The sequence below is a fragment of the Chiloscyllium plagiosum genome, unplaced genomic scaffold, assembly GCF_037043375.1.
Source record: "Chiloscyllium plagiosum isolate Xiang-an unplaced genomic scaffold, Cpla_swu_hap1 HiC_scaffold_29, whole genome shotgun sequence".
Classification (NCBI taxonomy): Eukaryota; Metazoa; Chordata; class Chondrichthyes; order Orectolobiformes; family Hemiscylliidae; genus Chiloscyllium; species Chiloscyllium plagiosum.
The window spans coordinates 40,436,303-40,545,832 of NW_028270167.1; the positions used below are offsets into that span (position 1 = coordinate 40,436,303).

Here is a 109,530-nt window from a genome sequence, read left to right on the forward strand (position 1 = left end):
GCTGCTATTCTTTTGGAGATGTTTTGCCTCAAGCCATTGAAGTCAGGTGAGGACCATATTGGACACAAGTCCAGGAGATCAGAAAAGTTTCAATTGTTCAATGTCTTGTCTACCTTATAGATTCCCCTCATAATTCAATACATTGTAACCTTTTGAAGTTAAAGTTGCAGCAGTTTATCAAAGTTTAGTGTTGGACTCAGAATTAAATATTTGTTCAGTTCAGGGGGAATTCATCATTCAGGCTCATTGTGAGCATGAGAGCAATCACTAATCAGTAACAAGAGATTACCGGATAAAACAAAATACAGTGGTGCTGGCTAACTGAAATAGAAATGGAAAATACTGGAAGTACTCAGCAGGTTTTGACAGAATCTTTGAAGAGAGAAACAAAATTAATATCTTAAGTCGATAACTTTTCATCAGAATTGGGAAAAGTAGTAATGAGCAAGTTTTTAGCAACTCCATAGAAGGGGTGGAGTGGAGCTATTGTCTATGATGGAATCAAAGGCAGAAGAGGTGAAACGGCAGCAAGATGATGGTGCAAGGCAAAAGCAGTTGGAAATGGACCAAGTAAAGAAAAAGATAAAAACATTGAAACTTGGAACACCATTCGTATCTTCAAGCCTCCTCTGTTGTTCATTATGGCTGATTCTCTATCTCAAATCGATATTCTCCCTTTCACACCATATCCCCAAAACCTTTAAAATCTGAAAAAAAAGCTTTAAAGAAACAAAAAATGGATCTAGAAGAAGTATAAAAGACGCCATCACTTGTCACCATTATTTGTCAATAGTTGAAGCAGTGGTTATGATTTGGAATTATTACTTTCCATGTTAAGTTCTGAAGGCAGCAACATTCCCAGCTGACAGCTCAATTCCTGCTTCTCAAGTGTCAGCTGAGACTCATCGGTAAGGGTTTTTGCCCGAATCGTTGATTTTCCTGATCCTTTGCTGCAACCTGACCTGCTGTGCTTTTCCAGCACCATTCTAACCTTGACTCTAATCTCCAGAAGTCCACTTCCACCTCATCGGAACAGTGGTCTAACAGCAGTGTCAGAGCAGCAGCAGCATGGTGGACAATATTGTTCATTGAATAGAGCCATCCACAAAGTGCTCCCAATCTGCTTTTACTTTGCCCATTAAAAGGACACTTGGCCAGTGATGACAGTATGAAGTGCTTAAAGTGTGTTTCTGTATATCTTATTTAGCTCAGAGTCATACAAAGATAGTTCTAAATTCAAACAGTTTATGCACATGATTTAAAACATCTTGGGACTTCAAAGCAAATTGTATACTTTCCCTCTCTATCATTTGCACTGATCCTCAGAAGTCAGTCACTTGACTCATGAGCTCCACCCATTGGCCAAATCAGTCAGGTACTGTAGAAGAGACAAGCTTAATAATACAATACACAGTACATTAAATTGAAAAATGTTCAAGTTCATTGCTGTTTCAGCTGGAGTGTAAACTCTGGGCAGAATGAACTTCTGTTCAATTCACATACATTGAATTTCTGGCTTTTCTGTCATTTTAATCCCTCACTCTATTCCCACTTTGACCTCTCCAATGCAGCTCACTGCAAACCTAAGAAATTACATCTTTTTCAATTACACGTCTAACTTTCCAGTCTCAGCAGCAAGTTGAACAATTCCAAATCACAACTTTTGTTAGACGTGCACTAGTAATGACTCTACCGTTGCCGTCCAGACCTATCTTTTGTTATTAAAACAGAGATTGCTGGAGAAACTCATCAGCTCTGGCAGCATCTGTGAAGAGAAAGCACAGTTAATGTTTCAAGTTTTTCTTTAATAGAAGTTTTGTTCCTTTACCTCCCTCATTACCATCTCTTTTTCTCTCGGGCCATCAACTCTTTCGTCATTTGATTGCCCTTCTGCCCACCTAAATACAGACCTTCCCATTTGTTCTTTCATAGAAATTATAGACTGGACCACAGTAAAAAAAACATAGAAACTAGGAGCACAAGTAGGCCATTCACCCCTTCAAACCTGCTTTGCCATTCAATATGATCATAGCTGATTCTCTATTTCAATGTCATATTCCTGCTTTCTCCTCTTGATACCATCAATAAAAATGTATTGATCTCTTTCTTGAATATGTTCAGTGAATTGGCCTCCACAGCCTTCTGTGGTAGAAAATTCCAGAGTTTCAGTACCCTCTGGGTGAGGAATTGTTTCCTCATATCAATCCGAAGTGGTCTACCTTGTATATTGAGAATGTGTCCCCCGGTTCTAGATTCTTTAACCAGGAGAAACATCTGCCCTGCATCTCGTCTGTCCAGCTGGGCTAGAATTTTATGTTTAAAGCAGATCCCCTCTGATCTTTCTAAGCTCTATTGAATACAGGCCCAGTCAAGTCAATCTCTCCTCATAGGAGGTCATTGTCATCCCCAGTATCATGATTTGGAGATGCCGGTGTTGGACTGGGGTGTACAAAGTTAAAAATCACAACACCAGGTTATGGTCCAACAGGTTAAATTGGAAGCACACTAGCTTTCGGAGCGACGCTCCTTCATCAGGTGATTGTGGAGGGCTCGATTGTAACACAGAATTTATAGCAAAAATTTGCAGTGTGATGTAACTGAAATTATACATTGAAAAATTGATTGTCTGTTAAGCCTTTCATCTGTTAGAATACAGTGATAGTTTCACTTCTTTCATGTGTAAATCACAAAACCCTTTTTTTTAAAGTTGCATTCTCGGGTTAGCTGTTAACAATGGTGATAGTAATTGATATGTGGAGCTTGTTCAAGGAGCAACTATTGAGTGTCCTTGATAAGTATGTACCTGTCAGGCAGGGAGGAAAGGGTCGTGTGAGGGAGCCGTGGTTTAATAAGGAATTGGAATCCCTTGTTAAATGGAAGAGGGCGGCCTATGTAAAGATGAGGCGCGAAGATTCAATTGGGGCAATTGAGAGTTATAAGATAGCCAGGAAGGACCTGAAGAGAGAGCTAAGAGCAACAAGGAGGGGACATGAAAAGTCCATAGTTGGTGGGATTAGGGAAAACCCTAAGGCTTTCTATAGGTATGTCAGGAATAAAAGAATGACTAGGGTAGGAATAGGTCCAGTCAAGGATAGTAGTGGGAAGTTGCGTGTGGAGGCTGAAGAGATTGGGGAGACACTGAATGAATACTTTTCGTCAGTATTCACTCAGGAACAGGACATTGTTGCCGATGTGAATACTGAGTCACAATGAAGTAGAATGAATGGCTTTGAGGTATGTAGGGAAGAGGTGTTGGAAATTCTGGAAAGGGTGAAAATAGATAAGTTCCCTGGGCCTGATGGCATTTATCCTAGGATTCTCTGGGAAGCAAGGGAGGAGATTGCAGAGCCATTGGCCTTGATTTTTATGTCCTCGTTGTCTACAGGAGTAGTGCCAGAAGACTGGAGGCTAGCAAATGTGGTTTCCTTGTTCAAGAAGGGGAGTAGGGATAACCCTAGGCCGGTGAGTCTCACTTCTGTTGTGGGCAAAGTCTTAGAGAGAATTGTAAGGGATAGGATTTATGAACATCTGGATAGGAATAATGTGATCAAGGATAGTCAGCATGGTTTTGTGAAGGGCAGGTCGTGCCTCACAAACCTTATTGAATTCTTTGAGAAGGTGACTAAGGAGGTGGACAAGGGGAAAGCGGTAGATGTGGAAGGCTACTTCAAAAAATAAGGAGGTATGGCATTGAGGGTGAGTTGGAGGTTTGGATTAGGAATTGGCTGGCTGGAAGAAGACAGAGGGTAGTAGTTGATGGTAAAGGTTCATCTTGGAGTGCAGTTACTAGCGGTGTTCCGCAAGGATCTGTTTTGGGACCATTGCTGTTTGCCATTTTTATAAATGACCTGGAGGAGGGGCTAGAAGGTTGGGTGAGCAAGTTTGCGGATGATACGAAAGTCGGAGGAGTTGTTGACAGTGAGGAAGGATGTGTAAGGTTACAGCGGGATATAGATAAGCTGCAGAACTGGGCAGAAAGGTGGCAAATGGAGTTCAATGTAGCTAAGTGTGAGGTGATTCACTTTGGTAAGAGTAACAAAAAGATGGGGTACTGGGCTAATGGTCGGATACTTGGTAGTGTGGATGAGCAGAGGGATCTTGGTGTCCATGTACACAGCTCTTTGAAAGTTGCCACCCAGGTAAATAGTGCGGTGAAGAAGGCATATGGCGTACTGGCTTTTATTGGTAGAGGAATTGAGTTCCGGAGTCCTGAGATCATGTTGCAGTTGTATAAGACTATGGTGCGGCCGCATCTGGAGTATTGTGTGCAGTTTTGGTCGCCATACTATAGGAAGGATGTGGAGGCACTGGAACGGGTGCAGAGGAGGTTTACCAGGATGTTGCCTGGTATGGTAGGAAGATCGTATGAGGAAAGGCTGAGGCACTTGGGGTTGTTTTCATTGGAGAAAAGAAGGTTTAGGGGTGACTTGATAGAGGTGTACAAGATGATTATGGGTTTAGATAGGGTTGACCACGAGAACCTTTTTCCGCGTATGGAGTCAGCTATTACGAGGGGGCATAGCTTTAAATTAAAGGGTGGCAGGTATAGGACAGATGTTAGGGGTAGATTCTTTACTCAGTAAATCGTGAGCTCATGGAATGCCCTGCCAGTAGCAGTGGTGGACTCTCCCTTTTTATGGGCATTTAAGCGGGCATTGGATAGGCATATGGAGGATAGTGGGCTAGTGTAGGTTAGGTGGGCTTGGATCGGCGCAACATCGAGGGCCAAAGGGCCTGTACTGCGCTGTATTCTTCTATGTTCTATGTTCTATAAACCCATCCTGTGTTTGTCCAATCCTGTTGAAGCTTTTCCAATGTCCTATTGTCAGTCAAGCATTTTCCCTGCTGCTGATGTCAGGCTAACTGCTCTGTAATGCTCTGCTTTTCTCTTTCTGTTCTTTTTAAATTTGACACCTTCCCAACTGTAGGAGCCACTCCAGAGACTAAAGAATTTTGGAAGATGGCAACCAATAGATTCAATATTTTAGAGGGCCACTTTCTTTCGTATTGAAATGTAGATTATCAAGCTCTGATGATTTGTTCAGCCTTTAACCCGGGGTAGGCAATTAATTCTTCCAAGGGGCCAGATGAGAAACCTGAGTTGTGTTGTAGGGCAACAATAAGTTGAACATAATTCTGCTCAGTATTAATTTTCTCCCATTGTAAAAAGTACTAAATTATATAGTTTGGCACTGAAACATACAATCAAAAGAATAAGGATATTCAGTTACAATATGAAGTTATGAAATTGTGGAGTAGGTCAAATATAGAAGAAATAAACAGTAAAAACAATAATTTCAGAATTTCATTTTATTTTTAACATGTTAATCTCACAAACCAATAATGAAAAGTTGTTTCATTATTGTTCAGTATTACAAACAACAAACAACTCTATACAAAAAGCAATAAGTGCTTTTGATGTTTTTCAGTTCATTTTACTTGTTTAGTGAGAAACTTCCAGTCTGTTTTGGGCTTAAACAAATGCACTGAAATCTGGTTGAATGTCTGAGGTGGATATGCAAAGGACAGCTGAGAAGTGATCATTAGTAATAGAGGATCGGGATTTGGATTTGTTGAACCTCATCACTGAGAATGTCTGTTCACATATATAGGTAGATCCAAAGAGGACTAGAATCTTCTAAGCATGCCTCCTCATGTTCTCCTCTTTGAGGGAAGAGTAAAAATCAAGCAGTGAGACTGACTTAAAGTACTCTGCCAGAAGTGTGTCAGACTGCAGGTCAATGAGTTCAAGCTGAACATCATTAGGTGCATTCTCCACATTGCATGTCAATGGGGAAAAAAATTATGTGCATTTCATTCTCAACCATTTTAAAGTCTTGAAATCGCCTTGAAAATTCACCATGCAGTGCTTCTAACAAAGATAAGTACCTGTGGAGGTGATCAGCTGAAGGTGTGGCTTCCTTCAGTGTTGGCAAGTGGGTGAGAATGTTGTCCTCCATTTGGCTTGAGGGAAGCTGCAACTTTCTCATAAAAGCCTTGTGCGTCCATACGTAAATAAAAAAAGCATCCATTTCAAAACAAAAGCAACACAGTTGTATTGCATGCATGGTATAAATACTTTTTCATTTATGTTCTAATTTAAGATTGACCTCATGACAGGAATGACTAGAGGGCCGGATATGGCCCGCGGGACATAAAATGACCAGGTCTGATTTAACCTAATTACTTTCCCCAACATTATTTTCTTACTAATACTGATTTCCTTGAAAATGATTCTTTCACTAAACCTGGATTCCCTAACATTATTTTTGACACTGTTATTTTTACCTCCTTCACTGAAGAGAGAAACAAAATATGTATTCAACCTTCTGCCATTTCTTTGTTGCCCATTTAACTTACTCAGATTCTGTCAGTTAGGAACCTACATTTGTCTTTACTAATCTTTTATCTTTGCATATTTTTAGAAGCTTTTATAGTCGGTTTTTAAATTCATTGCAATTTTACTCTTGTACCTACTTTCTTACTTTCAATCAAATGTTTTGTTCTCTTTTGTCGAATTCTAAAAGGCTTCCAATTCTCAGACTTTCCCCAATTCCCTACTTTCCCTGTCTCAGGACCTGCCTCAAACCTGTTTCATCTCAATCATATTCAGTTATGATGAAACATCATAACCTTAAACCTTAACTCTCATCACTACAGGTCCTGCCTACCCTATTAGTATACAAAGGATATTTGTGTACCGATGACAAACAGAAAAATGAGTTCATGGGTGCAATGAACTTAGTAAGATTGTAATAGTAAACATTATTGAGATAAAGAAAGGTTGTGGTACAGAGCCTGGAGGCTAGCAGTGAAGAGTGTTATTTGTTTGCTAGGAGGAGTTTATAGATGGAGCGAAATATATCCTGTTCAGGTTTTGTACAGACTTTAAAGAGTTAAGAATCATTGAATAAATTTATGTTTGCCACTGAATTCTTGAAAACAGTTTTAGCAATCAAGGAACAACACTGAAGAAGCACTGCACGGCAACTCAGTGGTTCGCACCGCTACCTCACAGCATCAGGGGCCTCCGCTCAGTTCCAGGTGTAGACTGTTTGTTTTGAGTTTGCACATTCTCCCTGTGTCTGCACAAATTTCCACTGGATGCTCCCACAGTCTAAGATGTGCAGGATAGGTGGATTAGCTATGTTAAATGCAGGGACAGGGTGGAGGCTGGGTCTGGGTGGGAGTCTTCAGAGGGTTATAGAACAGTACAGGTCCTTCGGCCCTCAATGTTGGGCTGGCCTTTTAGTATGCAGACTAACCTGCATACTAAACTATCATGTGCCTATCAAAGAGTTGCTTAAACATCCTTGGTGTATCTGAGCTGAAAATGTGTTGCTGGAAAAGTGCAGCAGGTCAGGCAGCATCCAGGGAACAGGAGAATCGACGTTTCGGGCATAAGCCCTTCTTCAGGAATGAGGAAACTTTGTCCAGCAGGCTAAGATAAAAGATAGGGAGGAGGGACTTGGGGGAGGGGCGTCGGAAATGTGATAGGTGGAAAGAGGTCAAGGTGAGGGTGATAGGTCAGACTGGGGTGGGGGCAGAGAGGTCAGGAAGAAGATTGCAGGTTAGGAAGGCGGTGCTGAATTCGATGGATTAGACTGAGACAAGGTGGGGGGAGGGGAAATGAGGAAACTGGTGAAATCCGAGTTCATCCCTTGTGGTTGGAGGGTTCCTAGGCGGAAGATGAGGCGCTCTTCCTCCAACCGTCGTGTTGTTGTGGTCTGGCGATGGAGGAGTCAAAAGACCTGCATATCCTTGGTGGAGTGGGAGGGGGAGTTGAAATGTTGAGCCACAGGGTGGTTGGGTTGGTTGGTCCGGGTGTCCCAGAGGTGTTCTCTGAAACGCTCCGCAAGTAGCCGGCCTGTCTCCCCAATATAGAGGAGGCCACATCGGGTGCAGAGGATGCAATAGATAATGTGTGTGGAGGTGCAGGTGAATCTGTGGCGGATATGGAAGTTTCCTTTGGGGCCTTGGAGGGAGGTGAGGGGGGAGGTGTGGACGCAAGTCTTGCACCTCCTGCGGTTGCAGGGGAAGGTGCCGGGAGTGGAGGTTGGGTTGGTGGGGGGTGTGGACCTGACGAGGGAGTCACGGAGGGAGTGGTCTTTACGGAATGCTGATAGGGGAGGGGAGGGAAATATATCCTTGGTGGTGGGGTCCGTTTGGAGATGGCGGAAATGATGGCGGATGATGCGCTGTACATGGAGATTGGTGGGGTGGTAGGTGAGGACCAGTGGGGTTCAGTCCTGGTGGTGGTTGGAGGGGCGGGGCTCAAGGGCGGAGGAGCGGGAAGTGGAAGAGATGTGGTGGAGGGCATCGTCGACCACGTCGGGGGGGAAATTGCGGTCCTTGAAGAAGGAGGCCATCTGGGTTTGCCCTCCACCGCATCTCTTCCACTTCCCGCTCCTCCGCCCTTGAGCCCCGCCCCTCCAACCGCCACCAGGACAGAACCCAACTGGTCCTCACCTACCACCCCACCAATCTCCATGTATGCCCTCCACCGCATCTCTTCCACTTCCCGCTCCTCCGCCCTTGAGCCCCGCCCCTCCAACCGCCACCAGGACAGAACCCCACTGGTCCTCACCTACCACCCCACCAATCTCCATGTACAGCGCATCATCCGCCGTCATTTCCGCCATCTCCAAACGGACCCCACCACCAAGGATATATTTCCCTCCCCTCCCCTATCAGCATTCCGTAAAGACCACTCCCTCCGTGACTCCCTCGTCAGGTCCACACCCCCCACCAACCCAACCTCCACTCCCGGCACCTTCCCCTGCAACCGCAGGAGGTGCAAGACTTGCGTCCACACCTCCCCCCTCACCTCCCTCCAAGGCCCCAAAGGAAACTTCCATATCCGCCACAGATTCACCTGCACCTCCACACACATTATCTATTGCATCCTCTGCACCCGATGTGGCCTCCTCTATATTGGGGAGGCAGGCCGGCTACTTGCGGAACGTTTCAGAGAACACCTCTGGGACACCCGTACCAACCAACCCAACCACCCTGTGGCTCAACATTTCAACTCCCCTCCCACTCCACCAAGGATATGCAGGTCTTTTGACTCCTCCATCGCCAGACCACAACAAAACGACGGTTGGAGGAAGAGCGCCTCATCTTCCGCCTAGGAACCCTCCAACCACAAGGGATGAACTCGGATTTCACCAGTTTCCTCATTTCCCCTCCCCCCACCTTGTCTCAGTCAAATCTATCGAATTCAGCACCGCCTTCCTAACCTGCAATCTTCTTCCTGACCTCTCCGCCCCCACCCCAGTCTGACCTATCACCCTCACCTTGACCTCTTTCCACCTATCACATTTCCGACGCCCCTCCCCCAAGTCCCTCCTCCCTATCTTTTATCTTAGCCTGCTGGACAAAGTTTCCTCATTCCTGAAGAAGGGCTTATGCCCGAAACATCGATTCTCCTGTTCCCTGGATACTGCCTGACCTGCTGCGCTTTTCCAGCAACACATTTTCAGCTCTGATCTCCAGCATCTGCAGACCTCACTTTCTCCTTGGTGTATCTGACTCTACTACCACTGTTGGCAATGCATACCACACACCCACCACTCTCTGTGTAAAGAACCTATCTCTGAGCTCTCCTCTAAATCTTCCTCCAACTACCTTAAAATTATGCCCCCTTGTGAAAGACACTTCCGGCCATGAGAAAAAGTCTCTGGCTATCCATTTCAACTATGCCTCTCATCATCTTGTACACCTCTATCAAGTCACCTCTCATCCTTCTTCACTCCAATGAGAAAAGCCCCAGGTCTCTCAACCTTTCTTCCTAAGACATGCCACCCAGTCCAGGCAGAATCCTGGTGAATCTCCTCTGCACCTTCTCGAAAGCATCTTCATTCTTCCCAAAATGAGGTGACCTGAACTGAACACAATATTCCATGTGTGGTCTAACCAGGGCTCTACAGAGCTGCAGCATAACCTCACAGCTCTTAAACTCAATCCCCCTGCTAATGATAGCCAACATACCATACGCCTTCTTAACAACCCTTTCAACCTTGGTGGCTTGGTGCACAATTGATGGGCTGAATGACCTCTTTCTGTGCTGTAGGGATTATATGATACTAAATTGAAATAATCAATTGGGATAGGATGTTTAGAGGAAATTTAGGGAAGGGGTGTTTATTTACCCCAAGGGTGTTTGAAAGGAGGAGGCAGAGTTTGCCATAACATTTACAAAGGATGCACACTTGAAGTGCTGTCACCTACAAAGCTATGGACTAAGAGCTGGAAGTTGGGATGATGCTGAGTGACCCCTTTGTTGGGCAGTAAGAATGCAATGGTATCTTTCCAGGCTATGAATTTCTACAAAGTCTTTATAGAATTGCTTCAATCACAGTCAGGGATGAGAAGCTGCAGAGAAACATGTTTCAACAGCCATTTCCTCAAAGAGAACAGTTCTTGAAATGAGAAATAAATTTCTGAAATTATGGTTATTTGCAAATTAACTGACAATTTTCTTCTTTAAATTACACACTTTAACTAGCTTTCAGTGCACCCAGCCTTTCGTAAGCCTTAAAGCACAGCCTGACATCACATTTTGAAAATGTTCTAAGTCTGTACCGGGGAGATATTGATGATGCATACATTGTTACCAATTTTTCTTTGTTCTAACCAGTTTCCAGGGTCTGAATTTCCCTGCAGCCACTACTGCTGTTTTCAAACAAAATCTTACTGACAATGAACCCACACCCAGCCCCAGAACTTGCAAGTCCGCACTTGATGCATTACGGGTACAGAACGGGTAGCCCATCACAATACACGTAGACCAAGAAGGTGCAGACATTGCTCACACCGCCCCCACAGTCATCTGTCTTCTGTGAGTGTCATTACAGGAACGCGTTCCACCATGTAAGATGGTGTAATTCACGCATCAATGTTGTTGCTATATCCGCTTTCAAACTTATAATCGTGACAATGTTGCATCTGATTAGGAGATTATACTAATCTCAGTTGCTTCTTCAAGATGTTTGGGACAGTCTTTACCTTACACTCAATGAGTGTTTCAAAAAGAGGGACACTCAATAATACCCACAGTTTAGATTAGGCTACAGTGTGGAAACAGGCCCATCGGCCCAACCAGTCCACACCGACCCTCCGAAGAGTAACCCACCCAGACCCATTTCCCTCTGACTAATGCAACTAATGCTCTGGGCAATTTAGCATGGCCAATTCACCTGACCTGCACATCTTTGGACTGTGAAAGGAAATCGGAGCACCCGGAGGAAACCCATGCAGACACGGGGAGAATGTATAAACTCTGCACAGACAGTTCAAACAAACCAGTCACAAAGCCGTGTACATTAACTGCCAGCTCTGTGGTGATGTTGCAGCTTTATGCCTTGTTGTGCAAATAAAGTGAACAGACAGTTTTTATAGAATGAAAGTTCCAGCAGGTTTATTGTGACGTCCATCAACTCTGTGGAACTGAGGCATTTTCATCCTTTCTAGAAGAACAGAGCAAGAATTCATTCGGTTTGATTTGTTTAAAATGCATAAGTTGTGTGAATTATTGACAAGCTCATGCTAAAATAGAATTATAGTGTGAGACATCTCACAGACCTATCGCAGGAGGTTTGTTTCCATATGATTAATTGTTATAGAACAATATTGCTAGGCATATCTTGGGAAGAGGAATAGGGAAATAGTTCAAGAATTTCAATGGACCCAAAGGCAGAATGCCAGAATATAATTTTACAGAAGCACTGTCGGTCTACCTGAACCCACGGCCTGCAATTCATTAAGAATTACCACCTGAGGCTGCACTTCATGCCTGATTTTATTACTGAATGTATGGAGACAGACTTCCAGTCAAAAAACGAACATCCATCCTGCATCACTGCACAAGTGAACGCAGTGAGGTTTGGAGCTGTGATAGGTTCCTTCTCACCAGTCAATCAGTTTACAACCCAGTGCTCTGTGAATAAGGTCATGTATTGCCCAGATTAATTGAAGTGAGTTTACAATAACTCCAGCTTTAAGAACATGAGTAACAATAGACATGTTGCATCTTCAGATTACTGGGTGCTGTGGATTATATTCTGAATAATCATCATCATATCCAGGAGAAATGCTGCCATTTATCCTTGACCTTTTGCAACACCACTGCTAACATCCTGTGGACATCTATACCTCTCCACCCAATCAGTGACAAATACTCAACACACGCAGCATGTACATTTGAAGAGGAAATAATTTGTTCTCTCCACAGATTTGCAAAAGTAACTCTTTGGAGACATTTATCTAATGAAGTTACAGCTGATAACACCTAGGAATAACTTTCCATAGACCCAACTATAGAACAATGCTCATCCCTGGACACTATGGGAAATTTAGCATAGCCAATCCACCTAAGCTGCATATCTTTGAACTGTGGGAGGAAACCGGAGCACCTGGAATAAACGTGCTCAAGCACGAGGACCATATGTAAACTTGCCCAATGGTGGAATCAAAATTGGGTCCCTGGAACTGTGAGGCAGCAGTTTCTAGATATTTTCTAATGGACTGATTCAGAGATATTATGACACACCTCTGGAGCAAGTGGGGCACAAAACTAGGCCTTAGGACCCAGAGATACTGAATGGCATATCTCTACACTGCTGCATGACTGTATTTCAATATGGACATGATCTTTTTTGAGATTAGATTAGATTCCCTACAGTGTGGAAACAGACCCTTCGGCCTAACCAGGCCACACCGACCCTCCCAAGAGTAACCCACCCAGACTCATTTCCCTCTGACTAATGCACCTAACACTACGGGCAATTTCACATGGCCAATTCACCTAACCTGCACATCTTTGGACTGTGGGAGGAAACTGGAGCACCTGGAGGAAACCTATGCAGACACAGGGAGAATGTGCAAACTTCACACAGTTTCTCAATGCTGGAATTGAACTTGGGACCCTGTTGCTGTGAGGCAGCAGTGCTAACCACTGAGCCACCATGCTGCTTTTTTTTAAAGCGTACTGCATCTGGTATTCCCAGGCAGTCTCCCATCCAAGTACTGACCAGGCCTGAGTCTGCTTAGCTTGCGAGATCAGATGAGATTGGGTGTTTTTCAGACTAGTACGGCCATAGGCCGTAGGGAAGATTGATGTACAGAGAGATTTGGGTGTTCAGGTCCATTGCTCCCTAAATATAGCAACGCAGGTCGACAGAGCAGTCATGAAGGCACACGGCATGCTTTCCTTCATCAGACGGGGTATTGAGTACAAGAATTGGCAGGTCATGTTACAGTTGTAGAGGACTTTGGTTTGGCCACATACTGCGCACAGTTCTGGTCACCACATTACCAAAAGGATGTGGATGCTTTGGAGACGGTGCAGAGTAGGTTTACCAGGATGTTGTCTGATATGGAGGATGCTCGTTGTGAAGAGAGGTTGAATAGATTAGGATTATTCTCTTTAGAAAGACGGAGGTGGAGTGGTGACCTGATTGAGGTCTTCAAAATCGTGAGTGGTATAGACAGGGTGGATAGCAAGAAGCGGCACGGTGGCACAGTGGTTAGCACTGCTGCCTCACAGCGCCAGAGACCCGGGTTCAATTCCCGCCTCAGGCGACTGACTGTGTGGAGTTTGCACGTTCTCCCCGTGTCTGCGTGGGTTTCCTCCGGGTGCTCCGGTTTCCTCCCACAGTCCAAAAGATGTGCAGGGTCAGGTGAATTGGCCATACTGAATTGCCCATAGTGTTAGGTAAGGGGTAAATGTAGGGGTATGGGTGGGTTTCGCTTCGGCGGGTCGGTGTGGACTTGTTGGGCCAAAGGGCCTGTTTCCACACTGTAATCTAATCTAATCAGGTATATAAGCTTTTTCCCAGAGTGGGGGACTCAATTACTAGGGGTCATGAGTTCAAAGTGAAAGGGGAAAAATTTAACGGAGATATGCCTGGAAAGTTCTTTACACAGAGGGTGGTGGTTGCCTGGAACAGAGGTGGTAGAGGCGGCCATGATAGTGTCATTTAAGATGTATCCGGACAGATACATGAATGGGCAGGGAACAGAGTGATACAGACCCTGAGAAAATAGGCAACTGGTTAGATAGAGGATGTGGATCAGCGCAGTCTTGGAGGGCCGAAGGGTCTGTTCCAGTGCTGTAGTTTTCTTTGTTCTTTGAAAGTCCTCCAGAACATCCTGATGGCATATTGTAATACCATTATCATGGTCTTCTCCCTGCTGAATGAAGACTATGAGCTACCTGCAGCTCAGCTCCCTGTCACTGAGTCCACTCACTGCTTTCCAATGTTATCATTCAGATTAGCTGCTCAGCTGCACATTCACAGCAACACAAACAACCCGAATAGAAAGACTCTGAATCACTTGCTCTAAAAATCCAGAAAGGTGGATCTTCAGGTCATGTTTCACAATGTCCCATTCCACCCTCTGCAAACTTTACACTGCCTTCCTAATTAAAGTGTCATGCTCGTTTGAGCGAGATCTGAGCTGCTGTCTGAGCCCCAGTTGCATGCACCAAAAATCTGCAATGCAGCGAGTCTTCCCTACAAACAGGGAACTGGATTCACATCCTGCACTGGGCACTGGCTACAAGTCTGAAATGCACAGACAAAGCGGTTGTTATTGATATGGGAAAGGATCCAAGGTTCACAGATGTGATGGAGCTGACACGGGAAGAGGGATTGGTTCCCCACAGGACTTGGAGTCCCTCAAGTTCAATTCGAAGCCTGGAAAGTCAACATTTATGGCCAGCGACCGGGTAAGTGCTAGAAGAAACTTGATGAATTTATGTGGGTGGTTCATGTCAGTAAAAGCATCTTCACATGACCCCTGATATCTACTGTATCTCACAGTTCTCAATGTGCCATGTCCCCATCATATATCCGACAGCAGAGAGTCATTGAGTCAAACAGCACAGAGACCCAACTCATCCATGCCAACCAAGTTTCACAAACTAAACTAGTTGAGACATGTCTCAGAGCTTTTGTTAGATTCTCCATCTCTCCATTACCAACCTCCAACTCACTGTCACTCAGCTCCAAATCTCCCGCAGTTACCTCCATCTTAGCCTCACGTACATCCCTCTCTCCCTTGCCTACCTCCAAAGGACAACAGCTCTGACATTGCAGCATTCCTGCAGTAGGTTGTCTTCCATGATTTTTGTTCTCAAGTTCTGGAGTGGAACATGATCCTAAAACAGTGTGATTCAGAGGAAAGTGAGCTACAAATTGTGCACAACAATGGACAGTTGGGATGGCATGGTGGCTCGGTGGTTAGCACTGCTGCCTCACAGTGCCAGGGACCCAGGTTTGATTCCACCTTCAGGCGAGTTTGCACATTCTCCTCATGTTTGCGTGATTTTCCTCCAGGGGCTCCAGTTTCCTCCCACAGTCCAATGATATGCAGGTTAGGTGGATTGGCCATGCTGAGTCTCCCATAGTGTCCAGGGATGTGCAGACTGGGTGGATTAGCCACAGTAAATGCTGGGTTACAGGGATTGGGATGGGAGGGTCTAGGTGGGATGGTTTTCGCAGGGTCAGTATGGACTTGATGGGCCGAATGGCCTGATTCCACGCTCTGGGGATTCTATGACTCTATGACAAATGACACATCCACTAACATTTTAGCCTCTAGCACCAGGACAAGGTCATGAACAATGGAAAAAGGAAGAGCAGAACTGATCCAGACAGCAGGCATGCCTCCAACCTGTGAGCCTGAAGAACATGACAGTACTGCACAACATTGAGTGACATTGCCAGGATGTTTAGGACCTGCTACATTACTGCTTTATGTATGCACTATGTTTAAAGCAGAGATTGGATGTTTAAAATAAAGATTGATAGGTTTCTGAATGGTAATGGTATAAAAGGATTCTGCAGATCTTATGGCTTGAAGGCATTGAAATGTTGAATCAGCCATAAGCATATTAAATGGCAGAAGGGGCTCGCTGAGCCGAATAGCCAGCTCCCATTCTTATGTTCCTACTTCCTAAGTCCCGATGCCATACACTGCAGGAGGATCTCAGAATGAAGTCATGAGATCCATACTTTGGCCATGCTTTTATTAACTGAAAAGTCACCACAGCTCAGGAGAACACCAGCAGTTCTCCAGGCCCTGAAGGCAGCTGAACATGATCACATCTTTAATATGCAGAACAAATGGTGAGCAGGAAGGGCAGGGCAGCTCCAACAATGCAGCTTGCATGTGGTTTACAGATATGTTCAACTGTCTGTCATTCTCAAGGAGAAAGCAGACATTCTGGTTATTACATCAACAGACTGTTTTTGGATGCTCCAGAAACGTAACTTCTGCATTTAACATTTGGTTTGAGACATGTCACAGGGACGGAGTAAACAAACATTGTGGATGACGGACTATTTATATTTAGATTATTGCTTAGAGTCGTTCATAAACCTGCTGTCCTAAGAATGTTAAAGCATTGAACAACTCCAACTCTAAAATCTTGGAAAATAGATGTATGACGTGATAAATAAAGTTGTTTACATAGATAATTATTTTCAAACTCGGCTTTGACAAGTGCTAAGCAGTTATTAAAACAATTAGAAAAGCAAACAAAATAAAAGTTACACTTGTTTGAAGTTTAATTTAGCTCCTTTACTGGATGCATGGTTGAACAGAATGATATAAATTACCACATTAACAGCTGAATTTAATGGAATAGAAATTTATTGTCATGTACACTTCTACAAGAAAAATATAATGCAAGGTTTTATAAGTCACCCCGCCACAGTGCCTACATCAATGACAGAAGTCATACATAATAATAAAAAGAAGCAAAATTAAGTTAATCATAGTTCCGTTTACTCCGCCTGGTCTCAGGGAAAGCTGATTAAGGAATGATGCAGTCGGGGCGAGACCACAACTCCGGGACAAGACCACAATTCCAGGATGAGACTGTAATTTGGGGATGAGACTGTCATCGCGAGACAAGATCGCCATTCCGGGACGAGACCGTAAATCCAGGATGAGACCGCAATTCCAGGATGAGACCGCAAATCCGGGATGAGACCTTCATCCGGAGACAAGACTGCCATTCTGGGACAAGACCGGCATGCTGGGACACTGGGCTGGAAGCCTCCATTGAAGAAGACTACCATACCAGGTCAAGACCCCCACTCCTGGATGAGACTGCCTCTGGAATACCTGGAAGCCAAAGACAAAGAAGACCTTCACACAGGAAGAGAACTGTACACCAGAACAAGACTGTCATACCAGGAGACCACTACATTGTGCCGAGACCACCATTTCTTCTTCTGGCACCTGGGGCCCAGCTGTGGACCTGGACCCTCGGCCCAGCTTGCTAGTCCAGATTGGGAGTGTCAGCCTGGGACCTGCTGTTTGCTCAGTGGGAGACCCCAGCCTGGGATGGAAGCTGTTTCCAGCTCATCCTACTGTTGCTGCCACAGGAGGCCTCCTCCTTCACTGACCGCTCTCCAGGTGTGAAAGAAAAGAAAACAAAGAAAAAAGAAAGAGAAAAGAAAAAGCACTAAACTAAAAAGAAGAAAAAAAAAGAGAGCTGACGGGAGAGGATGAGTCTGGGGATCAACACCCCTACTCTATCACCAGTGAAGCTCATGCCTGAATTCCTTGAGGAGATTGGAAAGATTGGATAAACTGTGAAAGAAGACCCGACATCTTTAACAAGCAGAATACAACTTCATGTGTATGTAAATTCATGTTTATCTTTCAGTCTTCAGTTCTGATGAAGGATACTGTTATAAAAATTTAGTCATATATTTCATGGTACAGAAAAGATATGCCAGAGTTACAATGTGGACTAAGCCATACCACAGAAGATCCAAAATACCCACTAATTGGAATGAGGGAACTGATGATTGATTTGATCCACATTAGTTGAAAGTTAGAGTCCAATCAGCAATCTAATAACAGCAAGGGAAAGAGTTGTTCATGAACCTGTTGGTGCATCTGTTGAAGCTTCTGTATCTTCTGCCTGACTGAACAGGTTGTGAGAGATCATTACCGGGGTGGGAGGGGTCTTTGACAATGTTGGCAGCCTTTCCATGGCAATGAGAAGTGGAAATGGAGTCTGTGGATGGGAGGTTAGCTTCTGTCATGGTCTGGGCTGTGCACACAACCTCCTGTAGCTTCTTATGGTCCTGGGTGGAGCAATCGCTGTACTAGGATATCGTGTACCTGAACCACGTGCTTTCTATAGTGCAGCTGTAAAAGTTGGAGAGGGTCTGTGGGGGCATGCCAAATTTCCTAAGCCACCTGAGGATTAGGAGGTGTTGTGTGCCTTCTTGACCGTTGCATCTATGTGGGAGGTCCAGGACAGGTTGTCAACTATTGTCACTCCATGGAACTTGACCTTCTTCCCCCCTTTCAACCTCAGTTCCGTTGATGTAGATGGAGGTGTGTCCTCCTCCTTTATTCCTGAAGTCAATGATCATTCTTTTGTTTTGCCAACGCTGAGAGAGAGGTTGTTCTTATTGCACCAGGTCACCAAGCTCTCCATCTCCTTTCTGTATTCTAACTTGTCATTGTTAGATACCCAACCTGCCACGGTCATGTCATCAGCAAACTTGTAGATGGTGTTCATTTGGAATTTGACAACACAGTCATGGGTGTACCAGGTTACAGAAGGAGGCTGAGGAAGCATCCTTGGCGAGCTCGAGTGTTGAGGAGGTACAGTTACCTATCTTCACTGATTGCGGTCTGTGGGTCAGGAAGCTGAGGATCCAGTTGCAGAGGACAGAGCTGACACCAAGATCATGGAGTTTTGAGATCAGTATGGAAGGAAATATGGTGTTGAAGGCAGAGTTGTAGTCAATGAATAGGAGAATGGCATAGGTGCTCTTGATATCCGGATGTTACAGAGGTAGTGTAGGGCTAGGGAAATGGTGAGTGCTGTGGACTTGTTACAACAGTAGGCAAACTGTAGGGGATCGAGGCAGGCTGGAAGACTGGGGTTGATGTGGGTTATGACCAGCCTGTAAAAGCACTTCATAATTATGGAGGTCAGGCCACTTGTCAGTAGTCATTAAGGCATGTTGCATGTGCTTTCTTTGGTACTGGAATGATGGTGGTCTTCGTGAAGCAGGTAGGGACTCCGGCTTGTAGGAGGGACAGGCTGAAGATGTCGGTGAATACCTCTGCCAGCTGCTCTGCACAGGATCAGAGTGCGTGACCAGGGATTCAGTCTGGGCCTGTCACTATCCTTGGGTTGACTCTCAGGAAGACAAATCTGAAGTCCGCAGCAGTGGCCGAGGGAACAGGTGTGTCTGGGGTGGTGTCGGGTCAGGTGACACAGTGACACTAGCATTTTGCTCAAACTGAGTAAACAAAGCATTGAGTGCATCAGGGGGGTAAGTGCTTTTGTCTGCTATCTTGTTATACTTCAATTTGTATCCTGTTTTGTCGTGTAGGCCTTACCACAGGCCGCAGGTGTCCATATGGTTGGTTTGGGCCTCTAACTTAGTCCATTTTTGTGTCTTGGCACCCCTGATGGCTTTGAGCATATCATGTCTGGATTTCCTGTATAGGTCTGGGTCATCGCACTTCAATGCTGCATGCTTGGTCTCCAGTAGGCAATGGATTTTTCAATTCATTCAAGGTTTCCAGTTGGGGAACACCTGGATTGACTTATTTGATACGCAGTCTTCTATGCATTTGCTCATGAAGTACATGACTGTGGTGGCATACTTGAATATGTTCCAAGTATTCAAGTAGTCCCAGAGAAACTCTTCTGCTGCTTTAGACCAGCATTGTGCTATTTTCTGTGAAGGATCCTTCACAGCCCTTCCCACGATCCAGCCCAAGCTTTGTACCGCTATATGGATGACAAACTAGAAGAAACCCACAAACACATAAACAACATCTTGACCCGGTATAAAGTTCACCAAAGGGGAAGAGAACAATAACCTTCTTGGACTTCCCTCCTTGGACTTCATGGAAAGCCAATGGAGTGCTGCAGACCAGTGTCTACAGGAAAGTCACACACACAGAACAGATACAGAGTGCAACCATCCCAACACCCACAAACAGAACTGCAACAAGACATTATTCAAATGAGCTACAACACATCGCAAAACCTTGGAACTATGTGAAGCTGAGGAGAGACACCCATAGAATTTATTCAGGAACAACGGGTACCCGATAAGCACAGTCAACCAATTCCTGCACAACAGACCCAAACAGGAAGACACAACACACCCAGAGACTCTAGCCACCCTTCCGTACATCAAAAACACTTCAGAGATGATCACCAGACTAATCCGGCTTGAGATTTCGTCATATCTCAAACACCCATTGCCACACTAAAACAACTACTGATGAAGTTAAAGGACCCTGTACTCGTAGCCAGTAATGAACATGATATAGAAAATACTGTGTTAAGACTGCAACAAACATTACATTGGACAGATGGGCAGGAAGCTAGCCACCAGGATACCTGAGCACCAATAGCCACCAAAAGACATGACCAACTTTCACTGGTATCCATACTCACAGACAAAGAGGAACATCAGTTCGACTGGGACAATACATCCAGCCTGGGACAGGCCAAACAGAGACACGGGTGGGAATTCCTAAAAGTCTGGCATTCAAACTGGAACTCCATGAACAAATGTACAGATTCGGACCCCATTTACCAACCTCTCAGAAACAGAACCAGAAATGATAACACCCACCACCACAAACCAAGACCGATAAATAGCAAATGGGACAAGGCACCAACACCTCACCGGAGATTCACTGATGATGTTACCTAGCATGGTGACAAAACATCTCAGCGAGCAAACCACCAACCCAATCTACAACCTGAGCTACAAACCTTCTCCAAAATCTCAAAGGATCCTCCTGTTTCAGCTTCAGCTTCTGTCTGTAAGTGGGGAGGAGGAACACAGTGTTGTGATCTGAATTTCCAAAGGGTAGACAGAGTATGGAGCGGTAGTGTCTTTGATGGTTATGCAGCAATGGGTCTAGGCTGTTTGATCCCTTGGTGGGATGTGTTGGTGGTATTTTGGTAGCACCCTCTTGAGATCAGCTTGGTTGAAGTCACCAGCCATGATGAGTAAGGCCTCAGGGAATTTTGTCTCCAGAGCATTTGTGGTGGTGTAAATTTTATCCAGGGCATTCTTCACATCTGCCTGGGCTTGTATGTATACTGCACAGTGAACCTGTGCAGCAGGGTGGAGGGAGAACATTTCACTGTAAGCTATTCTCGGACCAGGGAGCAGTGGCTCACCAGGGTCACCGTGTCTGAGCACCAACAGATATGGTGTTGATCTGCCCTTTGCCTTACTCGAGGACCCTGTGCAGTCCATGTGATGTATGGAGCACTCGTCAGCTTACAAGGCACAGTCAGGTATTGCAGGAGTGAGCCATGTCTCCGTAAAACAGAGCACACAGCAGTCTCTCAGTTCCCTCTGGAAGGTAAGTCTAATTCTGACTGCGTCCATTTTGTGTTCGATAGCTTGCACATTTGTGTGCAGAATGCAGGGGAGGTGGGACTTGAAACTGCATTGTTTCAATCTCACCTGCAGGTCAGCGCATCTTCCCTGTTTTCTTTTAGGATACCTGCATCTGGATGGTCCTGGGAGTTGATGTGCGAACCTGCTGCTCTGGAAGGTAGGTGAGTCGGTTCAGGACAGACTGGGCCTCACCTTGGGCAGAATGCTATGAAGATGGAGTTTGGGCCTGGGCTGGTCTGGTCTCCTTGGGAATGGGTCTCAGCGGTAGGTTTCCTGCTCCTGTCTGTGCTGGGTGTCAATGGTGCAAGTCTGCTCCTCTCGAAGGTAAGTGAGTCAGTTTGGGACGGGCTGGGCCTCCTCGGTGTTGAGTAGCCATGGAATTGGGGACCGGACCTGGAACAGGTCAGGTCTCCTCAGGGCTGCTTCATTGCAGGTCCAGGGTTAGGTCCTGGACTGTTTGGGCCGCTGCAGGGCCAGGGTTAGGTCCTGGGCTGGTAGAGCCTTCATGGGCTTGCGCTGTTGTCAATTCTGATTTTGTTTCACATTGACATCAGGTCAAGGGTCAGATCTTGGTTCTGGGGATCCTCATGGGACCACAGGTTTGCCTTGGGCCTGCGAATCCAGCATCGGTAATACTCAGGTCTGGACATTTGTAGGATTCTCAAACCTGTAATTAGATTTAAAAGAATATTATCAGTAATTTTTGCAGAAGTAGAATGTAGGTTTAAAAGTGTGGAATGGTTATAAGAAATGTTAGAATGCAATCTGCTGAATGGAACTCACAAAGAGTTGCCCAGTGGCAGTGCTATCTTGACCACCAGGCCTGTGGTGCAGATTTCAAACCTATAGCCATCTGGCAGAAAGAACAGTCCAAATTCTGAAGGCAGGCTGAAAGGAATAGCCTACAGCTTCACTAGATACCAAACGGTTCGGTTCCTATTTGACAATAGGAACACGCCTGATGCAACCACAGGGATAGCTCCCGCAGAGTTGCTAATGGGAAGAAACCTTCACACTGGGTTAAATCTCATATTCCCAGACCTGGGGGAAGAGTGAAACGGCATCAGGAGCACCAATGCTGGACAGAAAATTCCTTTAAACGAGAGAAAGGCAGTTTACTTCCGGGAAAGAGGTTCGGTGTTGGAACAATGGAAATGGGTAAGAGGCATGGTCAACACGAGGTCAGGTCCTGAGACATACAAAGCTCAGGTGGTCCTGAACAAGCATGTGAATCACATGAAAGCTGCAACCTCATGAACATGGCAGGATCAAAACATATCCAGTCCCTCAGAAAATCGAGCAAGGCTGTCAGACACAGTGGGTTCACACCCTCCACCCAGTGTTGAATAAACCCCTGAGGACAAGATGGACACGGCAGATGTTGTAGCCTCGATGCCGTTGCTGCCTGAAGAAGATGAGTTTTAGCTGAGATGCTCTGGGCACAAGAGGAGGATCCCATGTGTTCAAACAGCCCTGCCTGAGGTTCTGAGGGGCTGGGTATGTTTTGCTCCCACCCCGTTTGGGAAGTTGCAGCTTTCATGTGATCACATGTTTGTTCAGGACTACCTCACCAACCTGAACTTTGTACATCACCGATCCTGACCTCACGTCAACCTCGCCTCTTGCCCATGCAAGGCCATTCCCATGGTCTCGACACCAAACTTCATGCTCTGAAGTAAACTGTCTCTCTCACTCAGAGGATTTTTGTGTCTGGTATTTGCATTCCTGATGCCATTTTATGTCAAATACCACTTTTATTATAATCCTCATAAGGATCAACAATACTTTTTAAAAGGAGGTATGTATTTTTCAGTGACCAACTCAAATTATCACAAAAGGTTTTACATTTTAAGACTTTTACAAAAGCTTCCAATTCTTTTGAGACCCCAAAGGTTTCTGCTCAAAATTAAACCTAAACAGTAAAAAAAAATTGAAAGGCGAGTCTGTGAGAGCTGGCCCCACCTCCCAGACAGCTTCTAATGATTCCAACTTTTAAAAAAAACCCAAGGCCTCACAACTTCTTTACTTTCTTAGAGACAGCTCAGCACCTCTGCCTTATAACCTATCTTCAAAAAATACCAAGACAAAATAACCTCTAAAAGTGACAGCATTGTCACACTCTTAACTTGAAACTCTAACTCCTCCACTATTAATAGGAATCCCTTTCTCCTTGTTTTACTGAGGTGAACTTTCAAACAAAGCCATAATCTCTCACCCCATTGAGTCTTAGCCAGAGAGATGTACAGCATGGAAACAGACCATTCGGTCCAACCCGTCCATGCCAACCCAATCTAGCCCCACCTGCCAGCGCTCAGCCCAAATCCCTCCAAACCCTTCCTATTCATATACCCATCTAAATGCCTCTTAAATGTTGCAATTGTACCAGCCTTCACCACTTCCTCTGGCAGCTCATTCCATACACATACCACCCTCTGCATGAAAAAGTTGCCCCTTAGGTCTCTTTTATACCTTTCCCCTCTCACCCTAACCTATGCCCTCTAGTTCTGGACTCCCCCACCCCAGGGAGAAGACTTTGGTTATTTACCCTATCCATGCCCCTCATAATTTGGTAAACCTCTATAAAGTCACCTCTCAGCCTCCGACACTCCAGGGAAAACAGCCCCAGCCTGTTCAGCCTCTCCCTATAGCTCAAATCCTCCAACCCTGGCAACATCCTTGTAAATCTTTTCTGTACCCTTTCAAGTTTCACAACATCTGGAGACCAGAATTGCACGCAATATTCCAACAGTGGCCTGACCAATGTCCTGTACAGTCGCAACATGACCTCCCAACTCCTGTACTCAATATTCTGACCAATAAAGGAAAGCATACCAATCGCCTTCTTCACTATCCTATCTAACTGCAACTCTACTTTCAAGGAGCTATGAACCTGCACTCCAAGGTCTCGTTGTTCAGCAACACTCCCTAGGACCTTACCATTAAGTGTATAAGTCCTGCTAAGTTTTGCTTTCCCAAAATGCAGCACCTCGCATTTATCTGAATTAAACTCCATCTGCAACTTCTCAACCCATTGGTCCATCTGGTCCAGATCCTGTTGTAATCTGAGGTAACCCTCTTCGCTGTCCCCTGCACCTCCAATTTTGGTGTCATCTGCAAACTTACTAACTTACCTCTTATGCTCGCATCAAAATCATTTATGTAAATGACAAAAGGTAGAGGACCCAGCACTGATCCTTGTGGCACACCACTGGTTCAACGGATTCTGCATTGTAAATTTCTATCTTGTGATTCTATGAATTTGAACTTTACATAATTCATATTTTCCCCCACCATAGCTGTTCCCCTTACCTTGGAGACTTCAATTCATTTACTCCTTCTACATATACGTTCTGAGAAATGCAATTCTTGTTTGTGTAATTTCTAGGAATTTAACCCACTGATGGCCTATTATCATTCCAGTAATCTGAGACTACATTCCCTCCAGGGTTACCATCCCCTTCACTAAAGTCTCATGCCCAGATTTATTCACAATACACCAGGTGAAATCTAACCACATTTACTTAAATTAAATTTGCCAAAGCATTTCCCAGTCACTTAAGCTATCAATATATTTCTTTATAATTAAGCTTCTAACAAGACTCTTAGTAATTATTTTTTTCATTCATGGAACATGGGTCAGTATTTGTTGCCTGTCCTTTATTGCCACGGAGAAGGTGGTGATGAGCTGCCTTCTTGAACCAATGCAATCCGTGATATGTAAGGATTGCTGTTCAGAAGGGTATTCCAGGAGTTTGATCCCATGACAGTGAAGGTTTGGTGATACATTGCAAAGGCGAAGAGTGTGATGCTAGAAAAGCACAGCTGGTCAGGCAGCATCCAAGGAGCAGGAGAATCAATGTTTTGATTATAAGCTTTTCAGGAATTCGTGATGACCGGCTGTGCTTTTCCAGCACCATACTCTTTGACTCTGATCTCCAGCATCTGCAGACCTCAATTCCTCCTGATACATTCCCAAATCAGGAAAGTTTGTGGTTTGCAGGGAAACTCCAGCTGGTGATGTTTCTGTGTATGTACTGTACTCCTTTTGTTCTTCCATATGCTGGTGATTGTGTGTTTCGAAGTAGCAGCAGAAAGAGCTTTGGTGAGCTGTTGCCTCCAACCTGTCGACAGTACACGCTGCTGTCACTGTGGGCTAGTGGCAGAGACGGAATGTTTAATGTAAAGGATGGAGAATCAATCAGGAAGCTGCTTTCTCATAAATGGTAAAAGAAAGAAAAATGACTGGCATTTGTGTAGTGCTTTTCATGACCAACAGATGTCTCAAAATGCTCTATAACATTTAAGGTACATTTGAAGTGCAATCAATGTTGCATCATTGAGACAGAGGCAGCCAAAATGTGCAAGCTGCCACAAGCAACGATGCAATAATGACCAATTAAACTCTTCTGCTGTGATGCTGCTCAAGGAGTGAATAATGTCCCAGACATTATTGCATCTGAAGAAAGGTCACTGGACCCAAAACATTAACTCCGATTTCGCTCTGCAGGCGCTGCCAGACCTGCTGAGCTTTTCCAGCTATTTCTGTTTTTGTGATAACCTATTTTCTATTCCTTGAACTGGTCCTTTTGAATGTTATGCATCAACCTGAGCAAGTTGTTGGGCTCCGAAAGATGATACCTCTGACAGTGTAACACTCCCTCAAAAGTGCACTGGGTGTCAGCGTTGGATTTTTTGCATTCAAGGAGAACTTGAATTTGGAATTTTGTTATTCGGAAACAGACTTGTTACTAATGCAGCAATAGCTGGCAGTTAGCAAACTGCTTTTTGCAACTGCAATCATCCAGGCAACTGAAGAGTATTTTATCACAGTCTTGACTTGTACCTTGTAGTGCACAACCTCTGACCTATTCTTGCAACCATAGTATTTAAATGGTGGATCCAGTTCAGCTTCAGGTCAATGGTAACCCCCAGCATGCAGATAGTAGGAGATTCAGCAACTGTGAGGCCATTAAATGCCAAGTGAAGATAGTCCAATTCTTTTTCATTGAAGATGGCTTTTGCTTGGCCATCTAATCATTGAGTCTTTGGTAAATTGGGATATGTGAATTTCTAATACATCATCAAAGAGAAATACAGTAAGAAGTTGAGGGTCCAACACAGTTCCTTGAAGCATTTCAGCACTCACATGCTGCCAGTTAGAGTGCATGGCCCATTATCCCATTGACTGATGCTTAACTAATTCCTTAACCAGGGCAATGATTTATTTTCATTTTCATGGGCTTCAATTCTAGCTAGATTTATTTTTATGAAGAACCTTCCTTAACCTTCCTTAACCATAGCGTGTAGCAATTTTCCAACAACATATGTTCGACTAACTGGTCTCTAACTCTTTGGTTTACCTTACTTACATTTCTTAAACAGTGGTGGCATATGTAAATATAATGAATGGCTTCTGAACAGCAAGAAATTTACAAGACTTTAAAAAAGTTTTCTGCAATGTTCTCACCCACTTCCTTTAAAATCCTCAGTAGGAACCATCTGGTCTTGGAACTGTCACTCTTGAATTCCATTATTTCCTCATTAAGCCCTTACAAACATGAAGTCGGATTTGATTATATTATAATTCCTATTAGAAAAATGTTCACCCCTCATTACACTGTTAATGAAATGTATCTCATCGCTCATCAGTAAATCTCACGTGATCTCAAGCAGCACAAGGACTGACGATGGAATGGAAAATAGGTGCCTTCGGTTTTGGAGTAGATACAGAGTTGGGATTATTTTCAGGGTCAAACATGACGCCAAGAAGCGGAACAATCTGGTTAGATTTCAGGCAATGGCCAGGTGGAAGGATTGTCGGTGGTGAGGGAACAGAATTTATGACAAGTCTTAAAATATTTCCAATTATTAGGAGGGAAATTTTGCTCATCCAGTCCAATAAGTAGTCTGATCTCCAAAACAATAGATGGGTGAGGAGAAGTGATGCTGGGGTGAAAAGCAAAACTGAGACTGTTCACAGATGATATCACAAAGGCAGAGAGTGCAGATGAGAAATAGAGATGGACAAGGATGGGTGCTTTGGGATCTCGACTTAGTAATGTGGGAGAAATGTCATTGCAATGGAATGGCAGGCTAGAGAAAACAACGTAAGAGATTATTTGTGCAGGAGGTGTATTATTCTTGTGTTTGTTGCCTCTGTGCTAGAATGCGCTGGTTTCAAGTCCCACTCCAGGAATTGATGGCCACAGAGGAATTGTTTACAATGTGGTTTAATGGGTTGTAATTGAGACTGTAAATTCTTCCAATGTGCCACTTCATTCTTCAAGAAAGAAAAGAATGTGGAGATATATGGACCAAAGTTACTTGATCATTTCAGGAGCAAATTGCTGCAGGGTGCTGGAATCTGTACCGAAACAAAAAATGGTGGAAATCACCGCACATCAGGCAGCATCCTGAAGAGGCATCCGGACTCAAAGCTTGCTCTCTCTCCACAGATGCTGCCTGACCTGCTGTGATTTCCAGTACGTTTTGCTTTCAGTACTGGATCATTTTGTTTGGGATTTAGTGTTGGCTTGTATATTTATAACATGTGAAGGTGAAGTGGAGAGAAGGAAAACAAGTTGGTGGTGGTCCTTGTCAGACAACCCAGAAGGAATATAGTGGTTGAGTGACTGGAGTTCTGACTTCATTGAAGCATTCCTCAATGAGCTGCTTTCTGAGAGCTCGGGTGGATTATGAGTCGGATAAATGTTAATTCTCAACCACTCCACTATCCTGCAGCTGTGGTGTCTTGCTGCTTGCTCCAATCCTTCTCTTTCCTCAAAGGCATATTAACTGAACCATTCTTAAAGGAATGCAGGAACAGAGAGGTCTAGGGGTTCATGTGCACAATTCTCTGAAGGCAGCAGGACAGTGTTGTTCAACAATCATATGGAATTCTTGGCTTTCTGAACGAAATATAAAAATGGGGAGTTGTGTGAAAATGTTATTAAATCAGGCCTGAGCTGGAATATTATGTTCAATTTTAAACACCACACTTTACAAAGGATGTTAAACCCTTGAAAGGTTTGCACTAAGAGGTTTACTGGCCTGATAACCAGAGAATAGGGACTCCAGTTAAAGTGAGAGCCTAGAGAAACTGGAATTGTTATTGGAGCAGCAGAGGTTCAAGGGAGATTTGAGACAGGTGTTTAAAGTCATGAAGGGCACATATACAGTCAATAAGGAGAAATTATTATACGTGGCTGAAGTTGAAGGGAGGCTGAACAGGCTGGGGCTGTTTTCTCATGGAGCAACAGAGGCTGAGGGGTGACCTTATAGAGGTTTACAAAATCATGAGGGGCATGGATAGGATAAATAGACAAAGTCTTTTCCCTGGGGTGGGGGAGTTCAGAACTAGAGGGCATAGGTTTAGGGTGAGAGGGGAAAGATATAAAAGAAACCTAAGGGGCAACTTTTTCACGCAGAGGGTGGTACATGAATGGAATGAGCCGCCAGAGGATGTGGTGGAGGTTAGTACAATTGCAATATTTAAAAAGCATTTGGATGGGTATATGAATGGGTTTGGAGGGATATGGGCCGGGTGCTGGTAGATGGGACTAGATTGGGTTGGGATATCTAGTCGGCATGGACGGGTTGGACAGGTCTGTTTCCATGCTGTACATCTCTATGATTCTATGACACAAATTTAAGTTGATTGACAAAAGAATCAGAGGTGAGGAAAAATATCTACAGAGCAAGCTGTCATAATTTGGGGTCCACCATCACTTCCACCCCCACCATAATTTGGGGGTGGAAGTGGACTCAAGATTTGATTTGATTTAATTATTGTCATGTTTATCTTATTACAAAATAGAGTGGAAAGTGTTGTATAGTGTTGTGGCTTTCCAGCTCCATCTTTAAAACACAATAATAAATCAAAACATAGAATATGAAGGCAAAAAGATGAATAAATAAATCGTGTTTATTTACAGTCCATGTTAAGTGCTCCAAAATGAGCCATGGGGCTGAGTTCCCTTCACCATGCCACAGCGCTGGAATGAAAGTGGCCACTCTTCGGTGCTATCTCACCTCCACTGACACCCTCGCTGCTGAGTCTTCACTGGACCCCTCGCCAATGCAGACCTTATCATGGCGTCAGGTACCTCACTGACCCAAACACGACTATGCCACTGTGCATCCACTTCAGACCCACCTCACCGATGTAGCCGCGGCTGATGTCGTTGGGTCTCATTTGGGCCAGAACTTGCCTCCACCTAATTATTCCATGAATTTGCTCTGGACGCAGACACTATCGGGAACCCAAACTCACCTCTGACGCCGCTGCCTCAAGTTCATGCTGCTGGATCTACTCGAGTCTGTGCTTCTGGGTGTACTTGAGTCTGTGCTTCTGGATCTACTTGAATCCACGCTGCTGGGCCTACGCAAGTCTGTGCTGCTGGGTCTGTTAAAGTACCTATTCGAGACAGCTGAGGGAATCCCTGGTGGACTCAACCTGTAAGCCTCTCTTGATTCGTCCTGGAGATCATACTCTGTGGTAGTCTGGAATATAAAACTTATACAGTTCAGTTTAAATTATTATCTTTGTTTACCAATGGCATCAATGTTACACTATAACATAGATACCTACAAGCCAGGCTTGAGCTAAGGTTTTAAAACCATTAGCAGTGTAGCAACGCCAGCTCTTACCCCTAAGAGCTCTCCCAGGCTACTCCCCTTATTGCTGCAAACAAGCTGTCTTTACACAGAAATTGATATTAAAATTACAAAAGTGCCACATACCCTTAATCAGATAAGCATCAATAAAATGGCAAATGTTTGTGGAGGAAGAGAAACTCATAGACAGGTCTGAGTACACTTGACTAATTAGCCACATGCACATCAAAGTGGGAAACCCTGATCAAGCCAGGCCAAATGACTGATTGCTTTGGCTAGGGAAAACTTCCCTTTTAACAGTACATCATGACGAGGGTCTACTCTAAACTATGTGGGAAAGTGCATGAGGTAACCTTGCTCAGCTAACATCTCCAGTATCATTGTCCAACAAAATGGATTTTTCTTTTAAAATCATCGTAGATTCCCAGAATGCAAATTATATTCATAACATTCCCGGATCTCAAGCTCCAGGGAACAACACACAAACATTCGATCCATGACAAGCCAGCGTTCCCTCAAATCGGACCACAAAGAGTTAATCTTTCCACCACCTTCTGTCCTATCTTTCTCTTTCTCTCTGTCTCTTGAACCCTTCAATTAGTGAACGTAATTTACAGAAGAATGTTTTCTTTCTCTCATTCTCACATGAACATCTTCCAACTTCCTTACTATATCAGTTTCAGCCTTCGGCTTGTAAGGGTAATGAGACATTCACATTCCAGAACAGTCAAGATTAGGGAGCTGAGCTTCAGAAATTTAAATCTGCTCAGTGTGGCATACATGAAAATGTATCAGGATTATTCTAATCCATGCATATTACACTCAGCTTATTAAATCACAAGTTATTTTCCTGTTTAGTACGAGCTTTGTTAAAAATATTTGGTATAAACAGAAATGTAGTTATCCGACACCCGACTGTGAAATATGTGCACCTCCAGCCTTTGACATGAGGAGGAAGTACTGCCACACATTTCACAAGTGAATAAATGTTATCACCTTATTTACACCGATCCATTCACACTAAGAACAGATATCCCCAATTCTTCTGAACAAATGGGCCACTCCATGGTTCACCCTTTTCCGCAACTCCTATAGCAAATGTGTCACATGTAAGGCTACTCAAGGCTACTCGAGTCTATGCTGCTAGGCCTACCTGAGTCTGTGCTGGTAGGCCTACTCGAATCCATGCTGCTGGGCCTACTCGAGTCTGTGCTGCAGGGTCAACATGAGTCCATGTTGCTGGGCCCATTCAAGTTTGTGCTGCTGAGCCTACTCAAGTCCATGCTACTGGGTCTACTCGAGTTTGTGTTGTTGGGCCTACTTGAGTCCGTGCTGCTGGGCCTAATTGACTCCATACTGCTGGATCTACTTGAGTCCATGCTGCTGAGTGTACTCAAATCCACGCTGCTGGGCCTACTCAAGTCCATGCTCTGGGTCAACATGAGTCTATGCTGCTGGATCTACTTGGTTCTGTGCTGGTGGGTCTATTCAAAACTGTGCTGCTGGACCTATTCGGGTCCATGCTGCTGGGCCTACTCGAGTCCATGCTGCTGAGCCTACTCGAGTCCATGCTGCTGAGCCTACTTGAGTCCATGCTGTTGGGCCTACTCAAGTCCATGTTATTGGGCCTACTAGAGTCCGTGCTGTTGGGCATACTAGAGTCTGTGCTGCTGGGCCTACTCGAGTCCATGATGCTGGGCCTACTCGAGTCCATGCTGCTGGGCCTACTCGAGTCCATGCTGCTGGGTCTATTCAAGTCCGTGCTGCTGGGTCTATTCAAGACCGTGCTGCTGGGTCTATTCGAGTCCATGCTGCTGGGCCTATGAGAGTCCATGCTCACTGCTGCCAATGCCATTGCTGCAAATGAGCACTTCACCAAAAGGGAAGCAACACAAATAGAAGAGAAAAAAAAGAGAGAAAAGAGAGAAAAAAGAAACGAAAAGAAAAGCAGAAGATGCGGACAGGCCCTGTGCTCAGAAGCCCTACTCCAGTGCCATCTTACTGGAAATATTCTGTGATAAGAATAACTGAGGACAAATAGTTGAAGGTTTACATGGCTATGTGGAAAGAGAAGGGGAATGGAATTGATTAGAAACTTTACTTTAAAACTGCCACAGACACGATGGGAAGACTGACCAATTTCTGAGCCTCGTCATCCTGACATTCTATAAAATCTGACGCTACTGGATTGGATCAATAGATTTCTTCCCATTTGCTCACAGCTATACTTCTTCTTCATTTTCAAAGATCAATGAATGTAATGATTTTTGAAACAAGGTTTTGGACAGACAAGCAAAGAAAACCATTCTGTGTTTTTGAAAATGTTTATAAATGAAGAGCAGCTGCATGCACTTAATTTCAGAATGAATGCTCCCATTCCGGGAGCCAATTTATTTATTCAGATAAAATCTCAGTGGTTAAATGGAATGTTAAATATTTTAAAAAAAAAACAGATCTAATGTTCAGTTTGTTCGGTTATATTTTATTGTCAGAATTAAATCTATTTCTCAGAGTACCCACTGCAAAAATTGCTGACTAATGACTAAGATTAATTTATAAAAGCACAGGAAGCATACTGCCATTTGGGTTTTATATTAAAATATTGTTCAAAATGAAATGTAATTAATTTTTGTGTTGTTCATTATCTTTCAGGAACATAACACTGGTTTATTGTCTCAGTGAATAAAAGGAAAATACTGCATGAAATCTGAAATAAGAACAAAAAGTGCTGTAAATTCTCAGAAATGGACTGGTGTAGGATCATTGAGCTGAAACAATGGCCTGGATGTAATGTGGGAGCAATGGGAGTCATGTTTACCATTTTGAAGAGCCAATGGAAAACCAGTATCACTTCCATGGGGCTGTTCCAATGAAATGACTGCCTATTGTTACAACAGGTCGGAACATTGAAATACTACTGGTTTTTAGTCCTTAATTCAAAAGTGTGTTTTTAGAAGCAAGGTATGACAAAAACAAAATAGCTGCAATAATTAGTTCAGAGGCTGATGGGCAAATCATTTGAGTGGGAGTGATAGGAGATAATATTGAAAATCGTGCAAGGAAACTTCAAATAAACTGGAGCATGATCTTTTGTGACAGCAAGGATACTGACTGATGAAACCTTGCTCAATAGCAAACAACTTCACCTGATGAAGTAGCAGCACTCCAAAGGTTTGTGATTTCAAATAAACCTGTTGGGATTATAACCTGGTGTCATGTGACTTCTGTTCACCCCAATCCAACACTGGCACCTGCACATTATGACTAAACCAGGACAGGAGTGAAAAAGCTAATTTCAAATCTACTGGAATGAGCTCAAGGAATTGAGCTTTCTGTGAGCACCAGCCTGGATCCAAGCATCAGTAAGCTCTGAAGGTCACAATCAAAGAATTATCTTCTAGTCACTCCTCAGTGACTTTCCTTCGGAATTGCAGAATCTGAAGTTGTCATGTATGTGATGTATTGTTCCATCCAGACCCAGAGAGGTTCCAGCGAGGAGGATGAACTGGCTCTTCTTCTTCATTCACCTCTTGATCACACCCAAGATTATTGCAAAAAGATTCCTTTCATCATGGATCCCTTTCACCCAGGTTCAAGTGAACTAATGTCTTAAAAGGAGTTGATTTAACCAGGCCTTTAACAAAGAGCAAGTTTCTTAATTACTAAATGTGGGAAGAATTAGAATTGCAACATACATTCATTGCAAATAAGATTGCAAATTAGAGGTGACTCCAAAAAGATAAAATGATACAAACAGATATATAGATGAGTGTTTGAATTATTCACAAAGCATGGATAATTGAACATGGTCACTGTGGAAGTTGCAGGCTATGGGTAGCGCTGACATTAGCAGTTGAAAAGCCTATTTCAAAATTCTTAATTTAGCAGATAAGTTGAGATTCCTATTGTTCTGTTTTCTTTCAGTGACTGAATTCCAGCATTCACAGTGAGAGTGCTTTTGTTGTCATTTTTCTTTTGTCTGGCTTGCTGGTTAGCTGTTCTCCAAAATTCAGACTGAGACATTTCCTTTACCTTCAACACAGATGACAGTTCTCCAACTATGACCTTAACAGTATGCTAACATCTGAACTCAGACCAGTACATCTGGGTACCTTAACCCACTGGCACTCACAGAATATCAGCCTAAGTTAAATGGACAATAGGGCATGCTAGAAACAGCATCTGGCATCAACCTGGTGAAGCTACCAAACAGGACTACTTGCATGACAAACATCTTAAGCAGCAAGTGATACAGAGATAAACAATCTCATTACCAATGGATCAGATCTAAGCTCTGCAGTCCTACCAAATCCAGTTACAAATGGTAATGGAACAAATAAACAACTCACAGGGGTAGGAGGTTCCACAAATATCCCCATCCTCAATGATGGAAAAAGCCAAGCGTATCAGTGCAAAAGGTAAGTCTGAAGCATTCACTACAATCTTTAGCCAGAAGGACCCTTTGGAGAATCTATCTCACCTCCTCCAGTTGCCCCAGTATTAATACAGTCTTCAGCCAATTCTATTCACTCATGTAAATCAAGAAACTGTTGGAGACACTGGATACTGCAAAGGTTATGGGTCCTGACAATATTCCGGCAACAGTGCTGAAGATTTGGGCTCCAGAATTTACCACTTTCCTGGCCAAGTTAGAGTTTCTAAAGTGTGGCGCTGGAAAAAGCACAGCAGGTCAGGCAGAACTGGACTATACCCAGGCTTGGGCTGACAAGCAGCAAGTAGCATTTTTTTTTTTTTAGATTTTTAGATTACATTACAGTGTGGAAACAGGCCCTTCAGCCCAACAAGTCCACACCGACCCGCCGAAGCGAAACCCACCCATACCCCTACATTTACCCCTTACCTAACACTACAGGCAATTTAGCATGGCCAATTCACCTGGCCCTGCACATCTTTGTGACTGTGGGAGGAAACCGGAGCACCCGGAGGAAACCCACGCAGACACGGGGAGAACGTGCAAACTCCACACAGTAAGTCGCCTGAGGCGGGAATTGAACCTGGGTCTCTGGCGCTGTGAGGCAGCAGTGCTAACCACTGTGCCACCGTGCCGCCCATATTTGCACCATACAAATGCCAGGCAATCACCATCTTAGATAAGAGACAATTTAACTACCGCCCCTTATCATTTGATGGTGTTACCATCACTAAATCATCCACTAAATCCTTCCTGATGAAGGGCTTATGCCTGAAACGTCGATTCTCTTGCTCCTTGGATGTGATTTTCCAGCACCACACTGTCGACTCTGATCTCCAGCATCTGCAGTCCTCACTTTATCCTAAATCCTCCACTATCAACATCCTGGGGGTTACCTTTGATCAAAAACTGAACTGGACTCACCATATAAACAGATGGCTACAAGAGCAGTTCAGAGGCTGTGAATACTATGGTGAGTAACTCACCTCCTGACTCCCTAAAGACTATCCATCATTTCCAAGGCACATGATGGAATATTCCCCACTGGCCGGATGAAGACAGCACTAAAACATTCAAGAAGCTTTACACCATCCAGGACAAAGCAGCCCGCTTGATTGGCACTACATCCACATGCAACCACTCCCTCCACCACTGACACACAGTAGCAGCGGTGTGTGTACTAGCTACAAGATGCACTGCAGAAATTCACTAAAGATCCTCAGACAGCACCTTGCAAACCCACGACCACTCCCATCTGGAAGGACAAGGGAAGTGGATACACAGGAACACCACCGTCTTCTAGTTCCCCTGCAAGCTACTCACCATCCTGACTTGGAAATATATTACCATTCTTTCACTGTCTCCACTGTGTCAAAATCCTGGAATTCCCTGCAGAACGGCACTGTGGGTTTGTCTACTGCTGTGGTTCAAGAGGCAGCTTACCATCACCAACTAGAACAGGCCCAGCCAGCAGTGCCCACATCCCACAAGTGAATATCAAAAAAACTAGGAAATTCCAGGAGAATTGTAATTTTTTTTTAACCCCAGTACATGTATTTTTAAAGGGAAAAACACAAAATGTATCAGCTATTTGGGACCTTTTCTTCAGGAGATGGCGAGCTGTTATGCTGTGGTGTCAGTCTCCACCATTATCTTGGTAGATCACAAGAGATCACAGTCCAGTCTGGATGGACTTGCCTCTTCCCCCTTTGAAGGACTGTTGTTTGAAGCTCCCCTTGCATTCTGAGGCATGACATTTCAAGTGTGATTCTCTCCAGCCAGTCACTTATTTTACATCTGCAGTCAGTTTGGGTGCATCAGCCAGGTATTAAAAAAAATTGCCTTTTGGAAGTACAAGTGCTACAGGGTTGTCACTCCTAAGCAAGACAGCATAGGAAACTGTCTCACATTACAGGGCTGAGATAAATGCAAAGGTATGTGGCTGGATGGGTTGGTGGGGATGTGGGTGAATAGGTCAGGAGTTATTTGTACGTAGGTTTGTACATAGTTATGTAGGTGGAAAGTGAGGTGTGTCATGAGGAGGTAGGTGGGAGGGTGTGAGTGGTAGGAGCTGGGTGTATGGGAGGGAGCTGGGTGTGTGGAATTTGTGAGCTGGAAGGAGACAGGTGTGTGGGAGACTGGGTGTATGGGAGGCTGGATGTATGGGAGGGATATGGGTGTGTGGGGAGGGAGCTGCGTGCTTTGGGGGGAGTGTAGGGATGGTGTGTATGGGAATTGTGTATGTGGGAGGGAGGTGAGTGAATGGAAGACTGGGTGTGTGGGGAGGGAGCTGGATGTGAGGGGTGTGTGAGTTGGAAGGGGATGGGCATATTGGAGACTGGCTATATGGGAGGCTGGGTGTGTGGTAGGGAGCTGTGTGTCAGGGGGTGCAGGTGGGTAAGTTAGTGGGTTAGGTGCTGGGTTCATGGGAGACTGGGTGTGTGGGAAGCTGGGTGTGTGGTAGGGAGCTGTGTGTCAGGGGGTGCAGGTGGGTAAGTTAGTGGGTTAGGTGCTGGGTTCATGGGAGACTGGGTGTGTGGGAAGCTGGGTGTGTGGGGAGAGAGCTGTGTGTGTTAGTGGATTAGGTGCTGGGTTTGTGGGAGGTAGATGGTTTGTGTTGGGGGGTGAGTGTGAGCTGTGTGTATTAATGGGTTAGGTGCTGGGTATGTGGGAAGCTGGGTGTGTGGGAGGGAGATGGGTGTGAGGGGAGGGAGCTTTGTATAGGGGTAGGGTGGGAGCTGGGTGTGTATTGGGATAGGTGCTTTGTGTGTGGGAGGGAGATGGGTGTGTGGGGGTTAGGTGCTGGGTGTGTGGGGGTGTGTGCTGGGTGTGTGGGGGTGAGGGACTGGGTATGTATGGGGCTGAGGTGCTAGTTGTGTGGGTGTGTGAGAGTGTGGGGGTGAGGTGGTGAGAGTGTGGGGGTGAGGTGGTGAGAGTGTGGGGGTGAGGTGGTGAGATGTGGGGGTGAGGTGGTGAGATGTGGGGGTGAGGGGCTGGGTGTGTGGGGGTGAGGTGCTTGGGGGTGTTGTGGGGGTGAGGTGCTGGTTGTGGGGGTGAGGGGCTGGGGGTGAGGTGCTGGGGTGAGTAGGGGTGTGGGGGGTGAGATGCTGGGTGTAGGGGGGTGAGGTGCTGGGTTTGTGGGGGTGAGGTGCTGGGGGTGTGTGGGGGTGAGGTGCTGGGGGTGTGGGGGGGTGAGGTGCTGGGGGGGGGTGGGGGTGAGGTGCTGGGTATAGGGGGTGAGGTGCTGGGTTTGTGGGGGAGAGATACTGGGTGTGTGGGAGTGAGGTGCTGGGGGTGAGTGGGAGTGAGGTGCTGGGGGTGAGTGGGGGTGAGATGCTAGGTATGTGGGGGTGAGGCGCTCGATGTGGGGGAGTGAAATGCTGGGTTTGTGGGGGTGAGATGCTGGGTATGTGGGGGTGAGATGCTGGGTATGTGGGGGTGAGATGCTGGGTATGTGGGGGTGAGGGGCTGGGTGTGCACGGGTGTGGGGGTGAATGGGAAGGGTGTGGGGGTGAGTGGGAGGGGTGTGGGGGTGAGGTGCTGGGTGTGTGCAGGTGTGGGAGTGAGTGGGGTGGGTGGGGGTGAGGTGCTGGGTGTGTGGGGGGTGTGGGAATGAGTGGGGGGGGTGGGGGTGAGTGGGGGGGTGTGAGGTGCTGGGTGTGTGGGGGAGTGGGGGGGGAGGGGGGAGTGGGGGGGGTGGGGGTGAGTGAGGGGGGGTGGGGGTGAGGTGCTGGGTGAGTGGGGGGGGGCGTGGGGGTGAGGTACTGGGTGTGTGGGGGGTGAGGTGCTGGGTGAGTGGGGGGGGGCGTGGGGGTGAGGTACTGGGTGTGTGGGGGGTGAGGTGCTGGGTGTGTGGGGGGTGAGGTGCGGGGTGTGGGGGGTGAGGTGCTGGGTGAGTGGGGGGGTGTGGGGGTGAGTGGGGAGTTGTGGGGTGAGTGGGGGTGTGTAGATGTGTGTGTGGAGGGGGCAGGGCGGCAGGCAGCGGATGATTGTGTGAGCGGGAGTGAAGGAGCATTCTCTGAGAATACCTTGTCCATCTGCTGGCTGTGTGCTGGGGGAGTGTGACGGCGGCTGATGCTGTGATCACATGGGCCATGTCCCTCTCTCACACACGGATCTCTAACTCATTCAGTGGGAGCAGCACCTGGAGCTGCTGCGGTACACCGAGCCAGAGGGAGGGCAGCGCCCGCGATGGAGCGAGCAGCCGGGAGGCTGTAAACCGGGGCTCGGGCGGCTGTAAGTTCACGGGCATCGGGCGGGGTGGGTTTGGTTGGTTGGGGGGGGGGGGTGGGGGTAAGTGTTCAGCAATGTGATGCCCCGGGTTGCTGGGGTGAGTGTGGAACAGGGGGCTGCTCCTTGTGTGTCCGGTCGGGGCTACACTGTGCCTCTTGCTCCAGGAGTCCGAGCTTGGATCGGCCACTGCACCAACAGCCCCGAACCCACGGCGGTACCAGCTGCACACTAACAACACGGAGATTTTATTCTGTTTTGTGTGATTTTAAAATAACATCGAGTTTGCAAAAAAGAGGAGAAGCGATTTCTTCACCGTGATAGTGAAACTGTAGTACAGGAGTGAGGGGAATCTTTCCCTAATGATTACAGGCTGCAGTTGTAATGCTCCTGCATTGGGTTTTGAGGGTCTCTCTCGATCTGGAATTAGTTCGGATTAGCGAGTGACACTTACACTTTCCTCTGAAGCCAACAATGGCTGGATCCGGAGCAGACCTGGTGCAAGTCCGGATTGATGAGCTGGGAGAGAGGATTTCACATTCTGCTGCTTTCCCATTCCCTAGGATCTCTTGCTGGATGGTTCAGTGTCCACAGGTGAGGACTGGATCATTCCTTGTTACAGACAGATCTTCAGAGAAAGTGGTGCTGCCTCAGGGTGAGACCCAGGGGTTCGCTCTGTCCTGATCTGGTGCAGTGTTCTCAGGACATTTCAAATACTTAAAATACAGAGGAAAAGAAATCATTATTATTTGTTTCTGCTTTTCACCGTTCTCTATTTATTTTATTCTCTGTAAATTTAAATCCTTTTATACTGTGATTAAGAATAAATGGAGGGAAATCCCTTTCAGGGACAGGGAGGATGTTTAAAGAGGACGCCAATTGGAAAACATTTTTAGAAATGTTCTTGTAGTGTTCTCACTGGGAAGGATAGATGCAAATTAAGCCACAACTTTGACTAGGAAAGTGAATGGGTATTTAAAAAGACATTTACAGACCACGGGGAAGTACACAAAAGTGGGATTAATAGGCAAGTTATTTCAGAAAGGTCATCAGCAGCAATATGGGCTGCAAGATCACCTTCAACGCGAAATGCTCCTCAGATAAAACTCTGAACTCATCAACTGGAATAATATTGTACAATTGTGTACAATCTTCTTAATAACATTGTGTTAGACTTCAGAAAGCTACAGCACAAAGGGACTTGGGAGTGTTTGTGCACAAATCACAAAAAGTTAATAGAGAAGTCAAATTTAATGTTGGCGTATATTACAAAGGGAATGGAGAATAAAATAGGGACATCTTCCTAAGATTACAAGGCACTAGTCAGACCACAGCTGGAATACTGTGAACAATTTTGGGCCCTTTTTCTAACAGAAGATATATTGGCATGAGAGAAGCCCAGAGAGGGTTCACTTGGTTGATTCTGGATTTGGAGGAGAAAGTGAGGACTGCAGATGCTGGAGATCAGAACTGAAAATGTGTTGCTGGGAAAGCACAACAGGTCAGGCAGCATCTGAGGAACAGGAGAATCAACACTTTGGGCATAAGCTCTTCATCAGGAATGAGGCTTGGGGTCGGGGCTGAGAGATAAATGGGGAGGGGTGAGAGGGTTGAGTTGAGTTGGGTTGAGGGGTGAGGTAGCTGAGAAAGCAATAGGTGGATGAAGGTGAGGGTGAAGGTCAGAGGGGGCAGTGATGAACAGGTCCAACGGGTGATGCAGAGTTGGAGGCTTTGGACTGGGGTAATGTGGGGGGAGGGGAAATGAGGAAGCTGTTGAAATCCATGTTTATCCCGTGTGGTTACAGGGTCCCAAGGCGGAGTATGAGGCGTTCTTCCTCCAAGCGTTGGATAGTAATGGTTTGGTGGTGGTGGAGGCCCAGGACCTGCGTGTCCTTGACGGAGCGGGAGGGAGAGTTGAAGTGTTCAGTCATGGGGCGGTGGGGTTGGTGGGTTCCGGTGTCCCAGAGATATTCTCTGAAATGGTCTGCAAGAAGGCACCCTGTCTCCCTGATGTAGAGGAGACCACACCGGGTGCAACAAATGCAGTAGATGACACTGATAGAGGTACATGTAAATTTCTGATGGATGTGGAAGGATCCTTTGGGGCCTTGGATAGAAGTGAGGGGAGTGGTGTGGGCACAGGTTTTGCATTTCCTGCGGTGGCAGGGAAAGGTGCCAGGAGTGGGGTGTGGGCTGGTGGGGAACGTGCACCTGACAGGGGAGTTGAGGATGGAATGGTCTCTCCATAATGCTGATAGGGGAGGGGAGGGACATATATCTGTGGTGGTGGGGTCTGCTTGGAGGTGACAGAAGTGGCAGCAGATGACCTCTGCATACATCACATCATCCTCCGCCACTTTCGCCACCTCCAAACGGACCCTGCCACCAGAGATATATTTCTGTCCCCACCCCTATCAGCGTTCCGGAGAGACCATTTCTTCTGCGACTCCCTCGTCAGGTCCACGCCCCCCACCAGCCCACACCCCACTCCTGGCACCTTTCCCTGCCACCGCAGGAAATGCAAAACCTGCGCCCACACCACTCCCCTCACCTCCGTCCAAGGCCCCAAGGGATCCTTCCACATCCATCAGAAATTTACCTGTACCTCTTCCCAATGTCATCTACTGCATCCATTGCACCCGGTATGGTCTCCCCTACATCAGGGAGACAGGGTGCCTTCTTGCAGATTGTTTCAGAGAATATCTCTGGGACACTGGAACTCACCAACCCCACCGCCCTGTGGAACACTTCAACTCCCCCTCCCACTCCGTTCAAGGACATGCAGGTCCTGGGCCTCCTCCACCACCAAGCTGTTACCACATGATGCCTGAAGGAAGAATGCCTCATATTCCGCCTTGGGATCCTGCAACCAGTCTGGATAAATGTGGATTTTAATAGTTTACTCATTCCCCCTCACCCTGCATTTTCCCAGTCCCAAGCCTCCAGCTCAGCACCGCACTCCAGACCTGTCGATCACTTCCCCCCCCTGACCTATCACCTTCTCCCTCACTTTCATCCATCTATCGCTTTCCCAGCTACCTCCACCACCCCCCCTCCCCACCACCCCCACCAACCCTATCCGCTCCCATTTATCTCTCAGCCCAAGACCACAAGCATCATTCCTGATGAAGGGCTTATGCCCGAAACCTTGATTCTCCTGCTCCTTGGATGCTGCCTGACCTGCTGTGCTTTTCCAGCACCACACTCTCGACTCTGGATATGGAGGGACAGTCTTATGAGGAGTAGATGAGTAGGTTGGACCTGGACTGACTGGAGTTTAAAAGATGGAAAGGTGACCTTATTGCAACACAAGATTCTTAGAAGACTTGACAGAGTAGATGCAGAGAAGACAGAGGTAAGGAGGAACTTCTTCTCTCAGAAGGTAGTGAATCTGTGGAATACTTTACCCTGGAGCGCTGTCAATGCTTGGGAGTTAAGTATATTCAAGGATGACATAGACAGATTTGTAATCAGTATGGGAATCAAGTTATGACAAAAAGGCAGGCAAATGGAGTTGAGGATTATTAGATCAGCCCTAATTTCATTGGTGGAGCAGACACAATGGGCTGAATGGTCTGTTTCGGCTTCTACATCATATAGTCTAATAATATAGTTCAGATGGTATTTGCAAATTGATTGCTTTTTCCTCAATTCTCTTCCAAGGAAATCGACACCCGCGGATGTACGGCCCCACACGCACTGACTTTCACAAGAGCACAGCTCCCACACACACTGGCTCTCACTGGGATACTGCTCACCAGGGTACGGGTCCCACACATACACTGAATTCTCACTAGGGTATGGCTCACACACACACACACAAACACACACACACACAGATTCTTCTCAATGGCGTACAGCTCCCACACACACACACTGACTGTCACTGGGGTAAAAGTCCTGCACACACTGTCTTTCATTGGGAATACTGTCTTTCATTAGGATTTATGCACATCTGGATAGGAATAATGTGATCAAGGATAGTCAGCATGGTTTTGTGAAGGGCAGGTCGTGAAGGTTCAATTGGGGCGATTGAGAGTTATAGGGTAGCCAGGAAGGACCTGAAGAGAGAGTTAAGAGCAGCAAGGAGGGGACATGAAAGGTCCTTAGTCGGTAGGATTAGGGAAAACCCTAAGGCTTTCTATAGGTATGTTAGGAATAAAAGAATGACTAGGGTAGGAATAGGTCCAGTCAAGGATAGTAGTGGGAAGTTGCGTGTGGAGGCGGAAGAGATTGGGGAGACACTGAATGAATACTTTTCTTCAGTATTTACTCAGGAACAGGGCATTGTCGTCGATGTGAATACTGAGTCACAAATAAGTAGAATGGATGGCTTTGAGGTATGTAGAGAAGAGGTGTTGGAAATCCTGGAAAAGGTGAAAATAGATAAGTCCCCTGGGCCTGATGGCATTTATCCTAGGATTCTCTGGGAAGCAAGGGAGGAGATTGCAGAGCCATTGGCCTTGATTTTTATGTCCTCTTTGTCTACAGGAGTAGTGCCAGAAGACTGGAGGATAGCAAATGTGGTTCCCTTGTTCAAAAAGGGGAGTAGGGATAACCCTAGTAACTATAGGCCGGTGAGTCTCACTTCTGTTGTGGGCAAAGTCTTAGAGAGAATTGTAAGGGATAGGATTTATGCACATCTGGATAGGAATAATGTGATCAAGGATAGTCAGCATGGTTTTGTGAAGGGCAGGTCGTGCCTCACAAACCTTATTGAATTCTTTGAAAAGGTGACGAAGGAGGTTGATGAGGGGAAAGCGGTAGATGTGGTATATATGGATTTTAGTAAGGCGTTTGATAAGGTTCCCCATGGTAGGCTACTGCAGAAAATACGGAGATATGGCATTGAGGGTGAGTTGGAGGTTTGGATTAGGAATTGGCTGGATGGAAGAAGACAGAGGGTAGTAGTTGATGGCAAAGTTTCTTCATGGAGTGCCGTCACTAGCGGTGTTCCGCAAGGATCTGTTTTGGGACCATTGCTGTTTGTCATTTTTATAAATGACCTGGAAGAGGGGTTAGAAGGTTGGGTGAGCAAGTTTGCGGATGATACGAAAGTCGGAGGAGTTGTTGACAGTGAGGAAGGATGTGGCAGGTTACAGCAGGATATAGAGAAGCTGCAGAGCTGGGCAGAAAGGTGGCAAATGGAATTCAATGTAGCTAAATGTGAGGTGATTCACTTTGGGAAGAATAACAAAAAGATGGGGTACTGGGCTAATGGTCGGATACTTGGTAGTGTGGATGAGCAGAGGGATCTTGGTGTCCATGTACACAGATCTCTGAAAGTTGCCACCCAGGTAAATAGTGCGGTGAGGAAGGCATATGGCGTACTGGCTTTTATTGGTAGAGGAATTGAGTTCCGGAGTCCTGAGGTCATGATGCAGTTGTATAAAACTCTGGTGCGGCCGCATCTGGAATATTGTGTGCAGTTTTGGTCGCCATACTATAGGAAGGATGTGGAGGCACTGGAACGGGTGCAGAGGAGGTTTACCAGGATGTTGCCTGGTATGGAAGGAAGATCGTATGAGGATAGACTGAGACACTTGGGGCTGTTTTCATTAGAGAAAAGAAGGTTTAGGGGTGACTTGATTGAGGTGTACAAGATGATTAGGGGGTTAGATAGGGTTGACAGTGTGAACCTTTTCCCGCGTATGGAGTCGGGTATTACAAGGGGGCATAGCTTTAAATTAAGGGGGGGTAGATATAGGACTGAAGTTAGGGGTAGGTTCTTCACTCAGCGAGTCGTAAGTTCATGGAATGCCCTGCCAGCAGCAGTGGTGGACTCTCCCTCTTTATGGGCATTTAAGCGGGCATTGGATAGGTATATGGAGGATAGTGGGTTAGTATAGGTTAGGTGGGCTTGGATCGGCGCAACATCGAGGGCCAAAGGGCCTGTACTGCGCTGTATTCTTCTATGTTCTATGTTCTACTTGTTCTTTACACACTGCCTCTCATTGGGGTACGTGTCCTACACTCTCACTGGGGTACATCTGCGCAAACTGACTCACTGGGGTACGGGTTCTGTGCACACACACATACACTCTCTCTCTCTCGCAAACACTGCACAGCTTCCACACAAACTGACTCTCACTGGGTACATATCCTGCATACACACTGAGCTGTCAGCACTCTGATTGGACCAGATGTTTGTGAAAGTTGTTCACCTCCCCCAGTTGTTGGTGACTTAGTGCCAACTGATTAATGGCCATTCCTGATAAATTCTGTCCCATTATCTCAGCATCTGCCAAAATCCCAGCGTCTGATTTCAGCACCATCAACAGAACTTTAGCCTCCACTTAAACATTAGTCCTGTTTGTTCAAGTACTGGTTCCTTAAAAATAAGTTTTGACTGTGACACTATGATATTTGTTTATTTCATTCCTTTCGGTGAGGCCAAAACTAGCTGAAGAAATCCTGAACCTGGGAGTGTGAAGATCCAGTGGTATTTAATGGTTTGAGTTCCTTCCCATTACTCTCCGTGTTACCCCTCGACCAGTCAAGGCTAATAGTCAGGAGGGAAGATCAGAGCTGACTGTGCGATCAGCAGGAAATGAAGAGAGACTGCACCTGGGGTTTGAGAGCAGTGATCACCAGAGGAATGGCACCAACCCTTCTCTGGCATGTGATGCTCCTCAATGGATTTTAGGGGTGAAAGCAAAATACTGCAGATCCTGGAAATCTGCAATATAAACAGGAAATCGTGAAAATCGTCAGCAGGGAACGCAGCATCTGTGCAAAGAGACAGGTCGAGTTAACATGGCAGGTCAGTGATCAGAAATATTATCGTCATCAATCCCTATCAATTTAGTATACACCAGCCAGACATTAGGCTTGGTAAATCCCAGTGCTTTAGGAAGTATCCTTGCACCAACACACTACATTTTCCACAGATCATATTCTATCAGACCTCAATCTGATCCAGTCTGGGCATAAAGCTCAGGCCTGAAACTAGCTGACCATTTTGAACAGCATCCCCTCCACCTTCCATCCCAAGTTATATTACAGCCTGTAGCCAGGATTGCTACTAATTCCCATGATCATGTGTTATTTATTTATTTATTTTCTTTATTCAATTTCCACCACCAGGAAGATAGGAAAACATCATGTGTTATTTATGCTGCTTAGATAAAACAGGGCTGGTTTAAAAGGATTAGTGTTGTTAAATTGAATTGTTGAGTGATCTTTCCATGGAAGCAGCTGTCAATTATGAGGCATGCTGTTGAACATAGAACATAGAACATTACAGCACAGTACAGGCCTTCAGCCCTCAATCTTGCGCCAATCTGTGAATTAATCTGATGCCCATCTAACCTATACTGTTCCATTATTATCCATGTGTACATCCAATGCCCATTTAAATGCCCTTAACGTAGGCGAGTTTTCTACTGTTGCAGGCAGGCCGTCCCATACCCCTACGACTCTCTGAATAAAGAAACTACCCCTGGTATCTGTCCTAAATCTATCACCCCTCAATTTAAAGCTATGTCCCCTTGTGTTAGCCTTCACCTTCCGAGAAAAATGTCTCTCACTGTCCACACTATCTAACCCTCTGATTATCTTATACGTCTCGATTAAGTCACTTCTCAACCTTCTTCTCTCCAACAAAAACAGCCTCAGTTCCCTCAGCCTTTCCTCGTAAGACCTTCCTTCCATACCAGGCAAACTCTGAGTCAATCTCCTCTGAACCCTTTCCAAAGCTTCTACATCCTTCCTATAATGTGCTGACCAGAACTGTATGCAATACTCCAGGTGCGGCCGCACCAGTGTCTTGTACAGCTGAAGCATGATCTCGTGGCTCCGAAACTCCATCCCCCTACCAATAAATGCCAACAAACCATATGCTTCTTAACAACCCTATCAACCTAAATGGCAACTTTCATGGATTTATGACCCTGGACACCAAGATCTCTCTGTTCATCTACACTGCCAAGAATTTTACCAATAGCCCAGTATTCTGCATTCCTGTTATTTCTTTCAAAAAGTGTGAATTACCGCACACTTTTCCACATTAAACTCCATTTACCACTTTTCCACCCAGCTATGCATCTTATCTATGTCCCTTTATAACCCACAACATCCTTCAGCATTGTCTGCCTTAGTGTCATCGTAAATTTACTAAACCATCCTTCTACGTCCACATCCAGATCGTTTATAAAAATGGCAAACAGTAGTGGCCCCAAAACATATCCATGTGGCACATCACTGGTAAGTGAGCTCCAGAATAAACATTTCCCATCAACCACCACCCTCTGTCTTCTTTCAGTTAGCCAATGTCTGATCCAATTTGCTAAATCATCTTCAATCCCAAAACTCTGTATTTTGTGCAATAGCCTACCATGTGGAACCTTATCAAGTGCCTTACTGAAATCCATATACACCACATTAACCACTTTCATCCACATGTACGTCAACTTCTCGAAGAACCCAATAAGGTTAGTGTGGCACAACCAACCCTTCACAAAACCGTGTTGATGATCCTGAATCAAATTATTCCTTTCCAGATGATGATAAATCCTATCTCTTATAATCTTTTCCAACACCTTACCCACAACCGAAGTAAGGCTGACTGGCCTATAATTACAGGGTTGTCCCTACTCTCCTTCTTAAACAAAGGAACAACATTTGGTATCCTCCAGTCTTCTGGTACTATTCCTGTTGGCAATGATGACATAAAGATCAAAGCTAAAGGCTCTGCAATCTCCTCGCTGGCTTCCCAGACAATCCGAGGATAAATCCCATCTGGCCCAGGGGTCTTACCTATTTTCAGATCTTCCAAAATCGCTAAAACCTCCTCATTATCAACCGCAATCCCATCTAATCTTGGAGCCTGTATCTCTGCATTCTCACTAACATTGCCCTTTCCAATGTGAATACTGACAAAAAGTATTCATTTAAGCGCTTCCCTATGTCCTCAGATTCCACACACAACATTTCACTACTATCTTTGATTGGCCCTAATCTTACTCTAGTTATTCTTTCATTCCTGATGTACCTATAGAAGGCCTTAGGGTTTTCCTTGATCCTCTCTGCCAACAACTTCTCATGTGCCCTCCTGGTTCTTCTTAGCCCTCTCTTCAGATCTTTTCTGGCTAACGTATAACTCCCAAGCCCCCTAACTGAGCCTTCATGCCTCATCCTCACATAAGCCTTCTTCTCCCTCTTGACAAGAGCTTCAACTTCTTAAGTAAACCATGGCTCCCTCTCTTGACAACTCCCTCCCTGCCTGTAAGGTATATACTTATCAAGGACATGCAGTAGCTGTTTGAAAGGGTATTGGTACCCCTCTGGTTCAGGTGAAGACCATCCTGTTTGTAGAGGTCCCACCTCCCCAGAAAGAGTTCCAATTATCCAAGAATCCAAAACCCTCCCTCTCTCCTTTACCATCCCTGCAGCCATGTGTTCAGCTCTGCTCTCTCCCTGTTCCTCGCTTCACTAGCACGTGGCACGGGCAACAAACCAGAGAGAACAACTCTGCTTGTTCTAGCTCTAAGCTTCCACCCTAGCTCCCTGAATTTCTGTCTTAAATCCCTACCTTTCTTCATACCTGTGTCATTGGTGCCGATGTGGACCACGACTTGGGGGCTACTCCCCCTCCACTCAACGATTCCAAGAACACGATCAGAGACATTGATTTTTAGCAATGGGTATAGAAGGTGCTGGAGAAACTCCGCAGGTCTGGCACCAGCATGTGTGGGGAAAGAAACAGAGTTAATGTTTCAATTTGATGACCTATCATCAAAACATAGTTTTTTTTTGCAAGGTTATTAACCTGAAACACTAACACTCCACAGGTTCTGCCAGACCTGTTGAGTAATTCCAGCTATTTCGGGTTTGATTTGTGTCAATTTATTGCCGGTTGCAAGTGTCAGAGAAATATTTCTGAGTGATCTCAGGCTGCTCCATGGGCTGGACTGCAACATCTCTTACTCAAAGCCATGTAAAGTCCTGTAAAGTCTAAAATTAGATCTGTTTGCTTCATCAGAAATGAAACTTGTAATCTTCATTATTAATGAGCATTTTCTGCAGGACAGTGATGTGGAAATATTGCATTGCTTAGGGAATTGTCACTTTGCTGCACACTCTCGTGATATACGATGGGACCAATGATTGCATAATCAGCTTTTGACTCTCGCTGTGTACCTCATTGACCTGCAGAGCCATTCTGGAATAAATATTATGCAGAGAAGGTTGTCTTGGAGGTGAACTTTGCATCAGTGAAGGAGAAGGCAGTCCTGAATATTCAATACTTAAAGGCCAATGAGACTTCCTGATGTAGTGTGTCTTGGTTTTATCACAATGTACCCACATTCTCACCTGAACAGTGATAAATGTGAAAACTACAAGGAGGTGCTACAGTGAGTGTTGGAGGCCTAGCATTTAACTTCTAATAGGGTCATATAGTATGGGAACAACAATAGAAGCAATTAGGAGGCCATTTATCACTTTGAGCCTTACTGTTCAATTAGATAATGGGTAAGTTGTACCTTAAACTCATTTATCTAGTTCTATATTCCTTTATATCTTCACTTTACAGAAGCCTAGTGACCTCAGTATTAGAAAATGCAACTGTCAGACAACACCTATCATATTTTTGGAGAGTGCATTCCAAGTTGCTCACATCTGTTGTGTGAGAAATTGTTCCTTGTTTTCATTCCTGAACAACTCAGTTTAGTTTTTAAGATTATGACCCCCTTGTTCATCATCCCTTAGCAGCGAAAATAATCTGTCAGCCCTAGCTTATCAAATTACTTTAACATTTTAAACAACTCAGTCAAATCCTTTGCATCTTCTTTAATCTGTAAAATACAAACCATCTTTTTGCAAGCTTTCTCCATAAATTAGTCTTCAAAAGTCTGCTTAATTTTGGTTTATCTGTATTGGGCATTCCCTTACAAAGTTATCTATCCCTCTGGAGGTACCGTGCCCAGAACTGAATGTGATATTTTAAATGGTGTTTAGCCAGAGGTCTGTAATATACCCTCCATCACTTTGATTTCCAACTTCCTTATGATAAAGGGCAGCATTCCTTGAGCTCTTGATTATTCTTTGTCCAAACACACTCTAAGTACGTTCAGAATTTGGACTTCTAAATGCCTCTATTCCTTCTCAGTTCCAAGTTTTCATCTTTTATAAAATATTCTCATTTATCTTTCTCAGGTGTAAATTGGATAGGTCTGTCTTTACTCACATTGAATTTCAATGGCTGCAGTTGATGCATTAAATCTCTTATTCCCTTTGCTCACATCTACAGTCGAGACATTCTCTTTTCATCTCCTGTCATCCACAGGTTTACTTATACAACTCTCAATTTCTTGAAGTCATTCACAAATAAGGGAGCTTAAGGTCCCAAAACAGAGGTCTCTGCCTCCCATTCCATTTGACCTTAATTTTGCAATAATTATTCATATGGAACTTTATTGATAGCCTTTTGGAAGTTAATATAAATAATATACAAACACTTAAAATAATATGAACACATTAAAACTTGCGAACAAGGAACAAGAGTAGAACACTTAGCCCTTCAAACATGTTGTTCAATAAGATCATGAGTGATCTGACTTTAACCTCAAATCTGCATTCCTGCTTGCCCCGATAATCTTTCATACTTTTGCTAATCAGGAATTTACCTGCCTTAAGATTACTTAAAAATTCTGCATTTACTGTTTCTTGAGAAAGATTCTCCCACAAGAGGAAGCATCCTTTCCACATCCACCTGGTCCCATCCCCTCAGGATCATGTACGTTTCAATTAAGTCACCTCTGATTCTTTAAAACTCCTGAGAATATAGGCCTAGCCTGTCTTGCCTTTCCTCGTAAGGCAATCCATTCATTTGGTCCAGTAATGACCATTATTGGTCCAGTAATTGTTTTCTGATCTGTTTCAAACACACCAATAGCCTTTCTTAAGTATGGTGGCCAATACTATACACAGTACTCAAGATGTAGCCCTGTATGACCAAAACAAAACCCCGTTACTCTTGCATTCAATTCACCTCCCAGTAAAATATTGCATTATATTAGCTTTCCTGATTACTTCCTGTGCCTGCAAACTAATCTTCTGCAATTCATGAGCTAGGATACCCAGATTTCTCTGTATATCAGATCTCTGCAACCTTTCACCATTTGATTTCTTCTTTTGTTCTTTCTGCCAAGTGAACTTTCCCACATTGCACTTCATTGTCAGATCTTTGCCCACTTATGCTCCTTATGTCCTCTCCGCAACTCGCTTTCCTATCTAGTTTTGTATCATCAGCAAATTTAGTTACAATATTCTCACTCCCTTCATCGAAATCATTTATATGAATTGTAAAGAGTTGAGGCCCATCAGCAGACCCCTGTGGCACATCACTCTTGGCATCCTGCCAGCCTGAAAATGACCCAATTTTTCATACTCTGCTTTCTGTTATCCAGCAATGGCTATCCATGCAAATATGTTTACCCTAAACCATGAGCTTTTATTTTGCCTAATAAAACTTTTTATCAAAAGCCTTTTGGAATCTATGTCCAATATTATTCCACTTGCTCCCCTTTATTTACAGCGCACGTTATTTCTTTAAAGACTCCAGTGAATTAATTAAACTTGATTTCCCTTTGGCCAAAATGTGTTGGTCTGCCTGATTATCTTGAACTTAACAAAGTGTCTGTTATAACGTCTTTAATCATAGTTTCTAACATTTATCTATGACAGAGGTTAAACTAACTTGCCTGTAATTTTCTGCTTTCTGCCTTCTCCCCTCTTCAAATAAAGGAATTTCATTAGCTATTTTCCAATATAAGAGAAACTTTCTCGACTTTGGTTTTAATTTTGCAAAATTAATTAAACATCACTCGCTACTTCTTTTAAGGATCTGAGGACATGTCAACTCACCGTTCCAACAATTTATTCAGTACTACCTACTAATTGTGTGTTTCTTGAGCAATTCCACAATTTACAGCTATTTCCAGAATGTCTCTTGTATCTTGTAAGAGTCACTTGTGAGAGTATTTGTCATGAGAGATTTAACCTTAACCTAAATTGCTAGTTGACTTGGTACAAGGTACATAACTCTCACAAGTAACGTTTTGCATTTATCATACCTAATCTCTACCTAGACTGCTTCTTTAACAGTCAGGGCAGGCAGAGACAAGGTAGGACGAATAAATTAAACTGCATTTATTTCAATGCAAGAGGCCTAACCGGGAAGGCAGATGAACTCAGGGCATGGTTAGGAACATGGGACTGGGATATCATGGCAATTATGGAAACATGGCTCAGGGACTGGCAGCTTAATGTTCCAGGATACAAATGCTACAGGAAGAATAGAAAGGGAGGCAAAAGAGGAGGGGGAGTGGCATTTTTGATACGGGATAGCATTACAGCTGTGCTGAGGGAGGATATTCCCAGAAATACATCCAGGGAAGTTATTTGGGTGGAACTGAGAAATAAGAAAGGGATGATCACCTTATTGGGATTGTAATATAGACCCCCCCCAATAGTCAGAGGGAAATTGAGAAACAAACTTGTAAGGAGATCTCAGCTATCTGTAAGAATAATAGGGTAGTTATGGTAGGGGAATTTAACTTTCCAAACATCGACTGGGACTGCCATAGTGTTAAAGGTTTAGATGGAGAGGAATTTCTTAAGTGTGTACAAGCCAATTTTCTGATTCAGTATGTGGATGTACCTACCAGAGAAGGTGCAAAACTTGACCTACTCTTGGGAAATAAGGCAGGGCAAGTGACTGAGGTGTCAGTGGGGGAGCACTTTGGGGCCAGCGACCATAATTCTATTTGTTTTAAAATAGTCATGGAAAAGGATAGAGCAGATCTAAAAGTTAAAGTTCTAACTTGGAGAAAGGCCAATTTGGATGGTATTAGGCAAGAACTTTCAAAAGCTGATTGGAGGCAGATGTTCGCAGGTAAAGGGACGGCTGGAAAATGGGAAGCCTTCAGAAATGAGATAACAAGAATCCAGAGAAAGTATATTCCTGTCAGGGTGAAAGGGAAGGCTGGTAGGTATAGGGAATGCTGGATGTCTAAAGAAATTGAGGGTTTGGTTAAGAAAAAGAAGGAAGCATATGTCGGGTATAGACAGGATAGATCGAGTGAATCCTTAGAAGAGTATAAAGAAAGTAGGAGTATACTTAAGAGGGAAATCAGGAGGGCAAAACAGGGACATGAGATAGCTTTGGCAAATAAAATTAAGGAGAATCCAAAGGGGTTTTACAAATATATTAACGACAAAAGGGTAACTAGGGAGAGAATAGGGCCCCTCAAAGATCAGCAAGGTGGCCTTTGTGTGGAGCCACAGAAAATGGGGGAGATACTAAATGAATATTTTGCATCAGTATTTACTGTGGAAAAGGATACAGAAGATATAGAATGTAGGGAAATAGATGGTGACATCTTGCAAAATGTCCAGATTACAGAGGAGGAAGTGCTGGATGTCTTGAAATGGGTAAAGGTGGATAAATCCCCAGGACCCGATCAGGTGTACCCTCGAACTCTGTGGGAAGCTAGAGAAGTGATTGCTGGGCCTCTTGCTGAGATATTTGTATCATCGATAGTCACAGGTGAGGTGCCGGAAGACTGGAGGTTGGCAAACGTGGTGCCACTGTTTAAGAAGGATGGTAAGGACAAGCCGGGGAACTATAGACCAGTGAGCCTGACCTCAGTGGTGGGCAAGTTGATGGAGGGAATCCTGAAGGACAGGATGTACATGTATTTGGAAAGGCAAGGACTGATTCGGGATAGTCAACATGGCTTTGTGCGTGGGAAATCATGTCTCACAAAGTTTTTTGATTTAGTTTTTTGAAGAAGTAACAAAGAATATTGATGAGGGCAGAGCAGTAGATATGATCTATGTGGACTTCAGTAAGGCTTTCGACAAGGTTCCCCGTGGGAGACTGATTAGCAAGGTTAGATCTCATGGAATACAGGGAGAACGAGCCATTTGGATGCAGAACTGGCTCAAAGGTAGAAGACAGAGGGTGGTGGTGGAGGGTTGTTTTTCAGACTGGAGGCCTGTGACCAGTGGAGTGCCACAAGGATCGGTGCTGGGCCCTCTATGTTTTGTCATTTACATAAATGATTTGGATGCGAGCATAAGAGGTACAGTTAGTAAGTTTGCAGATGACACCAAAATTGGAGGTGTAGTGGACAGTGAAGAGGGTTACCTCAGATTACAACAGGATCTGGACCAGATGGGCCAATGGGCTGAGAAGTGGCAGATGGAGTTTAATTCAGATAAATGCGAGGTGCTGCATTTTGGGAAAGCAAAACTTAGCAGGACTTATACACTTAATAGTAAGGTCCTAGGGAGTGTTGCTGAACAAAGAGACCTTGGAGTGCAGGTTCATAGCTCCTTGAAAGTGGAGTCGCAGGTAGATAGGATAGTGAAGAAGGCGTTTGGTATGCTTTCCTTTGTTGGTCAGAGTATTGAGTACAGGAGTTGGGAGGGCATGTTGCGGCTGTACATGTCATTGGTTAGGCCACTGTTGTAATATTGCATGCAATTCTGGTCTCCTTCCTATCGGAAAGATGTTGTGAAACTTGAAAGGGTTCAGAAAATACTTACAAGGATGTTTCCAGGGTCTGAGCTACAGGGAGAGGCTGAACAGGCTGGGGCTGTTTTTCCTGGAGTGTCGGAGGCTGAGGGGTGACCTTATAGAGGTTTACAAAATTGAGGGGCATGGATAGGATAAATAGACAAAGTCTTTTCCCTGGGGTCGGGGAGTCCAGAACTAGAGGACATAGGTTTAGGGTGAGAGGGGAAAGGTATAAAAGAGACCTAAGGAGCAACTTTTCCATGCAGAGGGTGGTACATGAATGTAATGAGCTGCCAGAGGATGTGGTGGAGGCTGGTACAATTGGAACATTTAAGAGGCATTTGGGTGGGTATATAAATAGGAAGGGTTTGGAGGGCTATGGGCCGGGCGCTGGCAGGTGGGACTAGATTGGGTTGGGATATCTGATCGGCATGGACGGGTTGGACCGAAGGGTCTGTTTCCATGCTGTACATCTCTATGAATATGACACTATTATCTCGGTTTCCTGAGTTTAGGCCAACCCACTCCGTTGTGTTAAAATCATCTTTTAATTAACACAGCCACATCTCCACCCTTTCCTTACCCCACTCCTTCCTTAATGTCATCTACCCTTCAATATTCAAATGCCCCAATCTTGGTTATCCTCCAGCCTTATTTCAACAATAACTAGAAATGCTTTGCTAGCCATCACATTTGTAACCCCCTAGGGAAAATAAAATCCACTCTATTAGCCTATTTAGATCTGACTTATCCACTATACAAATCTGAGCGTCTCTCAAGGGTATCATTGACAAGTTCTGGTTATTTTTCATGTATTTACTGTAATTTGCAAAAAAAAGATAAACATAAAATGTGGTTTTGTTGCAGTTGTTGTGTCTGAATGTTTCTCACTCTGTCAGTGGATTTTCATTTGATTTGTTCTTTTGATATGAACCTTGCTGGCAAGGCTAGCAAATATTAACCCTCCCTGATTGCCTTGGAGAAGCTGGTGGTGAGTTGCTTGCTTGAGCCCTTGCAGCTCATGAAATGTTAAGGCACCCACAATACTGTTAGGGAGGGAGTTCCAGGATTTTAACCCAGTGACACCAAAGGAACAGTGATAACGGTTGGACAAACAGGCAGGAAACTAGCCACCAGGACACATGAACACCAACTAACCACAAAAAGACATGACTCTCTCTTACTAGTATCCTCACATACGGATGAGGAAGGACATGACTTCGATTGGGACAATAATCCATCCTAGGACAAGCCAAACAAAGACACACACGAGAATTCCTAGAAGCATGGCATTCCAACCGGAACTCGATCAACAAACACATTGAGTTAGACCCCAACTACCACCCCATGAGAAAAGGAATAGGAAGTGACTTCACCACAGGAAATGACATTACCAACCCAAAGAAACCCGAACATATAAATATAAAGCAGGAATTCTCAGCATTGCTTCGCCTGAGGCCCGCTGAAGATGTTACCCAGTCGGGTAACGAAATGTCTGGAAATGAACCTTGCAGCTCAGCAAGCAAACCGACGTCCAAAACCTCAACCTGTGCTACAAATCTTCTCAAAACTCACTAAGAACGGTGATAGATTTCCAAGTCAGGATTGTGAGTGGCTTGGAAAGAAAGGTGTGGATTGTGATCTTCCAAAGTGTCTGCTGCCATTGACGGTAGTGTCATTGATTTGGAAGGTGCTACCAAAGATGCAGTTGGTGAGTTTCTACAAAGCATCTTGTGCATGTTTCATGTTGCTGCGACTGGTCATTGGTGCATACCAGGCCTTGAGGTTATAGATTGTGTTGGAATGCAGTTTTATTGCTGTTGATAACTAACAATGCCACATTAAGTTTTTATTTACATGATATATTTTGTTCATATCATTTATTAAAATACATTTCATACCAATTCAAATTTGACACATTAAATGGACTATAGTTCAGTTCTGTTCAATGCATCATAGTTGTGGTTCTGTTCGCCGAGCTGGACACGCTCTTAGTAGCCACGCACGCAGACGACAAGCAACATGAATTCGACTGGGACAACACTACCATTATAGGGCAAGCCAAACAAAGAACAGCCAGGGAATTCCTAGAAGCATGGCACTCATCCACAAACTCCATCAACAAACACATCGACCTGGACCCAATATAGCGGCCACTACAGCGGACAGCTGAAACTGACAACCGGAAGCGGCAGGGACAGGCCACTATAAATGCTGGAAGAAACACCACAAAAGCACTTCACAGGAGGTTCCCAAGCACTGAGGATGTCACCTAGACAGGGGACGAAACATTTGCAACAAAAATTTCCAGCTTGACGAACAGAACCACAACAACGAGCACCCAAGCTACAAATCTTCTCCCAAACTTTGAATGCATCATAGTGCCTCATAGTTGTCCAGTTTTGAGTTGGTAGATTTGTTCTGAATCAAGTTATATTGCACAATATTGCACAATGTGATGGAGGGTGTCCTCAGTGTAAGCATGGATCTTCATCCCTCTCAAGAATGATAAAGTCTTCACTCCCACTAATGTTGTCATAGATACACACAGTAGTAGTTTGCAGTTGTTTGCAGTAGTTCAGTGAGGTTAAAGTTGGGTGGTTTTTTTGCTTCTTGTTAGCTTGCTGACCACCTCATGCTGACCTACTCTAGCAACTACCTCTTTATAAAGAACAAAGAACAAACAAAATTTACAGCCCAGGAACAGGCCCTTCGGCCCTCCAAGCCTGAGCCGATCCAAATCTACTGTCTAAACCTATCGCCTAATTCCTAAGTATCTGTATCCCTCTGCTCCCCACCTACTCATGCATCTGTCCAGGTGCATCTTAAATGAATTTACGGTGTCTGCATCTACTATCTCTGCTGGCAATGTGTTTCCCCCTTAAACTTTCCACCTCTCACCTTGAAAGCGTGGCCTCTCGTTATTGAATCCTTCACCCTGGGAAAAAGCTTGTCTCTATCTATCCTGTCTATACTCTTCATGATTTTATAAACCTCAATCAGGATCCCCCTCAATCTCCTTCTTTCTAATGAAAACAATCCTAACCTAGTCAAACTCTCTTCATAACTAGCACCTTCTATCCTCGTAAACATTCGCTGCACCCTCTCCAAAGCATCCACATCCTTTTGGTCCAACACCGCCCCACACCGGGCCCCCACCCCCGCCTGCCCCCAACCCCCATCCAACACCGCCCCCTGTCCGGCCCCCACCCCGTCCAACACCGCCCCCCGCCCATCCCCCACCTCGTCCAATACCACCCCCCACCTGTTCCCCACCTTGTCCAACATCGCCCCCACGCCCGTCCCCCACCCCATCCAACATTGCCCCCGCCCATATCCCACCCCATCCAACACTGCCCCCGTCCAACACCGCCCTCATCCCCCACCCCATCCAAAACCACTCTCCCATCACCCACCCTGTCCAACACCGCCCCCCCGTCACCCACCCTGTCCAACACCACCTCCGTCCAACACCACCCCCCATCCCCCACCTCATCCAACACCACCCCATCCCCCACCCCGTCCAACACCGCCCCCACCCGTCCCCTACCCTGTCCAACACCACTCCCCACCCCAACCAACACCGCTCCCCGCCCATACCCCACCCCGTCCAACACCACCCCATCCAATACCATCCCCCACCTTGTCCAACACCACCCCATCCAATACCATACCCCACCCCGTCCAACACCGCCCCCACCCGTCCCCCACCCTGTCCGACACCACCCCCCACTCGTCCACCACCTTGTCCAACACTGCCCCCTGCCCATCCCCCACCTTGTCCAACACCGCCCCCGGTACCCCACCCCGTCCAACACTGCCCCCGTCCCTCACCCCGTCCAACACCACCCCCCCATCCCCCACCCTGTCCAACACTGCCCCCCGTACCACACCCCGTCCAACACTGCCCCCGTCCGCCACCCCGTCCAACACCACCCCCCCATCCCCCACCCTGTCCAACACTGCCCCCCGTACCACACCCCGTCCAACACTGCCCCCGTCCGCCACCCCGTCCAACACCACCCCCCCATCCCCCACCCTGTCCAACACTGCCCCCCGTACCACACCCGGTCCAACACTGCCCCCGTCCGCCACCCTGTCCAACACCGACCCCCACCCCGTTCAACACCACCTCCCCGACCAACACCCCCCCCGTCCAACACCACCACCCCATCCCCCACCCTGTCCAACACCGCCCGCGCATCCCCCACCCCGTCCAACACCGCTCCCCGTCCCCCAACCCGTCCAACACCGCCCCCCCGTACCCCACCCCGTCCAACACCGCCTCCCGCCCGTCCCCCACCCTGTCCAACACCGCTCCCCTGCTCACCCCCCAACCCCTGTCCAGCTCCGTCACTGCCTGCCCACCCCAAACCTGTCCAACACCGCCAACCCCCCACCCGCCCTACACCCCCATCTAACCCTGCCCCCACCCCTGGGTAAAAGACTGAGTACATTCATGCCTCTTATGATCTTGTACACTTCTATAAGATCCCCCTCTCCATTTCCTGTGCTCTACAGAAAAAAGTCTTAGCTTTTCCAACCTTGCCCTCTCACTCTTGACTATTGTGTCCTGGCAACATCTTATGAATTTCTTCTGCGCTCTTTCCAGTTTAATAACACCCTTCCAATAGCAAGGTGACCAAAATTAACACCATACTCCAAGTGAGGTCTTACCAACATCATGTATAACTGTAAATGTAACTTCCCAACTTCTGTCCTGAATTCCCTTGACTGCCTCAGTGCTTCTTCCAAGGGTTGCTTGGTCAAAGGATTTATCAGCTCATGGGGAGGGGGCAGTGGATGATAAGCAGCTGGAGATTTTTTAACTTGTCTTTGATCTGAGGCTCTATGGGTCTAGAAACAATACTGAGGACTCTCAGGGTGACTCTGTCCTGATGGTATACCAATTTATTTTACATTTCAAAAATATGCTTTATTTATAAAATATCTTCATATACATGCATAGTAACTAAAGCATTCAGTTCTGTTTGGTAGCATATGAAGAAAAGGACACTTGCTGCACAGCAGCGAGGCCAGACCTATCCTTCATAACAGCAGAGACAAGTAGAACCTCACTACGTAGTGTTTGCGTACCAAGGGTCAATGCACAGCTTGATGCAGCCACACAAAAGATGCCCATCAGGGTGAGAGCAACATTGGGTGGATTCCTCCCTCATCCAGAGCTTTGTACATGGTGTCCCTACAGACATGGTCTGTCTTTGATCTCCCAATGAAGTGGGTGACTGCAGCAGCACAGCTTCAGGGAATGTGCCAGACCTGCGCCACATAAAGCAACCAAGAGAATACCTCACACCCAGGTTTTGACCTGCAATGGAGAGGGAGCGGTGCTCCCAAAAACCCAGTTTCTGCCTCGCCTTGGTAATGCATTCCTCCCCAGACTTTGCACGCACTGCAGCCCCTGTGAACCATATTCCCAGCATCTTCAGGTAATCTGCCCTGACAGTGAAGGGGTGAAGGATCAGTCAATCAAGTTCCCAAAGAACATAGCCTAGCTGTTGCCTCAATTTACTTTGGCTCCCAAGGCAGCTCAAACTGGTCACAGATGCTCAGCGGTCTGTGCACTGACAGCGGATCCAAGCGGAAAACAGTGACGTTATCCATGTACAGGGAGGCTGTGACCAGCAGGTCTCTGCAGCCTGGAATAGTCACCCCTTTCAGGCTCGCATCCTTCCTGATGGACTCAGCAAAAGGTTTCTAAATATCATACAAACAAGATACCAGCGAGTGAGCCTGCCTGGCTCCAGATCTGATTGGGAAGCGTTCGGATTCCCATTCATTGTTTGAGACTGTTAATGTTGAGATAAGTGGATCTGATGTTTGTATAGAGTAGTCGAATCTAATTATGGATGCCCTCCCCAAAGCCCATTTTAGAGATCTCATCCCACATGTAGATGTGCGAAATCCCGTAATTGGCCTTCTAGTCCAAGTTGATGAGGCAGGTGTCCACCCCTCTGTCCTGTGCATAGGCGATGGTATCCCTGAGGAGCTCGAGACTCTTAGATTGTCCTGCCCGGTACAGCACAGATTTGGTGAGGGTGAATCACTGATCCCAGACCAGACCTGAGCCGGTTAGATTAGATTAGATTAGATTACAGTGTGGAAACAGGCCCTTCGGCCCAACAAGTCCACACCGACCCGCCGAAGCGCAACCCACCCATACCCCTACATTTACCACTTACCTAACACTACGGACAATTTAACATGGCCAATTCACCTGGCCCTGCACATCTTTGGAAACCGGAGCACCCGGAGGAAACCCACGCAGACACGGGGAGAACATGCAAACTCCACACAGTCAGTCGCCTGAGGCGGGAATTGAACCCGGGTCTTAGGCGCTGCGAGGCAGCAGTGCTAACCACTGTGCCACCGTGCCGCCCACAATGATCTTAGACAGATTAGCAATGATCTTAGACAGAATTTTGTAGTCTGCATTCAGCAGTGGAAATGGTTGCCAATTTCGAACATAGAACAATACAGCGCAGAAAAGGCCCTTCGGTCCTTGATGTCGCGCTGACCTGTGAACTATTCTCAGCTCGTCCCCCTACACTATCCCAAAATCATCCATGTGCTTATCTAAGGATTGTTTAAATCTCCCTAATGTGGCTGAGTTGACTACATTAGCAGGTAAGGCATTCCACGTCCTTACCACTCTCTGCATAAAGAACCTGCCTCTGACATCTGCCTTAAATCTATCACCCCTCAATTTGTAGTTATGCCCTCTCATACAAGCTGACGTCATCATCCTCGGAAAAAGACTTTCACTGTCTACCCTATCTAATCCTCTGATCATCTTGTATGTCTCTATCATATCCCCTCTTAGCCTTCTTCTTTCCAATGAGAACAGACCCAAGTCACTCAGCCTTTCCTCATAAGACCTTCCCTCCAGCCCAAGCAACATCCTGGTAAATCTCCTCTGCACCTTTTCCAATGCTTCCACATCCTTCCCGAAAACCTTTATTTATCTCTGGCCAGTGACTTGAAACAGATCCTGAATTTGCATCTTCATCAATCAAAACTTGCATCTCCTTTCTAACTGAGTTCTCCAACAGCCATTTTAGGTTATTCACTGTGTTTCTCTCTCTTTCACGACTCTCACCCTTGGCCACCACTGCACCACGTTAATTCATCACTGATTGGTTGTGTAACATCTTGCATCAAGTAAATCAATCGCATCCTCCACTCCAGGCAGCTGTACCAGAGAAAGGAATGCCAGTGATCTCAAGACAAAGGACCAGTTCCACCTGCCAAATGTGTGGCTGTAGGAGTGGGCTCATCAATCACAATAGGATCCACAGGAGCAGTGACAGGGATTTTCTGGGGTGGTCAGTCATACTCTTGAGCGATTGATTGCTAGTGACGACGATGAGTTAGGGAATGGAATGGAATGCACTGCCTGGAAGTGCGATGGAGGCAGGCTCAACAGGGGCATTGGTTGATAATTTGAATAGAAATAGTGTTCAAGAGTATGGAAAGAAAGCAACAGACTGCTGTGAGGTAATGATGCTCGTGTGAAGTCCAGGTGTGATAGGCTGAATGCTCTCCTACTGTGCATTAATAATTCTATGATTCTGAAGATGGAATCATAGTATCAGAGGTAAAGAATGGTTTGAATGATAAGTATAGGCAAAGCTCCAAACTTGGGTGAACTAACAGCAGAATGTTTGAAAGCTCTTGGAGAAACAGCATTAGAACTGCTAACAGAAATTTGTGGTCTGAAGGACACGTTCAAATGAAACATTCATTATTGGGTAAGTTACCGACAAAAGATGGATGTAGTGAAATGTCGCCGTTTTGAAATGATAAGCTCCATGCAGAATCTCATTCACGTTCTCTTGGCAATCATAAAAATTGTAGGCAACAGCATAAACCTACGTACTGATGGCAGAGTGCTACATATGGAGTGAATAGATTGGGTGGTTAAGAAGGCATTCAGCACGTTTGCCTTCGTTGCTCAGACCTTTGAAGATAGGAGTTGGGATGTCATGTTGAGGCTGTACGGGACATTGGTGAGGCCTCTTCTGGAATACTGTGTCCGGTTCTCATCACCCTGTTGTCGGAAGCATATTATTAAACTGGAGATGTTTTGGAAAATATTTCCCAGGATATTGTCAGGAATGGAAAGTTTGAGTTCTAGGGAAAGGGTGGATAGGCCGGAACCTTTTTCATTGGGACATAGAAAGTTGAAGTATGATCTTTTATAGAGGTTTTTAAAATCATGACAAATATAGATAAGATGAACAGCAAAGGTCTTTTCCCTAAGATGGAAGAGTTCAAAGCTGGAGGGCATATTTTTAGACTGAGAGGAGAAAAATATAAAAAAAGACATGAGGAACATTTCCTTTACACACTGAATGGTTCATGTGTGTGAATGAACATCCAGAGGGAGTGGTGGATGTGGACACAATTACGTTGGTTAAAAGGTATTTCGATAAGTATATGAATAAAAACTGTTTGGAGGGATATGGGCCAAGCACAGGCAGGTGGGACTATTTAGTTTGAGGTTATGTTCGACATTAACAGATTGGATCAAAGGATCTGTTTCCATGATGTATGACTCTGATTCTATCACACGCCATTCACGTTTCTACTGCATCAAAAATCTGGACAATCAGTGAAGATCTGTACAAGAAAGTAGAGGCCTTTGAAATGTGGATGCTTAGACATTTGTTAACATTTCTATATCCAGGCCGTCGGACAAATGGAGGCCAGCTTGAAATTGCAGGAGAAGAAAGAACTCTTAAAAAGTGATGCTCAGAAAAAGAGATTTCAGCTGTTTGATCAGAGCTGAAAAGCAACGGAAATCTCTTCTCGAGAGCAAAGCAGAAGGCAGCAGGAAAAGGGATCAGCTCAGGGGAGGTTGGATGACAGCTGTCACAGAGCAGTTGCTGATCAGCTCCAGTGGGTGTGTGAGGATGGCACAAGGTAGACCAGTGTGGCACCCCATGGCAGCAGTCTCCTGGCAGGAGTTACCACAAGCAGCAGGAAAATACACATGTCTGAAAGAAACCATTTTCCTTAACATTTCTGCCTGTAGCAAAAATATCATTCTTTGACAAGAAACGTTGAAAAATAATTCTTTCTTCTTCCTAGCTACTTTCAATTAAACTGTTTGGTTTCTTTCTCATTCTGTCTGTGCATCTGTTTGCATTCCCATTCTTTGGTTTCTGCTCCATCTACAGTTCACACTGTGTCAAAGCCAGAACAGTGATTTTGGATACCAACTCTAGACTGTGTCATTGTAGGTTTTATGTTAATCAATAAAAAAACCATTACTTTGTTCTCCTGGTGGATTCAGTGGTACAATTTTTAAAATTAACATAGAGAGAAGGTTCTAAGTGGTCTGGCAGTCTTAAAAATTGATAAATCTCCAGGAAGGATGTTGTGAAACTTGAAAGGGGTCAGAAAAAATTTATAAGGATGTTGCCAGGAGTCGAGGTTTTGAGCTATAGGGAGAGGCTGAATAGGCTGGGCTGGTTTTCCCTGGAGCGTCGGAGGATGAGGACTGACTTTATAGAGGTTTATAAAATCATGAGGGTCATGAATAGGATAAACAGACAAGATTTTTTCCCTAAGGTAGGAGAGTCCAAAACTAGAGAGCATGGGTTTGGGGTGAGAGAGGAAAGACGGCACGGTGGCACAGTGGTTAGCACTGCTGCCTCGCAGCGCCAGAGACCTGGGTTCAATTCCCGACTCAGGCGACTGACTGTGTGGAGTTTGCACGTTCTCCCCGTGTCTGCGTGGGTTTCCTCCGGGTGCTCCGGTTTCCTCCCACAGTCCAAAGATGTGCAGGTTAGGTGAATTGGCCATACTAAATTGCCCGTAGTGTTAGGTAAGGGGTAAATGTAGGGTATGGGTGGGTTTCGCTTCGGCGGGTCGGTGTGGACTTGTTGGGCCGAAGGGCCTGTTTCCACACTGTAATCTAATCTAAAAAAAAAATATAAAAGGGATCAAAGGTGCAAATTTTTCACAGAGTGGTGCGTGTATGGAATGAGCTACCAGAGGAAGTGGTGGAGGCTGGGACAATTGCAGCATTTAAAAAGCATCTGAATAGATATATGATTAGGGAAGGTTTAGAAGGATGTAGCCAAGTGCTGGAATGAGACGAGATTAGGTCAGGATATCTGGTCAGCATGGACGAGTTGGATCAAAGGGTCTGATTCCATGCTGTACATCCCTATGACTTTGACTGTGTGAAATGTATCCCAGGTTGTTGAGTGAGGCAAGGAAAGGAACGAAATTCAGGGCACTTGCAAAAATCTTCAGTCCCTCTCTGACCAGAGGAGAGGCACTTGCAGCAAAGCCAACGTCGTACAATTATTCAAGCAGGGAGAAAGGGATAAACCAGGGAATCTAGAGGTCAGATAGTTGTATCTCAGTGGTGAGAAAACTATTTGAAGTAATTCTGAGCGGCAGAACTAATCTGCGTTTGGGGAGGCACGGATTAATCAAGAACAGTCAGCATGGTTTTGTTAAGGGGAGGTCATGTCTGACAAACTTGATTGAATTTTTCGAAGAATTGACCAGGTGTGTAGGTGTAGTCTAGTTGGACTTCAGCGAGGCCTTTGATAAGGTCCCACCTGGGAGACTGATACCGAAGGCACATGGGATCCCAGGAAATTTGCAAATTGGATCCAGAATTGGCAAAGTGACAGGAAGCAGAGGGTGATGGTTGAAGGGTGTTTTTCCAACTGGAGGCCTGTGTCCAATGGGGTTCCAAGGGGTCAAAGTTGGGGCACTTGCTGTTTAGCCTTGAATGTTAGTCAACTAATCAATATGTTCACAGACAATTCCAAAATTGGTGGGGTGGTAAATAGTGAGGAGGATAGTCTTAGGCTACTAGAGGATAAAGGTGGGCTGGTCAGATGGGCTGAGCAGTGGCAAATAGAATTCAATCCATATAAATGTGTGATAATGCACTTGGGCTGGACAAGTATGGTAAGGGAACACATGATGAATGTTTGGGTCCTGGTGTCATGATTTAATGAGGTCAGCAAGCTAGACCTCATAGAATGAGTTCCCTGATTGGGCTAGCCCCAGTCAGAGAGTCCTGGCTGATAGAAAAGCATGAGTGTCAGGGATACTGGGCCTGCTGCATGCCTGATTCAGTGAGAGGCAATGCGACCCTCAAAGGTTATGCATTTGTAAATATAAGGTGATTGGTGACAGGTTGTCAGCCTCTGAAGAGTCTTAACACCTGGGAAGCACCAAGGATCAGAAGATCCTTATTGTGCGTGCATGTTGGTCCATTTAGATAGCAGGAAAGGTGGATAAAATGGTTAATATGTCATGGTTAATATGGTATACCAGTCTTTAATAGCCAAGGCACAGACTTCAAGAGCAGGGAGGTTATGCTGAAACTGTATAAAATGTTAGTAAGTCCATAGGTAGAGTATAGTCTGCAGTTCTGGAATCCATATTAGAGGAGCGATGTGATAGCACTGGAGAGGGTTCAGAAGAGATTTACCAGGATGTTGCTGGGAAGTTTAATTAATGAGGAGAGATTCAATACACTGGGATTGTTTTCCTTAGAGCAAAGGATATTGAGAGTGGACATGATTGACATGTATCAAATTATGAGGGGCATAGGCAGGAAAAGACTTTTCCACTTGAAGGAGAGATCACTGACCAGAGGATATAGATGTAAGGTAAGGTGTAGGAGATTTAGAGGGGATGCGAGGAGAAACCTTTTTAGTCAGACAGTGGTGTGAACCTGGAATTTGCTACCTGTAAGGGTTGTAGAAGTAGAAATGCTCATAATAGTGAAGAAATATCTCTGTGTAGTTACATTGCTGAAGGATACAAAGCCTCTGAAGAAAAGGCTGTGAGCCAAATGCTGGGAAACAGGATTTGAATAGTCATGTGATGGCTATTGACTGGTGTGGGTGCAATGGGCTGAAGGGCCTTTTTCTGTGCTGTAGATCTCCCAAGATTCTATGACTTAGGGCATACCTGGGCATTTTCTACTCCTTGGAGTAGATGCCAGTGTTGTAACCAAATTTTGCAGTTTGGCCAGGTGTGCAGCAAGTGTTTGAGCACCAGTGTTGAACCCTAGTAGTGAAATATTGATGTGATTTGCACTCATTATTGTATCTAGGGTCCAGGAATGTGGGCCTGGAAGTCAGTCATAGACCAGTACAGGCCGATTGGAATCTGTGGTTAAAAGGCATTAAAGTGTTCAATCAGCCATGATTGTATTAAATAGTGGGACAGCCTCAAAGGGGCTGAATGGCCAACCTCTGTTCCTACAGATAGAACAGGAGCAAAGGTTAAAATGACCAACTGTTGCTCTTTTTTTGGGGTGAGAGCCTCATCTTCTTGACTCTCCGGAGCCTCTCTACCAAGTACAAGGCAACATTATCATTCACCTGACGCATTAATTCTATTTTTTGCTCCAGACTAGCCGAGTTTCTCCAGCATTTTCTGGCTTTGTTGTTGTCAGTAGATTTTTCTTTCCACAATGTGTAAAGGTGCTGTGCACCATCTTTTCTTTTATCATTTAATTACGTTCAATGGAACTTCCATGAAGTCAGTCATCAGCATTATCCCCGATTCTGTTAGTCATGCACACTGACATATTCCCGTTTGCACATCATTCAGTATGGAGGTGTTCCCAGTCCCATACACAGGATGAACCTCAGTGCATGCAGGGTAGAGATTGGAGACCATGAGGACTGTGCTGTAGTAACCAAACCAAGAGGTAGCAGAGGCTGCCTGAGGGTTTCAGCATCAGATGGGCTGAAGTCGGGCTGGATTATATTACCCAGGTGTCTGAATCTGACCAATGAATAATTCTATCAAATGGATACATTCTGCATGATCTCAGAATCTGCCTCTTTGATATTCTGATTTGTCAAATTTGTAATCTAAATTCACAATGGCTCATCGTTATTGTAAAGTTATTTTCAGCCTAATGTAATGTAAAACTTTGTAAAAGGTGATAGGTGACTGTGTCACCTGGCATCTTTTGAACCATCATCAACAAACTGCTTAGAATATTTATTATTTTACTTATTTTATCGATTTTATATTTTATTTCACATATACTTCCACACATCACCAGTAAATTACCATTGAATTAGGTGCTGCTTTGCCTAACAAGTCGAGTCACATTGCATCTCTCTTCACTGGGGAAACTCGACAGAAATGTTTCTCTGTCTTACCTGCTGCAGCAGTTCTGAGTTTCTGGTGATTTCTCCAGTGAAAGCAAAAATTGCTACAGGTGGCACGTCAGATTCTGTAATATCTGAGGGTAGGGAAACCTCCAGTGGTAACAGAGCAAACCATTCGCCACTGACGTTTCACTGCTGAGGTGAGTTTTTCCTGGACTAGCCCATTCTAAGCTGGGATGTTCTGACACATTGTTTCTCCACAAGATTCCATTAGTCTGTGCATGTGACACAGATCCTAATGAGTGAGCCAATTTCTCCAATATAATCCATAAATCAATGCAGAGCCTAGAGAAGAGCAGAGAAGGTTAGGGGAGTTCAAAATCATGAAGGGTTTTGATAACGTAGGAGAATAGGTTGAAACCGTTTCTCTATCAGGGGTGATCAAGGGTCATAGATTTAACGGTCATCATGCAGCCAGATATGAGATGAGAACTTTTCATTTAGGGAGGTTGTCTCGAATGGACTGCATCTAAAGGTGATTCAAGTAGATTCAATCATAATTTTTAAAAGTGAATTAGACAAACACTTGAATGGTAACGGGACCGAACCATCACCAATATGATGAGCTGAACTATCTCCTTCTGTGCTTTAAGCTTCTATGATTTTATTCTCAAATTTGACCATAGTTTTTGCTTTAAACTCTTATCACTGAATCCTCCACTGAGGATCACCATTGACCAGAATCCAAGCTTGGTCAAGCCATATAAACGCAATGGCCACAAGAGGCTAGGAACCCTGCAGTGAGTAACTCAGCTCCTGACTCTCCAAAGCCTGTCCACCATCTACAAGGCACAAGTCAGAGTGTGTTGGAATACTCCCCAGTTGCCTAGATGGAAGCAACTCGAACAACACGAAAGAAATTTGACACCATCCACTTGATTGGCACCACATTCAAAAACATCCACTCCCTTCACCACCAATGCTCAGTAGCAGCAGTATGTACTATATAAAATGCACTATAGATATTTACCAAAGATCCTTAGATAGCAGCTTGCAAACCCACAACCACTTCCAACTAGAAAGACAAGGATTCAAAAGAACATCACCACCTGCAAGTTCACCTCCAAGCCACTCACCATTGGAAATACAGGTAGTTCTCCTATAACACGTGCAATTTGGCTATAACACGATTGGTAAATTGGGGACTTTCTTTCATAAAGCAAAATCCCATTCAAAGTTACGCAGTTCCATCACCAGCACTTACCTGAACAGCAAAACCCAGCCTCCAGATCCTCTGTCTGCAAAATGCAAGTTCAATGTGTTCAGCTAAAACAAGAATGCAATCAGCTCTGCAAGTCTTGAATCTTAGCTTGAAACTGGGAATTTTAGTCTACATTTAGAAGGAACTTTATTTCAAACCGGAGTGGGGGGGGCGGTGAGGGTAGCATCTTGAGGAGGATTGGACTTCCGCATCACCATCACGTAGTCAGTCAGCTCGAGAACTTTCTCATGAAGAGCTTCATGAAAGGTACAGTGCTGTAGTCAGTGATTTTACTGTTAAATTTACTGTATTATTTCATTAAAATGTATGATTTAAAGGTTTACTTAGACTGTGCTATAGTTTGTGTTAGGCTAACTATTATTTTTGATTTGGAGATGCCGGTGTTGGACTGGGGTTTTACAAAGTTAAAAATCACACAACACCAGGTTACAGTCCAACAGGTTTAATTGGAAGCACTAGCTTTTCACTTGATGAAGGAGCGTCGCTCCGAAAGCTCGTGTGCGTCCAATTAAACCTGTTGGACTATAACCTGGTGTTGTGTATTGTTTTTGATTCAATCTTTACTGATATTTTAGCTGGTTTGCCCCAACCCTGTTTGTCCCATCAGCCCCATTATTTATATTGTGCAATTTTCTTTAACACTGTGTCACAGAGGAATGCATATGCAGGAGTGCATAGGAGAACTGCCTGTCTTCCTTAAATGTGGCTGGGTGAAAATCTGGGAATTCCCTCCATACTGCCATTGTGGGTCTACCTACAGCATTCAAACTTATGCAGTGCAAGGCAGCAGTGGCACCCACAATCCATGAATGAATTATTTTTTAAAAACTGGAATTTAAAGTTCCACAATACTTTCCATGAAACTGTTCTACCTGCTAATGGTTTGATTTAATTCGCTATCTACATCCAGTCACTCCTCAGTAAGAGGAATCTATTTCGTTCTAGCCTGGCCCATCATTTCAGAATTTTGACGATTGATTACATCCCCCATACTTGCATTGAGTGATTTACAAAGACACCACCTCTGCCTGCCCCCACCAATAACAGATAACCCTGTAGCTTCTCTATCCTGTGCCTCTGATCTCCCTTATCTTATTCCTGTTTAACTGCATCTCTAACTCTAGCACTAAGTGCAGCTACTGACAGCATGAATGTGTTTGTTGCTGTATTTAGCCCACTCTACTGCACTACTAGACAACTCTGTGTGCTGTTGTCAAATCCACTTTATGCTTGGCAGAGACAAAGACAGTGTATTACTCAACTGGGGAATTTGTGTAATGTGTTAATTGATGTTGAACAAGGGAGGAACATGTTACAAAACACTCTCGCCCACTTTACTCTGCTACCAAAGGCAGCAGCCATATCAGGGATCGACTTTCGGTGATGTGAAGTGAAATGTTTTCCATCTGTCCATCTGCTTTCAAAACATGACCATCTGAGGAACTTTCTAGGCCGTGATAATCAGCTTAATTAACCAACGCTCCAGTAAACTGACTGACGTGGCTATGGCACATAATGAGTAATTTAGGCAGAGTCAAAGATGATCAGCAATGTAGAAGCTGACAATAGTTTATTATGAATATCTAATTCCATGATTCATATGTTCCAGGGATATAACTTTTCATTTGTGGAAAACTAAATTAAAATACCTGGCTCGAGAAGCTGGTAAGCAAATGTGCTGTAATTATAACTCAAAGAATAGCCAAGGTTTATTTCAATGGGGTCAAAAATGAGATTTGAAACTGAACAGAGGTTTACCCCTCCAAGCTTCTGAATTGATCTTGGATTCCTACATCTGTCTCACTAAGAGGCCTCAGTCCTTCCCAGGTTTTCTGAAAAGGAAAGTTTGGGAATTAGGGAAAATTAGCTTATATTTCTCTATCTCTGACATTAAAGTGATGTCACATTACCATGGAGATGGATTGGAGAGAGTTTGTATTATGTTTGAGCTTTCATGAGTTACAGCGTCATGGTCATAAAGATGTACAGCACGGAAACAGACCCTTCAGTCCAACCCGTCCATGCCGACCAGATATCCCAATCCAATGTAGTCCCACCTGCCAGAATCCGGCCCATATCCCTCCAAACCCTTCCTATTCATATACCCATCCAAATGCCTTTTAAATTTTGCAATCGTACTAGCCTCCACCACTTCCTCTTGCAGCTCATTCCATGCATGTGTCACCCTCTGTGTGAAAAAGTTGCCCTCTTTTATATCTTTCCCCTCTCACCCTAAACCTATGCCCTCTAATTCTGGACTCCCCCACTCCAGGGAAGAGACTTTGTCTATTTATCCTATCCATGCCCCTCATAATTTTATAAATCTCTATAAGGTCACCTCTCAGCCTCCGCCACTCCAGGGAAAACAGCCCTAACCTATTCAAACTCTCCCTTTGGCTCAAAACCTCCAACCCTGGCAACATCCTTGTAAGTATTTTCTGAACCCTTTCAAGTTTCACAACATCCTTCCAATAGGAAGGAGACCAGAATTGCACACAATATTCCAACAGTGGGCTAACCAATGTCCTGTACAGCTGCAACATGAGCTTCCAACTCTTGTACTCAATACTCTGACCAATAAAGGAAAGCATACTAAATGCCTTCTTAACTACCTTCACTACCTGTGACTCCACTTTCAAGGAGCTACGAACCTGCACTCCAAGGTCTCGTTGTTCAGCAACACTCCCTAGGACCTTCCCATTAAGTGTAAAAGTCCTGCTCTGATTTGATTTTGTATGATTTTTCACAGAAGCAGGCACTTGCTCTGGGAGCAGCTTTGAGACAGGCAGAGAGAATTTGCCAGATGCTCAAAGTAGCTGGGACCAGTCATAAAGGGGTTTCAAAAGCAGAAGTGGTTTCTGATTCTCAGTCACTGAGCAAGTTCGGTCCATTCTTGAATTGGGATGCCCACAATCACAAAGTATTTAAGGACCGTTGAAAGTCTTGCTGAGCTGGATGCTAATGGAAGGACTCCAACAGATCTCGGCTCGGAGAATAGCAGGAACACTGCAGAGAATCAAAGCATGTTCCTGAGAGCTGAGGTGTACATTGATTTAGTCCCAGAAAAAAAGTGAAGAAATCCCCCAGTTTCTGTAAAATATAACAGAACTCAAGATGGAAATAACAGTAAGACCCAGTAGGTTGTGATAGAGAATGTTCTATTAATGCATGGTTAATCTAACATTTGTACAAAAAAAAACATATTTAAAATGTGAGAACTTGTGGCATAATTCTTTCAGTTGATAATTGATCATTCAGATTTATTTTTTTAAATTACTGATCGCTATTCAGATCATAATAAGATTTGGACACAAGTCAGAAGTGTATTAGACTGTCAATGACACCTTCCAGACCAGTAAACTCTTCCATACAGGACAAGGCCAGCAGATACACCATCACCTGTCCAAGTCCCTCACCATCCTGACTTGGAAATATATTGCTGTTCCTTCACTGTTGCTAGGTCAAAATCCTTGAACTCTTCCCCCTGAGGGCATTGTAGATATGCCTGCACCCTAAGGATTGTAACAGTTCACAAGAATGCCCCAGTGGTGGTTAGTGGCTATGTGGGATGGCAATAAACGTATGCCTAGCCAGCAATGCCCATTTCCCATCAACAAAATAAAGTGTGTGGGCAATTATCATCTTTCTGTTCTGTACCAAGCAGTACTGAAAACAACCTGTTTCAGTCATTGTTTTTTACAGCAAGCAGACTTTGTATAGTCTCTATATTCGCCTCTTTTCAAATTAATATCCACTGATGTAACAGTGATTCTATCAACCATCCAGATAGGATGTGGATTCCTGTCCTGCTAAATGGAATATTGTGTTATGCCCAAAAGAGAATGTCTGTCTTCTCTCATCCTCATTTCTGAGGATTGGGCCTTGACTTCCATTGCATTGGCCCATGCTTATGAGCAAGGAAATGCAGTGGTTTACCATTGCCTACCTCAGGCCGGCTAGCCAGAAAGCTTGCCCTCTCTGACTGCCTCCATCAGGATTGGTGATCAATGTGTTTAGCATGACCCCTCTATATTTAGTCAGGTTGTTAACCTGACCCCCTGCTCCTTATGAGGAGAATCGGCCTGATGTCATGGGAGCCACATCAGGCACCAATACCCAGCTAGCTGCCTCGTCCACTCTCAAAGACCAGAACCTGGTCTCCTGTCATCAGCACAGAAACCCAAATGTGACCACTGACCCAGGGCTATCACAGCATTCCATTGATCAAGTGATGTTGAAAGGTCAGCCAAATGTTAAAGTGATTTGTTAGAATAAGTAAGTGAGAATTCTTACCTTCCTAGTCTTTTCCAAAGCTGTACCACAAACTGTTGATGAACTTTGATTTAGCTTGGAATAGAAGTGTTCGCACAAAATGAAGTGATAAAGAAGGAGTCAATGTCCGAGATGATGAGCCTTCAGTTGGTGCAGTGACAGAAATTCCCCTCATAATGCCACAATCACTGGGACACGTTACAGCACCCAGGGCTGGAGGCTGCTAAAGGCTACAGAGTGCTGATAATAATCCTGTGTTGCCTGGTAACAACGATTTCCATCTGAAGGTGGGTCCAGTATCCAATCAAGCAGGTGGGAAATGGGGAGAAAAGGAATTGATTATACACCACATTGTGAGAAGAAAACTGTGTTCATGTTGCACATTCCCAACTCTCTCAGGACTACCCCAAGAATTACTCACAATGAATTGTGGTCACTGTTAGGTGATAAATCTTTGTGACAAGGCAGTTAATACATTTGATTCTTATGCTCTGCAACACAGCACTTTTTTGATGATTTTATTTCCATGTCAACAAGCAAGTGATGGAGTACATATTGTAAGAGGAAGAACGTATTTTGGAGCATGTATTTGTTCATATTTGCCTCAACTTTTCAAATATTCTGATTAAGGAGCTGTTCTGTAAAGCCATATTAATGTGTCTTTGATTTAGAGTAATCTGGATGGTCTTAGAAAGACAAGCTCCCGATCAGCATCTTGCTGCAGTGACTTGCCATGACTGGGTATTGTTATAACAGAAAGGACATGTATACTATGTTCTTGGAATCCTTTGCTGTGATAATTACTGTGTTTAAAACAATGCAATTAGACCTGTCAGTGGCAGGTCTTTTTATTTTTAATTTTTATTTCCCCCATGTGTGTGTGCAGGTGTGAGACACAGTGAAAGACACAAGGTGCAAGAATCTTTATTCAGTTTCCACCACCAGGAAGAAAAGAGACACCCGAGTGGCCAGTGACAAGCAGTGTGACCAAACAGTGAAGGGGAGGGCAGGGATTCACTCAAAATAGAGTTGGAGGGGAGTGGCAGGTCTTATGTTTCAAAAGATCAATTCCCCCAATTAGACTCATTGCCAAGAAGCCAACCAGATATGTACTGTTCGGAGAAGCCAAAAACAAATGGATAAAAACCTAAACCAATTCTACACACACTGTCTGGAGAAACCCAAACCCAAGTGGATATGCACTGTCCAGAATAACTAAAACCAAATAAGACACACTGTCCAGAGAAACCAAAACCAACCAGACACACTCACTCTCCAGAGAAACCAAAACTAACCAGGCATGCGCACTGTCCAGAGAAACCAAAACCAACCAAACATGCGCACTGTCCAAAGAAACCAAAACCAACCAGACACGTGCACTGTCCAGAGAAACCAAAACCAACCATTCACGTGCACTGTCCAGAGAAACCAAAACTAACCAGACACACGCACTGTCCAGAGAAACCAAAACTAACCAGACTTGCATTGTCCAGGATGGAAGCATGTTTGTATCACCATGATGTATGGTGGCTCTGCCCACCACAGTTGAATAGCTCACTAGTATTCATCAACTTGGTTTAAAAATGAACACTAAACAATTGGGCCATGTGCTATGTCAGATCCTTAAGACAGTTAACAGACTGAAAAAATATTTCCCCTTGCTTGGGAATCTAGAACATGGATCAGTAGCGGAATAAGTCATCAGCTATTTAGGACTTTAACTCAAAGGTTCATGAATGTTTGTATTTTCAACCTGAGGTTGCTAGGAGTGCTTAGTCATTGACTATCTTCAAGGTAGAGGTGGTTGCATTTTTGGAACCATGAGTAGTGTAGAAGGAAGGGTTAAGTGGCTAACCAGCCATGAAAGGTGGTCTACCCCAGTTTCTATTTCTCATGATATTATGAATAAGTCTATGATGTGACACTAGAATAAGAGGCAAGCACTGTCTTCCTTTTACCACCTGGATTATAGAATCATAGAATCCTTGAAATGTGGAAGCAGGCCATTTGGTCCATTTAGTCCACACTAGACCCTCCCACTCCTCCTACCCTATAACCCTGAATATCTCATGACCCACTCATCTAACTTGCATAGCTTTGGTCTAAGGGAGGAAACCAGAGCACCCAGAAGAAACCTACACAGACACTAGGAGAACATGCAAACACCACACAGACAGTCACCTGAGGGTGGAATCGAGCCTGGCTACCTGGCACTATGAGGCAGCAGTGCTAACCACTGAGACATCCTGCCACCCTGATCAACCAATGTTGGACATGAATCATTCAAACTTGGTCATTTAGAGATTCTATATTAATGGCTACAAAATTAAGAGACTTCACATGAGTTTCCAAGGAAGGAGTGATGACCTGATGCGGTAGAGAAAATAAAAGCACATTGACGCTTGCTATAGACATGACATGACAACAAGCTAATGTTCTCCTGTAATCTTAATCATGACATGGTGATATTGCCAGTAAGTGCTGCTGCACACTCCATGCAGCAAAATGTGCAAGTGTACAATTTCACAGCAGAAATAATCTCTCTTTCAGGTGGTAACATTTGAGTGAGATCCATCTTTGATCTGAGGGCCGTGTACAATGGCAGGAGATTCCAGAGTGCTCCCAAACGCGGACATGGATATTGCAGCAACTACAAGAGAGTCGAAGAAATTACCCAAACAAGCACGGGACAACATCTTAACAACAGACAGGACACGCCTCCTCACTGAACCCAAGAAAATCAAGCAAAGGTATGTTGACAAGGACGGGAAGTGCAATGTCCACCATGGAAATGTCCAGGAGACCTACAGATACTTCAGTGACCTATTTACCACGTTGGTGGACCTCAAGTGGCGGTTTAACCTCTTAATCTTCACATTGGTCTTCACTATTACCTGGCTGTTCTTCGGATTCATCTGGTGGCTTATAGCTTACATCCGGGGAGATCTGGACCATTTGGGAGATCCAACATGGACCCCTTGTGTGGATAATTTGAACGGATTTGTGTCTGCGTTTCTGTTCTCTATTGAAACAGAAACAACTATTGGCTATGGTCACAGAGTTATAACTGAGAAGTGCCCAGAAGGGATTATCCTGCTCTTGGTCCAGGCTATCCTGGGATCAATAGTTAATGCTTTGATGGTTGGCTGTATGTTTGTGAAGATTTCCCAGCCAAAGAACCGAGCAGAGACCCTCATGTTTTCCAATCGTGCAGTCATATCTCTCCGAGACGAGAAGATGTGTCTCATGTTCCGTGTTGGCGATCTTCGTAACTCGCACATTGTGGAGGCATCCATCCGAGCCAAGCTCATCAAATCCAGACAGACCAAAGAAGGAGAATTCATACCCCTCAACCAGACTGACATCAATGTGGGCTTTGACACTGGGGATGATCGCCTGTTTCTGGTGTCGCCGCTGATCATTTCACATGAAATTAACGAGAAAAGCCCCTTTTGGGAGATGACCCGAAGTCAACTGGAAAAGGAGGACTTTGAAATCGTTGTGATCCTTGAAGGAATGGTGGAGGCGACAGGTAGAGTCTGAATGACACAAACATTTTGTCTGTGGTTAAACGTGTATGCCAATGAACTGGGATGAGGGCTTCCCATTTTAAAGGGTTAGGGTGGCTATGGTGTTGCACCCGTGAAATGAACCTTAGGGGGTCGAAGGAAGGAGGGGCTCAGAAAATGTTGACAACTTGGAACACACATTGGACCCCATTTGCTCCAACCCAGCCAATTTCTAGATTCTGAGGAGTGTGTGAGCATAAGTTGGAGATTGTAGCTAAAAACTCCCCCAGAGTCAGTCCCAAGCTTCCATGTAAAAGGAATGGGATTAGGGAGAGCAAGGACCCATTGCTTGCCTGTGAATCCCAAAGGAGCAGTCAGTCAACCTCTTGTAAAAACAGAAACCTCCTGGGCCTCTGCAGACCCTGAATCCGCTCCTCCCAGATATAGTCGTACAGTGGCACTGTCACCGATTTCTCTGCCCAGGCCTCCGGGTACAATATTGGGTCAGGGCATGGGCAAGTTGCTCCATCTCACTTAGTTTCCCACAAAAAATGTTCAAAGTTCTATCCTCCTGTGCAGTGATGTCAGAGATCACAATGTATTTAGTAAGGCATTCGACAAGGTTCCTCACAGAGACTGGTGAATAAGATTAGATCTCATGGAATACAGTGAACTAGCCATTTGGATACAGAACTGGCTCGAAGGTAGAATACAGAGGGTGGTGGTGGAGGGTTGCTTTTCCAGTAGTATGCTACAAGGATCAGTGCTGAGTCCACTATGTTTCATCATGTATATCGATGATTTGGATGTGAAATAGGAGGTATAGTTAGTAACCTTTGCAGATGACACCAAAATTGGAGGTGTAGTGGACAGCAAAGAAGGTTACCTTTGATTACAACAAGATCTTGATCAGATGGGCCAATGGGCTGAGGAGTGGCATATGGAGTTTAATTTAAATAAATCTAAGGTGCTGCATTTTGAAAAGGCAAATCAGGGCAGGACTTATACACTTAATGGGAAGATCCTAGGGAGTGTTGCTGAACAGAGAGACCTTAGAGTGCAGATTCATAGTTCCTTGAAAGTAGAGTCACCGGTAGATAAAATAGTGAAGAAGGTGTTTGGTATGCCTTCCTTCATTGTCAGAGTATTAAGTACAGGAATTGGGAGGTCATGTGCAGCTGTACAGGATGTTGGTTAGGCCACTTTTGGAATATTGTGTACAATTCTAGTCTCCTTCCTATTGGAAGGATGTTGTGAAACTTGAAAGGGTTCAGAAAAGATTTATAAGGATGTTGCCAGGGTTGAAGGATTTGAGCTATAGGGAGAGGTTGAATAGGCTGGGGCTGTTTTCCCTGGAACATCAGAGACTGAGGGGTGACCTTCTAGAGGTTTGTAAAATCATGAGGGGCATGGATAGGATAAATAGACAAGTTCTTTTCTCTGGGATGGTGGAGTCTAGAACCAGAGGGCATAAGTTTAGGGTGAGATGGGAAAGATATAAAAGACACCTATGGGGCAACTTTTTCACAGAGGGGGTGCGTGTATGGAATGAGCTGCCAGAGGAAGTGGTGAAGGCTGATACAATTAAGCACTTAAAAGGCATCTTGATGGGTATATGAATAGGAAGGATTTAAAGGGATATGGGGCAACTGCTGGCAAATGAGACTAGATTAGGTTAGGATATAGAGTCGGCATGGACGAATTGGACCAGAAGCTCTGTTTCCAGACTGTACATCTCTATGACTCTATAAGTGGCCTCTCCAATGTCCTGTACAACCACAACATAGCCTCCCAAATTCGATACTCAATGCGCTGACCAAAGAAAGCAAGCGTACCAAACGCCGCCTTCATTGCCTTTTTTTAGATTACTTACAGTGTGGAAACAGGCCCTTCAGCCCAACAAGTCCACACCGACCCGCCAAAGCGCAACCCACCCAGACTTACATTTACCCCTGCCCCTAACACTACGGGCAATTTTAACATGGCCAATTCACCTAACCTGCACATTTTTGGACTGTGGGAGGAAACCGGAGCACCCGGAGGAAACCCACACAGACACTGGGAGAACGTGCAAACTCCACACAGTCAGTTGCCTGAGGCGGGAATTGAACCCAGGTCTCTGGTGCTGTGAGGCAGCAGTGCTAACCACTGTGCCACCGTGCGTTGTGACTCCACTTTCAAGGAATTAAGAACCTAAATCCCAAGGTCTCTTTGTTCCCAGGGGTCTACCTTAGCTGTATAACTCCAACCCTGATTTTCCTTACCAAAATGCAGCACCTCACATTTATCTAAATTAAACCCATCTGCCATTCCTCAGCCAATTGGCCCATCTGATCAAGATCTCATTGTACTCTAAGGCAGCCTTCTTTACTGTCCACTACATCTCCAATTTTGGTGAGATCTGCAAACTTGCTAACCATACCTCCTATATTCACATACAAATCGTTTATATAAGTGACAAAAAGCAGTAGACTCAACACTGATCCTTGCGCACACTGCTGGCCACAGACCTCCAGTCTGAAAAGCAACCTTCCACCACCACCCTCTGTCAACTACCTTCAAGCCAAATGACTAGCTCCCATTGGATCTCCTGTGATCTAACCTTGTTAACCAGTCTACCACGTGGAACCTTGTCAAACACCTTCCTAAAGTCAATAAAGGTAATGTCATCAATCTTCTTTGTCACCTATAAGGCATAAAAAGCAACAGGTCAAGTGCTGGACAAATAGATGAGAATAGTTAAGTGGTTGTTTAAGACCTCTAAGACTCTGAGTCAAGGTGACTACATGTACTGTCTGACTGGTGTCTATAAGATATAACATTGCAGATATTTCATGGGCTTTGTTGAGAAGCTTGGATGCCAGGAATGGAACTTTGGAAATGTCCATGACATTGTCCCTTGGTTAATTCTTCATTGCTTGCTACAGTGAAGCACTAAGTTACACTTTGCACTTCTTTGGGTGATTGAGCCAAATCTGAAACAAATCCCATTTCTTCTGGTAAAACATCTGTCACAAAATGCTGGACCTGTCTTAGTGGATGAGGCTATCCCTTCACACACAAGATTGAGATGTTTTGCTGAACCCATTAACAGCTGTAGCCTATAGACCAGGCTGTACCTTAGGCAGCTCACTCACTCTCTTGGGTGCCTCTCACTCAATGTCTTACCTGGATTCTCACAAAATCCTTGAATTGAGTTGTCTTTTACTCCTCTCAGCCAAAGTTCCAAGACACTCCGAACTGCTGCAATGCTCAGGCTGTTGCTCTGGACACACAGCCAGGCAATGCATCATGCATGTCAGTAGTCAAGGGGTCCAATATATTGCTGCCACCTCCTTGCTAGACCAATCTCACACCAGTGCCACATGCCAGCAACATACATGGCAAACCCACTGCATATGCAACAAACAAACAGTGACATCTCCAAGTCCAAAAGGAGGTGTCCACAGTGAAGTCTGGAGGGTCCCAGTACTGTCTGTGCAGTTCATCCTGTGATATCAGTCCAGGCTTGGCACAGTCCAGGCATCCACCTGTCTGTAGCCTGGTGAATTGGTCACAGTCAGCCCTGTGTTTCCAGTGCGGCCAGACCGGGGAGGAACACAGTACTGGAGCTGTGTGGATATCAGTCAGGGGATGATCACTCATCATTAGGGGCCAAGTAAATCACTGAACGGAGTGGTTCACTCCAGGGCGGTCCGTCTACTAAAGGTCAAGGGTGCGTCAGCTGGTCAATGCTGTGACAATGAGGCTGAATGGTGAGGATTCATGGCATCATAGAGATCTGCCAAACAGAAAAAGGCCCTTTGACCCCCAAGTCTGTGCTGGTCAGAATCAAGCACTTCACTATTTGGGTCACATTTTCCAGAACTTGGCCCATAGTCTTCAGAATGCTAGGAGGAGATGACAGTGCTGAAGGGGCAACTTAATATGTAAAGGGAGGATATGGTAGAGCAAGGAGGGGAAGTGGGAGTGGGGGGAGGGGTTGGAATCTTCAATTGCAAACAACTGGATCAGCGGTACTGGGGAATTGGGGTGGGTGAGAACATACAGAGACTGAGTGGGTGTGAGATAGCAACTAGCAAATGATAGACCTTAATTCACCTTCTTCCTGCATTGGATTGTGGACACCGCACTGACACTTTGGACTAGATGGTAGAACCTCATGTCATGGCCTCCTCTTGCAGTCCCGGGAGGGAAGAGGGCCTCCTTCCTTTGCACCACCCCACTTATCAGGACTTTTAGGATCCTGTGCACAGAGTGGGATGCCACTTTCTCCTGATCGGCTGTCGTGTGTGCAGTTATGTAGGACAACTCCAGAATGTTAATGTTTGACCATGGGCACAATTGCAATTGCAAGATGGCGTCAGGGATGCCTCTAATCTGGGATGTCTGGCCAGTGGTGAGCACTTGTGACTACTGTGAGTGGTAGATTCAGCTTGTTTGGACCAGAGAGACACCATAGGGGTGTGGCATGAGCTGGGTTTGGGATAATCACACATTGAGTTTCATTGAGGGTTTCTCTTTGTGAGATTTAATGAAAATGATATATTGCCAAAGTACGGGAAGTTTCAGGCCTCGGTTCTTATTGAGAAAGCTATCTTGAAGTTAATTAACAGCGCTCTTTACACTGTTATGATATCCCAAACATACCCAGGATCTGAGCTTGTTGCACGCTATTACTGTTATATTACATATACTGAACACATGGCACTGACTCCATTTCACTGTGAAAGGAAGCATTAGAAACAAGAGCCTTGTACAGAGATTTGTCATGATGTCATATCTTCAGGTACACTGCCTGTCTGGTTCTGGAACCTCCAAAATAACATAGCAGTGGAAGTGGTGGGTTTGTGCATTTTTGAAAGAGCCTTGCTAAGTTACTGGAGAACATCTTGTATATGTTACACACAGCCTGTTGGCGTTTTAATAAGTCTTACACTCTTGTTGGAACAATATTCCAGTGTTTGTGGTTGGTTGGAATTTGGCTTGTGTAGAACCATGCATAAAGGCTGTTTGCAGTGAGCTGAAAATTGGATAGTTTCTCTGAAGACCAGGCTCGTCCAGCTTTCGAAGTGTTGTTTTATGTCAGAAACGACAGGAGGGAAACATGGGAACGAAATAGCACGGGCAAAGAGCTCTGCTCTGGAACTTCTCAAATGCCCCCACCCCCCCTCGTGGTCTACAGTTTGATCCAAAATAGGAATGTCAGCTGTATAACATCACAGGGCTGTGGCCTTACCAAAGCTAGAAACTACTAGAAGCTTCACTGTAATGATTCACATGGTGTTGTACCAGCAACCACTCGTGTATGTGGCACCGGCTGTCATTAAACCTTTAAACAACAAATAGTTTTAAAAGCATGTGTTATTGTTGATTGGGTTTGATTAATACAGATGGAAGTTAAAGATTGATTTCACAGCAAACTCTTACATTGACTTTATAACAGTCATTAGAATATTTGAAATAAATATACTCTCCTGTATTATTGATATTTAGGATATGAAAATGGCCATTCTTATTTTCTGGTATGTATTAATGATTTACTTCAATTCCATTTTTAAAATCACATACACATTTATCACATTAAGCAGCAAAAAGCCAGTGAAATATTTCTAGTTTCGCTAACTTCCTGTGACTGCTGGTGAGTTATTTTGTGGTGGTGAATGTGAAAGCAAATGGGATGGGACTGGTGGCTAGTCCATGGGAGCTTTGGTATTGCCCAAGTGATCCTCAGACATCCAGGACTCAGAGTCGCTGTTTGAATGCCCTTTTTCAAGTCCTGCACTGTAGCAAGCATCCATTGAGAGTATAGTGGCCAGGGGTCCTGCTCCACAGTGATGTGCAGTTGCCTTTTGGGTGCTCCCAGGAATGTACTCCAAACCTTTACCAAAACCCTCCAATCAGAGGGGTCACCTGTTGTTGTCGTTGTCTCTGATCAGACCAGCTCTGAATTGGGATGAAATGGGTGGTCTTTCCCCACATACTATGGTAGAACCATTGAGCACTGAGGAATAATATTCAGCTCATTATGCCTGGATTAGCTCTAGGATTGTGATGGAAATTGTTATGCCTGCCTTCCCTTTCCCAGAGTTCCTTTCCACTTTAAGTTTTCCATTTTGTTTTGAAGATTTTCACTGAAGCCACCTTTCCGTAACGAGTTCCAGGTTAGATAGTTCCCCGTGTGGAAAAAAAACTTCCTCTCCCTCTTTTTTTTCCTATTTGTATGTTCTCTTGCACATAACTGAACATGTTTCTTTTCCCCCTTTGGTGATTGGGTGATTTCATCTACTAACCACCACCAGTAAATCACCCAAGTACCCAATTGTCTCTGGCTTTCTTATCAATTATTTTAAATCTGTGTCACCTAATTAGGAACAGAGGAGACCATTCAGCTCCTTAAGCCTATTACCATTACTTAACCATGCAATGATCTCCATCTTAAATTCATGCCTGGGGTGTCTTTGGAGAGGGGGCATGTGATGTCCATCACTGCTCTTGATTCTTTTAGAGAGAGGTGGGCACTACAGAGCTTACAGTGCTTTTTCCCTCCAACATCCATTTTGATATCGTCTCTTTCCTCTCTCCCCAAACCCCACCTCACTTTTCATGGAATATTAATTGGCTGCACAAGTGATTACTGGTGTGATTATTAGATGGGGTCACAAAACAAAAACCAAAGCCACAATGATGATGGTGGTGGAAGGCCACTCAGTTGGCCTTAACAGATATCTTTGCATCTTCTTTGGCCTCAGGTGCGGTTCCAGATAACTGAAGAATGGCCAATGTTGTTCCTTTGTTTAAGAAGAGAGACAGCACTAATCCAGGTAGTTACAGGCTGGTGAGCATGGTGTCAGCAATGAGGAGGCTGTTGCAGTAGATAATGAGAGAAAGGATTTATTTACATTTGATAATGAATGGACTTGTTAGTCATAGTTGCATGGGTTTGTGCAGGAAAGGTCATGTCTTACCAGTTTGATTGAGTTTTTGAGGAGGTGGCAAGAATGTTTGAGTGACGGGCAGTCGATGTGTTTACATGGACTTTAGTAAGGCATTTGGTAAGGTGCCCCCCTCATGGCAGGCTACTACAGAAGATAGAGAGTCTCATGGGATCCAAGGTGACGTGATGCTGGAAATTTGAAACAAACACAGAAAGCCCTGGAAAAATCTCAGCAGGTCTAGCAGCATCTATTGGATGAGAAGCAGAGTTAATGTTCCAAGACCAGGCTGAGTTCTGATGAAGAATTTTACCTGCTTTAGTGCTTACACGACGTTTTACACTGACTCAAGATTTAGTTTACTCTGTCAGGGCTTGCCAACATAAGTGCTTTTAAGTAAAAGTTGCAGGATTGCACTAATTTCATTGGTTTGAGAAGGTTTTTAATTTGTACTCTTTTAATTTTCCTCAGTGGTACAAGCACTGATCAGCTGGTTTGGGATGTACTGAGAAAGTGACAAATGTAACAAAATGAACCAGTTTAGGGTTCATCACAGCAAGTTATTTCCAGTGAAGTTAAAATATGGTGCTCACATTAAGGATTGGATATATTATTAAAAGTTCTTAGTTTTTATGATGAATCCATCCTCAGTGGCACTAATAAAACTTAACAGATTACTGCTCTTAAATACATTGTTTCTATTGGTACATATTAGAAAGTATCAACTGCTTCAGTTTGTGTTGCTGATTCATGGAAGATTTTCAGTTTGTGATCATACAAATTGAATTTATTTTCTTGTATTCATTTTGATGGGAAGTGGCGTTGCTGGTTGGGCTAACAGAGCAAAAGTGCAGATGCTGGAAATCAGAGTTCAGATTAGAGTGGTGCTGGAAAAGCAGGTCAGGGAGCATCCAAGGAGCAGGAAATTCAACGTTTCAGGCAAAAGCAGGGAGCCTCCAGGTGGAGTGATAAGTGGGGAGGGGGGGCTAACAGTCATTGCCCATCTCTAATTGCTCTTGAGAAGGTAATGGTGAGCTGTCTTCTTAAACTGCTGTAGACCACATGTTGTAGGTTTACCCGCAATGCTGTTAGACATCATAGAAATTGGTCCGACTGAATACCTTGCTCAGCTACTTCAGAGAACAGTTGATAGCCAACCACATTGATGTGGGTCTGGAGTCACATATGGGTCAGACCAGATGAAGATGAAAGATTTCCTCACTGAAGGACATTCGTGAGCTAGATGGGTTTTTCCGACAATCTGCAATGGTTTCATCATCATCATCAGAATTTTAGTTCCAGATTTTTAAAACATGAATTTAAATTCCACTATTTGCATAAATTCATTTGGAGTAAAGCAGAGATGCCATGAATTTGCATTGATGTTTCTGACTGTGCATAGTTATTGGTTAGACCCATATCAGGAGCAGCAACTTTAGATCACACACTCTGATCCTGCCATTGCCAATTGGAGCCCGTCTCCTGGTAACATGCATGAGAAAAGAAACCATTCACTCCTTGACTTCCCGTGTGAGGATTGAGACCTGCCCAGTACATATTGATGTCAGTGTTATCATGGATTATCAGGGGTGAAGGGGAAAGTCAACCTCACTCAAAATGGCTGCTCCAAGGCTGTCATAAGTCTGCAGTTACAGAGCATTAAACTGAGCAGTTTAAGACAATAAGAAATAAGAAAGGAGCAGGCTGATTGGCCCACAAGTCTGCTTTGCCATATTCCTGTATTCTCCTCCCTGTGGAAGGCAGATGAACTTAGGGCTTGGATTGTGCCTGGGAGTATGACATTATTGCCATCACAGAGACTTGGTTGAAGGAAGGGCATGATGTTCCAGGTTATAGATGGTTCAGACCGGACAGGGAGGGAAGTAAAAGAGGAGGTGGAGTTGCATTGCTGGCCAGGGGTGATATCACAGCTGGACTAAAGGAGGACACTATGGCGGTCTTGGGTAGTGAGGCATTATGAGTGGAGCTGAGAAATAAGAAGAGTGCAGTTACATTGTTGAGGCTGTGTTACAGACCTCCCAACAGTGAGCGTGAGGTAGAAGAACAAATAGGTTATGAATAGATGTAGAGGCAGTAGGGTAGTGGTGATGGGAGATTTTAATTTTCTCAACATTGACTGGGATACACTTAGCGTCAGAGGTCTGGATGGAGTAGAATTTATATGAAACGTCCAGGAGAGATTTCTAGAGCAGTATGTCAATAGTCCGACGAGGGAAGGGGCCTATTGGACCTAGTACTGGGGAACGAACCAGGACAGGTGATAGAAGTTGCGGTGGAGGATTTCTTTGGGAACAGTGACCACAATTCTGTAAGCTTTAGAATACTCGTAGATAAAGAAGAGAGTGGTCCTCAGGGAAGAGTACTAAACTGGGCCAAAGCCAATTATATTAAAATTAGGTGGGAGCTGGGAAATGTGAATTGGACACAGCTATTTGAAGGTGTGGGAGACTTTCAAAGATAGGTTAAAGATAGTGCAGGTAGCATCGAGGAGCTCCTCGATGCTGCCTGAACTGCTGTGCTCTTCAAGCACCATTGATCCAGAATCTGGTTTCCAGCATCTGCAGTCATTGTTTTTACCTTAAAGATAATTCAGGATAGGGATGTCCCGTTGAAGGCAAAGATAGGAAGGGCAAGATTTGTGAACCATAGATGACAGAAGAAATTGTGCGACTAGCCAAGAGGAAAAGGAAAGCGTACATAAGGTTGAGACAGCTAAGAACAGAACGGACCCTGGAGGAATATCGGAAGAGTAGGACAAGTCTTAAACAAGGAATCAAGCAGGCTAAGAGAGGTTATGAAATAGCTTTAGCCAACAGAATTAAAGAAAATCCCAAAGCATTTTATTCTTATATAAGAAGCAAGTGGGTAACTAGAGAAAGGATTGGTCCACTAAAAGATAATGAAAGAAGACTGTGTGCCGAACCTGAGAGAATGGGTGAGATTGCATCAGTGTTCACTGAGGAGAGGAACATGATGAATTTTGAGATTAGAGATAGAAGTTTGATTAGTCTGGATCATGTTGGCATAAGTAGGGAAGATGTGTTGGATAGGCTAGAGGTTATTGAGGTGGACAAATCCCCAGGACTGGATGGGATCTATCCCAGGTTGCTGAGGGAGGAAATAGCTAGGGCCCTGACAGATATCTTTGCGGCATTTTTAAACACAGGTGAGGTGCTGGAGGACTGGAGGGTAGCTAATGTTGTCCCCCTGTACAAAAAGAGTAGTAGGGATATTCCAGGTAACTACAGACCAGTGAGTCTGACATTGGTGGTGGGGAAGTTGCTGGAGAAGGTCCTGAGGGATAGGGTCTATTTATATTTAGAAAAGAATGAGCTTCTCAGTGGAAAGCAACATGGTTTTGTGCAGGGGAGATCATGCCTTACCAACTTAATAGAGTTCTTCGAGAAAGTGACCAAGTTGTTAGATGAAGGAAGGGCTGTTGATGTCATATACATGGACTTTAGTAAGGCGTTTGATAAGGTTCCCCATGGTAGACTAATGGAGAAAGTGAAGTCACATGGTGTGCAGGGTGTTCTTGTTCTAGCTAGGTAGATAAAGAACTGGTTGAGCAACAGGAGACAGATTTAGTAGTTAAAGGCAGTTTCTCGAAATGGAGAAAGGTGACCAGTGGTGTTCCACGGGGATCAGTGTTGGGGCCACTGTTGTTTGTAATATACATAAATGATCTGGAAGAGGGCACTGCTGGTATGATCAGCAAGTTTGCAGATGACACCGTGGGCGGCACGGTGGCACAGTGGTTAGCACTGCTGCCTCACAGAGCCAGAGACCCGGGTTCAATTCCTGCCTCAGGCGACTGACTGTGTGGAGTTTGCACGTTCTCCCCGTGTCTGCGTGGGTTTCCTCCAGGTGCTCCGGTTTCCTCCCACAGTCCAAAGATGTGCAGGTCAGGTGAATTGGCCATGCTAAATTGCCCGTAGTGTTAGGTAAGGGGTAAATGTATGGGTGGGTTGCGCTTCGGCGGGGCGGTGTGGACTTGTTGGGCCGAAGGGCCTGTTTCCACACTGTAAGTAATCTAATCTAATCTAATCTAATCAAAGATTGGTGGAGTATCAGAAAGCATAAGGGACTGTCAGAGAATACAGGAGGATATAGATAGACTGGAGAGTTGGGTGGAAAAGTGGCAGATGGTTTTCAATCCAGACAAATGTGAGGTGATGCATTTAGGCAACTCTAATTCTAGAGCGAAGTATACAATGAATGGAAGAGCCTCGGGAAAAGTTGATGGGCAGAGAGATCTGGGAGTGCAGGTCCATTGTAGCCTGAAGGTTGCTGCACAGGTGGATAGAGTGGTCAAGAAAGCATATAGTATTGAGTATAAGAGCTGGCAAGTCATGTTAAAATTGTACAAGACATTGGTTCGGCCGCATTTAGAATATTGTGTACAGTTCTGGGTGCCACATTACCAAAAGGATGTGGACGCTTTGGAGAGGATGCAGAGAAGGTTTACCAGGATGTTGCCTGGTATGGAAGGTGCGAGCTATGAAGAGAGGTTGAGTAGGTTAGGTTTATTTTCACTAGAAAAAAGGATATTGAGGGGGGACCTGATTGAGGTTTATAAAATCATGAAGGGTCTAGACAGGGTGGATAGATACAAGCGTTTTCCCAGGGTGAAGGATTCAATAACCAGAGGTCACACTTTCAAGGTGAGAGGTGGAAAGTTTAAGGGGGATCCACGTGGCAAGTGCTTCACACAGAGGGTGGTGGGCATTTGGAACACGTTATCAGCAGAGGTGGTAAAGGCAGGCATGGTAGATTCATTTAAGATGCATCTGGACAGATGCATGAGTTGGTGGGGAGCAGAGGGATACAGATTCTTAGGAATTGACCGACAGGTTTAGACAGTACATTTGGATCGGCTCAGACTTGGAGGGCCGAAGGGCCTGTTCCTGGGCTGTAAATTTTCTTTGTTCTTTGTTCTCTTTAACCCTTGATTCTACTAGTGATCAAGAAGCTATCAATCTCAGCATTAAATATACACAAAGACTCTGCCCCCACAGCTCTCTGTGGCAGAGATCCAAAGACTCACAATCCTCTGAGAGAAGAAATTCCTCCTCATCCCGGTCTCAAATTGGCACCTCTTTATCCTGAGACCATTCCCTCTGGTTCGAAACTCTCCCATGAGGGGAAGCATCCTCTCAGCATTTACCCTGTAAAACTTCTTGAGAATTCTGTATGTTTTAATGAGATCACCTCTCATTCTTTGAAACTCCAGTGAGTAGAGTCCCAACCTGTTTAGCTTTTGCTCAAAAGACAATCCCTCCGTCCCGGGGGTCATTCTAGTGAACCATCTCTGAACTAGTTCCAATGAAATGGTACCTTTTCTTTAATAAGGGGACCAAAACTGCTCACTGTCCTCCAGATGTGGTCTCTCCAGCACCTTGTACTGTTGTATTTCCCTACTTTTATATGCCAACCCCTTTGAAATAAGGGCCAGCCTTCCATTAGCCTTCCTGACTCTCTGCTGCACCTGGGTGCTAGCTTTCTGTTTCATACACAGGTACCCCCAAGTCACGTTGTGAATTAGAATTAGGTTTTATTATCAAGTGTATTCAAGTACAGAGACACAAGAGGACAGTGAATAGTTTACAGTGCTGCCATTCACAGGTAAAAGGTACTTAGGCAAAGTGTAGAAAAATAAGAAATAAGTGACCAGTTCCAAATTACAGTTCTTCTTTAGCCTGTAGTTGGTCCACACTGGGTTGTCCCCACGAGGGCTCTGGGTTCGATCTCTCCTCAGCACTGTGCTCAATCTCTTGATCCCCACACCTCCACATTGCCGACCGCCATCCTTTCTCTCCTGTACTGGGTTTGATGTCTCGATCCCTGCCAGTAGAGTCCAGCTCTTGTGCCACTCCGGGCCCCCAGCCACTTGCACGATCCCATCGATCTGCTCTGGCACGACCAGCAAAGAGCCCTCTCTGGGCACCCAGCTGCTGCTGCCACCACCTCTGCCTCTAGGAACAAGCTCCTTCAGAAGGTAAGTACAGAGGGGAAAAAAAAGTGAGAAAAGAAGAAAGAAGATCAGTTGGAGCTTTCTGTAGTTTTTTCTTCAAAAAAATAATTTTTTTGTTCTCCCTTTCAAAATGAACAACTTCAATATACTCCTTTTGCCAACTTTTTGCCCACTTAATATAACCCATCAATATCTCTCTTTAAGCTGCTTGCATTCCTCTCACAACTTGACATTCCACCATTGTTTATGTTATTTGACAAACTCCGGCCTCTAAATATCCCAATACCTGGCACTGCTGAAAGACCACGGTGTTTGAGGACAGCTTTACAGTCAGGTAAGCACATTTGAAGTGTCAGCGCTGCCGAAATGTGCACAGCAAGCACCCACAACCAGCAATGTGATAATGACCAGATAACCTGTTTCAGTGCAGTTGGTCGAGAAATAAATATTGTTCACTTCTCGACCAACTGGAGGAAAGCTCTCCAGCTCTTGCTCAGGTTGTGCTGTGCAACGTTTTACATGCAACCAAGAGGTCAGGCTGGGTCACATGTTAACAACTCATTTAAAGGACAGCCCTTCTGACAGTGCAGTGCTGCTTCAGTGTCAGCTGTGATTTTTCTGCTGAAGTCCTGGAGTGAGTCTTGAACCCAAAGCATTTTGACTCTGTATTCAGATTGCAACCGTGCGCTATGTTGCTATCTCCATATTGGGTGTCTAAGGGGTTATGTAGGGTGTCAGATGGGTGGATAGCCATCAATTCTTGTGTATTTCACATAGGTACCCCATGTTGTTGGAACATTTCTCATTTCTGTGTTCAATATATTTTCCAACAGGAATGACGTGTCAGGCCAGAAGCTCATACTCTGACTCGGAGGTTCTGTGGGGACATCGATTCAACCCAGTGTTGACTTTGGAGAAGGATTTTTATGAAGTGGATTACAACAGTTTCCATGAAACCTATGAAACAAACACCCCAGACTGCAGCGCTAAGCAAATGGCAGAGATGCGGAAGGCAGGCCTGCTCCTATCAGAACTGTCATTCCCACGCCATCCAAGTCAGGTGCAGGAGGAGGAAAACCCTGACAGAGAAGACTACATCAGTACAAGCAATCCTGCTGCCAAGACAGAAGAATTGCTGCCTTTCTCTGCAACCGAAGACTCTGAATATTGTCCAGGGTTTTCCGCAAGGTTTGTACAGGGACTCGAAGAAGCACAGAAACTCTAGTGAGTTGGGGATACCCCTGAATGCCACTGTTCCATGACTTATTGACCAAACTAGTGATTAACAACACAGCTGAGCAGAATGCAAGGTGGATGTGTGCATATGTGTTAACTTATGGAAGCTCAACATTCTACTCATCATGTGCAGAGTGAATCAATCAGAATTAGGGACTGGACTAGCATAATTTGTACATAATGAATAAATGTCACCATTTCATTCTGTACCTGCTGATTTCTTACTGGGCACCCACTGTATATTTGACTTCTGGGGTTGGGGCTATTCCAAGATGGTGAGTACAAGATGGAAACTGAAGAGCTGACAAAGGCTGGGACTGGACACATAGATAGTGCAAGTTCCTCTAGAGAGTCTAGTTCACTCCGTGTCATTAGCAACATCCCTGCCATTGATACAACAATCTGCTCTTTACACTGATTCTCATTAGACTCTGGTCATGGTGCACTTTCTATTGATAGAATATAAAACAGGGAAGTGTCCCTCTCTTTCTCATGGAGAGGTTGGGTGAGTGAGCTGTGATCAAATCAATTGGCCCAACCTCTCCCTTCCCCTCCCAACCCTGTCACCTTAGCACACCAGTCCTATGAGCTGTCGATGTTCTGAATGATTCAGGTTGCTGCTGACCTCGATTCGTGAGATTAGACACACAACCAGGCCAGCCCTGTGCACCTCTTATTTAGCTCACCTTCATGGACACTGCATGGAGTATACATCAGTTTGAAGGACCTGATGGTTAACTCAGTGCAGCATTTGATTTATCCAGCTGGTTAGTCTGGGAGCACCAAGTCCTCTTCATGTCTTGCCAAGCCTGTTCACTTGTTTTAGCAGCTCAGGACTCACCCTCTGTGCAGGATAAGGTGGTTGGGTTTGAGTGATTTCCCAGAATGATAGCAATATCTCTTGAAATCTGAGCTTGAACCAGCTCTACCACAGTCTGCGAGATTTGAATTTGAGTGGTTGCTCACACAACCCAGCCCTGGGTGTTCAGACACTGAAAGCTGCCATCTTCTTCTGATTGCTCCCTGATGGAAAATTCCTGGTGAAAAGCAGGTGGCATTTATAATCTAATTTGCATTTCCTCCCCTATCCTGTAGCCTTGTCCTTATAGACGTGATCGAAGATGGCAATAGAACAAATCTTTCTGTCTGTCCCTCTCCGTTCCCTTCCTTTATCTCTTTGGTCAGTGTTTCTCAATGTCCCTAGATGATGGTGAGAGGAAATTACAGAAGCGCTATCGCACAGGATCCATTCAGCCCATCTTATCTGCACCTGCTTTCTGAATGAGCAATTCACCTAGCGCCACTTGCCCACCTACTCCCCATGGCTATTTTCACATAATAAGCCAATTTCCTCTTGAATGTCTCAAATGAGTCTGTCTGCACATTCTAGATCCTAACTACTCACTGCATATCAACCTAGTTTCCTCATGTCGCCATTACTTTTGTAAATCCTCTTGATCTCGGTCATTCAGTCAGCAGGAAGAGTGTGTCTGCTGTGTCCAGACTGCTCTATTTTAAACACCTCTATCAAATTTCCTCTCAACCTTCATTTTTCCCAAGGTGAACTTCTCTCGATTGAAGTTCCTCTTCCAGGGAACTATCTGATGAATCTTTTCTGCAGGCTTTCTGATGCTGTCATATCTGTCCTGAAGTGTCCAGAGTTTTATGCAATCCTCCATTTGAGGCCTGTTTTTAATTAAGACACCAGGTTTTCCATCCTGAAGTTTCTCCCATCAATCCATTCCAAGCTGTCCTATTGGAATACAATACAAGGAAACTCCTCTTATTTATCATTCCATTCAGAAGGGGGGGAGGCTGAAGGGATTTTACACACAATACAAAAAACTCAGGTTTACTTTTCAGGACCTCAGAGTATCCCATGGTCAATGAAGTCAGTAAAAAGAAAACTTAGCTCCCCATTTCAGAACAGCAGGAGATAAACCAAGGTGTCAAAACAAAACAATTATAGGGGATGCTGAAGATCTGAAATAAAACAGAGAGTGCTTGAGAAACTCAGCAGGTCAGAAGCTAAGTCATATTGGACTCAATCTGAACTCGATTTCTCTCTGCCAGATGTTGCCAGACCTCCTGAGTTTCTCCAGCACTTCCTGCTTTCATTTATCATAAACCAAGGGGTTTTTTTCTCAGCGTACCTCCATTTCTCTCTCTTTCTCTAGAAAGAGAGAGAGAGAGAGAGAGAGAGCTGCAGTTACAAGGTGAGCCGTCAAATATGGGATTACTATTAGAGAGACACTGGGTGAGAGATGAACCTGTTTCAGTGGAGTCAATATTGGGCAGAGTGCCTGAGTGCTTCCTAACATTGACATTGAGTTATCAAGATATCAAAAAACCCATTGATAATGTAAATTTTGCATTTTGTTGTGGTCAGTTTGTGAGGATACAGACTGTTTTGTGTAAAATATTTCCTACTATTTTTTCCAACTACTTTGAATATCTTCCTAGTTATTCACTATTGTTAATTGTGATGAAGTGGACATATTAGCTGACTAGCGGACATTGATGGAGCCCATCTCACTCTGAGTACTAGCAGCTACAGCACTCAGTCGAGATGCAAGATTTGATGCATTGTTCAACTTTTGAAAAATTAGACCCACTACCTACCTGCCTGGAACAAGCATGGGTAAGGTGTGTAAAGTGTAAATAGTTCAGCTTGGCATTTTGCTAAGTGATCTCACCCTCATAGTTTCCAATATTTTCATGTGTAAAGTTAATTTAGAAAATACTGCTGAACATCTAAGGAAATTTAACCACGTAGATTGAGACCAAAATTTATTGTTCTGGCAAAGTGCCAAGTGGTGATTGATCCTGTGAAATTTTGCAGCATAATATGGTAACTAGGATGCTCATGCAAGTTCCAGGATCACATTACACAACTCAGACTCTTGACTTCTGTGAAAAATTGAATGCACTGACTGTGGCAAGCTTACGTTGAGAGTGCAGTGGGATAGAGCTGTAACCAGCTGGACACTGATTATACTTCACAATGTTGTACAGAGAAAAACTGAACAATACAAAAATGCATGTTTCACAGAGTTGAACCTGATATTTTCTAAAAGGCCTTGAGGCACTTTTTCCATGTATTTTTGTCTGTATATTCAATCTCTGAACAAAAGAAAAATAAATTCTGGAAAGATTTCACATATTTTATTTAATAAAGTAGTTCTTGCAAGTTAAAATTGACTAAAAGTTTTTGTTCTGTCAGAAGGTAAAACATCGACAATATTCCATCACTTTTGGGTTGAATGGAACGTCTATGGTTTCGAACCTTATCCCAAATTGGAGCAATGAGGTCAGTTGGCAGAAGCAGGGGTAATGGTGAAGCTTGCATTGGTGAAGCATATTGGCACAGTCAGTTCCACTTTACAGAGGGCACCCAAGGTTCAATGGATTGAGATTAAAAAGAGTTTTAAAAACTTCAGCTTCAAAGTGAGTCTGGAGGAAAGGCATTGAAAGGAACGCATTGTCTCCATTTGATTATCAATAAGCATACATTCTGCAACCTCAAGAACACCTGTTGGAAATCTGACAACTCAATAATTGGAATACAAGTTTCTATACCACATCGTCGAAATCCAACCAATCCATCTATTGTCTTCAATGCAGCTTTGTGACCCGATTCAACCAGCCCCTGTATTAGATTAGATTACTTACAGTGTGGAAACAGGCCCTTCAGCCCAACAAGTCCACACCGACCCGCCGAAGCGTAACCCACCCAGACCCATTCCCCTACATTTACCCCTTCACCTAACACTACAGGCAATTTAGCGTGGCCAATTCACCTAACCTGCACATTTTTGGATTGTGGGAGGAAACCAGAGGAAACCCATGCAGCCACGGAGAGAATGTGCAAACTCCACACAAACAGTTGCCTGAGGCGGGAGTTGAACCTGGGTCTCTGGTGCTGTGAGGCAGCAGTGCTAACCACTGTGCTGTCGTGCCGCCCATTGCTGAGGTCCATGCTCTTACCACTCCCTAGGTGAAGATGTACATCCTGAATTTACTAGAGACTAACGTTATTCACTTTAGTTTTGACACTGCCATGTGGGAACAGCTTCCCTGCTGACCTTAATGATCTTAAAAATATCTCTCATATCTTCCTTCCTCAGTCTTTTCCAGGGAGAAGAATTCTAGACTGAAGTAAAGTCATAGAGAGTAGAGGCTGCTCTGTGACTCGAGAGAGAGAGATGCATTGAATTTAACTCGACAATCACTACACCACACTTCATGGTGATCAGCAGTGGTACAAGAACTGAACCCATTCTGTTGGCATTAGTCTCCATCACAAACCAACCATACAACCTGGTGAGGGAACCATCTCACAAATTCTAGTCTGTTCAGGTTGTGAAGGCAGCCCAGGAGTACCTATCAAGCCTGTTAGGTTTAAAGCAGGCAGTAATACTGGGCAAGTCACATTCCAAAGTGAAACCTGGCTTGACAGACTGTAGGTTTGATTTTTGCAATGTGGTTACTGTGGGTCAGTAACCGAACATATTCATGATAGGCTGCCAATGTACTTCTAACAAAAAAAATTTATTACACGTAGAAGAAAAAATAATACAAACTATTTTACACTATATGAAGAAGATTTGAAATGGTCTTATTACAAATTTCCTTTCCAAAGAATTCAACCTTTTTACCGTCACAAAAACTGCACAGATCCTCGAACACCAGTGAAGGGTATTCCTGTTTCCATCTTAAAGTTCCTTGTTGCCATTTGTACTTTGTTTCTTTCTGGAAAATGCCTGCATTTATATGATGCTATATTCTTTAGTTAACATTTCTATGTGAAATCCTGAAGCTGCTCACATGCCTTGTTTATTCCTAAAAATGTGTTTCTCACACCCATACATTCAACAGCCTTGTATGTCTTCCTATATGACATGTTAAAGCTAATTCTGTGGCTGTTCTCTTACTAAATTCTAAACAACTCAGGACTTTCTCTGCCGTAATTATTTTGGAGACTGATGAACTACAGAGTGGCACAGTGGCACAGTGGTTAGCACTGCTGCCTCACAGCACCAGAGACCTGGGTTCAATTCCCACCTCAGGCAACTGTCTGTGTGGAGTTTGCACATTCTCCCCGTGTCTGTGTGGGTTTCCTCTGGGTGCTCCGGTTTCCTCCCACAGTCCAAAAATGTGCAGGTTAGGTGAATTGGCCATGCTAAATTGCCTGGAGTATGAGATGCAGGGGAATGGGTCTGGATGGGTTCCTCTTCAGAGGATCAGTTGTTGGGCCAAAGGGCCTGTTTTCATACTGTAAGTAATCTAATCTAATAGAGTATGGAATCAGCTGCCAGAGGAAGTGGTGGAGGCTGGTACAATTACAATATTTAAAAGGCATCTGGATAGGTACATAAATAAGGAGGCTTTAGAGGGATATGGAACTAGATTAACTTAGGATATCTGGTTGGCATGGACAAGTTGGACCGAAGAGTCTATTTCCATACTGTACATCTCTATGGCTGTGACTATTCATCATGTGCTAGAGTGGAATTTTCACACATTTATCAAACCTTTTCTCTGAATGATCTGCTGCTCTCTGAAAGAAACCTGCACACTCACTAACCTTCTGACTGGTTCTGCTTTTCCAAGAGATGCCATTGCTGTCCCTGTGTCATGGACACCTTCTTACTAGACAACTGCCCTTTTTTTAACCTTCTTGCTTTCTAGATCACTGAATATTGAACATTGAACTGTTAAAGGCCCCATTTAATTTGATGTAACCAAACTCTAAACAACCCAGTCACACTCACTGACCTCAAAAGTGAATCTAACATTATGACCTTCTCGTCTTATTGCAAAATCTAGAAATATACATTAAATGTACGGCTATCCATTTCAGAATTCATTTTTCTGAATAACAACATAGATTTAGGGTGAGAGGAGAAAGATTTAAAAGGGACATAAAGGACAACTTTTTCATGCAGGAGATAGTGCGTGTATGGAATAAGCTATGAGAGGAAGTGGTGGAGACTGGTGTTATTACATTTAAAAGGCATTTCGATGGGGACATGACTAGGAAGGGTTTAGAGAGATATGGATCAAGTGCTGGTAAATGGGACTAGATTAATTTAGGATATCTGCTTGGCATGGATGAGTTGGACTGAAGGGTCTGTTTCCATGCTGTCTATCCCTATGACTATGACTATGTGCAAGAGTGAAATTTTCACACATTTAGCGCTGCACTGGAAACTCACCCTTCAATATGGTGCAGCTAAAGGGAGAATCGGTCAGAGTGAGAAGATCAAAGCAGCTGGGCGGCACGGTGGCACAGTGGTTAGCACTGCTGCCTCACAGCGCCTGAGACCTGGGTTCAATTCCCGCCTCAGGCGACTGAGTGTGTGGAGTTTGCACGTTCTCCCCGTGTCTGCGTGGGTTTCCTCCGGGTGCTCCGGTTTCCTCCCACAGTCCAAAGATGTGCAGGTCAGGTGAATTGGCCATGCTAAATTGCCCATAGTGTTAGGTAAGGGGTAAATGCAGGGGTATGGGTGGGTTGTGCTTCGGCGGGTCGGTGTGGACTTGTTGGGCCAAAGGGCCTGTTTCCACACTGTAATGTAATCTAATCTAATCAGCTGGTGCAATGAATATTTCACTTTTATTTAAAACCCCTTTTCAGTCATAGCAGGCTTATGATTATTAAAAATTCTTTCACAATAATCCCTGGTTAAGTCCAGCTTTTATTGGTAATTTCTGATTTCCCTTGATCTGAGTGGTTTGCTAAACCATTTCTTAGCAGTTAAGAGTCAACTGGACTGCTGTGAGCCTGGAGTGACATGTAGGTCAGACTAGGTAAGGATGATAGATTTCCTTCCATCGAGGTCATTAGTGAACCCGATGTTTTGTTTTACAACAATCACAGTCGTGATGGTATCACCAGAATTTACTGAGTGAAATTAAATTCCAGATGGTGGGATTTTAACCCACACTCCACGATGCTTTAAAATACTCAACCATGTATCTTATCACTATTCCTCCATCTACCACCAACCACCTCCCTTCATCCCCTCACCCCCACCATCCTGCCTCCCCCTCCCACACCACCTGACAAAATATAGTTCAGAAACAGGACAGGATCATCTGTGGTGGATTGTGAGGCAGTTGAGAACAGATCTGGAGCACCATCAGTAAAACTAGTGAGTTACATGAGACTGTGAAATAAACAGCAATAACAGAGACCTGGCTCAAACAAGAGGAAGGCTCACCTCTTAATATTCCTGCCTGCAAACTATTTAACAAAGATATGGGATGGTTACAAAAAAGGCACAGGATGACAGTTTAGAATATCACAACAATAGAAAGGAAGTAGTTAAGAATGGATAAAGTGAATATATTTTGTTAAAATAAAGATATTGGACTAACTAATACACTGATGGGTTTATACCTTTTGAGTCCTGAGTACAAGGCAGGTGCAACCCAGGCAGAAAAAGGAGGCAAATCGTGTATCAGGTCAGGATTCCTGGAGATGCCTGACTGAGAGACCAGAAATCCATTTGCTGTTGAAACTCCTAAACCCCAAAGAGAATATTATTGATTGATAACTCTAACTGACCTATGCTATGAATTTTATAATGTTTGTTCACACAAGGTAAAGAGTAAACTTGGGAAAATGTGGTTGTCCCTGGAATGGATATGTAACTATAAAAATTTTACTTTGGCTCACTCAAAATCCAGACCATGAGCTGAATGGAATGTGATTTTTTTTTTGGCAAAGTGAATGTTTCATCAAGTTTCTCAAGGATTTCTGTCCATGCGATCGAGTGAGGTCTCTTGCTGCATTGTACCAAATTCACCTCTTTCATTCCCTACTGGCTCCTATGATGTCCATCTCACCCAGTCCGAGCCCCATTCTATAGCCCACTGTTCCCTGAATAACTTGCCATTAAATGGATACCTGCCAAAAGACCAGCATCCCTGGTATCTACACGATCTTTAGAAATCCAACCTTGTCCATTACTAGCAACCACATGACACAGCAGCCAAAAACCCACACTGCCCATGGCACACAACCGGTATGGCTGACACTTCCTCACATATACCACCCCATTCTCTCCCCTTATCAAACGTTAATCATCAGGCCACACAGTTTTCCTGTCCTTAGCTTCATCCTGCCTAATCACAGTGTCTCAATCGCTGCTATTCTGCCCGCAATGCCCACTGGAGACCCCAGTTTGTCATCGTCCACTGGGGCACATCATATCAGGAAAAGCAGTCAGACAATTCCAGACATGAGCTTTTATTTACACACAGCAAAGGTGAACACAAGCAAACAAGCAATGATTGCAGTTCACCCCCACAATGCAAACCGTACGCTGGTACTATGCCCAGTGGCGATTATACATTCCATGATGGTCTGCTGTACCCAGCTCACAGTGACCGGAACCGGGGCTCAATCAGCTCCTGTCAGGTTTGTAGCATCCGGTACAGTTGGGCTCTGACATGGACAGGGAGAGCTCCCTCCTCCTCAATGTCCTCATCCTCCACCTCCTCGGAAAACAGCACCCATCCCCTCAGTGTCCATCACATCAGCTCATTGCCTGCACCGATTGTGTAGGGCAAAGCACACCAGGATGATGCAGCACACTCTTCCCAGACTGTATGGAGGACACCCCCCCCCCCCCCACAAGACCGGTCCAAGCAGTGGGACTACATCTTCAGCAGCTCCATTGGCCGTTCCCCCAAGGCCCTGCTCGAAGGATGGGCAGCATCATATCCATGCTCCTTATCTGTCAGGGGATTGTGTGATAGGTCATGAAACGTAGTCACTGTGGGTTAATCTTCTCCCCCAGTACCCAGCCCATTAAGGCCCTGGGACCCTCAAACATACCAGGTACATGAGAGTGCTGCAGGATGTAGGGGCTTTGGTATCTCCCAGGGTGGTGGGCACACACCTCCAGGAAGTGGTAACGGTGATCACAGATCACCAGAACATTAATGGAATGGAACTCCTGCCTGCTGATGAAATCTGCACATTGTGATATGGCCCTCTCAGTGCCATGTGTATACAATGAGGAAAGTCAGTTATGTTCCTGAAGCCGACTGCACAGGCTGCAGCACTGGCCTCATCATCGGGAAACAAAATGAGTCAGGGTGGTCTTCCAATGCTGACATTACTCACCACCCTGATGCATTGTGGGTACATGACTGAGAGATCCTACTCAGGTCAGCCATCACTCCCTGGAAGGAGGCAGCCACAGAGACACTCAAAGCTACTGTCCCCTTCACAGCGTCAGGGAGAAGATGGCCTCCCGTTCCTGTGGCCCTCAGGTCTACCTCCAGCATCTGTCACAGTGCTATCACAGTGTTTCAGGACAAATAAAGCCTGTATCAACACCATGCCTCACTCATCCTGAGGAAATGGAATCAGGAGCAAAGACTCTCTGCCTTTTGTAGTCCTCAATATTGAGGGGCCCTGCAACAGTGATGCATTCCTGGGCTGGGTTTACTCTCCATGGTAGCTTGTTGCTGCTCCTGGGCTTCGTATTGGTCCCAACCCTCCACCTTCACCTTATCAAGAAGGTAGCCACCAGTGATCAACATCCCCCTAACGGCATGGCACAGGACTCTCAGTAGAAGTGTGGTCTACATTGGGAACACGAGGAGTGAAAGAAGATCTTGGGTCTCAGAGGAGATATTGGTGGCATTGCCTGCAGATGAGGACTGCATACATCCCTTCACACAGTGAGACATACAGTGAGCCAATAACACCATTCATTCAGCCTCAGCCTCAGAATGGGCACCAACTTGGCGAAGGTGCTGCACTGACTGAGTGGCCAAGACATTCTATTAAAAGACAATGCCAGCTGCACTCCAATCCACTTCCCATCCTAGAGCCACATCAATCCTGAAACTTTCCATTACATTCAGCCCAGACCATCGTTACACTCTCACGACAGATGATGAAGTGATGGTCTCTATGTCTCATAGCCCTTCTGGAAGTTTTACAATCAATGGGATGTTACTGGCCAGCACTTGCCTCTTTTTAATTCACTGGTGCTCATGCCAGTATCATTGAGATGGCAATGCTTCATTTGCAAGGACAAATGACATGAAGCAAATTGCCTTTGACCTTTGTTTAAACCCTAAGCACACTCACTCTGCACTGCAAATGGCCACAAAAATGAGTGCGAATGAATTGTACTTGTAGTTTGCAATCAAATGCTTCCTGTATTTGTTGCTTCAGTAAAGGCCCTTCAGCCCATCACATCCACATCATTCAAAAACAACCAACTGACTATTCTAATCCTATTTCTCAGCATTTGGCCCATAGCCTTGTATGCTTTGGCATTGCAAATGTACCTGTAAATACTTCTTCACTAGTTAGGAGGCTTTCTGCCTCTACTACCATTACAGGCAGTGAGTTCCAGTTTCCCACCACCTTCTGGATGAAAAATCTTTTCCTTACGTTTCCTCTAAATCGTCTGCCCCTTACACTGAATCTATACCCTCTGGTCATTGACCTCTCCATCAATAGGAAATGCTCATTCCAATCTATCCTATCTATGAACCTCATATGTTTATACAATTGTATCATGCCCCTCTCAGTCCCTGTCTGTCCAATATCTGTTCATAACTGAATCTCTCCAGCCCAGGCAGCATCCTGGTAAATCTCCTCTGCATCCTCTCCTATCACATCCATCCCATGGTATGGATTCCAGAACTGCACTCAATATTCTAGCTGTGGCCTAACAAATGTTTAGTTTAGTTCTAGCATAATGCTCTTAAACTCTATGCGTTGGCTAATAAAGGCAAGTATCCCATATGCCTGCTTAAACACTTTGTCCAACTGTTCTGATACTATAATGAACCAGTGTAAATGCACACCAAGGTCTTTCTGATGCTCAGTGCTTCCCAGGGCCCTACCATTCGGCATGTATTCCCCTGACTTGTTTGTCCTTATTCAGTAGTCCCCCTGTACCCACGGGGGATATGTTTCAAGACCTATCACAGAAGCCCGAAACCATGATAGGTGCGAACCCATTCATTTCAATGGGAAATTTCCTTCCTGGCAGCCCCCTGGTCCCTGGTTCTGGAACGTTCCCTGTAATATGTTTGGGCCACGGGAAAATGCGGGTTACTGAAACCACAGAAACCGACTCCGCAGATACGGTGGTCACCCTTTCCCTTGACTTACCCCTTACACATCTTGAACCAAGCTGACAAATATCTCTGTTTTTTCCCCTCTCTAGCTTTGACTGTCCCACCCTTTTTAGCATTTAGCCTGTCCTTGTTGAACCCTGCACCAGAGGTCTATCATTCCGAAAAGTCCTGCAAACAGATCAGAGAGGTGGCATTAGGATCCTCAGGGATTTGTAATTGTCAGATGACAATGCTTGTGTAAAAGGGGTGCCCAGGATGCTGCCCTGTGATCCTGTTACATGGTGACCAATAGGAAGCTCTCGGCAGTGAGCTGAAATCGCCAGATACCCAATCCAACTTGCACAGTGGGCATTCTCAGCATCTCGTTTGCTCACTGCCGATGGTAAGTTGAAAAACTGCATATTAATGAGGTGAGATGTGTATAGGTAGTTAATAAGGTTGTTAACAAGCAATAATCCATTTGATAGGCAACTCACCGCTGCCTAGTGAGAATCTCATGCCAACATCCAAACCTCTGACGTTGAGATCAGCCTCGTTGAATCTGCCATATTTCTCATAATAACTCCTGTCATTCAGACCCCTATAAAGATCCACCCTATCAGATCTTACAAGGGAATTTAGATTGTGCCCCAACATCTAACAATGGACAAGGGATAATGGTAGTGTGTGAATTGTAAGCTGGATGGCCTTACACATCTTATTGTAGCTGGAAGGAGATCCCACTGAACTGAAACTAGCCGATTAAAAACCCCAGCTCAGCACCCAGCTGCCCCTGTGGCTGATTCCTGCCGAGGTTGGTTGTCCCACAGGCAGCGCACACCTGGCCCCAACTGGGCAAAGCTGGGAACTTTCCCAATTCCCGCTATTTGCCTCAAGGATGAAATTCCAGGCCTCATTCAGTTGATTTTGTTTAGGGCTAACATTATAATACTTCCATAATGTGTTATAAAATGTGTGATCTCGATAATTTATTCTTCAATTTGCATTTTTCAGTTTGAACTAGTGGCATATCTGAAGGGGTTTAATGATTAACCTGTAAGTATTTCTCTAGCCATGGTAATATGTTTTAAAAAGCAGTCTGAGAGAGATAGTTTTGGAAGCAAATGGGAATTTTTGCACTGAGGCAATTTACAAGCAGATACAGTCGAAAGTGTAGTGCTTTCAGCTCTCAGAAAGTTCTGGACATTTCGGGGGTCTTAGGGGAAATAGTTTGGTTAGAAAGGGTTTTTTTCAAGCTTCAGTTTGTATGTTTCTGTGGAAGGTGTCGCTGGGTGTATAAAGCAGCTGCTCCTGAGAAAACAGGAAGATAGTTTGGAATTCTTGGATTCTTAGTGTGAGGAGTTCATTTAGAATTAGAATTGTTTTATTAAAACCCTGGAGGGATTTTGTGAAGCTGTAAAATTCTAGGTTCAGGTGAAGCAAGGGAGAAGCTTTCAGATTCTCAAGACCAAGAATGGAAGCCACTGCTAAGTCAACCCCTAAATGGGATAAGGAAGGGTTTTCTCACTATTGTTTGAGTGCTGTAATGGAGTTCAGTTTGGATTAAATATTAAATGGATTGTATTTTACTGTGCATTTTGAAATCTTTAAACATGTGTTATATGTAACTAGCTTGGTTTATTCTGTTCCAACATTATTTCTTTCAAGACAATAAGAAATATAACAGGATTAGGCCATTCACTCCTCAAACCTGTACTGTCATTCATGGTTGATCCTACATTCCTCATATCCACTTTCCTGTATTCTCCCCATAACCCTTGATTCCCGACTGACCAAAGAGAAAAAAGGGCAAAGAACAATACCGTACAGGAACTGGCCCTTCGGCATCCCAGCCTGCGCTGACACATTTTGCTCTTCTATACTAAAACAGTCTTCATTTACAGGATGCATCTATTCCCTTCCTATTCATGTTTTTGTCCAGGTATTTCTTGAATGCTGCTATTCGATCTGCATCCACCACTTCCTCTGGCAATGTGGTCCAGGCACTCACCACCCTTCATGTGAAATATTTGCTTTGCCCTTCTTTTTTAAATTTCCCCCTTTGCACCTTGAACCTATGTCCCCTAGTAATTAACATCTCCACCCTGTGGAAAGAAAACCTCATACTTTCCACTCAATCCATGCCATTCACAATCTTACAAACCTTTTTCAGGTCAGCCCACTACCTCTTGCATTCCAATGAAAACAAACCCAGTCTATCCAACCTTTCTTCATAGCTAAAATCCCCATATTATGCAACATCCTGGTAAACTTTTTCTTTACCCTCTCCAAAACATCCACATCGTTCTGACAGTGCTGTGGCCATAACTGGACACAATATTCCAAGTGTGGCCTAAATAAAGTTCTATAAAGCTGCAGCATAACTTACCTAACCTTATACTCAATGCCCCTTACAGTGAAGACAAGCATGCCATAAGCCTTTTTTTTACTCCCTTATCTACCTGTGCTGCCACCTTCAGTGATTTATGGACCTGCACACTCGGATCCCTCTGCATATCGATACTCCTAAGGGTTCTGCCATTCACAATTTCCATCTGTACTTGACCTTCCAAAATGCATCATATTACATTTGTTCAGATTAAACTCCATCTGCCATTTTTTGGCTCATGCCTCCAATTGAACTATATCCTGCTGTACCCTCTGACAATCCTTCTAATTGTTTGCAACTCCACCAATCTTTGTAGCATCTGCAAACTTACTAATTAGACCAGTTACATTTTCTTCCAAATCATTTTTGTAGATCATGAACAGCAGAGGAACCAGCACTGACCCCTGTGGAACACTACTAGTCATAAAAAGCATCCTTCCACCGCTTCCTTCTGTCTCCTATGACTGAGCCTGTTCTGTACCATCTTGCCAGCTCACCCCTGATACAACAGGACTTCACATTTTGTACTAGTTTGCCATGAGGGACCTTGTTAAAGGCTTTACTAAAGTCCATGTAGACAACATCAACCACTTTCCCTTCATCAACCATCTTTGTCACCCCCTCAAAAAACTCAATCAAGTTAGTGAGGCACAACCTCCCCCACACAAAACCATGTTGTCAATCATTAATAAGTCCATTTGCTTCTAAATATGTACAGATCTTGTTCCGGAGAATCTTTTCCAATAGTTTCCTACAAATGAATCTCACAGGCCTTCAATTTCCAGGATTATTCCTGTTAGTAATTTTAAACAAGGGGACTAACATTGGGTGTTCTCTAGTCCTCTGGAACCTCACTTGTGTCCACAAATGATACGGAGATGCCTGTCAATGTTCCAGTAATTTGTTCTCTTTCTTTTCCCAATATTCTGGGATAGATCTCATCAGGATCTGGGGACTTATCGATCTTAATACTTATTACAATGCACAACACCTCTTCGTTTTTAATAGCAACTTGGCTTAGAAACTCAACCCTCCCTTCCTTGAGATCATCCTTCACCAATTCCTTCCCTTTGATGAATATCGACACAAAGTATTCATTAAGGACCTTACCTCCCTCTTCGGGCTCCAACATAGATTCTCTCTATTGTCCTTGAGTGGGCCAACCCTTTCCCTAGCTACCCTCTGAATCAAGAATCTATCTCAGCCTTCAATGTATACAAGATCTCTGCTACCACATCTCTCTGCGGCAAGAATTTCTAAAGACTCATAACCCTCAGAGAAAAGAAATCCCTCCTCACCTCAATCATAAGTTGGTACCCTTTCTTCTGAGACTAAGCCTTCTGGTCCAAAACTCTCTCATGAGGGTAGCATCCTCTCAGCATTTACCCTTTCAAGCCCCTTAAGAATTTATATGTTACAATGAGATCACCTCTCATTCTTGTAAACTCCAGTGAGTAGAATCGCAACCTGTTTAGCCTTTACTCATATGACAGACACCCATATGGGGAACTCTTGGAACTGCCTCCAATAAAATGATACCTTTCCACAAATAAGGGGTGAAAACTGCTCACAGTACTCCAGATGTGATCTTACCAGCACCTCATATAATTGCAGTAAGACTTCCCTACTTTTATACTCCAACCCATATGAAATAAGGACCAACATTCCATTAGCCTTCCTGATTATCTGCTGCAACTATGTGCTAGCTTTGTTTCATCCACAAGTTACCCCAAGTCCCTTAGTGTTGCAGCTTTCTGCAGTTGTTCTCCATTTAACTAATGCTCTGTTCTTCTGTTCTCCCTCTCAGTATGAACAATTTCACATTTCCCCACATAATACTCCATTTTTTAACTCTTTGTCCAGTTAACCTATCAATATTTCTCTGCAAACTATTTATATCCCTCTCACAACCCGCCTTTTCATCTATGTTTGTGTTGCCTGCAAATTTGACTACAGTGCATTCTCTCCCTTCCTCCAGCCATTAATATATATTGTAAACAGTCGCTGTCCCAGCACTGATCTCTGAGAAACCCACTGGTCAAAGGTCACCAATCTGAAAAAGAACCCCTTATCCCCTCTCTCTATTTCCACCCATTTGTCAACTCTCTATCAATGTCAATATATTGCCCTCAACAGTTTGGGTTCTTGTTTTATGACTTTTGTGAATTAGCTTTTCGAACATTTTGGAAATCCACAAACAATACATCTACTACTTCCCTTCTATCTACTCTGGTTGAGATGCCCTTGAAAATTGCTAATAAATTAATCAGACATGATTTCCCTGTCATAAAGTCATGTTGACTCTGCTTGATTAGGTTATGATTTTCTAAATGTTCTGCTGTTACTACTCCTCCAACAATGGATGTTAGGTGAATTGCCCTTGATTTACCTGCTTATTGCCTGCTTCCCTTTTGGAATAGGGGTGTCATACTGGCCATTTCCCAATCCTCTGGTTCTTCTCCAAAGTTGAGTGATGTTTGGAAACTTACAACCAATGCATCCATTATCTCTATAGCTACCTCTTTTAGGATCTTAGAATACAAGCTATCAGGGCCAAGGATCTTATCACCTTTCATCCCATTAGTCTGTCTAATACTTCTTCTCTAGTGATGGAGATGGCACTTAATTCTCACTTGGTATTCTTTAGTCTTACTGGAATGTTCGAAGCATCTTCCACCATAAAGACTGATGGAAAATATCTGTTTAACTCTCCAGCATTTCTTTATTCCCCATAATCATATCCCCAGATGCATTTTCTATGGCCTACATTCACTTTCACCTCTCTTTGACCTTCCTTTAACAGAATTGAAAAAGCTCATTTTATCAATTTTTATACTCCTTGCTACTTCACCCATCCTACTTTATTTTCTCTTTCTTCATTATCTTTTTTAGTCCTCAGTTTTTATCCCAGTCTTCAGGACTGTCACTAACTTTTGCCTCCTCACATGCTTTTTCTTTCAACTTTATAATCTCTTTAACTTCCTTGTTCAGCCATGGTTGATTTACCCCTCTCTAAGGATCTGTCTTCCTTTAATAGGATATAATCTAAGGATCTGTCTACCTTTACTAGGTTATACTCTAAGGATCTGTCCTCCTTTACTAGGATATACTCGAAGGATCTGTACTCTTTACTAGGTTATACTCTAAGGATCTGTCCTCCTTTACTAGGATATACTCTAAGGATCTGTCCTCCTTTACTAGGATATACTCTCAGGATCTGTCCTCCTTACTAGGATATACTCTCAGGGTCTGTCCTCCTTTACTAGGATATACTCTAAGGATCTGTCCTCCTTACTAGGATATTCTCTCAGGATCTGTCCTCCTTTACGAGGATATACTCTCAGGATCTGTCCTCCTTTACTAGGATATACTCTAAGGATCTGTCCTCCTTACTAGGTTATACTCTAAGGATCTGTCCTCCTTTACTAGGATATACTCTCAGGATCTGTCCTCCTTACTAGGTTATACTCTAACGATCTGTCCTCCTTTACTATGATATACTCTAAGGATCTGTCCTCCTTTACTAGGATATACTCTAAGGATCTGTCCTCCTTACTAGGATATACTCTCAGGATCTGTCCTCCTTTACTAGGATATACTCTAAGGATCTGTCCTCCTTACTAGGTTATACTCTAAGGATCTGTCCTCCTTTACTAGGATATACTCTAAGGATCTGTACTCCTTACTAAGTTATACTCTAAGGATCTGTCCTCCTTTACTAGGATATACTCTAAGGATCTGTCCTCCTTTCTAGGATATACTCTCAGGATCTGTCCTCCTTTACTAGGATATACTCTAAGGATCTGTCCTCCTTACTAGGTTATACTCTAAGGATCTGTCATCCTTTACTAGGATATACTCTCAGGATCTGTCCTCCTTACTAAGTTATACTCTAAGGATCTGTCCTCCTTTCCTAGGATATGCTCTCAGGATCTGTCCTCCTTCCTCGGTTATACTCTCAGGATCTGTCCTCCTTTACTAGGATATACTCTAAGGATCTGTCCTCCTTACTAGGTTATACTCTCAGGATCTGTCCTCCTTTACTAGGATATACTCTCAGGATCTGTCCTCCTTTACTAGGATATACTCTAAAGATCTGTCTACCTTTACTAGGATATACTCTCAGGATCTGTCCTCCTTTAATAGGATATACTCTAAGGATCTGTCCTCCTTACTAGGTTATACTCTAAGGATCTGTCCTCCTTTACTAGGATATACTCTAAGGATCTGTCCTCCTTACTAGGATATACTCTAAGGATCTGTCCTCCTTACTAGGATATACTCTTAGGATCTGTCCTCCCTTACTAGGATATACTCTAAGGATCTGACCTCCTTTACTAGGATGTACTCTCAGGATCTGTCCTGCTTACTAAGTTATACTCTCAGGATCTGTCCTCCTTTACTAGGATATACTCTCAGGATCTCTCCTCCTTACTAGGTTATACTCTCAGGATCTGTCCTCCTTTACTAGGATATACTCTCAGGATCTGTCCTCCATTACTAGGATATACTCTAAGGATCTGTCCTCCTTACTAGGTTATACTCTAAGGATCTGTCCTCCTTTACTAGGATATACTCTAAGGATCTGTCCTCCTTTAATAGGATGTACTCTCAGGATCTGTCCTCCTTACTAAGTTATACTCTAGGGATCTGTCCTCCTTTACTAGGATATACTCTCAGGATCTCTCCTCCTTACTAGGTTATACTCTAAGGATCTGTCCTCCTTTACTAGGATATACTCTCAGGATCTGTCCTCCATTACTAGGATATACTCTAAGGATCTGTCCTCCTTACTAGGTTATACTCTAAGGATCTGTCCTCCTTTAATAAGATATACTCTAAGGATCTGTCCTCCTTTACTAGGATATACTCTAAGGATCTGTCCTCCTTTAATAGGATATACTCTAAGGATCTGTCCTCCTTTACTAGGATATACTCTCAGGATCTGTCCTCCTTTACTAGGATATACTCTAAGGATCTGTCCTCCTTACTAGGATATTCTCTCAGGATCTGTCCTCCTTTACTCGGATATACTCTAAGGATCTGTCCTCCTTACTAGGATATTCTCTCAGGATCTGTCCTCCTTTACTAGGATATACTCTCAGGATCTGTCCTCCTTTACTAGGGTATACTCTAAGGATCTGTCCTCCTTTACTAGGATATACTCTAAGGATCTGTCCTCCTTACTAGGATATACTCTCAGGATCTGTCCTCCTTTACTAGGATATACTCTAAGGATCTGTCCTCCTTACTAGGTTATACTCTAAGGATCTGTCCTCCTTTACTAGGATATACTCTCAGGATCTGTCCTCCTTACTAGGTTATACTCTAAGGATCTGTCCTCCTTTACTATGATATACTCTAAGGATCTGTCCTCCTTTACTAGGATATACTCTAAGGATCTGTCCTCCTTACTAGGATATACTCTCAGGATCTGTCCTCCTTTACTA

General features: G+C 44.5%; 1 protein-coding gene and 1 pseudogene across 2 annotated transcripts; one reads left to right on the top strand and one right to left on the bottom strand.

Annotated features, from left to right (window-relative positions):
• Positions 1-12,985: 12,985 nt before the first annotated feature.
• LOC122540799 (5S ribosomal RNA) lies at positions 12,986-13,105 on the bottom strand (annotated as a pseudogene).
• Positions 13,106-38,588: 25,483 nt separating this feature from the next.
• Positions 38,589-93,785, top strand: LOC122540754 (G protein-activated inward rectifier potassium channel 4-like). 2 transcript variants are annotated; one of them, XM_087976500.1, is made up of 3 exons: positions 38,589-38,712; positions 75,470-76,451; positions 90,192-93,785. In XM_087976500.1, the coding sequence occupies exons 2-3, from the start codon at positions 75,518-75,520 to the stop codon at positions 90,581-90,583; spliced, it is 1,326 nt and encodes a 441-aa protein (XP_087832626.1). In that variant the 5' UTR covers positions 38,589-38,712; positions 75,470-75,517; the 3' UTR covers positions 90,584-93,785. The 2 variants fall into 2 exon arrangements, with proteins under 2 accessions (XP_087832626.1, XP_043532866.1); XM_043676931.2 differs by lacking the exon at positions 38,589-38,712 and adding an exon at positions 39,202-39,300.
• The last annotated feature ends 15,745 nt before the right edge of the window (positions 93,786-109,530 follow it).

Coding starts and splice junctions, on each gene's coding strand:
- LOC122540754 (XM_087976500.1), top strand. CDS start 75,518: ATGGCAGGAGATTCCAGAGTGCTCCCAAACGCGGACATGGATATTGCA. Junction 76,452..90,191: donor AGGAATGGTGGAGGCGACAG/GTAGAGTCTGAA, acceptor ATTTTCCAACAG/GAATGACGTGTCAGGCCAGA.